At 34.3% G+C, this 144,179-nt stretch overlaps 11 protein-coding genes across 18 annotated transcripts; 8 read left to right on the forward strand and 3 right to left on the reverse strand.

Annotated features, from left to right (window-relative positions):
* Window positions 1-32: 32 nt before the first annotated feature.
* Window positions 33-1,246, reverse strand: LOC132313557 (protein GAST1). The gene is made up of 4 exons (XM_059812375.1): window positions 975-1,246; window positions 847-903; window positions 689-722; window positions 33-329 (listed from the first exon to the last, which is right to left on the reverse strand). Exons 1-4 carry the CDS (start codon window positions 1,044-1,046, stop codon window positions 148-150), a joined length of 345 nt encoding a protein of 114 aa, XP_059668358.1. The 5' UTR covers window positions 1,047-1,246; the 3' UTR covers window positions 33-147.
* An 8,504-nt stretch (window positions 1,247-9,750) lies between these two features.
* Window positions 9,751-12,404, forward strand: LOC132313560 (protein EARLY RESPONSIVE TO DEHYDRATION 15-like). Of its 2 annotated transcripts, none has more exons than XM_059812377.1 (3): window positions 9,751-9,839; window positions 11,107-11,496; window positions 11,997-12,404. In XM_059812377.1, the coding sequence occupies exons 2-3, from the start codon at window positions 11,139-11,141 to the stop codon at window positions 12,158-12,160; spliced, it is 522 nt and encodes a 173-aa protein (XP_059668360.1). In that variant the 5' UTR covers window positions 9,751-9,839; window positions 11,107-11,138; the 3' UTR covers window positions 12,161-12,404. The 2 variants fall into 2 exon arrangements, with proteins under 2 accessions (XP_059668360.1, XP_059668361.1); XM_059812378.1 differs by having other exon boundaries at window positions 9,754-9,839; window positions 11,110-11,496.
* A 1,173-nt stretch (window positions 12,405-13,577) lies between these two features.
* On the reverse strand, window positions 13,578-17,948 carry LOC132313558 (GTP-binding protein BRASSINAZOLE INSENSITIVE PALE GREEN 2, chloroplastic). Its single transcript, XM_059812376.1, has 4 exons — window positions 17,716-17,948; window positions 16,275-17,623; window positions 15,124-15,291; window positions 13,578-14,334 (listed from the first exon to the last, which is right to left on the reverse strand). The coding sequence occupies exons 1-4, from the start codon at window positions 17,831-17,833 to the stop codon at window positions 13,996-13,998; spliced, it is 1,974 nt and encodes a 657-aa protein (XP_059668359.1). The 5' UTR covers window positions 17,834-17,948; the 3' UTR covers window positions 13,578-13,995.
* An 18,569-nt stretch (window positions 17,949-36,517) lies between these two features.
* On the forward strand, window positions 36,518-44,130 carry LOC132313561 (uncharacterized). The gene is made up of 14 exons (XM_059812379.1): window positions 36,518-36,659; window positions 36,743-36,844; window positions 37,099-37,161; window positions 37,244-37,308; window positions 37,453-37,550; window positions 37,788-37,839; window positions 38,440-38,532; window positions 39,008-39,118; window positions 39,610-39,943; window positions 40,369-40,877; window positions 41,489-41,598; window positions 42,677-42,735; window positions 42,822-43,009; window positions 43,766-44,130. Exons 1-14 carry the CDS (start codon window positions 36,614-36,616, stop codon window positions 43,952-43,954), a joined length of 2,019 nt encoding a protein of 672 aa, XP_059668362.1. The 5' UTR covers window positions 36,518-36,613; the 3' UTR covers window positions 43,955-44,130.
* Window positions 44,131-45,482: 1,352 nt separating this feature from the next.
* On the forward strand, window positions 45,483-53,850 carry LOC132313562 (peptide chain release factor PrfB3, chloroplastic). Of its 2 annotated transcripts, none has more exons than XM_059812380.1 (6): window positions 45,483-45,707; window positions 47,158-47,375; window positions 49,334-49,534; window positions 50,826-51,035; window positions 52,165-52,351; window positions 53,091-53,850. In XM_059812380.1, exons 1-6 carry the CDS (start codon window positions 45,536-45,538, stop codon window positions 53,378-53,380), a joined length of 1,278 nt encoding a protein of 425 aa, XP_059668363.1. In that variant the 5' UTR covers window positions 45,483-45,535; the 3' UTR covers window positions 53,381-53,850. The 2 variants fall into 2 exon arrangements, with proteins under 2 accessions (XP_059668363.1, XP_059668365.1); XM_059812382.1 differs by having other exon boundaries at window positions 52,174-52,351.
* Window positions 53,851-55,884: 2,034 nt separating this feature from the next.
* Window positions 55,885-77,953, forward strand: LOC132313563 (folylpolyglutamate synthase). Of its 6 annotated transcripts, none has more exons than XM_059812384.1 (18): window positions 55,889-56,033; window positions 58,764-58,845; window positions 58,983-59,181; window positions 60,693-60,904; window positions 62,234-62,299; window positions 63,426-63,535; window positions 63,756-63,816; window positions 64,553-64,636; window positions 68,930-68,986; window positions 69,088-69,148; window positions 69,448-69,494; window positions 69,649-69,726; window positions 71,889-72,047; window positions 73,156-73,503; window positions 74,978-75,056; window positions 76,370-76,519; window positions 77,204-77,397; window positions 77,646-77,953. In XM_059812384.1, the coding sequence occupies exons 2-18, from the start codon at window positions 58,804-58,806 to the stop codon at window positions 77,703-77,705; spliced, it is 2,007 nt and encodes a 668-aa protein (XP_059668367.1). In that variant the 5' UTR covers window positions 55,889-56,033; window positions 58,764-58,803; the 3' UTR covers window positions 77,706-77,953. The 6 variants fall into 6 exon arrangements, with proteins under 6 accessions (XP_059668371.1, XP_059668370.1, XP_059668367.1 ...); XM_059812383.1 differs by having other exon boundaries at window positions 55,890-56,033; window positions 76,370-76,525; XM_059812385.1 differs by lacking the exon at window positions 58,764-58,845 and having other exon boundaries at window positions 55,890-56,033; window positions 76,370-76,525.
* A 1,828-nt stretch (window positions 77,954-79,781) lies between these two features.
* LOC132313564 (uncharacterized) lies at window positions 79,782-88,441 on the forward strand. The gene is made up of 12 exons (XM_059812389.1): window positions 79,782-80,216; window positions 82,654-82,741; window positions 82,982-83,073; window positions 83,202-83,320; window positions 83,570-83,685; window positions 83,760-83,887; window positions 83,983-84,069; window positions 85,521-85,581; window positions 85,677-85,717; window positions 85,790-85,910; window positions 87,875-87,982; window positions 88,077-88,441. The coding sequence occupies exons 1-11, from the start codon at window positions 79,858-79,860 to the stop codon at window positions 87,932-87,934; spliced, it is 1,272 nt and encodes a 423-aa protein (XP_059668372.1). The 5' UTR covers window positions 79,782-79,857; the 3' UTR covers window positions 87,935-87,982; window positions 88,077-88,441.
* Window positions 88,442-92,489: 4,048 nt separating this feature from the next.
* LOC132313568 (glucan endo-1,3-beta-glucosidase, basic isoform-like) lies at window positions 92,490-94,403 on the forward strand. The gene is made up of 2 exons (XM_059812392.1): window positions 92,490-92,678; window positions 93,414-94,403. The coding sequence occupies exons 1-2, from the start codon at window positions 92,603-92,605 to the stop codon at window positions 94,310-94,312; spliced, it is 975 nt and encodes a 324-aa protein (XP_059668375.1). The 5' UTR covers window positions 92,490-92,602; the 3' UTR covers window positions 94,313-94,403.
* A 2,307-nt stretch (window positions 94,404-96,710) lies between these two features.
* Window positions 96,711-103,118, forward strand: LOC132313567 (probable inactive purple acid phosphatase 16). The gene is made up of 5 exons (XM_059812391.1): window positions 96,711-97,079; window positions 99,644-99,868; window positions 101,080-101,356; window positions 101,915-102,083; window positions 102,750-103,118. Exons 1-5 carry the CDS (start codon window positions 96,791-96,793, stop codon window positions 102,960-102,962), a joined length of 1,173 nt encoding a protein of 390 aa, XP_059668374.1. The 5' UTR covers window positions 96,711-96,790; the 3' UTR covers window positions 102,963-103,118.
* Window positions 103,119-104,841: 1,723 nt separating this feature from the next.
* On the forward strand, window positions 104,842-110,398 carry LOC132313565 (probable inactive purple acid phosphatase 16). Its single transcript, XM_059812390.1, has 5 exons — window positions 104,842-105,356; window positions 106,294-106,518; window positions 107,687-107,963; window positions 108,363-108,531; window positions 110,005-110,398. Exons 1-5 carry the CDS (start codon window positions 105,062-105,064, stop codon window positions 110,215-110,217), a joined length of 1,179 nt encoding a protein of 392 aa, XP_059668373.1. The 5' UTR covers window positions 104,842-105,061; the 3' UTR covers window positions 110,218-110,398.
* A 3,035-nt stretch (window positions 110,399-113,433) lies between these two features.
* LOC132313569 (DNA repair protein recA homolog 2, mitochondrial) lies at window positions 113,434-133,705 on the reverse strand. Its single transcript, XM_059812393.1, has 8 exons — window positions 133,472-133,705; window positions 133,254-133,287; window positions 131,793-132,010; window positions 129,165-129,252; window positions 118,013-118,185; window positions 115,988-116,134; window positions 115,752-115,889; window positions 113,434-114,147 (listed from the first exon to the last, which is right to left on the reverse strand). Exons 1-8 carry the CDS (start codon window positions 133,565-133,567, stop codon window positions 113,860-113,862), a joined length of 1,182 nt encoding a protein of 393 aa, XP_059668376.1. The 5' UTR covers window positions 133,568-133,705; the 3' UTR covers window positions 113,434-113,859.
* Window positions 133,706-144,179: the final 10,474 nt, after the last annotated feature.

Below are 144,179 nucleotides of genomic sequence, written 5' to 3' on the forward strand. Positions count from 1 at the left end.
ACTGTAAGCCTAGTTGGGTTGTCGTAAATGCATTTTAATCAAATAACAAAGCTTTAGTAATACCAAAAAAGTACAAATACATAGCACAAGCTGAGAATAATGAATGTAGACGGCCAAGCTGGCAGACTTAAGCAGTGTATAAGAAATTCAAGGGCACTTGGGTCCTCCTCTCTTAGTCTTCCAGTTATTGTAGCATGGGCAGAATTGCTTGTTTCCGTAAGTTCCTGGAGGCACACACAGGCACTTTGCACAACACTTTTGGCAGAAGAACATGCATGGCTTCTTGTAAGCTGTCTTTGAGCATCTCACCGTGCAGCGCGGTGCGCACTCTGAAAATGGAAACTAAAACCTTCAGCACAATTTTTAAGATGCTGAAACCGTTTTGATTAATGCTATATTTGGAAGCATCGAATCAACATTTTAGATTTAGAATTAAAGAAAATTTTAAACCGAATTTTCTTCAATACCAATTACGCACAGTGCTACCAAATGGAACATAAATAAATTTTGGTCTGTTGAATGTGAGAAATTAGACTTTGCGGTTATGTCACATTATTGCAGGCCATTTCTGTATTTTTCATAACAAATTTGTTATATTGACATTTTTGTGATATATACATTATATATTGTGCCATGTGTAAAAATTTAAAAATTAAAACCAACATGCAAGCTGCCCTTAGCCTCTTACCTTGAGGTTGAAGACTGCCTGGAGTGATACCGTACTGAAAAATCCAAGAAAGAATTAGCATTTGGGGAAAGATTAGAAGGGATTGAAATTGAGATATATATATGTATAGGACATATATATATATATAAATAGGATGGTGCCCCTAATAATAATCTCACCGTTGGAATGTTGGTTGTTGGTTGTGGCTGTGGAGTTGGAGACTCTGTGACTGTGGCCTGGAAAAATCAACAATAGTGAATATGGACTGGTTGAAGTAAAAGCAAGAAAGGTATAAATTGTTACTTACATGGTTCTCTACTGGCAAAAGAAGTGCTATCGTGACAAGATAGAAAATCACAATGCTCAATTGTCTTGCCATTGCTAGGTCCTAAGAGAGAAGTAGAACAACCAAAAGACCTCTGCAACAACCAGAGATAGAGAAAGGTATGTGAAAATGAGTGCTTGTGAAGGAAGGTCATGGGTGTATATATATATAAGCAAATGGCTTGTCGTGAATAGAATATAGTGCGACTAATGGAACAGTGTGAGATACCAACATTGCCAAGCCCTTTGTTTTCCCAAAATGAAATGACACCCTATTTTGCAATGGACGCATCCTCACAGACATGGTGTAAATGACCAACCTAACCAACCTTCTTGACCAAACTTAAAAAGAAAATCATTTTTAAGCCAAGTTAATGGATAAGAACTCCATCCCTTAAATTTTTCTATCTGCCAACAAATAGCCCTAAATAACATTACTCGATTTAAAATTGAAACTCAATTTAGTTTTTTCGGAGTACATTTAGCACAATGTATAAGTCCTGAAATTAAGGATGCATTGGTCATTCAATGTTAAAACTAGGGGCTGGTATAAATTATTAGATGCCTCAATTGAATTACTTGCATCCATGTGAATGAAGACGAAAGATGACAAATGATAGAAGGCCCCTCACATGTGCACTCGCTCACATGTCCCTGTTAGGATTTGCATGGGGGACCTTAAAGGTAAAGCCCAACAACAGACTGAACTAACACAACAGAAGAGACATGATACAGAAAAACCATCGATTTGTCTCTTCATACACAGGTGGATGATAGAAAGAGTTCTATCTATCCATCTAACCACTTCTCGTGAACTATATATATATATATATATATATATATATATATATATATTAATTAACTTTTGCACTCTGATGGTTAGAATGTGTTTGTCGCCATCTTTCCTTTGTAATCTTGGAAATGAGAGTGAGACAGAGGTCGATTCTGCCATGGCCGTCCATATGGGCCATTGAGGTTGGTTTTTTATTTTTCAATAAGCTAGCTATGTTTGTTTCCTAAGGTATTCTCGTGAGAGAGAAGATCTATGTATAGTGGTTGTATACACATTGAAGGAAGGTGAAGACTATGAGAAAGAGATATATATATAACCTTGATTTAGTGTGATTTAGGTATATATGATCGCTAGTCATAAGTTATGACACATCAAACATTAAATAATATTATTATAAAGGCACATTTTTTTTTAATTTTAAAATAATATTTATAACTTCAATTTAATATTAAATAGCATGGTCAAATTTAACATTTCATAACTTATATGGTCACAGGTTTGAGGGCAACATGATAAGTTTTGTTAGCTCCGATAATTTTTTAATTTTAGTGAAAATTTTATTTACGCTTTTGAAAATAAAAGAGAGTTTTATAATTTTAACCCTTAATTTTATTTGTTGCATGTGATGATCACTTGTGGTTCATCTTATTTAATCTTATCATTTATAATTTTAGTTGTAACAAAAAATTTAATATAGAATTTAACAAAATGATGAAGTGGCTGAATTTGAATTGAGGCCTATAAAGTTTATAAAGGAGAGAGATTTGGATGGAAAGACTCCTTATTCGCTTGATTAGTGGTGCAATTCAGGTTAACAACGTGGATAACTTTTTTTTTTACAATTAGGTTTGAATTAATGTGCTAATAACCCGAATCTAAATTCTAATATATATATATATATATATATATATATATATATATATATATATATATATGATTTTAAAATTATGATCAACTTTTTTCTTTTCAACTTTTTTTATTTAAATTTTAATCTATTATGTGTTAACAGCTTAACAAAGTACATAATTAATTTATTAAAAGTTTGTAATGAGTTTTTAAAACTTTTTGTGTTTAGAAATAATTTAATCTAAAAAATACTAATAATCATATTAATTTTCAATGTGGAATATTGGTAATTCGAATTAATTGATTTTTTTGAATTAATTGTGAGTTTAATAATAGAAGGGTGGGTTACACTTGAGTTGAACATATTCCAATTAATAATAATAGAAGGATGGGTTACACTTGAATTGAATTAATTCAAAATAAGTTTTTTTTAAAAATATAAAAAATCCACACACATATATAATATAACCCAAAACACACTCACACACTTACACCCTTACTTTGCACCTGTCCTATGTAAAGAAAAATATATTAAATTTTTTTAAAATTAAAATATATATATTATTTTCATGCACGAGTGGTAAGTTACAGAAAGTAGCTTATGGTAAAGCTCAAATAATTGTTTTTATGATATACAAAAAAATATATATGGAGAGAATAGAATTGATCTCACAACCATTTATTATTATGGGGTTATGTGAGATATCAATATCTGATTCAAATTTAATTTGACGTAGGTAAAAATTGAACATATTAATTTTTCATATTTGGAGGGAGATTTACATGATCTGTTCTCCAGAATTGCAATCCTTCGTCTGTGAATAAGAAATCAGTGTGAGTTTACCTATCCCTCCTACGTACTATTATGGGCTTGTTGTGTTGGTAGGTTCGATGGGCATATGGCCGAATCCATTCCAATGGCTTAAAACATAGTCTTTAATCCACAAATTCAGTAAGCTGATCGGCCCAGAACTTTGGCCTGGATCAGACGCCCAAGTGCAGGCTACATTATTAGGCTGTGGAGATATCATTATTATTTAGGATAAAGTGTAAAAAAAAAAAAAAAAAAAAAAAAAAAAAAAAAAAAAAAAAAAAAATCCCTATACCATGGACCGAGATATAATAAATCTCCTTAAATTAAAAAAAAAAATACAATTAACCCCTCAACTATGATACTTCGTTGCAATTTACTCCCACCATCATAAAAATTTTGACCCTCATTAGCGCATGCATGCCACTTTTTTTTCTAAATGCCCATTTCACTCTTGTTATACAAAAATACCAAAAAGCCCTTTTCTTCTCCAAATCCATTACCCTAATTCGAGAGACGGAGATGAGAGAGAGATGAAATCCTTCCGGGGAATTAACCACCACCACAACTTGGGTCGTCGCCACTGCCATCTTCACCCGCAACCACTGCCTCATATCGTCACTACGGCGACCGCTCCACAAACACCAGTAACAACGCTATATTCCGGCGAATTAACCACCGCCACCATCCTCTCACCACGACCTCTGCCATAACCCCACAAGAATCACTACCAAAAACTCCCAAATTGAAGTTAATGCGCTTTCAGGCAATCGATTTAGGGATTGAAGGTAACTGGGTCAACTCGTTTTAAACCCATTTTTCTCTTTCCATCTCCAATTCAGATACTCTGTACTTGGAACCTTCCATGGTTGTATCTTGTAAATCAAATTGCATTTAGATATTAAGAAAGATATAATATTTAGTAAAAACAATAAATGAGAAAAGCAAAAATCCAATCTCTCTGGGTTAGCATCCCTCTCTGTCTCATTATATATATATATATAACAGAGCCTTTTTGTATTATATGTGTAATATATATATATATATTACACATATAATACAAAGAGGCTCTGTTCTTCCTCACCTTCCTCTGACCCTCTCCACCAAAAATCACATCAAAAAACTCACATTCCTTTTGTGATCCATTAACCATCACCAACATTTTTTGAGTCAAGTCTTAATCACAAATATGTTGTTCTCGTCTTACACCTATAACCCAACTAACAGCACATTCATCCAATCTTCCAAACTTGGTAATGAAAGCAAAATCACATGGTCGGAAAGGAAATAAATATGAATAGATCATCAGAAACCCAATCCTATTATTATAGATCAACATATGCGCCTATTGCCATACTTTGCCGGTTGTTTTGTGTGTCTATGTATATATCAGCATCTCTTCTTCTCTGTGTGCCTATATATATATAGAGAGAGAGAGTGGGAGAAGGGACTATATATATATATATATATTAGTGTGGCAGCATCCTTTGTGAGTGTCTATATATACACATATTAGTGTGGCAGCATCCTTTGCGAGTGTCTATATATACACACTTATATATATATATACTCCCTTCTCCCACTCTCTCTCTACCACCCCCATCAGATCCATCAAACATTAATCCGGTCAAAACCCGTTTCCCATTGTCTCTCTCTATATATATATATATTAGTGTGGCAGCATCCTTTGTGAGTGTCTATATATACACATATTAGTGTGGCAGCATCCTTTGCGAGTGTCTATATATACACACTTATATATATATATACTCCCTTCTCCCACTCTCTCTCTCTACCACCCCCATCAGATCCATCAAACATTAATCCGGTCAAAACCCGTTTCCCATTGTCTCTCTACAAACATTGCCTCTTCCATATACTCTATATGGAAGAGGCAATGTTTGTAGAGAGACAATGGGAAACGGGTTTTGACCGGATTAATGTTTGATGGATCTGATGGGGGTGGTAGAGAGAGAGAGTGGGAGAAGGGAGTTGGGTGAGGTGTCAAGTTATAATTGGTCTTTAAGATTACAGTTGTCATATCATACAAGTAAATGTACAAGTGCCAACACAACGCAATTTTAGTAAAGGGTACAATTGTCTTTTGATTTTTTCGATCAACCCAATAGCCGAATTATCCTCAATTGCAACAAATTAATAATTCGAAGGGTTTTCTTATAATTTCAGGGGTTATTTGCAAAACGTTCATAGTTGAAGGATTTTTATTTTGCACTTTAATCTTATTATTATTATTATTATTATTTTATTTTTTTATAAAATTTTTGACAAGAAGTATACTCTCACACTTTTTGCTTACGTTGGGCTCGAACCCTCCACCCCTCTTTAAGGACAGGGAGACTATATCATGGGCTCGATGCCCTTTGGTAGAGATATATCAGTTAAGCTAAGCCCTTGGTACTAATCTTATGTCATTATAAATTATTTGAAATTGCTTGAGTATAAATGTAAAAATTTCGAATTCACACTTTAAGTCTCTAATTTAGGTTACCAAAAATTAGTAAGTAAATTAATTTTGTTACCACAAAAAGAGATGATATACGATAATGTTGTATTTGAAAACACAACAAAGGTTCTTCCAAACATAGCATATGACCATGGATTAAACTAGCTAGAGAGAAAATAAGGAAAAAATATCAATTGTAGAATTCTGAAATATTTGTCTTCTCTCAAGATAACATATAGAGGAAAAAACACAACCTGGGAATCCAGAATAGCTCTTTGACGATGAAATGAATACGTCTGAATATATCTTGCTACTCCTATAATGCAAGTGACTGAATGGAATGCCATATTTAATATGGATATAGTGAAAAAAATACTTCTAAAATATATTTTGAGTAACACTTTCCCTCTTTCAATTTTAAAAAGTGGGCTTAAAACCTCCTTAATCTTTTAATATTGAACAAAAACACCCATCAAATTGCTTTTTGTATAAATCTGAGTTAAAGTAATATTATAGTATCCGTCTTTCTTTTTTACCTTTCTTTTTCTTTTCTTTTTTACTTTTTTTTTTTGGTGGGATGACTTGCTTCAATCTGGGTCAACCCATATCAAAGCGTGCTCGCCCGCATTCACCCATACCCTGATCCCAACAAGCTACGACCATGTATGTGCAACCACATTAGATCCCAGCCCTTGTTGGAATCTACTTTTGGGAACAGATAGAAAAGGCTCTCGGACAACGAGGTTCATCCATATCAGTTGATATATTTAAGGGTTCGGCTTCTTCTATCTCAATATACACATTAATATTAATTCTTTTTTAAGTATAACATGTTTAATAAATCAGGTTCATTCTCAACCACCATCTTAGAATAAGAAACAGGAACATCACAGTATATAGCATAGGTAAACCCCAAACTCCCAGGATAATCCTCAAAAACAGCTTTACTTATGTCTTCTAGGAAATCATACAAACCATACTGGTCTACATGATTAACAGTTCTACATTTTGACTTGTAGTGCACGTAAAAATTATAATAAATATCTCTCATCACTGTCAATCGTTCAAATAACAAGAAATATAAAAAATAAATAAATAAATAAATAATGGCATAAATAAGGTACTGGCCAATTAAAACAAAGAAATTACAAACAAATTGAACAAATTCATACATTTTCAAATTACAGACATTTTAACATAAATTAAAAAAATTCATGCATTTTCAAATAAAACCCCCAAATCGAACAATTTACAGACAAATTGAAAAAAAATCAAGATCCTAAATTTACAAACAATTTATAGACAATCGAACAATTCAACAAATTCAACAAACCCAACAAAGAAACTCAAAAACTAACCCTAAACCCCCAAATCAAAATCCTAAATTACAAATATAAATTTAACAAACCCTAAACCCCAAAACCAAAACAACCGAACAAAGAAACACTAAAAAAAAAACCCATTTTTACAAACCCGAAACCCCCTGTCAACTAAAACCAAAATCAATTTTTAGAAAGACAAAATTCATACCTCCAAATTGCAATTTTTTCTCAACAGCTTCAAATCAAACAAATGTTTCCCCTTCGAACCTTCAACTATCGGCAGATATGTTGTTTGATCAAGCGTATTCGGTGTACGTATCAACCAAAATATGTCTCTATTATCTCTTCTTTCTACCTATCTATATAGGGTTAGTCGACAAAATGAAATTGCAAAACCTAAGTTTGGGTTAACGAAGTAAAATGGATTCAAGTGTTTGGCCACTGTGATTATAAGATGTTTGGTTTACAAGATAAAACAAAATTGGGTTTAAGTTATACAAATTTTGGTTTGGTTAAGTGTATGGAGGAAAACGACAAAAGGGCAATTTAGTCATTTCATTCACTTATTATTTTTTGTCAGTCGACAATGTCTGACAGGGGGTATGACTGAATTTTTGCAAACTTAGAGGGGTCACATTGAAGATTGAACATACCTCAGGGAGTCTGACTGAATTTTTGCAAACGTAAAGGAGTCACATTGAAGATTGGACATACCTCAGGGGGTGTAACTGAAGTTAACACTATTATAAATATCCGTCCCACATTAAAGATCCATATACAAAAATTTGAGTTTTTAAAGGGATATGTATTTAATCCATTGTTCTCTTTTAAAATTACCAACTTGTCCCTTCTAATTTAAATATATATGGTTACAAAGTTTGAATTTTTTAAAAAAAATAAAGGACAATGAAGGAAATATATAATTTATTTGCTTTGACTTTTTAAAAAGGACAGGTAATTTAGGATATATAAAATAAAAAAAAAAATTGATAACTAGCATGAGACCGAGGGAATATTACTGAGTATATTTTATATTCTCTCAATCTCATAAAAAATTTTCATCTTTTTATTTTTGGTTGTCCCGGGTCAAAATCAAATGTACTGATTTTTTAATATTCTTATTTGACCCTTGTTGCCAGAAGTTATAAAAGAATAAAGCCTATGGTGGACCATATTTAAAAACTCATTCCCTACCACTAATTAAAGTTATACTGTTAAAAAATTTAGTTTGCAAAAATGAATACTTCTCGTGAGACATAGGGACTAGGAAGTACAAGGAAAGGATAAAATTATTATTTTACAAAATTTGATAAATAAATTTGTCGAAAAGAAAATGTTAAGAGTGTCTTTGATTATACACAAAATTTTAAAAAATATCAAAATAATAAATATTGAATGATCTACTTAATTGTCCAAAACAACATATCAAAAGTCACCACAATTTATCCTTTTTTATTAAAATATAATATTTTTAGTATTTAATCAATTTAATGAGTGAGGGGAAGAAAAGAAATTACTGCCTCTCACCCATTATAGATGTTCAGCTTTAAAATTTATACTTTTTAAGACATTAAATTTATTACATTTTTTTTTTCCTATTATATTTTATTACATTGACAATTGATAGATTTTTAAATTTACTTGGTCCATCTATTTTAAAAATTGTGACTTTAATTTGTTTTACTTTTTAGGGGTAAATTAGGAATATTTTAAAATAATATTATATTAATTTTAAAATAGAACAACTATTAAAAAAAAAATAGAAAGTTTGACTATTAATATGTTACTGGATGAGTGATAAGATAAGATCAAATCATGTAAAACACGCGAGAAACGTAACAATTAGATGAGATAAGATCAAATCATGCAAACCTGACAGAAAATTAGATGTGTTTTTATTTGATTTGTACAGTGAGTCAGCTTTCTTAGAGCTGTGTCCAAACCATTCTGTGTCAACTTTTAAGTCAATTATTTACTAAATGGTCCATGCAATTAATATCCACATGTTTAGTTTGGACGTGACATAATGATGATAATTATCCTCCTTCCAATGAAGGTTCACCATGTATGGAGTGTATATCAAGAGGGTCAATTTCATTGATAATTCTTTGTTGTTTGTTTATACATTATAGAGTAAAGAGGTGTTAGGAATGATTTGATTAGTTTTTTCCTTTCCTATCATCCATCTCATCTCATCCTAACCGACCCCAACAAAGCCATGTGAAAGTGCCCGCATCATCGGGCATTCAGTTCCTAACCTGGCCCCACAATTCAAACCAAATAAATCATTACGTTGCAGCAAAAGTAGCCGTCCGATGAACAAACACTTCTCTCTGCCGTTGATCACCTGTATTCATGTGGCCCCCACCATTTTCCTTCTTTTCTTTTTGGTGATAATGTGGACCCCCACAAACTTTACCGTGGGCCGTTTCAAAACAATCAATGAGCTGGTTCGGTTATTCCGAACCTGAAGTTCGGTAAACGAAGCTTCTAGGTTCGGACATCCGGGGCTTTAAATATCGGCTGAAACGCTCAGTCTTCGTATCTTGCGCTCATTTGTCTGACAAGGATTATCTATAGACGATTAGATATTTTTCATCCGTGGATTCAAGGTACTCTAAATTCATTCTCAGATCGATTATAATTTAGAACTGTAGTTTGTCTCTGTGTTGATTCACAGATCTGATGAATTTTAAGTAGTTATATTCATTTTTATGTTGTTGAAATGATTGATCAATGGTATGTATTTGTTTTAAGGGTTTTGAAATCCTGTGTAGCGATGAATTGTTGATATTTATTATTAATGAAACTGTTTAGTATTCTATGGGTACGATTTTGAATTATTCTTTCTCTGATATCTTCTAGTATATAAGTAGAATATTATGCAATATATCTGCATGATGTTGAATTTATGAGATCTGATGTTCGGTTTAACTTTTGATGTTTCGAACAACTGTTTGTTTGAATATACCTTGAGTTCAAGGTTTTTTCTCTTGTTTATTTTTATGTAGTCCATATTAAAATGGTTGGTTTGTTGTTTAGATGACATCATGTACTTAGTTTAATAGGATCATTGTGCTTGTGCAAGTACTTGTACAGTGTTTGTTTGTGAGATCTGAATTGCAATCCTCAGTTTTGGGTGGAAGTGTTGGTTCTCAATGTCTGATCTTAGGTTTGATCTGTGTGAATTTGGGATTTTAGAAAGTTTTTGTACCTGGTAGAGAGTTGTATGAGATCTTGAATTTGTTTTTCTTTTTGGTCCTCTAGGCATGAATTACAAAGTTTGACCAGTCATTTGAAATTTTATCGTACCTAATCAGCGTGGCATTAATCATACTTTGTTTATCAATTTTTTTATTCTGCTTGATGGATAATGTTAAAAAAAATTTTATTATTAAATACTTGCCAAAGACACTATTATTTGCACCTTTTTTTTTTCCTTCCCCAGAAGCCAATTCATTAGGGATTGACTAACAATTTGAGACATCAGATGAAATAAATATGTATTCAGTTTCTTAATTTGATAGTTTGGGCTTTATTCATGTGCTCAAGGCTATTTAGACTTGGACAAATTGCCCGCACCAGTTAAATCGATTAGTAAGGCCTTTGGGGGCACTCCCCTTGGCCTTAGGTCTCCGGTTCAAGGCTCATCAAAGGTGAGGCCTGATCTTAAACGATGCATGTGGATTGTGGGCGATTGTGTGCATCCAGAGTTTGCGAGAGTACAAAGTGGCTAGCAAGTTGGGTTGATTCCTCGTTACAACTTGATAAATCTCAGAGCTAAAAGCTTACTTGATAAATCTCAGAGCTAAAAGCTTTCTTTGATCCCGATTGTTGTCTTTCGTTGCTGACATATGTATTAATCTAATTTTGGATTAGAAGGACGTGGACTGACGTGATTTGAAGGTGCAATGGCATTAGTTTCTGGAGGAAGGTCTACATTGAACCCTAACGCTCCTCTCTTTATTCCTGCTGCTGTTCGCCAAGTGGAGGATTTTTCACCAGAATGGTGGGAATTAGTTACCACCTCAACATGGTTCCATGACTACTGGCTGAGCCAGAACCAGGGAGAGGATGGTTTTTATGGCAATGATGTGGATGGTTTTGATGGTAGTGATGTCGCTGAACTGCTGCCGGATACAATTGATCTTGGTGCTGATGAGGATTTCTCAAATATGGAAGCGCAGTTTGAAGAATTCATTCATCCTTCTGAGATGGGAGAAGCAAACGAGTTTGCTTTCTCTGTTGTGAAGGGAATACCTGAACATGGTACGGTGAAACTCGCTCTGTTTCTCTAAAATGCCACAATGCATTGATGCGGAATCAAATTGGAATATGATCGCAACTTTATTGTATTTACTAGCAATTAGGATGAACCTTTTCCTTTTTGTGCCGTCATTATGTAAATGATTTTCTCGTACTTGTTGAAGTCATGGGATTTCAGGATTTAAACAATGAATACCATTTCAAATTCTTTAGGTAGTGGTTGCTTAGCATTATATATTACTTGTTTTGTTTGTTGGAGCCAAAATTGAGAAATACTTGTCTAGGAGTTTAGCATTTTAAAGTAGGATAATTGTATCTGAATCTCAACACAAAGTTACTTGTTTTATCATGTTGATGATTGCTGGCATTTGAAAGTTTGTATTAGTAGTCATAATATTAACATTGTTGAAATTGGAATTGAGTTATTTCATTTCTATTTGAACAAAATATGATTAATATCATTCTCATACTGATTCCTCACTCAATTTGCATCTGGAAAACAGGTTTGGCTATGGATACTGAAGCACTGATGAAGAGTCTGAGCTTGGCAAATTCTGGGAAGAAGAAAGGGCTGAATTCCCCAACTGGACCACCAAAGTACTGTGACAAGCCAGCGAAGTGTGTTAGCTCAAAATGCAGTCCCATTCGCATCCAGCAGCCTCGTTGAATGTTAGCAGCGTGCCAGTGCTGCCTGGTTTAAGTTGCAGTTTATCCAACTCCTCAACAAAGTAGTGTTTGTTTCCTGTAACATATGTACAGTGCAAGGTTGCAACTGCTGTAACTAGCCTTGTTCATATTCTGACGTCTGTTTCAGTGAACTAGAGAACAATTAGAAAATTACAAAAAAAGAGGATGTAGAATTTGAATGAAAAAGAAGTCATTTTGGCATACTTTTTGCCCATCTTTAAAAAGCATTCATAGTACAGAAAGTAATTGCAGTTTTAGGTTCTATATCTGAAGGCAGAGAGTGGGTTGGCCTGTGATCTTTAGAACTTTGATAGTTCCTTTTCTCAACCCTTGCCAAAATAGTTCCATTTCTTAACAGGTTTGGTTTCATTCTTGAAGCTGTTAAAAGTTGCTTCTTCTAATAATTTGAAGCTATGAAAACCCTCTGTTGCACCTACTGTTGAGTAGCTTTTTTAATCAATGCAAGCAATGGTGATGAATACAAATAGACTGGAACTGCTGAATGGCCTATAAATTAAATGATGTTGATCCCTGTTCTGAACTGTAACCAATTCACTCAACCTGAGCCAGAGTGAAACCTCTAAAAAGTAGGTTACTCAGCTGTGGAGTTGGAATGGGGGATTGGTGTATCAATTGTGCGAGGCTTTTTTTTATGCACAAAGTTGTCCCTTGTAATTTAAATGATGTTGATCCCTGTTCTGTACCAATTCACTCAACCTGAGCGAGAGTGAAACCTCTAAAAAGTAGGTTACTTAGCTGTTGGGTGGGATTGGGGGATTGTTGTATCAATTGTGCCAGACTATTTTTTATGCACAAAGTTGTCCCTTGTAATTTTGGTGCGAGTAATATGAAGAAAAAAAAAACCAACATAATGTGTCAAACCCTAAATTGGCAACTAGAAAATATGCTAGTGACCATTGAAAGCAATTCGCTAGTGACCATTGAAAGCAATTCTTTAGTAATAACAAGTAGAAGACCCCAATACTTGAAGGAATTATAGAGAAAACTAAGAAAAAGATCAATCTCCTCCCCATAAACAAAAAGACGCTAACCTCCGATTTCAGAAACCAACCAATGTTTCACTTTCCCTGTATGAACAGAAAAATTATCGCACAAATATACAACCTGATCATAAGTTTCACATTTACCTGATAGTAAGTTTCACATTTCACAAATGTAGTTTGTTGCAGCATAAGAGACGGAAAGGATGCTACTGACAGCATATTTTCATCATTCTCCAAAAATGAAGGGGGCTGCTAAATAGACGCTTTATCGGACAAAACTGTTTCCCTCCATTTTTCCTTATATTTATGTAAGATACACTATGTTTTCTTTACCTTTCCCGGTAGACCAGTAGATTCAAAATCTCGGGTGCCCATTATTGTAGATTCACAAAGTAATACAAAAAAATTCAAGTACTATGTAAGAAGCACAGGAGAAATGATACTGGTTAAAACTCAATTTTACAATTCTCCCTCGTGAGAAGTTGTGAGTTCTTTTTCTTTTCAATTTTTTTTAGGCATTAAATTTTCTGGAAACTGAGATGTATACATTCAAATTATCTCATTAGAAAACGCACACATAAAGGTAAAAGACCTGCCACAAAAGTTGGCCTTAGAAACTGATCGCCTTTCCTTCGGATAAACCCCTTTAAGATGATTCTTCTTCTTCCCTTTTTTTTTGCCCCTGGAAATTTCTTCAAGATCAATTTTCTGTTCACTACTCTGCTACTTCCAGCTTCAAGCTCAATCATATTGGTGACAAAAGGAGGGACAAATGGATCATCATCTTCTTTTCTTTTTAAGCAGATACTTCCTAAAGGGGTATCATACTCTCCTCTTCAAGCTTTTCTCTTCTTTGTGCTTCAAGCTTACTTTGGCTGCCAATGGCATCTGATATAGCCTGTGGTAGCCAAAATCCAGGTCTCTCAAGAACTGGTGCCCGATCAAGAACCAAAGGTTCTCGCAAAGTTATCTCAATGCCATCATATGTCCATAATGCCAGGGTTGCCTCACCTTTGAGACCCACAGAAATCCAACCTAAGCCAGCTGCTGCAATGTCAATGCTGTTCACATCCCAGCTTGTTCCAGACACTTTGATTTTCTTCTCTTCCCATTTGCCCATTTCAGAAACTCGGTCTGCACTGATGGGAGGCTGAAAGAAGAATAAGTCAAAACATGTCATGCACATCGAACTATTTAATTAGCATTCAGAAATTAAGTGCAGACAATGTCACCTTTTGTAAATTTAAATGCAATAAATCATCACTAGCACAGGGACCTTACACCCGAAACAGGAAGTAGAAAAATAAAGATCAGAAGAGGAACAAAGGAATAAAAAAAATTAAAATAAAAAAGATAAAGAAATGACATAGAAAAAATATATATATCACCAAGAATGACTATAAGATACTTCTTAAACCCTAAATATGACCTTTTTTACTTTATTATGCATGAAAAATCAAATGGATTTTCCAAATGTTAAAACAAACATACTTCATTTAAAAAAACAAAAACTAAACACCAATTTTTACATGCTGTGAATTCTATTAGGAGGCTGTAAAACCTCCTTCTCTCATTATTTAAGAACAATGTTCTGTTACATGGACCAGGATAAGTGTATCATGCAGGTGTATGTCTAAGTGTTCGACTGCATTGAATCCCAAATCTTAGGATACAGGGATCAGAGTCCAAAAGTTGGAAATAGGTGAACATAGGTAATAGGTACGTAGACCAAGACTACACATTTAAACACACGTTTAAAATATCCAAATAGAATTTTTTAAAAGAGTGCCATAAGTTCAAAGGCAGATAGTATCCAATGAATGCAACATGGTACTTGATATGCTAAATAGAAACAGATCAACATATATATCATAATGTTATTTGTGTAAATCTGGATTTTTGATAGAGATGCTGCATCCTAATGGAACAGAATTTTTACCTGTAACCTAGCACCAGCATGCTTGCTCCAAATCTCATCAGCATTTTCAATCTTCCCCAGATGTAGAGAAACATTTAGTGATGCCCAAATTGTGACATAAATTGTTTCGACAGAAGCATGATTAAGGTCTAGTCTCATCAAACCACCAACATGAACAGCCTGCCCTTGCTGCAAAAATCAAACACACTGTGTTATGTTTGACAGCAGGTTTTGTTTCAATGGGAAGACAAACTTGAATACATATTAAAGATACCTATGTTGTGCCATTGGCAAACAAGAGCATTCACAATATTGATACAGTAAAGGAGTGAAAGAGAGAAGATAAAGGATGAAGGAATCCATCCCATGTGAAATACAATTAGAGAAGATAAAGGGCGAAGGAATCCATCACATGTGAAATATGAATACAAAATTTTCTCTATAGCCTAACATTTTGAAGCAATTGTTTAACATAAAAAGAAAATCCAAAATAGAAAGATAGCAGATAATAAAACACGAAACATTTGGGAGAACTATAAAACACATACTCCAACTGCGACTATCTACTGTACGCAATTTCCTTTCTTTTTCCTTGAAACAAGTTTTCCATGGTATTCCTCCCATTAGCATTAAGTTAAAATCCAGTATGTTTCATGCAAGTGCAAGATTCAAACTAACATGTTAAAAAATTTAGACACCATTGTATTTACTGGGAAAAGGAATAGAGACCATTGACCCCTGCTGACTGTTTGAACTTGACAAGTCAAAAATGTCAGATCTGGAAAACAAACATGCTAACCAGACTTATTTACCGGACTTCCAAATTTGGTAAAACTATGATTACAAAAGCTCAATAAATCATTGAAAACAAATACTTGTAACAAAAAACTGCAGTGAATACTCAATATTGTAGACCTCAGGTTCAAATTTCCTACAAAATCAGGTTAAAAAAATGTGATGGTTGAATTCAATTGGAACGTTGAATATTCACCTGCTATGCTTATACCATTCAATAGATTTCTAACAAATGGACATCAATGAAATTATCAGCACTAATTATAAGTTTTCATTAACAAACGTATCAGCAGTAATTATAGATTTTCAATAATCTTACATTAGCACTTAACTGCTTAAAAAACACCAATTACAAATGGTAGTAACAAAAGACTTGCCTTAATCCTGTAAGTTCGAGGTCGCAACTCCTTCCGTATCTCAATCATTTTCTGTTCATCCCTATTTAATCTCATGGAAATTAGATAAGGATGCAGGAGACCTGGAGTGTCATACATCTTTGCCTTTGCCGACAAGATTCCTCCAATTCTCAAAATCCCAAGGGTTGTCCCAGGGACTGCAGCCTCTGTTAGCTTTGTAATTTTTGCACCTTCTTTTTTAGAAAATGCATTGATTAATGTAGACTTGCCCGCATTCTGAGCCCCAATAACCCACACATTCCCTCGAGGTCCAGCCAACCCCTTAATGAATGACAACAAATTCCTCACACCCAAATCCTTACGGGAACTAACCAAATAAACCCCACTTAACTTAGGTGCCCCTCCAGCCTTAGCACGGTGTCTTACCCATCTATCTAACCTAGTGGGGGAGACTTGAGATGGAAGGAGATCAACTTTTGTAGCCACAAGAACAAGCTTGGGCAACTTCTTACTAAGCTTTGAGCCATCTTTGCTTCCTTCCAATGCCTTGAACAAAGACTTAACAGCCCGTTTTGGAAATGATCCATCAAAATCAACGCAATCAACAACCATCACCACAACAGTAGCATCAGCATTCCCAGTGGGCTTCATCAACCGGGTTGCAATCAATCTATCGAAATCAAAATCAGGTATTAAGTTCTCAGCTGTATGATTCTTCACCTGCCCGTAATTCCTCAATGAATGACACCGGGCACAAACAGTAACCTCTTCTTTCTCTTTGTGAGCCTCCCTAGCCATCCTCTTCCTCTCAGCTTTTGACACCCTCTTCCTCTTTCCCTTATCTACAGTCTCCTCGGTAATGTTACCATAACCAACACCGGCCGGAGTAAACCCATCCAACTCCTTCAAATCGTCATCTTCGTCTTCAAACTCCGATTCCCATTCTTCCGAGTCCCAGCCAATTTCATCTTCATTTTCGATATTACTTTCCTCCCCAATATTTTCCTTATATTTGCCCTCAATTCTACCTACAAAATCCTCCCCTTCTTCATCAAATTCTTCAAAATCATCAATCAATGAACTTTCAATACCATCCTCACTCTCCGACACTTCCACTGCCTTCCTTTCTTTATAGTACCCAGGAAGGTTTGGGTCCTTATCTTGCATAAAAACTCCACAGCCAGGGCAAATAGGCCCATAGCTCTCATCGTCATCTCTTCCTTCACTCAAGATTAATCTTCCCTCCCCTTTTCTTAGGGTTTTTCCGTGATCTTTTTGTATTGAATGTACAGCTGATTGACGACCCTCTACTGATAGAGAAATGTAAGTATTTTTTTTGCTGTGTTGGGTGCTGTTTTTCTTACTCGGACCTGTGAAAAAAAGTGTTGTTTTCTGTTCAATTGATTAAGGTTTTCGAAAGTGCAGTAAAACGAAGGAAAATTGAGAGGAAAAGTGAACTCACCTAAAAACAGAGGCATATTAGATGAAGCCTTTGCTCCAATGATGCCGTTGTTAAAAAGCTTCAGGGTCCGACCAGTCATTGTTGAAGGTGAAGTTGCTATAGATAAGAACAGTGCCATCTCTGTGTTCTTGCTGCTGCTCTGTTTGGCAGCGAAGAAAATTCTTTACACAAAATAGAAAATCAGTAATAAGACATAATTTCCCGAAAAAGGGAAAATTAGTAATACTCAACTTAAAAAAAACGTATAAACAACAACCCATTACGTTACGGGCAGTGATACATTTGAAGGGAAGGTTTGACCTTCTTATTTATTGTATAATTAAAAAATAAATTTAACAACTTACTTTTTAGGTGTAAGAATTATTTTTCTTATTTTAATGAATAATGAAATGAACAAGTCATTTTTTTTAGGGAAGGTAATGAAATGAATAGTTGCGCTGATAGTTAAAAATAAAAATAAGTTGCCCTGATAGTAATAAATAAAAAAAAATAAAAAATAAAAAACAAGAGAGGTTGCATTCACAATAGTACACTTTTTTTTCCCCTGGGAAAGATCCTCGCCTTTTGAGTAGAATTAATGTTCTATGATCAAAATGCATACGTTCCGTAGAACATACTAGAACATAATAAATTAGCCTGAAAAATATCCATGATAATGGTTGCCAGATGTTAATAGAAACAAATTGAAATGGTTTGCGAGATGTTAAAAGAAAGAAAAAAAAAACAAAAAAAAAAAACAATTCAAATGAAATGAATTCTAACAAGAATCATATATTTATCTAAAATTTCAAATTAAAAAAAAAAAAAACAGAAATTGACAACTCGCAACTTAAACCTTTAACTAATATAGAACCGATTAAATTAGAACCATATTGATGTGTTAAAGTGAGACCTACGGATTTATAAATAGCAACACTACACTCACCCCCAAACAATGGACCAATTAAATTACAGTAGTTAAATTGAAACACAGGTAGCACATGCTCTAGGCAAAAGTGCAAAAAAAAAACTTCTACACTATTATCAAAATTGCAAATACCTTTCTGAATTATCTTGGGTAGCAAATTGAACCCTCAACTATAAAAACAGTTGCAAAAAGGACCATCTCGGTCACTGGATCACATTTTCCAACCACCAGATGGTCAAAATTATCAAAATACTCCCACTTATTAATTTATTAAAAAAATTATAAAATATCATAAATGTACTATACTCATAATACCTTCAGGGGCTATATTGCAACTAACCAATAGTTCATGAGATTTTTTTTAATTTTGCCTAATAATAATAAACAATATCAATAATAATAATAATAATAATAATAATAACTAATATTATTAGTAATAGTAATACTAATAGTTCAGGATTTTTTTTCGACACTTTTGCCTTTATTTTATTAAATTCATAAGAAATCAAAGTTGAATTTAACCAAGTTAGTTCGAATACTTTCAAATTGGTCAGTAATAATTAGAAGGCCAAAAAAAAAAAAAAGCATTTGTAACATGTATTGTTAGTTAGTTTTCCTTCTACCTAGTTAGAAATGCAATTTAGATGGACTAACAAAAACTCAACTGAAAACAATATGATTTTTCACACACCGTGACACATTTTTACAATTATAGTTGAATTTTAGTTGAAAAACTTTTACTGAATTTAATTAGTGTTGAAGTTAGATTAATGCGTTCGTAACCTGACGATCCTGAATTCAATTTATTTTATTTTATATTTTTAAAATTTTTAACTATATATACAGTACATTTGAAATTATAATCACTCTTTTGTTTTCAACTTATTTTTATTTAGATTTTAATATATTGTATATTTTAACATTAAAGAGAGCTAATTTTCATCCATTAAGAAAATAATTTCCCGCCTGTGTCCACGCCTCAAAAGGGCATTATGCTAATAAATCAAATCATCATTTGTAGTAACAATATTCTTTTAGGCTTTCTTACCACTTTCTCCTTCCTCTATGCCTTTATTTATAGACTTCGGGGATTAATAGGATAATGACACGTGTCATCTCTTGATAAACACACAATTATAACTAGGCCGGGCCCGTTATATTGTGATAATTATCCATTAAAATAATTATCCCCAAATATATTTTTATTGAGAATAATCATCTTTTTATTTAACTAACCGGGCTAGGCTAATTAAATAATTTAAGTAGACTAAGTTTGGGCCAATTAAATACGTAGTAATTTAACTAAATATAATACCCATATTTGATGGGTCAATTTGTCAAGAATTTAGTGTGTACAAACATCTGGTACTATAAAATCCTAAGTCATAATCGAACCAAAACTGAGACTAAACTAAATAGTACCAATTTGATTTACTTATTCAATTAAAAGTGTTTTTTTGCACCCCTAATTAAAAGTATTTTACATTTGCTTAATATATATATATATATATATATATATATATATATATAAAAGCACAATAACAAACAATGATATGCTCACCTAAAGGAAACACCCGAATGGAAATTAGAATCCTTCGGGTGTTTCCTTTTGGGTTTTTAATATTATAAGCTTACATAATTGCCAGCCACGTAAAAAATAAAGGTACCATTTGAGCTAGCTAGCCAGTCACTTTTGTTTCTAAAAAATATACATATTTTTCTAATTTTACGGTACATAGGACATCATTGTTTCTGAAGACATCTTGAATGATAAAGAGTACTCCGTGATAACTAGCACTAATCCATTCATCTAACATCTCCAGTGTAACCCTTCATCTTTATGATATGGGCTCTCGTGTTTCGGAGATATTCAATGAGGCCAATATGTTGTTTTGGTAGTTGGTTCATGGAAGTCTCACAAATTAGGCCTTTGATCCAAGAAAGATGAGTATTTTTGGATAAAATAAAGTCATTTCGTAGGTAGACCACATATGGATTTCGGGCAAGAATGAAGAAAATTTTCTTTATACCGGTTGCACATCCAATTGTTCAGTAACAACGTGTGTAATACACGCTCGACATGTGTATTACATGAATAGTTCGAATGTGCACGTGCGATGTGTGTATTATATGAACGGTTCACCCGTTGTACAGTGCAATAGGCGCACTAAATATAAGACCCATATTTGATTGGTCAATTTGTCAAAGAAAAAAACCAATGAAATTTTAGTGTCTACAAATATCTGGTACCGTAAAATCCTAAGTCATAATTGAACTAAAACTAAGACCAAACTAAATAGTACCAATTTGATTTACTGATTTAATTAAAAGAGTTTTTGTGTACCCCTACTCAAAAGTATTTTACCTTTGCAATATATATATATATATATATATATATATATATATATATATATATATATTTAAGCACAATAATAAACAATGATATGATCACCTAAAGGAATGGAAATCAGAATCCTTCGGGTGTTTCCTTTTGGTTTTTTAATACTATAAACTAACATAATTGCCAGTTACATAAAAAATAAAGGTACCATTTGAGCCAGCTAGCCAGCCATTTTTACTTCTAAAAAACATACATATTCTTCTAATTTTATGGTAACAAGGGCATTATTGTTTCTGAAGACATCTTGAATGATAGAGAGTACTCCAGGATAATTAGCACTAATCCATTCATTTAACATCTCCAGTGTAACCCTTCTTCTTCTTATTTTATCTTTTATCTTTACGATATAGGTTCTTGTTTCGGAGATATTCAATAAGGCCAATATTTTGTTTTGGTAGTTGGTTAATGGAAGTCTCATAAATTAGGCCTTTAATCCAAGAAGGAGTATTTTTGGATAAAATAAAGCCCTCTTATAAGTAGACTTTTCTTTAACTTCATTCCACCAATTAGAAAATTTTTGCTTAATTTTTGCTTGCCAACTCACATTTAATCTTCTACTGAGTTTGAAATGATAATCGTGGTGGTACTTGAAAATAATCTCCAGCCTGTGTCCACGCCTTAAAAGAGCATTATGCTGAGAAATTAAATCATCATTTCTCCTGAAAATTAATTCAAAGAATTACTAATTATTTGAAAGAAAAAATAAAGAAAGGAAAAAAAATTGACAAAAAAAAAGAATGAAGAAATCTTACTCAAAGTTGGTATCTCGAGCAAAGTAATGAATCTACTTATCTCATCCGGCATAGGGTTGTTATGAAAAATATTTTGGATGATTTTGACAAACCTCTTGTAATCAACCAGGAAATGATCATCCTTTCCCATACTAGGATTATAAACTCTTAGGGCTTTAATGTGCATAATGGGCAAAGAAAGTGTTGCCTGATCGGACACAATGAAGATGTCTGTAGTGCTCCAGTCCTTTAGAGTCACAAACCCACGCTTATGTATCTTTAAGAGAGTTTTTGTAATATCTCTACACACACACATATATATGAACAAATACCATTCTATCAGGAGTAGACCACCCCAAATTCAAATCCAAATTCGTCCCACAAATGCATGTATCATGGTTCACAACCGAAATAATCCAAAAGACCCCGTCCTACCCCCCCCCCCCTCCCAAAAAAAAAAAATAATAATAATAATAATAAAATGATGAGCACCAAGTAAATGCAAGCAGTTTTAATGCCTTACATGGGCAATTCAAAATGGTAAGGTAGATATAAAATATACAAGAAATCTAAGGAGTTATTGATTATTCAATGCAGAGAGCCTTAACACAACTATTATGTTATATTTGGAGTACCAAATCATCCTGCCATAATTTGTCAAATTTGAATTAAAAAGAAAAAAATAAAAAATATTTGTTCTCTCCTTTTTATCACATACCTTGAAAAATGCGAATTTTCTCCGCGTGTTGGGTGAGATTATGGTTTTCGCATTGCTTCTGAACAAGAACGGTGTTAGTTGAAAACCAAGTATCTAATGTATTTTTTTGCATATTATATACCGATTCGTAAAGAGTGATATTGCTCAGCAAATGCACTGCTCCTTGAGAAAAATAGAATTTATCTTCAATAAAGTTGGTCGCCTTGGTATACAGATCCTTATAATCGGACATCGAATACACCCCGCTGGGAACATATAACTGTGACATATCAACAAGTGGTGGTAGATTTGAGTTATCAAGATATAACGGGGGACCTGGACTAGCTAATACCCTTGTGCTGGTGGAAACTTCGAAGGGTGGGGAAGTGGTTGTGCACGAGCAACCCACTGTTGACTTACTCTGTGTTGATGTTGTGGTTGTTGAGAAGGTAGAGCTCTTCTAAAATACATGGAAGAAATAGAGGACACAATATTGTTTTTGGACCAGAAGAGAGAGAGAAGATAGTAAAAATGCTTTGTGAGACGCCTCCATATTGGGCTCAGATTGTATTCATTATCATTTCTTATGATACCCCCTAATTTCGGAACACGGGTTGATCAAGTCCGCGCACAAAATCAGGGGATATCAAAACAATTAAAGTATTTAAACAAGCACAGAGTACAAAAAGAAATAAAAAGAATAAATAATACGCGGAAGAAAACTAATAAATAAAACTTCCATTAATAACTTGTCAATGGTTACAACTCGGGAATCCGTAACTCAAGGACCCCTTAACCAAAATCCACTATCCATAAATTCATTAATAATTACTAAAGTAATACTATCCTACTTTGAAATAAAATAGGAAGAATAGATAAGTCCTCCAGCTGCGGATACTCAATCTTGAGACTTGAACTTCTAATAACCTGAAAAATAAATCGCGGGTTAAACCCTACGAGCAAGTTCTTTCTACCAGACCTCTGAAAACCAATAAATAGATCATCTCTGATAAAAAACAAACCTAATACAGTCTTTATCTTTAATGTACATAATTATATACAATATAACTATCACAACTATTACCAAGTTCATTAATTCCAAAACCATTATCAATGATTAATTAATAATCATACCTGGTCCCATCCACAATTTCTTTTAAAGAAACTCCTCTAACTTTAACTCCATCCTAGACAGCAATTTAATAATTTAAACCATAAAGTATAATTAAAAGAACATTATATCCAATTCCAAAACCAATAATGATCATAAGTATTTAAATCACACGGTCAATATCTAGACTTTGACAAATCATCCATGTCACTACCAGTATTATTTTATTAATTTGTATAAAATAATACGCTAACCTGTAAGTATTAGATTATTCTACTTTAAGAATATCTAATCCTAATCCAACTTACGCAAACAGTAATTATAGATGATATATTTTAATCATCTAACACACAACAATATAATTAAACTTTGACAAATCAACCATGCCATTATAAATATATTTGTTTATATATTAGCAATTCATCCATGCCTCCTTAAGTATGTTTATTTATACATTGGCAAATCAACCATGCCTCCATAAGTATATTTATTTACACATTTGGCAAATCAACCATGCCATTATAAATATATTTATTTATACATTGGCAACTCAACCATGCCTCCTTTAAGTATATATATTTATACTTTTAAATTAACAATTCAACCATGCCTTCTGTGTATGTATTTCATTCATACAAATACTTAGGCAAAATATTTACGCCTATGGCAACTTATCCATGCCTACAATTTAATCATGTACCGATTTTCAAACTTAACGATGATCTAAATCACACATAAACATCCCACGCATATCATACGCATAATATTAATTTAATAACCAACCTAATATGATTTAATCAACCGTAACATTATACCAAATAAGAATAATAATCTTACATGATACATATACATACATATATATATTGTATAATATACATATGTAACACCATCCACAACAATATTTGATTATTTAAATCACATACATACATATATATATATATATATATATACTTCCTTCCGTAATAAATTATTAATTAATTATATTACTCCAATATATGCTACTAAATATAGTAGTAACACTCCCCAACTCTCAAAGCCCTAGTAATCTCTCTTATAGTGTTCGCTTTCAACCCTAATGAGTTTAAAGTCAATTCTTGGGCATCACTGGACCCCATTGGAACGTTCCAGGACCCCACGCGCCTCTCCACGCGCCCCCACGCGCCACCACACGCGCCTAAACACACTACACGCGCATCCACGCGCCACCACAAGCTGGCAGGTATCTTCACGCGCTTCCACGCGCGGTACACGCGCCTGTTCTCCATTCTGGATGACGTGGCTGCTTCTGGTTGGCTAGAACTCTGGGCTTTAGTGAGCTGCGTCACACTGGATTATTTGTATGTTGACTGGACCAAGTCAACGGTCCAGATTCACACACACATAGAGCTCCATGCGCCGCGATGCACCGGATCTCTTCTTTGTTGATGAGATCGATCCAAGGGCCTAGATTAATGGTGCATTGAATCTCCATGTATCTCTAACACACTGGATTATTTCAATTATATCAAACTAATTGTATGGCCTAGATCTGCGGTTGTTCTAACTTTCTACGTACGTGAAGACACCGGATAACACCCCAGTTGTAGCAGTTACGTAACAATGCATAAAAAATATATATATAAAAAAATTAAAATAAATTCCAGAATATTCCGGAAAAATACAAAACACATTCTAAAAAAATTCTAAAAATCTAGAAAAATTCCAGAATATTCCAGATAAATTCCAAAAAATAAAGAAACCCTAATAAACCCTCTTGGATCATAAATTCACCTATAGATTGATTTTAAAACATATATACAACACCTATATTTATTAATTAAAATCTAATAATCCAAAAATCCAATATAATATTTTATACTTTTAATTAATCCAATCCAACAATGATTTTTAAATAAATAAATTTAATCTTAACATTCAAACTCAAGGTGATAAACTTATGAGTTCTAAGAGGAGAGTTAGAAAAGAACTTGCCTGAAGGTTTCGAAACGAAACCGACGCTTTAAGTCTTCCAATCCAAACGTCCTCCTTCTCAGATCCGGTCTCCTCCTTGTCAGCCCTTCTTCTCTCTCTCTCTGCCTCCCTTATTTTCTAACGTGTAAACTTTTTAACCATAAACCTTATGTGTATATTTATACACATTAATTCCTTTAATCCTATTCTTACTAGGATTACCAAATAAAATAATAATTATTATCTTTAAATAGTATAATATATATAAACATATATTATATTATATTATATATATATATATATATATATCTTCCATAATTAACAATGGTTAATTAAATCATATATTATATATATATATCCATAAATATATATCTATATATATATCCTTCCATAACATTTATTAATTAAGTATATTTATATATAATTAAATACATATATTTATAAGGATACAAAAATGATCATTCTAGTAATCAAATAACTATCGGCCTTTATTATTTAACCCAATAAGATTTTCTTCAAGCCCAAGACCACATCTTTTGGTCCAACTTCCCTTAAACCCAATTCAATTAAAATAAAATAATTAACTTAATTAAATTAAATCTAATAATTACAAATAATTAACAAACAATTCACACAAGCATAAATACACACAATTCAAACAAATAATTCAATCACATCATTTCACAAAACAAAACACCATATAAATTCAACAACTGAAATCACACAATATAATCTAATTAAACTAAAACAATTAATCTAAGCACTCAATTAAAACAAATAAAAATAAAATAAACACAATTAATTCAAATTAAATCAAATAAATCATTTAAAAAAATAAAAGTAATTAATTTTCATTAATAATTCCTTTAAAATATCGGGGTATTACATTTCTTGTAGTTATTCGATAGATAATGAAGAGACTAGAGAAGCATGATTGGTTTGACCAGACACCTATTTTATCATGAATGTATGTCTAGGGTCTTCCATGCAAGTACCTTATGCTGCATAATTTATAGAATTCTCAAATGACAATGCCGCAGAAGTTATAGGATTCCCAGAAGGTCGTGGTTATTCACCAAATGTTTGAACTTCCAACTTGTTCATCAGTGTAGCGATCTGCAAGTCATTTTCTTCAACAGTCTTTGTGAGATTGTCAATCGCGCGCGCCATCGTTGCTAGTTAATCATTCACCGTGGCAGTTCCAATCATCATAACAGTGACCACACTTGAGTATGAAAGGCATTAAGAGTCAACGTTCCTTAAAGTGATTGATTGTTCTGAAGTCTAACGTGGTTACTCTGGGGGTGAACCGACGCTAGAGTGAGTATCAAATATGGAACGAGGTAAATCTGGTGATGGGACTTTCTCTGGAACAACGTCAGGGTTCTTGAACTTCTGGACAGTAGGGGTGTTGATATGTTCAGTTTTCACGTTCGCTGGTTTTGCAAAATTGGTTTTCACTAAGTCTTATTGATGTTTGGATAACGCGATTACCTTGGACTTGCTACGTGTCACAGGCCCGCCAAGGTACTTCCATCACTTGTTGTGTTTTTGGCCTTCGTGTTACTTTTCATGTTGGGTTTGGCGTTGACATTTGCAATAATGATGTTTTTTGGGCTTTCTTGTTTGTCTGTTCCTATAAGAGGAGACTTGGTGGTAGGAGAAAGAGATGAGAAGCAGGAGGTCTCATTGGGCTTGCCAAGAATTTATACACACAAATTTCATGTGTGCAAATAAAGAAACGAAAAGGGGAACAAATATAATTTTATTATTTTTTAATAAATAAAAGAGAGTACAATCCTCTGTAATATTATTTACAAGAGAATAAAATTTTCTGATTCGATTTCCTTTGTTGGTATTCAAGGGCTACACGAGCTTTATCTTGAATCACCATGGAATTTTGATGAAGAATAACACGATTTGATGTGTTTGTTGTTGATCACCGTGAAATGTTGATGAAGAGTGGCACAATTTGATGTACTTATTGTTCTTCATCTTCGAGTTTGGGTGTTGGGGATGAATGTTGGCGGAGCTTCTGTATTTTTCTCTGAAATTCTGGATTTCTAGAATCCTTAATTTCTGGACCCTTCCCTTTCCTCTATGCCTTTATCTATAGACTTCTTGGATGAATAGGATGATGACACATGTCATCTTTTAATAAACACACAATTATAACTAGGTCGGGCCCGTTATATTATTATAATTATCCATTAAAATAACTATCCCCAAATATATTTTTATTGAGAATAATTATCTTTTTATTTAACTAACTTGGCTGGGCTAATTAAATAATTTAAGTTGACTAAGTTCGGGCTAATTAAATACGCAGTAATTTAACTAAATACGAGACTCAAATTTGATAGGTCAATTTGTAAAATAAATAAATAAATAAAAACACATGAAATTTTAGTGTCTACAAACATCTAGTACTATAAAATCCTAAGTCAGAATCGAACCAAAGCTAAGACCAAACTAAATAATACCAATTTGATTTACTGATTCAAGTAAAAATGTTTTTGTGTATCTCTACTCAAAAGTATTTTACATTTGCTTTATATATATATATATATATATATATATATATATATATATATCTAAGCATAATAATAAACAAGGATATGTTCAGCTAAAGGAAACACCCGAATGGAAAGCAGAATCCTTCACATGTTTCCTTTTAGTTCTCTAATAGTATAAGCTGACATAATTGTCAGCCACGTCAAAAATAAAGGTACCATTTCAGGGAACTAGCTAGCAATTTTTGCTTAAAAAAAACATACATATTCTTCTAATTTTATGGTAGTGTGGGCATCATTGTTTCTAAAGACATCTTAAATGATAGAGAGTACTCCAGGATAACTAGCATTAATCCATTCATCTAACATCTCCAATGTAACCTTTCTTCTTCTTTTATCTGTTATTTTCACGATATGGGCTCTCGTATTTCGGAGATATTCAATGAGGCCAAGATGTTGTTTTGGTAGCTGGTTCATGGAAGTCTAACGAATTAGGCCTTTGATCCAAGAAGGATGAGTGTTTTTGGATAAAATAAAGCCCTCCGTAGGTAGACCCTTCTTTAACTTCATTCCACCAAATGAGAAATTCTTGCTTGATTTTGCTGGCCAACTGACATTTAATCTTCTGTTGAGTTTGAATTGATGATCGTGGTGGCACTTGGAAATAATCTCCAGCCTGTGTTCACGCCATAAAAAGGCATTATGCTGATAAATTAAATCATCCTTTCTCCTGAAAATTAATTCAAAGAATTCCTAATTATTTGAAAGAAAAAATAAAAAAAGAAGAAAATTTGACAAAAAGAAGAACAAAGAGATCTTACTCAAAGTTGGTATCTCAAACAAAATAATGAATCTACTTATATTATCCGGCATGGGGCTATTATAAAAAAATCATTTGGATGATTTTGACAAACCTATTCTAATCAACCAGGAAATGATCATCCTTTCCCATGCTAAGATTATAAACTCCCGGGGCTTCAATGTGCATAGTGGGCAAATGGAGTGTTGCCCGATCGGACACAGTAAAGATGTTTGTAGTGCTCGAGTCCCTTAGAGTCATAAACCTACGCTTATGCATCTTTAAAAAAGGTTTTGTAATATCCCTGCGCGCGCGCGCGCACACACATGAACAAATACCATTATGTCAGTAGTAGACTATGCCAAATTCAACTCCAAATTTGTCCCACAAATGCTTGTATCATAAATTACAACCGAAATAATTCAAAAACCCCTATTCTTTCCAAAGAAATGATGAACACCAAGTAAATGCAAACAGTTTGAATGACATAAATGAACAATACAAAATGACAAGGTAGACAGGGAATATGCAAGAAATCTGTGATACCCCTCGATTCTAGAGCCACGGGTGATCAAGTCCGAGCACAGAATACAAGGGATATCAAACAATTAATATTTAAACAAGCATTGGAATACAAGATGAATTAAGAATGAATAAAGAAGCTGAAAAGAAAACTAAATAAATAATCCTCATTTAAAAATCCTCAAATAAATGATAATTAATTAAAAAAAATCCCATACTAAAATCCTCCAATCTCTGATAATAGTAATTAATTAAACTACAACTCGGGAATCCATATTGTGGACCCCTAATAATATCCTAACTGAAATAACTGAATCGAAATAAAAATAGTAAGTAACTAATGAAGAAGAGTCCTACGTAGAATCGGAAGAGTGAATGGCTGTCTCTGCTCGGCACGAACAATCTCTAAGACTGGAACTGACGAACACCTGAAAAATAATGGTGGGTCAGGCCCACAAACAAGTTCTAATCTACTACATCCCAAACAGAGACCCGATACACATACACATCCTAATTAATTCAACAATAACTAAATAGTCCATATATAGATATATACACACTAAAGGAACCTCACTAGACTATAGAGTTGTCTCAACCTGAATAGTAGGCAACATGCAAAACGCACATACAGTGGGCATAAGTACCTATACTTACCAGGGTACACAACTATATTATATCTAGCTACACATCCCTGGCAATATACGCACCCTAACCACTGATCTTGAGACTCAAGCTCATATCATGGCGTATAATTATATATTTAAAATCCGTCCTATCCAACTAAAAAAATAATAACCAATACAATTATTATTTTAATAATATGTCATCCAACTATTCCGTTGACCTGACACGAATAAGTAGGACTTAACACTATGGTTAATCCATTCGCTTATTAAAAATAGGTAGGACTTAACTCTTAAGTTAATCCGTCCCTAATATGCCCCCAGCCCATAATGGTGCATTAATCCATATCATAATCAAATAAAAGTTTCCAATCCAAGAATAATGTAAATAATATTTACATCTAATAATCCAAATAAACAGGATATGCATCATATACACATCTTTTGCATTTCTTTGAGCAAAAATATCAATTCTAAGTAACATGCACTTAATTTACATCACAAGATATTAATATGCATCTCAACTACAGTGTACATCTCCATATTTTGATTAAATTAATTTAAATCCAACAATTGATTAAAATAATTTAATCCAACAATATTTAATTAATTTATCCTTTTAAAATTAATTAAATTTCATACTTAGCAGGTAAATTTAAATCATGCATTTCAATGCTTAATGAATCCAATTAAATTATCTAAATATTTAATTCAGACCCATCAATCAAACACACAAATATCTATTTAATATTCTAACATTAATCAAAATAACATTAAAAACAAAAATTAAATGCATAACCCATTATTAGTATTAGTATTAATTACAAATAGCAAAACTTATGCATTAATATAACCTTTTGACTTTTTCCATCCTTCCTCGTTCGGCGTGCCTTTATTAAGAAAGAAACAAATTTGATTTCATACTTTGTGCACAAAACTGCTTCTCACGTCCACTTTTGAGTTTATACAAATAAATCAATTTATGTTTTAATTCAGTACTCTTAAGGCCTCGTTTTGTGTGCATGCTTTATGCAAAAATAAATTCTGATTTCGTATTTATATACAATACTGTCTCATTAATTCAAGTAAAAATAAAACAAAATAAATTAAACTCATGACCACCACACATGACCTGTTCGACATAAAAGAAGAAAAATAAAATAAATAAAACCCCTTTATTAAAACATGAACTAAAATTTCTAAATTAATTCATGTAATTTATCCAATTAATTTATTTAACGAACCTATAATTAATCTAGCATGCATAGAGTATGAATCAAAGGAGAAGAGAAGAATTAGAACTTGCCTTTACGGATTTGATAAAAAAAAACCCTAGCCTCCTTCTTCCTTTTTCAACCCTAGCCTCCTTCTTCCTTTTTCTCTTCCTTCTTCTTCCTTTTTTCTCTTCCTTCTTCTTCCTTTTTTTCTCTCTCTAGAATTTATTACGTGATTTATGTTCTAACCCCTTTTACAACCCTATAGTTATATATTTATAGGCAACTAAAATAACCCTAAAATCCTTTTCCCAATCCAAGTCAAACTAATAATAAAAATAAAATGAAATGTAAATACTAAAAAGGTAATTAAAATATATCTTTACCTATAATCTATGTGTAATCCCTATATAAATATACACATCAGATTATTCCTAAATGACTTTCCTTATATATAAAAATAAAACAATTAAATTCCCAAACAAATACACATCATCATATATAATTTAATTTACATAAATAAGTCAAGTACACATACTTTTAGCACACCATTTAATTTAAACAACTAATTCAATTAACACATAAACAAATACTTAAATTAATTAAACAAGTAAACAATTAGCCAAGAAATCAAAGAAATAATTAAAACGCAATTAAAATAATTTAAATAATACCGAGACTATCCTTTCAAAATTAGGGGTATTACAAAATCTGAGGAGGTCTTGACTATTAAATGTAGAGAGCCTTAACACGACTATTATAACTAGGGGTGGCAAATGGGTGGGTTGGGCTGGGTTGAAAATGGACAGGTCAAATATGGGTCAAGATCCAAATTCAATCCGTTCAGAACGAGTTGAAAATGGGCAGGTAAAAAATGTATAGGGTCAACCCATTATGACCCGTGGACCCATTAATTATTATTTTTTATTTTTAATTATTTTTTAAAAAGTGTATTTAAAAAATGTATAGGGTCAACCCGTTAAGACCCATATTGATGTTTAAAAAAAAAAATATTTGACCCGTGAAACCCGACCGACCCACCCAAAATTTTGATGTTTACAAATATGGAAAAGGAAAATGTAATTTGCATATTTGAAAAAAAAAAAAAAAAATGATCTGTGAAACCCGACCGACCTGCCCAAAATATTGATGTTTTAAAAATAAAATTTTCTTAAAAATTTTGATGTTTACAAACATGGCAAAGGAAATGGATATAGCCCATTTTGGGTATAATTCGGGCTTGCCCAATCCAACCCGATTTCAGGTTGGGTTGGGACTGGGCTAGGTTGGACCAGCCCAACTTGCAGCCCTTCGTGAGAGAGAGAATTTTAGAGAGAGAGAAATGAGTTGAGTGCAATATAGAATATATGTGTGTTGTGTATCTATTATGTAATGGGTGAAATATTGGTTAAATATGGGTAACCATATTCAACTCATCATGACCCTCAAATTAAGTGGTTAAAAATTACTCAACCCATTTTTTACCCATCTTAAATATGGTTTACCCACAACCATTAAAAAATGGCGCGGATATGGGCGGCTTGATAGGTTATGACCCACTTTGCCACCCTTAATTATAACACACATTATTACAAGATCTTGAGGATTTACGGAAAACATGTGTTACTCTTACCACGACCTTAACAGCTAGTCAATAACCTCAAATAGCATGATAGAGATTACTGTTATTGTATTTCAATAAATGCTTACTTGCCAAAATCACATAAAAGAAAAGAAAAAAAACTTTGTTCATTGATATTAAAAATACAAAAGATTGATGTTTGTACATATGTTATGTTTGGAGTACCGAATCATCCCGCTTGAATTTGTCAAATTCGCATCGAAAAAAAAAAATTTGTTTTCTCCTTTTATCACATACCTTAGAATAATGCGAACTTTCTCCACGTGTTGGGAGAGTTTATGGTTTTCGCAGTGCTTCTAAACAAGAACCGTGTTAGTTGACAACCAAACATCTAATGTATCATTGTGCGTACTATACACCGACTCGTAAGGAGTGATACTGCTCAGCAGATGCAATGTTCCTTGAGAAAAATATAATTTTTTTTCAAGAAAGTTGGCTGCTTTGGTATACAAATCCTTGTAATCAAACGGCGGATGCACCTCATTGGGAACATATAACTGTGACATATCAACAAGTGGTGGTAGATTTAAGTTATCAAGATTTAACAGGGGACCTGGACTAGTTGATACCATTATGCTGGTGGAAACCTCGGAGGGTAGAGAAGTGGTTGTGGTTTGTGTTGATGTGGTGGTTGTTGAGAAGGTAGAGATCTCCTAAAAGCTATGGGAGAGATAGATGACAGAAGGTTGTTTTTGGACCAGAGAGAGGGGGAAGAGAGTGAGAGTGCTCTGTTAGACGCCTCCGTATTGGGCTCAAATTACATTCTTGAAATTTTTTTTTGAGGAAAGTTGCACTTAAAGAGAAATCAACACGTGAAATACCTATTAGACAAAAGTGCAAAAACCCCCCATTGAACTATCACAAATCGGCATTTTACCCTTTTGGATTACAAAAATAAACAAGTAAGCACATAAGTATCACAAATCGTGTAAATTAACCCTTAAAACTCAATTCCGACCACTTTCCGGCCCACAAGGTCAACACGTGGCTGTCATTTTCTTTTAATTCTGAAATTGCCCTGAAATATTACAGTTGTAGCCCTTTGCCATATATGTATATATGTAAATATATATAAATATATATATCTCTGTGTATGTGTGTGCGGCTGCTGTTGTTACTCGGGGCAACCTCGCCACTGATGCGCCTGTGCCCGCTTCAGCCCCGCCATTAAAGCATTGGAAATTGGGGGTTCCAAGGCGGAGGTAGTGGTTTGGGTGGTGGAGAGTTAGTCGCGGACCAAGATGAAGCAGAGCTCCAGAGCACGGCACTGAAAAGGGTGCAAAGAATTGGGATAAGATCGAATACAATCTTGTTGGAGGAAGCCAGGAGTCGCCGCCACGTGAAGCAGCGTCGTTTGGCCGTGATTACGACGGCCGGCTTCAGCGATCGAGTGGTTCAGTATACTCGCCGCCTCCGGCATTAGGGTTTGTTGGATCGTACTTAATCCTGCTCTCATCTTACTGTAGAGAAACAAACAATCTGAAAAGCCTTTTTTTCAGCTCACAATTGAAACTCTTTTGAATCTCTGATAAACCCCAGAATTAGAATTGAATCAAATTTAACTTTCTTCGGATCTTTGAGCTCCGATGATCGGAAAATCCAAAGCAACCAAGAAATGGTACAACTATCTTCAAATTAGGTTTTCAGATACCCGCTATAAAAAATGAACTTTAAAATTCTCTCTTGACATTAATCAATTCTTAGCATCCTCAAAAGTGTGGGATCTACTCTCTCTCTAAGAGATCGATAAAAGCTAAGACACAGTCACTTTCTCGTTCCACCACCAATAGTATGTATCCCAGAACCAGACGAAGAAATGGTAACAAATGTAACGGAAAATATAAAAACAAAACCAACTTTTTCATATATATATATTGCAAATTACATACAATAAAGCCAAGTGTGACAAACTAGTTTAAAATCAAGATTACGGCAAATGCTCCTTTTATTCTAGAGAGAGAAACAAAGAGAGAAAGAGATGTGGGTACTTTCAATTGCAAGGATTTCTGAAAAATGCTTTCTGGGCAGAGTGATCTACTCTATTTTTTGTGTCATCTTTTTTATTATAATTTTTGTTTAATATTATCGCCTCAATACAATAGGTATGATGGAGAGAGAAGTGGATTCATGAGTAGATTACTTACCTCATTTCTCTTTCTAACTTTCTCTCTTTTATTATTTATTTTTGTATTTTTTTTCTTAATTACAATAGGTAGTTTTGTAAATCTACATTGAGGTCGGCCGGAAAGTGGCCGGAATTGAGTTTCAGGGGTTAATTTGCACGATTTGTGATAGTTATGTACTGATTTGTTCATTTTTGTAATCTAAGGGAGTAAAATGCCGATTTGTGATAGTTTAGGAGAATTTTTTACACTTTTACCTATCTATTATTTTCCTAATATTGTAAATAGTGTAAAAGTTGAAAATTCTCTACATGTGAAATGACACTTTTATTCACCTAATATATAATTCATTTTATTTCCTTTTTATTTTCTCCCTTCTTCCCTCTCTTTAATCAACTTATGAATTTTTCTTGGTTTTAAGTAGAACATATTTAAATAGCATGCGTGTTTGATTGGTAGTATATAAATATGTATTAAATAACGTCATGTAAATTTAATTTGAATAGGTTTGAGCATAACTTTATCTTAATTTTTTTATTTAAAATTTCACTTGACAGTTGGTTCGATTTTATTGCATCGATGGTGCAATATCACACCAATCAGCTTCTTCTTCTTTCCTTATTTTTATTTTTTTTACTCTATAGCGTTATAAGGGGTTATAAGTTCATTTTGAATGAGTTGGAGGGCATTTTGGTTAGTACATATAATTTTGAGTTATAACTTACAAGGCCATTTTGAATGAACGGCATTTTGGTTAGTACATATAAGTCTTTTAGAGCATAATAGTTATATTGCAAAGAGGTAGAAGAAATTTTTTATATTTTATATTTTTTTATATATTTTATATTAGTACTCTCCCACAAAATGAAATTGTCCATTTCAGGGGCTAGAATTCTTTACCTTTGGGCTAGAATTTTTTTTTATATATTTTATATTAATATAAAAGAGAAAAGAATAGAATATAAAATTTTAAAGCAATATTGAATATTATAAATTATAGTAACTAATATAGCAATATAGAATTTCAATTTATTTATCACAATTACAATTTTAAATTCAATATTATTAGATAGTAAAATTTGAATTTTTTATACCATTTATAGGTATACTTAGCTTTTTCAGTGTTTAATTTCAAAACTTTTGAACTCTTTTCTTTTATTTTCGTTTTTTAAAAGCTAATCTGCACCCAGTTCATAGTCTTATTGATCGAGTCTCATGGGCATTTGTGAGTATGCATATATATATATATATATATATATATTCTTGTTATTATTTGTCATCCCAATCAATACTATTTTATTTATTTATTTTTCAAATCAAGGTGGTTTTTCAAAAAACATATAGCCCCTACAAACATGGTGTTATTTATTTCCCTCGATTTTTCTTTCAAACTCATTTTTTAAGGCAAAAGCATGATTTAAAGAAATAAATTTAATAAATTTAGTTTGTTTTGGAGAGTAAATAAAATAACTACTACTATCTCCCTCCATTCGAATTTCATGGATTTTTGAAACAAATAAAAAACAATTGAATATCTTGACTAAACAACCACTACACTTTTGATCAAAATTAAATGTACACCTTTTTCCCGCCCACAGACAAATATATATATATGTTATGCTCTTGCCATCTTCTTACATTTCAAAGCTAAAATCGAACTAATCTATGGCGCCCAAAAAAGGCTATTCGCTACCTTCACCCATTCCAATCGGTAAAACCCTAATTTCTCAAAACCCTAGAAATCAATAACTCAGAAGTTCCATTTCTAACCATAACTTTCTCTTTGTTTGTCAGGGAATTGCGAGGTCGTTGTCGAAGCGAAGAAATTCACCTCCGAAACGAATGGAAACACTCTTCAAATCTCTCTATCCAAAAATGTCAAAATCAAAATCTCAGGTACTCGTTCAAATAATCACTTAACTTGCGAAAATGTCACGACATTTATACACATGTATTGTAAATAAGAGCGGAACAAATGAATATTTAACTTTAAAAAGAAATTAAATAACTACAGAATACTCTCTAATTAAGAAAAAAAATACATAATACTCTCTCGAAATTTAATAAATTGCAAGTTTACATTTGCTTTGAATTTATTTATTTTTCAGTTTTGGTTTATTGTTTGGTGTTTAATTTATTGTTTGTGGCAGTGGTAGAGAACATGATTGGAAAGAACTGTAATGATATTCAGCATTCTGGATCTGAGGAAAATGGTATGACTTTCATATAATTTGACTGTATGCTTTAATTTTTTATTTTGGGTATCTTTTTTATGTCTTGATCAATTTTGATTAGGGGATTTTTACTTTGTGCTCGTTAACCCCAAAGATGGAGATAGTGGTGCCAAGTTTTTGCTTCAGGTAAATATCTCTCCTTTACATTTGAACGATATTTCCCTGTTCCACTTTGGTTTTATTGCTCTTGATTCATTTCAATTTGCTAGTAAGAGTCTCTCATTTTAATAGTTAATAGTATCTCGTATTCTTGTGTTTTTGGTGTTGCAGGATGTATTGAACATATACACGAAAGAGCTGCCCACAATGAATTATGCTGCAAATACTGGAAAGGAATCTATGTTTCTTGAAAGATGTGTATCAAATGGGTAAACGTCCCCATATCTCACTTCTTTTGTTGTATATCACACTCTGTGTCTCTCCTAAGTTATTGCTCCTCCTGCTTTACTTGTTTCTTCTGGCATTGCTCCACACTACAGCTTTTGCAAGCCTGTCCTCCAAAATCTGTAGTACATGAAACACACAAATCAATCTTCCTTATCTAATTATTCTGAAGTTCAAGTAGCTTTTGATGATTTAGAAACTTTTAATGTTTCCCTCTTCAGGAAGTATTGCACGTTGCTTTTGAAATCCAAGTCTGATGAAGGTTCTGGAGAGGTAGGCTTGACTTGGCCAAAATACATAAATTCACTTTACTACATAGGCTGGATATGCACACGATAATTTACTTTACTGCATATATTTTTTAAACTATGGTGTTCAATTGAGAAAATGGTTGTTAGTTGCAATAATACATGCCCTTTTATAAACCACTAATTTGAAAGGAACATGATGCCAATGCCTTGTGATCTAATAGGGGAGTTCATGCCTCAAAGGTTAAATGGCCTGAAGTATATGTCATGTTAAATTCAAACCTTATTTTAGATCATGTTCTCTTACACAACCAGCTCCACTTTTCTTGCCGGTACTTGCATAATTAAAAGTTGAAACTCAAAAGTCAAAATAATAATTCTCTTTCTTTTCATTAAAACAATCAATGCACATCAACAATTCTCTTTCTTAATTGTCATTCCATATCTGCACACACACACACACACATAGTTACATAGCTCTATATTTGCTTTATTATTCTATGTATCATTCATCCATCCTTGTCTATTTATTTGTTGGTATATGTTTTAGAGAGGGTAAGTATTGGTTGGTTTATGATTCTTGCTCTTTTTTCTTTTCTTTTTTAATTTTTAATTTTAATTACAGGTCATTTCTGCAATTACTTATCAAATAATTCCTGCTGATATGCAATATGCTGAGGTTCCTCTTGCGGCTGTTAGTTCAATCTACCAACGCAAGGTTTTGTTCTCGATCCAGTTCTTGCATAATATCATTTGATGTGGTGCAGTTAGGATGATGACTTGTACTTAAATAAATAGTAATACTTAGTATCTGGTTTTAAGTAGAAGCATGTAATTTAATTCCATTCAAGCTCCAACAATAATGTTTTCAGTTTGTTTCATATATGGTAAGATGAGCAGATAGTGCCAATAGGTGGTTACAGTGGGCCTCTTAAAGCCGAAAGTGAATTGCATTTTTCCTTTTTATTCTTTTGGGGACATATTTAATCTTGGATCTACTTGAATTTATTGATTTAGCATATCGATTTCTGCTTTTGTTTCTAGAGAAAGTAATTTTCAGCTCACAGTAAGTTGGATTTTGCTAGATATTATATCTAACTTTCTTTTTGACATAATTTTTGACTATTAGTCTTATTTGGCTCAATAGGATTTTTTTCCCTTCAAGTCAATTGACATAATTTTGTAACTTGTAGGGGATTGGTCACCTCTTGTACATGTCACTGAGAAAGAGACTGCAAAGTATAGGTATTCGCACTATATTCTGTTGGGCTGATAAGGAGTCTGAAGGATTTTGGCTTAAACAGGTACATCTTAAGTTGTGGTTGTCATGAGATTGTAGCAGAACCTAGTCACAGCTCATTGTTGGTTCAACTGATTCTATGTCTATCTTCTTTACCTTCATTATCATGTATTCGTAACTTATGGCATGAGCATAAATGTCATTGAATACCTCTTTTACCCTGATCAAAGTTTCTTAGAGAAGGCAGCTTTCTGAAATAAATTCTGGACTTGGAGGAATAATCTCTTTGAGTGGGTAGAAATAAGTAACATCTTGTGACTTGCATGCGTTTACCTTTCAATTCTCTCTAGTTATAATGTCTTTTCATGAAAAATCTCAATAAAGAAAATTTGGTTGATATGGTGATGTGGTATAGATTGGCAGAATTATATTTATGTGCTTGGTGTGGTAGCTTGGACCTTTTCCTAATATAGAAATCATGAGTTTTTTTCTCCATATGGAAGTGCTTTTATCATTTTTGGAATAAGCTTCTCTGAGATTGGACTACAAATACAGGGTTTTGTATCGATAGGTGAGGTTGATGCCAAGGGCAGAGCTCGTAGGCTGCCTATTAAGTCTGACATTCGCAGGGCATTATGCTTTCCTGGTGGTTCAACCCTCATGGTTTCTCATCTTAACAAGGACAGTTCAGCTATCCCTTCAGAGCCTCTAAAGCTGTCTTTTCCATTAAAGCCTATTGAGAAGTCTTTGCAATCTGCATTTGTTCAAAAACAAGGTGTAGGAGGTATAGAAGAAAGCCGTGATTCTTCCAAGGCTGTAAATCAGATGACTGCCAGCAATGAATGTTCTCAACCTGCTGTATTAGTGAATGATGGATATCTAATGGATGGTAGGTATAATTTAGTTATTTATACTGCTAATATATTCCCCTTCTGCTTATATATTCTTGCTCTTTCATGATAAATAGATTCATACACTAAGCAGTTGTTTGAAAAGCATATGGAAGTGCAATCATTATTTTTGTTTTCCTCGTTATTAGAATACTCGGTTCTACCCTTCAGATGGAAACATTATGTAAAATGAAGTTATCACCTAAACAAGTAATTTTATAGTTAAATTTTGAGATGATTACGGTGGAGTACCCCATTAGGCATTAACTATCTATCAATGTTCAAAATGGACCCACTTCAGATAGTAACTGGACAAATGGTTTTATATGTAGACCAACTTTTTTTCTATTTTCATTTTTAAATCTTTTTCGCAAGCAACTTAGGTTGTTACGCGCAGTTTCACAACGTTGATTGTTTTTATCAGGTTCTTCTCGCTGTCATGTTTCAGTTCAAGGTTGCCCAGAACTAAATCCTTTTGAGGGAATCGATTGCAGCAACATGGCTAAAGGTTTAGGATTAAACAATATTGGACCTGATGCTGAGGTGAATCAATGTTCCTGTTCTGCGCTAAGTGGAAAGAAGAGGGTGTGGGAAGCCTCATATACCTCTCTGAAGTCAAAAAAAGTAAAGGGAGGTCATCTAATTGACTGCCAATTAGATTCTAGGGATCTTGTTTCTGGAAGTGATGGAAGAAATAAATGTTGTTTTGATGAAGGCTCCTTAGCCATTTCCAAGAACAAATCTTTGGCGGAAGTTACTACAAGAGATCCATTGATCTATAGTTATCCAGAAAAGAATGTTGAAGAATGTGGAGCAATCAATATGACATTGGAAGATCATCATGGCAGTGAAGAACTTCTGTCAAAAGGAGAATGCTTTAGAATCATGCTGATGAATATTGCCAATGATGAAAAGAAATTTAATCTCACCAAGGTATGTCTACTAATATACTTCATTTAGTTATATCACAAACTGATGTCCCAAGGAAGGAAGGGGGAGGGAGGAAAGGGAGAAGGATAGAGCAGGCTTCCATTGTTTTGTAGAAGAGAGAGGAAGAGGGGAAGGATGGGAGGAGGGATGCCCCCACTATTTTGCTTCCATCCAAAAGTGAGAGGAAGGTGAGAGAGGAAAATGGATATTTAATAGATAAAACTGATAAAGACGTTCTTACCCTCATTTAAATATATTAATTTATATACTTAAGGGCATATTGGTAAAATAACAATAGCATCCCTCTCTTTTCTTTCCACCCAACCAATCAAAAGGAGAGATGGACATAGTCCTTTCCATAGGGATGCCTCATCTATCCCCCCCCATCCCTTCCATCTATATTTCCATTCCTCCTATCAAATGGAGCATTGGTAACTGGTAAGTGGCATAGTATTTTAAGTAGGCGATACTGGCTTTTGTTAATAACTTTTATGCGTTAGATTTGACTATTGTTTTTCATGAAATTTGGTGTTTGTTACAGTTCATTCCTCTATGATACATTTACTCCTTATCCTTAGATTTCCTTTTATAGTGCGTTAATACTGTTAATACAGATAATTGAAGACCTTGGTGGGGCTGTTACCTCTGATGGAAGTGTAAGCACACATGTTGTTACGGGAAAAGTGAGAAAAACTTTGAATTTCTGCACTGCTCTCTGCTCAGGGTCAGTTTTATTGTACTGTTAATTCTCCAGCTTCTTCTACTGCTTGATTGTTTCCTACATTTTCTGTTTGTAATGGGTTTTGCAGCTGAATGCCTATCCTGTGCATGTTAAGCCTCTGACCAGAATTTATATGTTCTGAATATTTCTTTAAAATAAAAAAATAATCAGTTGCACCATCTCTTTTTTCTGATAAGGTTGTCAGTATATCCTTCTGCTTGCTGTGCATTGTAATGCTATTTTGGCTGCTAATAGTCTCAAGAAGATATTAGCTTTTCTTGAGATATTAGCCTTTAGAAATGCACAGTGGTGTTTAAGCTGGGGCACTGGATTAATTGGCTCTCATTGTGCTCATGAAACAAGTTCAGGAGTCAGTTTTTAGATTTTTGAGTGTACAGATCATAATATTGTAGATACTTGAGAGGGGAGAGGATGTTGTTCATGGAGTTAAAGTGAGGCAGATGAACTGGAGAGGTGCATTTGTGGCTATTTTAGAGATTCAAGGTATGCATCTCGATCTCCAACTGGCACCGAGACACTGCTTTTTGGATGGTGGCTCGTACCCTCCCTGCTTGTTGTAGCCCCACTAGCCTCGCTCCCACATCCCGGAGCTGGATTTGTTCCAGTTTCTAGACCTCCTCCTTCAGACAGAGGGAGAAATACTTTAAGCGCATTCGTCGGATGATGGGTGGTAATGAGAGGTATTTTAAAACAAATCATATTAATGGAAATTTTCTATACAGTGGCTTAAAGCCTTAAACGCCAGCCACATCATTGTGTGAAATGCTGCACGGTTTACATAAACAGCCTATAAAATGAGGCAACCATGATAAGAGATGCTAAGATGGATGAATAGTAATGTCTAAGAAGATTGAATAAGAGGTGGAACATCATTGGAAATCAGATTTTTATTTTTTGATTTCCTGTGAATTTTCTTTGTGTTGGTCTTCCCAATTTATGGACATAGTCATCTTCCTTTCGTAGATATATTCCTGTGTGCATTTTTCTTGCTGTTCTGCACACTCCGATATGGCTCTATTTCAGTGCCTGTCTTTACATGGATATATTACCTGTTACACAGAGCTTGGATAATCTCACCCAGTTGGTTAAAAGAAAGCTTCAGGAAAGGCAGATTTGTTGGTGCGTACTATGTTGCTTTTGTTATCAACTTATGCTTTCTTGTTGTGTGTAAATATGTTTTATTGGTTCCCATCTTAATTTTGCAGATGAAACCCCTTTTGTTTTGAAAGATGAAGATTATGAGTTGAAGTATAGAACTGAGATAAATGGTGCTATTCTTAGAGCAAAAACAAGTCCTCACGCTTTGCTTAAAGGTCATGACATATGCCTTTCAGCTCATGTCCATCCCCCCATTGGTACCCTATCAGCTATTGCAAGGTCTGCTGGAGGAAATGTAAGTTTTTTTCACATACAATGGGTTCTGACTATTGGTTAAGCGTGCTACAGAATTTAAAATGGTCATCTATATTATCTAGTATAGCCACACTAGTTCCTGGTATGCAATATTTAAATACTTTATTAGCCTATGTAACGTTTTAGCATTATTTTGTCACCCTTAGTTACAAGTCCAGGAGATTGAGGATGATAAATTTGGAGTGTGACCACAAAAACAGAGAAGGGGAAAAAGGCAGTCCGTGGATAACATCAACATGCACATATATTCCTTTACTATTTGTTTTAGTGATAAATTTTTGGGTGGGTTTTCTGGAATGGCGAAATAGTTACTCAATTTTTGTTACAATTTCTCCTGAAACAAGGACATCCTCATGCTTTAACTCCATAATTCCATTTATTCCAACATGAAAGAGCACGCATGCACATTTTGTTGACATGTATATGTGAAGGTAGATGAGTTCGGTTTTGCTCATAGGCTACAATCATCACCAATCATAGTGATTTTGAATTCCTTAATTGATAGCTCAAACTTTTTCTGTTTATAATACGTTACCACATAATTGTATTACGAAATCTATTTGATACAAGCTTAGGGGAAGTTGTTGCACCATTCTATTCACTCCGGGAGAGCCACTGGCATCACCAAATTGTTTGCAGTTTGCGGCCAATATTGCAGTGTTTTTCCCCCCAAGGCTGTTACGTTTTCGATTTTCCCCATACTTGTGTGCTTTAGTATTAATGTTTCTCCCAACAGGTTATCCGTGGGCTGGACAAAGTAAATGAAGCATCAAAAACTATATTTGTGGCATGCGAAGAGGACATGGACGAAGCACTATCAGCTGTAAAGAAAGGGATTTGGACTTTCAGTAGCGACTGGTTCATGAACTGTATCATGAGACAAGAACTTGATTGGGAGGCTCCCCAGTTTGCAGAATCCCTCTAACTGCACTTCATAATTCATGATTGTGTGATATGGATCAAGTCTTGTAGGTAGTTTTGTACTATGGAAGTATATATATTTGGGAAAAAGAATATGGGAAAATGTATCTATCATTTTAAATTATTTTGCAATCCTGACAGTTTGACGGATAATATCAAAATGTCAAATTTTTGTTTGAAGTTCTTGCCTCCTGGGATGACACTTTAGGCCCAATTGTTTCAACAGAATCTCTCTCACACACACACACACAAATGCTAAGGGATGTTTATTCAATTCCTCTTTATTTTAGAGAAAATTTGTTATATATATATCGTTTATCTATCTCGTCTATCATTGATTCTATCTACGAATCAAGTCAAAAGACCATTAGATTTGAACTCATAATAGATCAACATACTAGTACCATGATCATGATTCAAAATCAAATCACCTCAAAAACTAATATATTTGAAAAACATGAATATATATATATATATATATATATATTTGAAAATGGATACGGAATGCTAAAAGAGATTAATATAATTGGCGTTAGAAATAGTTGTCGGCGTTGAGCAATAGTCACAGACGGAGGGAGAACAGGATGAATCATGAGTTTTTGCAGAGAAAATACATATACATAATATTTTGACAAAGAAACAAACGGATTAAAATTTTCTCTGTATAGTAAAAATATTTAAAAAATAAACTCCAAATTAATGTTTCCAAGAACCCATTTGGCATTAGAATAAAAGAACTCTGATCACTAGAGTTTTGTCAAAAAATTGCTGTTGGTGAAAACATGTAAATGTTTTCAGACATATTATAATAAGTTTTTTTAATAATTATTTTTTTTATAAAATTTTTTTGATAACAATATTTTTAAAAATAATTGTATTACTAATTTTATAATAATATCCTTTAATATAATGTTAACATTATAAAAGAAGGGCTGAGATTTTCTTTATTAAAAAAAAAAAATTAATATACAATTTTTACTCAATAATTTAAAAAGCTCTAAATTTTTTCAAAAGCCTTGCGTTAAAATTGATAATTATTAAAAGCACTTTTAATAATTACCAAATATATCTGGATATAATTTTTTTAAAATAAAGTAATCTCAATCTAGTTCAACACCCTATAATATAACTCAACAATTATTATTACTTCATTATTATTTTTCCTTAAATTAGTGGCATCATAAATGATGATTATTATTATTTCATAATTTTATTATTATTATTATTATTTTTAGGTTAGTGGTGATTTGCCATAAGATGTACCTAAATTTAATGGTCTCCACTCTCCAGTCTTGACGAAATTTTGGATATAAGTGTGTCTGTTGTGTGTTTGGGTCAGCTTTTGAAAATATTTTATATTTTCAGTGAAACAAAAATAAAATAATTTTTGTTATGTTTTACGAGTAGATTATTAAAAAAAGGAGAAATAGATTATATATATACACACGCGCGCACACACACGGTACACACACACACACAAAATATATATATATATATATATATATATATATATATAATACAATGATATGCGGTATATTTATAAGCTACGGAAGTGCACTGGTAAGCGAAGAGTGTCCCTGTTTTCATGGCTAAAACGGCGGCCAAACCCGTTTGTGCACGGATATCTGGTTCAAATGCTCCATTCAGCTCGAAATGGAAAGCTTCGAAATGGTTCAAATTACGGAACTACCCTATATCTTCAACAATTCGAGCTTCTCAATCCATGGATGACAAGAACAAGGTCTACAAAGAACTGGGTTTGTCTCTATTTCTCTCTCTATATACACACAGTATATGTACTCTGCTCATAAGGATATATAAAACTCCCCTTCCATTTCTGTTGGCCAATTTCTTTTTTTAAAATTTTGGAGTGAGTTGGAACGAATATATAAATTGATATTGATAGTTCAATTTTGATAGAAGCAATACCAAATGTCATTGAATTGATATGGATTTATACTACGTACCATGTGAACTGTTTCAGAAATTCTCTTAAATAATATCTCTTTTCATATACATGTTTGTTGCTAAGGCACTAATTCGGTCCCTTTTGCTGTGAATGTTTTGTTTTAAGGGTGACTTGTGGTGCGAGGGTGATATTGGATGACCTCTTATTGTGGGCGAGGCCGCGAGGCTATGTTGGAGGACTTACTCATATGCACATAAAAATTAATTAATGAACTAATGTTTGCTTGAGCCAATGATTGTATATTAAGTTTTTCAGTAATGACTTTGTTTGCTTGAGCCAATGAGTGTATATTTAATTTTTCAGTAATGACTTTGTCTTAGTGTCGGTCTATATATAGTGTTGGTCTGTGTGAAGTTATATGGTAAATTTCTTTGTTGATACAACTTGATGCATATGGGCTTAATGGATACCGTTGGTCTATATATAGTGTTGGTCTGTCTTAGTGTTGGTCTATATATAGTGTTGGTCTGTGTGAAGTTATATGGTAAATTTCTTTGTTGATACAACTTGATGCATATGGGCTTAGTGGATACCGTTGGTTGCTTTCCTACACCCATTCAAGTTGGAGCCACTAGTAAGAACAAAGATTAAAGGAAAGTCAAAAAAAAAAAAGAAAAAAGAAAAAAGAAAAAGAAAAAGAAAAAAAAGATGTGGATCTATTGAACTAGGAAAATCCATGGTAATCTGCAATATATTAACATGTATGGCCATTTATAAGGCCAGATAAGAAAGCATGATCTGTAATGTACCTGAAGGATTATGCGGTCACATGTTTGTTATGGTTGTGTTCCTACATATCGGTGCATGTTCAATTATATGTATGCGAAAAATGTTTGTTAATTTGTTTTTGTGACGGTTCAGATCCATGAGAATGGTCCCTTGTTTTTATTTTTATTATTAGTTCTTTGATATGAGAAAATAAAATAGTTTTTAGGCAACTACAAAAGACTGTTCTTCCATAAAGGGCCTTTCTCCAAAAAAAAAAAAAAAAAAAACACGGAAGGTGGTTTTCTCCAATATTAGTAGTTGTTATTGTCACTGGAAAAAATGTCAGCTGAAAGTTTTAATTATGCTGCAAATGATCTGGATATTAGTTTGTGGCTATTCTTTGGTGCATCAAATCATATCTTACCCAAGGAGATCCATTTATCCTATATCTCTTCAATGGTGGTTCACATTTCAATGAAATCTTATAATTTCTTTCACAATATTGGTATTGATAGTTGGGTTTTGTTTAGGTATGTTTTCGTTAAGAAAGAAGATTGAAGATGCAGTTCTCCGTGCGGAGATGTTGGCACCAACAGCATTAGAACTTGAACAAGCAAGCCACATTAAGCAGGAAGAAATGATACGGGAACATAACCTTTGGGATGACCTTACTAAATCAAATGAAATGCTTGTCAAGTTAGCTGATACAGCAAAGGTGGTTGATGCTCTCAAGGACCTAACATATAAGGTGATGTGTTATGCATATTGGTCTCGTGGTATTTTTATTAAAAAGATAATGTGTTGCACTAGTTGGAGTTACATGTATGAAATGTGGGAAATTCATTGGGCTGGGCAAAAGGATCTGAGAAGCACTGTTTGTGATTGATTCTTGCCTGCCTTGATAATATTCACAATTGTTGCCCACCAATGTTTTGTAACTATATCTATAAACAAAAATTTCTTAGAAAGATAAAAATCCCAAAACAATAAAAAATATAGAAATATTATTACAAATATATGGAACCTGTATGTATCTGCAACTTCACCAAGTAACTAAGAATATGGGTAAAGGTAGAGCCTTCACATGAGAAATCAACATAAGAGTATCAAGAAACTCAATTACTAAATTTGATAAACCCCATTAGTATAGATATATTTTAATAAAGTATAGGGGTATCATGAAAATTTCGTAATAAAAATGAGGCGGGGCTGGGCAGGGCATGGCAGGGTTACCTTTTATTTTCCCTGTCCGGTTTTTGCTCCCTCACCCCCTCCAGTCCAAGTCCTATTGGGTATCTCCAAAACCATCACAAATGTAGAGAGGCAGGTGGGGACCTGACGGGACACGTCATTTTTCCACCCCTAATTGTTAGGATCATTAAAAAGATCAAAATCCTATGATCCTAAACAATTTCCGATGGTGATCTCACTCAAATCCTACTCTTTTGGGATATATTATATGATTCGATTTGCAAATTTAGATCATAAAATCACATTATTTTTTCAGTTGTTTGAGATATGTCACCCGTTTGAGATATTAAAAGTCCTTCACTGATAAAGGCCTTGGTGAAAGGAATTTTGTTGGAAGGAATTCATAAGAAAAAGACTTTTTTTTGCATAGTTGATACTCACACACACATGCCTCCATGGAGGCTTGAACCCTTGACCTCCCTTTGGAAAGTAAGAACCTGATACCGCTAGGCCACTGGCCCGTTGGTAAGAAAAAGACGTTTGGCGAGCACATTTCTTAAATTTACTTTAACTTTTGTATTATTTTTTTCTTGACAATAATATCATTTATCCTTAATAAATATTGCAAGCCTCCAACAAAAAAGTGTGAATGCGATTGTGGTGGAAGGCGATGGCATGCTGGTCCTGGCAGAAAGCAATTGCGATGGTGGTGGTGGAAGGCGGTGGTTGAGGAGGGTGGTGGTGGCAGTGGTGGAAGGTTGCGATTGATGGTGGCGGCGGCGGGAGTGGTGGAAGCCTGGAAGGCGGCAGTGGTGGAAGGTTGCGATTGATGGTGGCGGCGGTGGTAGTGGTGGAAGCCTAGAAGGTGGCGATGGTAGTGGTAGGAGGTCACGGTGGCGGTGGCGGTGGTTGGTGGCGGTGGTTGGTGGCGTGGTAGTGGAGGGTGATGGTGGCGGTGTTGGAAGGTCGCGGTGGCGGCTGTGGTGGAAGGTGGTGATGGTGGCGATGGTGGAAGGTAGCGGTGGCAATGGTGGTGGTGGTGGAAGGTCACGGTGGCGATGGTGGAAGGTGGTGGTGAAAGGTGGCGGGGGTGGAACGAAGGACCAAGAAAGAATATAGGACAATCTTGTCACTTTATGAAAAGTACATGGTCAAATTAGTAAAATAATAAATTTACCCTTTAAAAAAAATTGACTTCTTAAAAGGAGGTTTCAAAAGCAACGTTTTCTTACTTCTCTAAAATGGGCTTCCTCACCATTGGCTTTTTGAAAAAATCCTTTACATATCACAATTTTTTTTCAAATGGACTTTTTAAACTTGGAAGTACTTTTTGAGGTTTCAGGAAGCTCTCCAAATGGGGCCATGTCCTAATCAAAATTTTCACTTAAATTTGTTTTGGAATGGCAAATGACTGTATATCTCATGAATTGGTTGGTTATGTGTTCTTTTCAGACCATAAAAGTAATGGCTGAACATTACAATATTTTACTTGATCATGTATGCTAATTTGTGCAGGCTGAAGAAGTTAAGCTGATCACGCAGCTGGCGGAGATGGATGCTATAAATTATGGTCTTTTTAAGCAAGCGTATACTGCGTCTGTAGATGTAAACAAATTCTTGGATAAATACGAGATGTCTAAACTTCTTAGTGGGCCATATGACATGGAGGGAGCAAGCCTGACAATTAGAGCCGGAACTAATGGCATCTTCCATGAGGTTTGAAAACTAGTTTCTGTTTTTAAGAGCACCTGTTGTGCATGTCAAATATGTTATGAAAATAAATATTGGGAGTTGGAGTATTATAGATGCTATCCTTCTATAAGTTCTTTAAAACCCCGTAGATTAGTTCCACTCTTAGACTAACTAATCAACAAACTCTTACTTTCAAACATGTGCATAGTGTGAGTTAGTGCTGTTCTTGAACTTCCACGACTTCCTATGAATTAAATTTGGTTCTGACGAGCAAAGTTCAATCTGAAGTGGAAGCATAACTTTTTGTGCCTGACATATCATACCTCGTTGTTTGACCTTTGGTCTCAACTTGGTGATTTATGTCGAAATGAAATGTGATATGGCTTCAAGATTTTGATTGTCCATGGCTCCTTTTTAGGATCTAACAAAGAGGATGACATCAGGCAGAGAACCAGAACTTCACGTAGTTATATAGGCAAAAATCTTGTTTTTTTTTTTTTTTTTTTCTTTTTTGGATCTGATCCTTCTTAGTTGGGTGGTTCATTTTGTTACAGCTATCTCTTTGTACATCAAAATTTCCGTTTTGTTTGCTTTTCAAATCTGTCAATGCTTCCATCTTCGGTTGGGTATATTTGTTTGTATCTAAATAGACATTGTTAAAAACCTTGTGATATGTTTTGGCCTTTTAGTGTCCTACTTCAAGTGGAAATCAGAAGGCGTAATTAATCCTTCTTTTTAAAGAACTCTTTTTAAGTGACTTGATCTGAAATTCCTCTGGCTAAATTGTGACCTTTGTCAGCGTGAACAAAATTCTTTTGGCTTATTAAGATTTTGTTTTATTTTAATTATCCTTCTTTAATAGTTGCCTTAAACTTCATAGGGAGTTGATCTGATTTTGTATTGGAACAGGTCAGATCACCTCATCAACTTTTCAGGGTTGTTGATTCTTTTTATAAAATATTTCAAAACATAAAACTATGAAATTTAAAATTGTTATTAATTTGTGATGAAGTTTTGTTCATGTTACTGTTATCATCATTACTTATTATTCACTATAAGTCCTTGCTTTAGGGAAACTCAGTAAAACCTTGATCTCATCCACTTTCTAATTTGCTGTACAAACCTAATCACAAGAAAACTATCATTTTAGTCGTGATTCTTGGGGAAGATGTTAGAGTATTATTATAGCTGGATACTAAATAGTGCTGTACATTGACATGGCTTTATTGGGTTGACTTGTGGATTGCTCTGTATATGACTTGTTATAATCACTTGATCTCATTATAAATTGATTTTACAAATTTTCCAAACCCAGATGTGGGCAGAACAACTCCTAAGAATGTATCTGAAATGGGCTGGAAAGCAAAATTGTGGAGGATGGGTGGTTGAGAAATATCCTTCAGAGAATGGTGGTTTCAAGTCTGCAACTATTGAGTTCGAATCCAATTATGCTTATGGCTATCTTTTAGGGGAGAGAGGTGTTCATCAAATGATAAGTTCTCACGACGGACCTATCCTCCACGAGGTATGAATTTCATGTGGCCTTGAAATCAGAAGTTGATTCATATTGCATTGCATGGATCGATGTTGATCCATCAATTTTTGTCACTAAAAAAGAAACTCATTTTCCTTGATCATTTAGCTGCTAATACCTTTTTCCATTTATAATTTAATAATGAACTTGTGATCTGTCCATGTGCAATCCTAAAATCATCCTTCAAATGCAATTAGGCAAAGTTTATATTGTGTAGCTAGCATGATTATTACCACACATTTCCTGGGTAAAGTTTACTTGTCCCAGCATTCTCAAGCTACATAGATGCAGAAAATAAATGCATGGAGGTAGAACCCGAGTCAGATTTGCTAGGGTAAGATTTGATCAGTTCTGTGCAGCAGCTTATGGCATAGTAATTTGGCAGCATCTCATAGTAGTTGGATACACGTGTTGGTGGAAATCATAGGCTCCAAAGATTCTATTTAACAAACCCGACATAAGGACAGATACGTGTGTTGGTGTCTGATGTACAAATCGTCTACAAAACTTATAAGGCCAAGATATGGTTTCCCTTGTTATAAAGTCACAACTCTATTTAACTGTAAGCTGCTTTTCTCAAGCTATATTGGGCTCGGTTGTGTAAATACCTAAACCTTAGGCAAAATACAGTTCAATCTGTAATTTGGCCTCATCACATTTGAAAAGGATCCTCTTAAACTGCCTTATAACAAGTCTAAAGCGGATGACTAAGTTAATATTATAAAACATTTTCCACTGGCATGATAATTATTAAAAACGTCCTTGGCAGGCAAAATCAATCATGGGCCAACTTCAACAAACTTAATATTCGGTTCTTGTAAAATTGTCAATTCACTGGAATGGTCAAAAATCAATCATGGGCCAATTTCAACAAACTTAATATTCAGTTCATGTGTAAAATTGTCAATTCACTGAAATTGTCAAAGATCTGGACTTCTCACTAGCATTTGTGAAATTACTGATTAATTGTTAATTGACTGTCAAAATTAAAAAATATGCCTCCAAGCTTCCAACTCTAACAATCTCTTGTAATTGTATCACTATCCTTCAAAATAGTGGCTTTTGCATGTAGTCATCTTGAAATTAAGTCCCTCCTTGTAATTCTATTTGCTAATGTTAGTATTTGCAGGCTCACTTGGCTGCTGTGGATGTCATTCCTCTATTCCTTGAAACAGCTCCCGACCTACTAATCCCTGACGAGGATTTAATGATTTCGTCCACTTCATCTTATGGAGAGGAGCAGAGTCAAACAAAATCTGCAGTTTGCATCCAGCACATTCCAACTGGCTTAAGAGTTCAATCCTCAGGTAATTAAACAACTATTCAGAACATTTTTGCAATTTTGAACCATATTATTTTAGCTTAGTTCTTTTATTATTCTACGTAATGTGTTTATATTTTCAAGGTCAAAGTATTTTAAGGCAAGAATAGTTTTAAAGACATGCACACACAAACACATCCGACAATGGTGCCATATCTCCATTTTGGAGTTGAATGGGCCGGTGCATAGAACAGTACATAAGGATGTGCAAGGAAGCAACTTGACATAAGAACAACTTTCTAGCAACCTTCTATACAAGTTCATTTAATTTTAACAATTCTAAGCTGTTTGGCGGTTTTGGCCATTATTCGGTATTGCTCCTTGTTTATATATATATGTCTGCTTAAATCTATCTGCTTTCAGATTTGAGTTTTACCATTGCACCAAGCAATGATTCCTAAAAAGATGCAGATTTCCAACCTTGAAACTTTAGTTGCAATAAAAAATATCACTTGTAGGTTGGGTGAGAAGCAGTTTTGAGGATACAGCGAAAACTAAATTGTTTCAAGCTTGCCTTCTGAGCTGAACCTATCCACTTTTGACTTGTTTCAAGCTTGTGTAATCACATCTCTTTTCTAAATTAGATAAGATCCAACTTTTGGATTCACCATACTCGTGTTCATTTCTTTTATTTTTCAGAAATTCTTCGTTCTTTATCCCCCGAATTTCCACAATAATTTATATCAGCTATAAGAGAAGATGCAAATTAAGTATTGCCCTTGTAGGTGAAAGGAGTCATTTTGCAAATAAGATGAAGGCGCTTAATCGATTGAAGGCCAAGCTTCTCATAGTTCTGAGGGACCAAGGAATTTCCAGTGTAAGGAACATCGATAGAGATGGCATTGTGGATATGTGGCACCAAGAGGCTCGAAGGTACGTGTTTCACCCATACAAGCTAGTACAAGATGTAAAAACTGGCATCCAATTGCCGGACTTGAACTCTGTTTTAGATGGAAACATTGAACCTCTAATTGCAGCTAATATTAATAGCAGACAGACATGTGAAATGGTCTGAAACCAGATTGCCTATGTTTATTTGTCCTCTTGCAGATAATATGTTATGTATTATATGATTTTGAAAATCAAAACATAAATCTGCACCTTGTGCCACCAGTTTATTGTAACTTCCATGATGAATCAATTTCATGATTATGAGCCACTGACTCCTGATATAGGATATCCACGACGAAAGGTGCCTAATGGTTTTCCTCTGATGTATGGCTCGCTTCTCCTTACCATAGATGAATTCAGACACCATTTGATAAAAGTTGTGTCTGGTTTATCTGTAGCACTCATGAGAAAGCTGTAACATATCAAAATTTTGTTTTATTGCTCTTATCAGCAACCAACTTTTTAGCTGCCTCAAACATTAACCATTCTAACCTTGAATTGTAAGTACGATGTTCATGAACTGCCGAAGAAAGAATTCTTTTTATTTTTTCGAGTTTCATGTTATTTAGATATGGAAAGATGATGGTTTGAATCTGTTTTAGTTGATTGCAGACTTGCAGTGCCACTTAAAAAATAGCTAATGGCACATTTTCGATTTGAAACATTTAAATCTTGTTAATAGGAAATATCATAACAAACTTCAAGCGCATTGCCACAAACCAATGTGTGAATTTTGCAGTCTATTTATTTGCCTTCAAACAGAGATACCACTTTTGGTATAACAAGTTAACAAGATTGTCAAGTTCATAGTGTCTAGACTTGTTATGACAAAAACAAGTCTGGATTTATTTTTAGGTTTATATATGAGCAACAAAAAAGTGAGCTAATGCAAACAATACTAAAGGAGTTTAATTCCATGATGAGTTATGAAAAATTTAGATCATAACTGATCTCTTAAAGTAAGGGACATCACAATGTTTGCTTGTGTTCATTGATTCTCACTTTCAAAGCAACATTTCAAGGAATGCAGAGGAAGCAAAGTAAATTTAGGATGTAATTTGTCACTTATTCAATTGTATGAGAGGTCAAATTTTGCATGTATATAGAAGATTTGAGTGTCAAAGATGTAGATATGTACTTACCCAACAAAAAAAGATGTAGATATTTATTGGAAGGTAAGAATTTGTTGTGGCCCTCTTATACCAAGAGGGTGGTAAGATATGAAAGCTTCTTGATGTATCTCTTTATCGAAGGTCTCTCTCTCTCTTACACACACACACAAAAACACACACGTATATATTGTGGCTTTCTTATAAGCCAAAGGGCCAAAGGGTGTGGTGGGTTAAAAGCTGTACATGTATGATGTATTTCTTGCAGTTGTAGACGGACTATTGCTGTTGGTGAGAGAGGGCCCAGTGGTTGGTAGAGGAGGTGGACGGTATGACTACCACCGAGATGATTTCATGGACCTTGCTTATCAAATGTCAAATAATGTGGGTAAAATGGTGTAGCTACATTTTTGCACAAAAATAGAGAGAAATCAAATAATTGTTTCTTTCCTTTACCTTTCACTTTAATGTGAAAAAACACACACCCACACACACTTGTGTGTGTGTGTATATATATATATATATAGAGAGAGAGAGAGAGAGAGAGAGAGAGCAATAACTCCTTTGGAAGTGAAGGACTGGCGAGAAGCTGAAGGCATCCAACAGTGGAAGTTGCACCCTCCGCTTTTTTGGAGAGAATCATTTTTATCGTTGTTATTTTATTTGGCATGAACTCACAGATAATCATAGTGGCAGCGTTTGTATAGTACTCTTTTGCTATTTTATTGTTACAACCGGAATGGGCAACTATTTTTGTTGTCCATGCTCTCTTCTTTATTCAACTCAACTAATTTTAACAAAATAATTTTATGAGATCATTTTATCAAAATAAAATAATTAATATCATTGATGACTTGATGATTTGAAGTGGGATTAAAACGGGTCATAGTGACTTTAATTATTTTAACTTTGAATATTTTGGTATTACATGATTTTTTTTTTTTTTACCATCAAACTTTATCCAACTTAAATCACACAATCATTCTAATTAAGTGTCGTTCTTACGTTTCGAGCGCGTTCCCAATCTCACGTTCCACGTGCACTATTGCTCAAATTTTCATAAACTGCTTAAATTTTCACTGTTTATGACTTCCGTTCTCACTTTATGCGACTTAGTACCCAACTTGATTTACTTAAAATAATAAAAAAAATAAAAGAGTTCTCATCCAACACCTCTACATATTACAATTTACTTCGAGATTTGAGGGATATTACCCAATTTTAAAGAATATTACTCCCTAGTTGTGTAATTTGGGTAGGTTGACAGTAAACTCAAAATTGAGTGCGAGTCTGTCTAATTCGAATCAAAATTGTTTTGATTTTTTAATAATAATAATGATATGTAGATAATTTTTGGCTGGGTCATGTATACCTTCAACATCAAGTAATTTTCATTCGCTGAAAAGAGAAAAAATGTTGTGGGCCCAAGAAACCCTAAAAATGGTATCTACGTGGAGGATGAATCACAACAGCCACAAGCAAAGGACATCATGTACTCCTATTTCAGACACATATACGCCGCACACAAACATAGAAAATGTATAAAGAGAGAGAGCGTTAACCACCCACTGGAAAAAGATAGAGAAGGCCGCTTTATTAAGCAGAGGAGAAGGGGAGTAAGGATAATGGTGTCTCTGCCAAGTTCTACGCTCCTCCGCCAATTCTAGTGTAAGTTACAAAATCTACTAGTCCAAGATTTTCTCTCATTTTCTCTCTCTCTATTCATATAACCCAGTATCTGTCTTTACATATACGCGTCTCTGTGTGTGTGTGTATATATATATATGCATGTGCGTGTAACGGAATGATGTGCTTACTGAGATATTCTCTCCTCAGAAAACTCAGTATCTCTTTATCTATATATACACGCGTGTGTGCATATATATATTTTGTATTTATGCTTTATGATCTATTAATGGTTTCTTTTTATTTACTATACCATGAGTGTCTTAATCCGCTTAATTCATATAATGTCTTTGCATTGAAGTATCAATTTATTATTATTATTATTATTTTTTGGAATGAAGTATCAAATTTTCTGAAGTGAAAATTATGTGTTTTTTTTCTTCTGCCCTTTTGTTCGCAACCTGTTTGATGAAAGAATCAGAGAACAGAAAAGAAAATGGTCAAAAATGTCATTTTAGTTTATTTTCTCTTATTTTATACAAGAGCCAAACAAGAGGGCAAGTTCACGTTGATACAGATTTTATGAAAGAATGGAGTTGAAGTTTCATGGTTTTTGGGAAAAGAAGAAGAAAAAAACAGAGTGCAATCTTAGAAACGTTATTTGTTCTTTGATATTTTAGGGACTGTTTTGGTGAGTTGGCAATATAATCATATGAAGTTACTAGAACATAATTGCGTTCCTTAGGGTGCTTAAATCTGTGTTGAGTGAATGTAGGTGATGAATAAAACCATCCTTAAAATAATATATAGACTGTTTAAGTGTATTGCATAAACACTGACAGTGGATTCAACTTTGTAAGAGAAGAAGTCAGAGCTAGTTTTAGGCCCCCAAGGCTTGAAAGCTCTTGATAAGGTGGGATATCTTATGGCCTAACATTTGTTTCCTACATTGTTGCTGAATGTTGTAAGACACATACAACTTGCTCCATGTTATAACAATTTGAGTCAAAGAAAAATAATTGAAAGTTGGGAGAGTTAAATGCGTCAAAACAGAAAAGGAAAAATTATGTGATTGTAAATGTGATGCAGCTCCACACGAACCAAAAGACTTCTATAAAGTGGGTGGAGAACTGTATGTGACTAGGTCTTATAACAACCAGACAATTAAGCATGTATGAATATTAGTAAACAAAGAATATTTAAATCACAGCCAAGTATATTGTCCATAAATTATTTAGCAAGAAAATCCTACACATTAGGCTTAAATCAAGCCACAAACTTTGATAGATTACTAAACTAGATACAAATTAGCTTGTGTAAGCAATCAAACAACACACGAGCCTAGGAAAGTGTGACAAGCTGCCCCAACATGCCTTGCAAGCTCCCAAATAATCTTACTAGATGGAAAAGATTTCGGAGAATGAGAGGGACAAGAATAAGATAGAGAAGAAAGCAGTGATGAAGAATGAGAACAATGAAAAAATTAGAAGAATTAGAGAGTAAAGGAAAGAGAAAGGAGAGGTGTAGGAAAGTTAGAGATGAAGATGATATGCTAATTGATGCAATCTATTTAATGGGCACTCTATTTGATGCTTAGTTGGGGATATAGAATTCTGTTTGATGTGTAGCCCACAAAAAATGACATGTTGATTGATATGTTTTGAGGATTAGCGGTGTTAGAAGTCTTTTGGATGATACTATTGTATTTCCATATTAAGAACTTTCTAGTGGTTTTAATGGTTGGAACTGTGGAATTTGAGTATTATTCTGTTACTATCTTGAACAGTGTTGGTTTAATTTTTTTTTTTTTTCCTGAGTTTTTAGGGTTTGGAACTTGGAAGAGCTTTGTGCTTTCTCTCTTTCCTTTCCTCTTCTCCTTTTCCCTTCTTTCATCTCTCTATTGTATGTCTCTTCTTTTATATTTGAGAAGAACCGAAGTCCCCTTTGCACCTCCCTCTTTTTCTGTTGTGAATGAGAGGCTTGGAAGATGCAATGCATCCCTCTTTTCTGTCTCCTTTCTTCTCGTTTTATGGATCATATGATTCATATGCTTGCCATGTGTTTGAAATTTTTTCCAAGAGACCTGGATTATGTCAGTTTAGAATAAGGGCCAAAGATCCATCAAAGTACAAGATACAAGATACTGCAATATTGGTTCAATCTTGAAGAATCAAAAACATAATATTGAGTTTTTTTTGTTTCAATTTATTTTTTAAAATTTTTTCCTGAAGAAAAAATTGATGCACTCTAATCGATGCATGGCCCATGAGAAAATGATGTATTAATTAATATATTTTGATGATTAGTTCTATTTGGAACTTTTTGGATACTATTGTTGTATTGTCATTTTTTAGAATAGAATCTGATTCTTGTTAGGTTATTGTGTTGGGTAGTATTTGTTTCAAAAGGTTTTTAGGGTTTATGATGCCTATACACGTGCTCAATTAGTGTAGAACATGATTAGCTTTAGTTCAATAAAATTCAAAGGAAATTGTTTTTGGAAGAGCTTTGAGCTCTCTATTCCTTCCCTTCTTCCTCTCAGCTCTCTCATCTCTTCTATCTTTATCTATCCTCTTAGATTTGAGAGGTGTGGAAGTTGCCACTTCGCCTCCCTCTATTGTTTTCTCTCTTATGTCCACCTTCTACTTTTGTAAATGAGAAGCTTGGACGATCTGATGTGCCCTTCATCTTACTGTCTTCTCCCTTTCTCCCTCTGTTCTCCTTTCATTCCTTCACTTCATGTGTATATCACTTTTCATATCCCCGTTACAGGTTCGAAGGAATTCTTTAGAGAGCCAGGCTACCATATTTGATGGAAGTTGAAGAATACAGACACATTCAGACTTTGTATTTGGTTTAACCTCACCTAATATTCCTTGTAATTTTGGGCCATTGTTGTATTTTTAAAATATTTCTAGCATCCTTATGGTGTCCACCATTTACCTATAAACATCGTTTGCTCAATGTGTTGATTGGAAGCCTATCTTGCAGGATTGGTCTCACTTAATACTCGTTCACACAAATAGTGATTTGAGGAAGGGAATACTAAGCATTTCACAATTCCATCAGAGGGACCGCCAACTATCCTCTAGAATAACATGGAAAGTTTCATGTTTGTCCGCTGGCCTAGATGTCCTCTATTCCATTGGTTTCATTAAGCTCCATTCCAGAGCAAACAGCAGGCGGAAAGGTATATCTGATTAATAAATTCACTTTTTGATGCTTTTTCCTTCTTGCTTTAGTGATTTCTCTTTATTGTTTATTTAAAATCAATTATGAACATGAGTATTTCGGTATTTCCGAAGATGTTACGAGTAGATAAGATTACTTGAAGTTATGGGGGTTATACCAATGTAATCAGTCAAATTTCAAAGAGCCAGTTGTGAGTGGGAACTGGAGTCCTTTGTTATGGTAAGTACAATTTGGCCTTAACCTTTTATCAATTGTATTAAATCCAAGACATCCCACACCAAATATCATACTGAATCTTGCCTTAATACTGTTGCCACTTGCCAACAACAAACTTGATGTATTTTAAGAACTCACTCTACCTCTATCTAATGTCCTTAGTCCTTAAGAGCCCAACCCCACACCATAGCTTTTATATCCTATCCCCAAAGTTCTTTGCCACCACCCTCCACAAGCTTTCAGGACTCCATATCACGTGGCATATCATGTCTCCGCAGTCATTTTTACCCAATAACATTTGGTTTAATTGCCGGAACATTTTTATTCTGACCCTTCCAGAGTACAATGGGGGAGTACACAGTCTTCCAGCTCACAAGATGGTATTTGAACCTCTCCCCCATTCCACTCCAAAAGAATCCTTCTGAATCTTTCCATCCTTTCAGCCACTACATGCAGAATGATGAAAATAGACACAGTATATAGGCAAGCCTAAATAAAGTTTTCTTGGTCTAAGTCGTCTATGCCATTTGATAGGTTTTTATCTTTCCACCCTGCCAATCTCCTTTCAAATCTGTCAATCATTGGATACCAGGACCAGGTTGCTTTAAGGATGCACCAATTGGAAATCCTAAATAGGAGGATGGCAGAGAACTTACCCTACATTCCAAATTCTCAGCCAATCCAAGAACATACACTGCCTCCCGACTAGATTAATCTCACACTTCGCCAAGATAGATCATTATTCATGACATTGCCTCAAAGCACATGGAAACATGTTGAAGATATTTTAGCTAGACCTCTTATACCTACAAAAAGTAATAATATCCTCCGCAAAGAGGAGATTAGAGACTACTAAAGGACTCCCCTCCATATTATTGAAATCAAACCTCTAAGAAATTAGAGAAGGAGACGGAGAACATAGAAGATATATCCTGATAGACATTATTTTGAAATGGAGATCTCCTTTCCTGGCTTTGCAGCCTTTTCCTTTTTCATTATATATTCTGCTTTGTTATATTGTTTTCCTTTGCCATTTTTCATTATGCTTGTTTCTAGATATGCATTATACTGGGTTAGTCTATCAGGTTCATCATTATTTCACTGATTATAAGGTTCAGGTCCGTCATCTGGATGAAGCTCCACGTATTCTGTCCGTCTATAATTGTTAAAACTTTATGTCTTTATCAGTGCACAAAGTGTAGGATTTATGATATTTTATAAGCTATTATTCATTTTAATACTGAGTGCAGATCAATGTTGTCTCCGAACTTCTTTGTTGGCTTAATGTTTCAGGGTTTTGTTATACAAAGATGCCATCTCAAGTCATGGAAAAAATGGGACGCAGTTTGGTTATCAAAGAGAACTCACAAGATTTGCCTCTTTCATCTGCGTATGAAACTGCCATGGAAGCACTTTCCTCTCTCATTACTCTCCAAAAACGCGGAGATAGGTCAGCTATAGGTGGTAAATACAAGAAATTGGATAGGATGTTGATGTATATTAAGGTAATGTTGCTAAAATCTGTCAATTTCTTAGAAAAAAAATTCATGATTGAGAAATCAATACATTCAGATTTTATTTTTTTATTTTTTCTTGTATTCACATTTTTGTTAAAGTATAATTAGTAACACATGCATGAATTTCCACCTTGGTTTTGCAATAGACCTACCTTAATGTTCAAAGCCATAAAAGTAATCCGGGTAGTATGACACTAGTTCTATCTCTCTCTGAAATAATGTCATTTTGAAAATGGGAGCATTTGCATACAGGGATCTATAAATGTCTACGTGGGGGGGATTTAGTAAAATAAGGACAATTTAACCTAGTACTATGAAATCAAAATTGAATATTTATTTAGGCATTACTCAATTTTGGAAGACTCAGAACAAGCCTAACATTTTTATTTGACAAAGTGATTGCTCTGTGGTACGAGACTAGTATGACACTAGTTCTATCTCTCTCTGAAATAATGTCATTTTGAAAATGGGAGCATTTGCATACAGGGATCTATAAATGTCTACGTGGGGGGGATTTAGTAAAATAAGGACAATTTAACCTAGTACTATGAAATCAAAATTGAATATATATTTAGGCATTACTCAATTTTGGAAGACTCAGAACAAACCTAACATTTTTATTTGACAAAGTGATTGCTCTGTGGTACGAACTTGCACCAATTGAAGGGTAGCCTAGGAATTGAATGTGCTCCTTTTTTTACTGTTCCTAACCGAAATTATTGATGCTTGTATGTTGTTAAGAATTCTCCTAAACTCCATCCTGAGTTTACAGTCCATCTTAGAAATCCCAACTTTCTAAGAAGACAAACATGTAATGAGTTAACATTCTAGTGAGAACTACAAATTTCTAAAACTAATTCTGTTTTCATGTTAGGTTATACACTCGTATCCAATTGTAATGGGTTAATCTGGAAAAGTTTCTGCAATCTCTATTTCAAAGTGGACATATATTGTGGGACATCTAGAAAAGAAAAAAATGATCTGTTTTTTGGGACAGTGGGTGTACCATGTACATATTTTTCAAGACACCCAATTCTATAACAATTTTTGATCTGATATACTCTTTTTGTATGGTAATAGTATACTAGTGTCAATTTTCATTTTCAAATGGGTAAGTACTGAGCTGTCATGCTTCATTCATTGTACATATTAAAGATTCATGGAGTGGTAATCATTTAATTTCTGTGGAAGTGCTTGTTCCTGCTAATAGAAGCGGATGGTATGCCTTCACATTGAATTGTTGTCAATAGAATTTCTCAAGTACATGAAAGCAGAATTTCCTGGAAGTGAGAAACAGAATGCATATTTTCCTTACAGATTTTAGGCTTGGAGGAGCATATAGCTAGCCTTAAAATCATCCATGTTGCCGGAACTAAAGGAAAGGTACTTTCTCTCTTTAAGTGTATTATTTCATATTCTTAATGAGTCAAATAGGTTTAGATTGTTCTCAGAACCGTCATAAGAAGTCTGCTTGTTCTTGTTTTACAATTTGTATGTAACTTTTGTGATTAATATGTACAATCAATATCCTTTGTAATGAGAAAACCGATGAGTGTGCTGGTGTCTAACACTGACACAAGGTTTCTGACTTGGAAACCTCTAAAAACTGAAACACAACTTTGTGGACAGTGGACACAGAGATAGACGCAGGTGTAGTTGTCAAAAAGAAAAAGATATGGTAGATTGGAACTTCTCATTCTCCGTAATTATAGTTGATCCTCCAATGAATGATAATCACGGGAGAAAAATATATAAACTATCTATTACCCATTATGGTCCTTATTGATTGAAGGTTCTGGAGGGCAGGTTGGTACATACTAATATTTGGCATTATCTGCACAAAATGACATCTCTTAAACTCAAACCTGCTTTCAAGGCCTTTAAGCCCCAATTTATCACTGCACCAAGCAATAGCACTTCGGACATAAAATATGTCAATGGAATCATTAGATATTAATTTCTACCTTCAGCTTTCATGAATAAAAAACTCAAATATACGTTGTGATGACAAATTATGGATATCTTTCCAAGTAGATGCCTAAACTGCAACGACCCTTAAAAAGGAGTGGGGGAGGGGAGGAAGTTAACGTTAATATTGAAAATTTAGATTAATTAATTACGTAAGATTTCTTATATAAATTGAACTAGGACTCCTTTTATAACTTAGTACATGTAAGAATTTTCTATTGTATTAAGTTCTTGCACATGATACGGTAGAGAAAAAAGGAGAGAAAGGAGAGAGCTGAAGAAATTGGATGATCAACCAGATTAATGGTGCACCCTGGCGAAAATTTAAGAACACAATGGGCAAGTTGATCTTGATTTATATTTTTATACAAATTTGTAATTAGTACCTTTGGATGATATGGATTTGTTGTTATGGACTTTTCTAATCTAGATGCCCCAAACTTTGTTAATTTCAGCATGAAAGTTTTGTAGATTTAATAGATTAAAACTAGTGAATATATTTCCCAAGCTCTTTGTTTTTCTTATTGAAATCATATTTCAGGGTTCAACATGTACATTCTGTGAGGCAATTTTGCGGGAGAGTGGTTTTAAAACTGGACTCTTCACTTCTCCTCACTTAATTGATGTGAGAGAGAGATTCCGGCTAAACGGGTCAGTATCCAAATGCATCACCTTCTATCAACTGCATGGCTATTGTTTCCTTCTCTCAACTCACACACAAACACACATGCAACCCATGAGAGTTTGAAAAATAAATATAGGGGATGCATAAGGTAAGTTTTGACAAAGACAACCCAGAGGTTTTATGGTTGATTTGAATGTTGTCATCCTTTTTGTTATTCTAATATGTATCTTTGAACTGGTTGTGTAGGTTGGACATATGCGAAGATAAATTTTTACTGTATTTTTGGGATTGTTGGAACCAATTGAAGGTACTCTTTCATGCATGTCTTTGATTTTTAGACGGGACAAACTTCATTTTTAAGGATATGCTTTTCCAAACTTTTAATGCTGCCCTTGTTACTTGCTTATGTGTAAATCATGTTTTTTTAAGAACTGAATTTTTAGATATGTCATCTCCATAGCATTCTTGGGTAGAGATTAGTAGATAGGCTCCTTTTGGAAGTCAGTAGTTTATCTATAGAGTATCTGTGTATAGCAAATTTCTTGTTTTCATTTCCTATAGGTTGCTATTATCACTGGTAATTTGGTGTTGCTCTTGCTTCTTCCTTTTTCCTTTACTAGGTCTGGCAACATGCAGCCATCATGAATATAGTTTTTTCTTTTGTTAATTCAAACAATATATATGACATCCATGATATATTGTCAAAAGAAACAACATTTGTGGATGAGCTTGCCTCTTCAGATGAAATGGTCAATAAATTTTGAGAATTCCTAGCATTGGTCATTTGTTGTTATTAGTATTCAGATTATTTGCATCTCATTTCTTCATGTTGGTATTTATTTTTGTTTTAAAAAAATTAACAGACAATAAAATTTGATGGGAACAAAGTCATATCCTTTCAGGTAGAAAGGTAGTCTTTACCCCGACTTCTGCAAATCAGATCTGTTCTGATGCATGAAGCACCTTTCTTCAGTGTGATGGCTGCTTGATAGTAATAATCTTACTATGGAAATTCCTTGATAATGGAAGTTTCAAATTTACAGGAAAAGGTTTCAGAGGACTTACCAATGCCTCCACTGTTCCAGTTCCTTACTATATTGGCGTTCAAAATATTTATATATGAAAAGGTCAGTTCTCATTTTTACTATTGCCGTCAAAGCTTATTAATTTTTCTGAAACTCTGCTTAATTGGTTAGATAGATGTCAATGGTGCTTTGGTCATTTAACCCTCATTAAACTATTTTATTTAAGATCTAGGTAGACTGAATTTCATTTCGTTTGGAAGAAGTTATCAACTTTGCTGTTGTATTTTTCAGAGCTCTGTTTGTTAACTAAAATTAATTGCCTAAAGCTTAGCATAACAACCTCCCCTATGAAGAATTTTAACATTTATCTTAAATTGAGAACTGTTACTCATCATTAGTAGATTGCAGTCAAAGCTATTTGATTTCTAGTTCAATTGCAATCTAAATTCAAGCAAATAGTAAATTTAAAGAACAATTGTTTTTATCTTTTATTTATTTTTTTGAAATGATTTCCTAAAGTTTCTTGGAAGTGAACTTGTTATAAATGTTAACTTCTCTTAAATGAAATAAACTCCTTTTACGTTTTAAAATTTGGGGTGTGGGATATCCTTAAGAGTTGAAATTGTTCCATAGATTTGCATTTTCTTCATTAGAAGTCGAAGCGCATTTGGGCGATGGTTTCTCGATCAACTATCTTACATAAAGAAGCATGTCAACCACTATCTACTCTAAAATCTTAATCCTTTTAACATGTCCCTTCACGTGTATAAATCCTAACGCGTGGACTTCTTTTGTTCCCACACTTGTTTCGATTTTAATTATCAGGGTAAGTTGTTACCTTAAAAGCAAGGAGGGTGAAGCCGAAGGTAGGGCTAGTCACTGCAGTGAAGTCGTAACAAGGTAGCCATAGTGGAAGGTGCGGCTGGATCATCTCCTTTTCAGTGAGAGCTAATGCTTGTTGGGAATAGTGAGGTTTGAACTCTAGACCTTTTGGCTATAGTACCATGTTAACCACCATCTCTTTAAGAGCTCAAGCTATTAATGTGTAACTTTAATATTTATATCCTTTAAAATGCCTCCTCATGTGTGTATATCCTCTAACAAGGCCACTACCATATCATCTACAATATTGTCTTAAGAGTTAGTTTTCAAATATTCCATAGTGTACCTTAGCCCTTTCTCACAACAATATAGATTCAAGTAAGCCCTTGTATTTACCGAAAAAAAGTAAGCCCATGCAGCATGTATAGGCCCATGGAGTGTGCAAGCCCACCTCCTATGTTATGAAACTCCCATATCTTAGAACCTGTTTTTAACATGGTTTTAAAACTCATTGGGATTCGGCTGCTATCTCAACCGATTGGCACAACTTGGCCGCAATGGACGCAACAGTACTTTTTGGCCACCCAGCTATTATTTTTTCAAATTTTCTCATTTATTTCTTTGAATGAGTTTTTGAACCTCTAAACAACCTCCAAAGTCCAAACACATCAAACCACTTAAATCTACAACTTCAAATGGGAAAAGAACACGGATTTAACCATAAATCTCCTATAAAAGCTTTTTAATGTTGCAAATGATTGGTAGGATTGTAATTGGGTTTTTCTTTTTCTTTTTTTCCCAGCTAATTCTAACATGTTATGTTAGATCTGACATACATGTTCGTGACTCTTGTTACAAATTTCCCATTTGTCCTTTTTTGGTGTGAAATTTGCTCAACGTAATACAAATTTCCCATCTATCATTTTTCTAATTTTTTTTTTTTTGAAGAGAATAAGTGATTTACATTTATAAAGTATGTAAATCATTTATATAATTTTTGTTTTATGTAGTTTGTAAAAATGATCTACTGTTTGATTTTCAGATTTTTTTGTTTTTTGTTTTTTTTTTTTTTTTCCATTATATATATATATATATATTTTCAACCTATTTATTTAAATGTTTTGTTTTAAACTACATATATGTGTGTTATACATAAATACTTCATTTTATACATATATTAGTCTACATTAATCTGTTTTCGTAGAAAATTACATAACAAAGTGAGTTTAAAAAATTGAAAAATCCTTAAAATTTACAAAAATTGAGAAATGTAAAAGAATAAGAAATAAGTAAATACTTGATAATACACATATCTTAGTGATGCAGGACGGGTAGGGCTACTCTTATGTCAATATTCAAAAATATCAAAAGCTTTCTACTCAATGTCACAAGACACATATATACAAGCATCAAATGGAACCCTAATCAAACTCTACTACCAAAATTAAAACCCTAAAGTCATTAGGAAAATAAAATATAAAATAAATCCCAATTCGGTGGTTTCTAATAAGATCTCAACAGAGGTGTCTAAATTCTGGCGAGCCTCCTACATTACTAACCCAGAGCTGTAGCAGGTATGCCAATCTTGGGGTTTTAGGATTTAACAATGCAGTGATGCTTTATAAGTTCCTCAGTGACATGTTCTTGCTACACTCAAATCCAAGTGTTTTCCTTTGGGTGCCTGTCCAGCAGAACAAAAACAAAATCCTTAAATTTGGTTCATGAAGTCAGTGGTTGCTGGACGTAACAGTTTTTTCTTCTGTTAGAAGCTTCATGAATCAAGTCCAAGAGGAACCATAAGATTCCAGAAATCAAGAAATTTCTCTTGTCTCGGTTATTACCTAATTTTCAATTTTCTGATTAGTGAATTGATTGTGCAGAATAAGGCACTAATCAGAAAGCTCTAGTCTGGATCGAATACTTGCAGTAGTCATAAAATAGTTGTTTCTGATTTGTACTGTTGTGGTCAATATATATTCGAAAGTGATATAGAATCTTCTTTCTTTTTTTTCATGGTAAGAAAAAAGTGGGAAGTACGATATTTACTTAAAACCCAAACATGCCGAAACAGATATCTGTCCTGTACAGTTGGACAAGGTTTTGAGATGGATCATGTTATCATTGCATCTTTGACAGTGGATGAGTCGAAATTTGCTTCATTGTCTGCTCATGTTCATTGTTGAGCATTTTTAGTCTTCGTAAGTACTCCTATGACATTCATGTTCTCAAAATCTTGTCCATTGTTTCAGTCTTAAAGCAACACACTTACACATATGTATTAGCAATTCCCTTATATAATTATTTATCATCTAGAAAATTAATAGATTTTTACTTTTAGATATTGAGTCATGTGATGACAATTTACTACCCAAAAGGATTGTAAGATTGAACAAAATATCTAGAGTCCTTTGTTTACAACCATATAAGATATTGAAGATTAAGAACAATGAAGAACAACACATCAATATTATCATTAATCTCAATCAGAAAAGTAGGAAAAGGTGAAGTTAGACACTAGCAGATGTAGGAATAATTTATTAGATAGATTGAAAATCGGATCTAGATTTGATCTATAAAAAGGCTCAAAAGAAAGTTAAACATGTTATTCAAATGTTTGATCAATCGAACTTTTGGAGGATCAATCGAACTTTTGAACAGAAAAAGTTGTAAAACAATGAGCTTTGATTGAACAACACCGGTAAGCTTCAATGGATCGCTCAACTGAAAATTTCTTCACTTGATCGATTGGGACAGTTTATTTGGAAACTTGCAAAAATCATAATTTTTAATTGTTTTAACTTTCATATTTCATGTAGGACTTCTACATTAGCTATGAATATGGGGTTAAAGTCAATTTAGGGTTTCTTTTTAACCTCTATATATATTATTGAGAGAATTTATACTTTTAGAGAGAAGCTTTGAGAATCAATTTAAGGTTTTCACAGAGTTCTATATTTTATGTGATTGAATAGTTCAAAGTAAGAAGCACAGAAGAGATTACTCTCTAACCAAACAACTGGGTGATTTTGGGGAAAACAAGGATTTGAACAAACCATGGAGATCAAGCTTGTGGATGATCAAGTTTGTTGACTGGCATGACAGAATCCGAGGAGGATCACCTAGCGTGGTCAGATGTAACTAGGGGATTTTTGGGGTTAGAATCTGGCAACTTAGTTGTGTATCTAGGTTTAAAAGTTCCATAGTTTTTTCCTTTCTAGGGTTTTCACATGAAATATTGTGGATCTCCTCTTTACATTATTTTTACTGTTTTCTGTGTTTATGATATTGATTGAGACAAGTGGTGGCTAATTAAACTGAAAAGTGGACAAAAATTAAGTGAAATTTTATAATTAGTTCGCAGTATCCATAAGACCTATTCAAACCCCCTCTAGTCTAATTTGAAGCAGCCAAGGGTGCCGGTCCATCCCCTCATGTACTTGCACTTGCTACGGTATTGGCTCCTTGTTTTCAACTTCTATAAAGAAATATTTTGTTTAATTCTATATTATTGTTTCTTTATTTGTTTACCGTATTATGATACATCTGCGACTAAATGTAGTTTTTATTTGATAGGTAGATGTTGCTATTATTGAGGTTGGTCTTGGAGGGGAAAACGACTCAACAAATGTGGTATGCATCTTCCCATAGAACCTACATTGGCTTGGAATAAATTGTAGAAATTGACCGTAGAATGATGTCCATGGCATGAGATTTAATCAAAATTTTGTCAGATTGAGGAACCTGTTGCCTGTGGGATTACGTCTTTGGGTATGGATCACATGGAAGTGTTGGGTGCGTTCTCTTCTGAACATCTCACATCCTTTTCAATAACCTCTCTGTTTTTTGTTGATAAAACAGTTTTTCTCAATCTTCATTTGTACATATTTCTCTGGGCATGCTTTATAAGTTGGTAAACTTGCATTTGACTGTTCCCATCTTCTTCTTCTTCTTTATTATTTTTTATTTTTGTGTGTGTTACTTTTCCAATTTTCTATCCCTTTCTTTCTGCAATTGGAATTGTATAGTTGAGGAAAACATAGCAAGAGGTGTTCACATGTTTGAACTGGAGTGTATATTTGCATAATATGCAGGGAATACCCTTGAACAGATTGCTTCTCACAAGGCTGGAATATTCAAGGTATAATGATCTTATGTATACTTATACTAACATGAATCTGGTTTTCCTTAATAATGGATGATTTATTGTAAAAATGTATTTTGATTATCTGGGTTGGCAGTTTTCATTTCAAGTTTTTTTCTGAATTGGGTTGATGTCTTCCCTGCTCCTAAAGCCTCACATTCCTGCGTTTACGGTGCCCCAACTTGCTGAAGCAATGGTTGTTCTTCAGGAGAAGGCTGGTGAACTGATGGTAATGTTTCCTTGGTTTCTCTTTTTCTAGGATAGATCATGTTGGAAACCTGTTATCATGATCATGTCTTCCATTTGGTTTATTTTTCACTTCTTTAAAAATATTTCCAAATGGGACATGATGCTGTGTTTTTAATTTTTTTAAATTGAGAAACACCGTATGCAAGAGATCCGTAGTCAATGCCTTGTCCTGAAAAGGACAGTGGATAGAAGTTATCTTTTTGCTAGACAGACTCAATAGTGGACTAAAATCTAATCCAATGTGATAGTATGCTACCAAGAAAGGCTCCTGCTCTGTCCTTGACCATACCTACATCTTTTTCTCACTTTGGTTCTATTCCAATGTAGATATCTCTTTGACCCTGTCACTGCCTTTCTCCAACCTCTTATCACAACAAGAACGAGCAAGACGGGAGCAACAACTTCATACCTCCACCTATGTTACATGTGACTCTTCAAAAGTAGTTGAAATACCCGTGTCGGACACACTATACTCAGACATCGGTATGGGATATGTGTCTGACCCTTTGGTTGGACAACACCTAAAAGGCATATCCAATTATTCAATTTTATGATCTATCGATTCAAAATGAGTGAAATGCCTTTATTAAACACTATGTATCATAAAGAAAAAATATTATTCTATAAAATTAAATATTTTTTTTTTAGGTAATATGATTATTTAGTGGTGTCCCTTTGTCCTTTTGTTTGGAGATTTGATATATTTGTCTCTTGGATACATACCCGCACCCAACACATGCACCCGAGTCCAGGTGACATAGACCTCCACTAAAGGGAAAATGAAAAAGAGAAGATTGAAAAGGAAGAGTTTAAGATTTAATCAATAACTATAAAGAAAACTATTTGGCAAGAATTGAAGAATTTCTTCTTCTCCTTGCAAGAGATTTTAGAAGTTATTAGTTCTTGTGAAATTTTGTCCATCGAAACCATTGTTGGTGCAGAAAATGTGCATCTTTAGGTTTGATTTGTACAAAAAGGGCCTGCCAATGGAGAGTTTAAGAAGAGTGGGTTAGGTACCATTCTACATTTGATCTTTGCCGCTATTTGTAAAATTTAGCAGTCTTTAGATTCGAACAAGTGTTCCTCATGCTTGACAGCTTGAAACTGTCAATTCATTTTCTCTACCACTTCAAATCGGTTGCCAAGCAAAAGTTAGTGTCTTTATTTTTTACACAAATACTTTTGTAGGCCTCCAGAAAATAAGAATACATTAAAACTTATCTTATCGTTCTCCTTAACTTTCTTAACCTCAAATGCAATGATTATTTTCAGCGTGGTCACATAAATTGCCAAAGCTCTGACTCTAGCTGATAAATTCAACAAAACCTCACAACACCTCGGAACAACCCTTGAGCCTTTTCTCTCAACAAAGTCTTTTTCCAATTATTGATACAAAGTCTTTTTCCAATTATTGGTATCAACTACGAAAACTTGAATCTCCATTCCATCCTATCTAGGTCATAACCTAAAAAACTGAACTCTGAAATTTTAGCCAGCTTAACTTTTGTCAGGACCATATGATTATGAATCCAAAGAATATAAGAGTAAACACTAGGGCGTTCCTTTGAACAATGCGTTGCATTTGCTTCTGGATGTTTCAAAAATGGGCAAGTGGTGTCGTATTGGTGCTCAATTGTGATGAAAAGTGTTCATCTGCTCACCCTACACTTGGTGCAGGTATCCATCCTTCTTTCCAAACTTGCCTCTACTCGATTTAATTGTTCATCTGCTCCCAAAAGTGTCATCTCAATAAGGACCGGGTTAGTTTGGGTGTTTCTCCTGATAGTTTGGTTAACTTGTGATCCCTAACTGATTTGAATTGATTTAATCACGATTCTCTATATAGATGCATAAATTCACAAGATTGTGCATATACATATCTGTGTTGTATTATTTTTAGATTAAGATGCAGTTAGACTGCAGCTGGTAGATCCAAAGATGTGAAAATGATCCAAATTAATATACGCATTACACAATAAAAAAAATATTTTAAGTCTGAAGATAGTCACTAGCTTAGTGTATTCGTTCCTAAAGGGAGACCTTGTTGCTTACTTGCTATATCTCTGCATCCTGCATGGAACAGCTCGTTCTTCGAGTCCTACATAGAAGAATTGTCAATTGATCTCTTTGTAATTTTTTCAGGTTCCTGTGGAAGTGGCAGCACCACTTGACTGTAAAAAGTTGGGTGGAGTAAAGCTAAGCTTGTCTGGTGACCACCAGTTAAGCAATGCTGGTCTTGCTGTTTCCCTTTGTAAAAGTTGGCTTCGAAGTACAGGAAACTGGGAAAAGCTATTCCAAAATGTTAGTTGAACTCCATACACCCTTAATTATTCTTTATTCTTTTCATGAAAACTATAGTTATTACATCATCATATTTGAAATCATGGTAACCTTCGTTTTTTTCCTTTGAGAATGATGGAAAATTGGAAAGCGGCTAAAAAATGACTATAGTACTTGGAATAGTAACAGTATCATGTTTATATTTACACAGTTACACACACTCTAGCATGCTTGCCTGTACATGCCTATCATGCCTGTGCATGTGTTAGAGATAGCGAGAATGAATAGGGAGATTTAAAGACTATGGCACTGCACAGGAGGAAGAAGGGACTGGTAGGCAATTGTAAAAAGAATTTCATAGCTACATTAGAGGGGAGATAATTGTAATGCTAGCAAATGGGTGAAAGAATGGATTCTTGAACAGAGTCTTTCACAAGAGGACTGATTCCTTAGACTGTGGAGAGTAATCCTTTTAATGTTGTCAATTAGATCTCTTATAGGCTTACAGGTTCTTGGAGATTAGTTTATGTGATCAGAGAGATTGTGGGCCTATTTAGAGATGGAGATTCTTTTTTCTTAGATTCTTAGGAGGATGTTTAAATCAAAGGCCAATTCTTAGCCAAGAGGGTGCCATTTCTAGAGACTCTTTCCAAGAAGATGTTTTGCCAAGATAACTTTGTATTTTGAATTTTCTTTTTAGAGATCTCTTCCTTGCTTTACATAACCTCTCTATTGAATTATTTTCCTGATTTCTATCAAGAAAATTAAAAAGCGCGCGCACACAAAAAAAAAAAAGAGTTTTTTGCTCTACAATGGATCTTAAATTGAGTATATATGAAAATTGATTGGTATGTCAAAAGAGGAACGACATCTTAAGGAATACCATTTGGGATTTGCATGAATCCATGAACTGAGGATTTCCTTCATTCATATCCGTAATTATTCTATGGATTTCTTGTTTTATAAGTATTGGCAATTTCAGAGAGAACCTCATTTACTTTCCCTTTTTTTATTTTTTGTCCTAACAAAAGATCGCTATTTTAAATTGGAATGGGGATAGTTTAAGGTTAAGGTATGTTCTATTTGTCTTGCTATTGGTGCATTTAACTGCTCAGATTTTTTAATATAGAATCAGGATAGCCAAGAAGACGACGATTTGCCAGAGGCTTTTGTAAGAGGTCTTTCAACTGCACACCTTTCTGGAAGGGCTCAGATTGTTCATGATTCTTCTCTAAAGACTCACAGTTCATTAGAAGTCAGGAAAAATTCTTCTGGAGATTTGATCTTCTACTTGGACGGAGCTCACAGTCCTGAGAGCATGGAGGCTTGTGCCAAATGGTTCTCTGATGCTGTGAAAGGACATAAGAATCCATCACCTTCACTTTCTTCTTCTAAGGTTGGAAATGTGGAGGAATATTGGGGGAATGGTTACACCAAACATACCAAGGAAAAGGAATCATACAAAATATTCCGGAAGGTAAAATCCTCAAAAAACAGTGAAATGCAGTGTTTTTTAATTCTTTTTTGGGTAAATTACACTCACACCCCTTGAGGTTTGCCCTTGTTACAAACGGTGGTTAAGATTGGGCCTAATTACACCATCCTCCCCTGAGGTTCCACACTCGATTACAACCACCCCCCTGACGTTAACTTTCCGTTAGAACTGTCAGAAAATTTTGGCAGATTTGCCCTTTCCAATTCTGAAAAGACGTACATAGCCTTCTAATATTCGCAAAACTACAGTTGTACTCAAGTTTCATTGGCGGATTTGCCCTTCCCCTTCTCCAAAACAATATACCATGTGTTATACATTTATATTACATTTTCTAAATTTACATTTCTTTATGTTATATATATATATACAGTTATCAAAAAATAGGAGTGTATATATATATATATATATATATATATATATATATATATAATTATAATATTCAGATCAAGATTTACATTAATTTTTTTATATTAATTATATTTTTCTAATTTTCTAATTTATAAATAATTTTTCAAATTTTCTAATTCATAAATAATTTTTCAAATTTTACAAAATTAATTTTAAATATTCATCTGATTAACTTTACATATATTTCTCAATTTCTCAAACCTTCCTGGGTGTACAATTGCATCAACATAATATGTTGATTACAGTTCTCTAGCTGGTAGCTAGTCTATAGTCTATACATATGACCCAAGTAACACTAAATCTTCAGAAACTCACTAGACTCCCACCAATGGATGACTCTTCAGTCCAAGCACAAGTCAAATACCGAGTCTATCTTCATCTATGTCACTCCATTCCCTTAGTTCATCTCTTTGTGGCTTCAGTAATCTCCCAGAAACATATTCGCAGCATCCAGACTCAGGAAAATATGCCGGCTTGAGGAAGATCTGAGGCAACGAATCAAAGCTGAATTGCCTTTCACCTCCAAACTCCCCAGAACAATCACAACGAAAATATGTATCAAGTGCATGACTCCTTCATTTTTATACAGATTATGTTGTATGCAAGTCAAGAAATAAAAAGTTGAAGCCCTAATATGAGATAAAGGGGAGAGAGGCGATTTATATTTAAAGGATAAAAGAGTCATTTACAGTACAAGAAAATTTTATTTTATTTTAATCTTATAAACTGAAGGGCATAAATAACATGTAAGGTGAATTTTAACATCTGTTAGCTATCTAACTCCAATTAGTGTGGTCAGTGTAATAAAGATCAATCTTGACTACCCTTTGTAATAAGGGCAAACCATAGGGGGTGTGAGTGTAATTTACCCTTATTTTTTGCTAGAATGCAATATTTCAGTTGATATCTGTTTCATGGTTTCCATCGTAAGAATATATTAATCCTGTTATCATGTCTCCTTATGGTTATAGATGTTTTATCTCGCTCCTATACCATTTGTATTGTTTAGATGACATGACGCCTCATATATAGAGTACATACTTTGCAGATTCTTTTATTTAATTGCATGGAGATAAGAGACCCTCAAATTCTTCTCCCACGGCTTGTGAATACATGTGCTTCTTCAGGTACTGCTGCTTATAACACAAATGACTTGCCAGGCTGTGATTTTACTCTCTTAAAAAGATCATCTGTCTCTTACATATTCTTCCTTAAAAAGGTCATCTCTCTTAACATCTTCACCTCGGAAAAGATGTAACATATCTATATGTTGTTGGCTAGTGGCTACACAACTCTTGTTCCCACCATTTCATTCTGTCCAGAATCATATATTTTGCTAAAGCCATTGGTGAACTTCTTGTTTCTCACAACCTTAAGTCCATACATCCTTTTTGGTGTTTACCATGTTCTTCCAGTGCCTAGAACCTGGACCAAGCTAGTTCATCCCATGTTGAAGTCATCCTTGTCATTATGGCCAAAACATCTTAATTAATATTCTTTCATCTTCTTTGCAACTTAACTGGGTGATTCTTACTATGGTTGGTCAGAAAAAGAAAAGAAAATTGTTCTGGTAAATGCCTTACAGAAGTATAGGCTTAGTGGGGTTTTTTTGGGGAACCCCAAGAATTAAACAGCTTTGTGTAATGTGGTGTGGTCTTGTCCTGGTTTGTAAGTGTTCCTGTATGGAGTTCGATATCTGTTCGAGTGTTCAGTAAATATTATTGCAGACACTCCATTTAAGTTTTTGTTAGCTTTTACAGTAACCTGAAAACATCTGAGCAATGGACTAGAGATGACATAAGGCCTTAAACAGTTGGTAGCAGAATAACAAATTCAGCAAATGAGAAAGAAGTTTAAGAAAAAGAGGGAAAAAGTGCATAGACGAGATTTACACTCATCCTTTGACTAAGAAAAATCATATGGTCTACTCTAAGCTCGTTTTACATCAAGAATTTCTATTTATATATCACATTACCACCCAACATTCTAAAAAAATTCCCACTTATTGTTTTAACCAGATAGGACTCAAGTTCTAAAAAAATGTAGTTCCTAGGCTAATAATGGGGTGGAAAGCAAACCAAGGAAAGAGATCATACTTAAATAACTCTTAGAATGACTCAGATAGCCCAACAAGGAATATGAAATAGCAAAAAGAATCCAAGTACATAACGTAGACACCAAACATTCTAATCCATAAAACCACTAATATATCACAATACCGATGACATTTGATTCTTATAAACTTGTCACATCTTTTTTGTTGCTTCTGCATCAATAGTGGTCCATGTCTTGAAATTTACAGTCAGCCTCCTCGGTTTTTTTTTTTTTTTTTTCCCCTGAAGTTTTCTTTTTGTATTTATTTTTAACTTTTTGCCTTTTTTATTTTTATATCATTTAACGGAGCACTGATAAGTAAAACACTTGATTTTAACTTGCTCAGGCACTCATTTCTCCAAAGCGATTTTCGTCCCAAGTATGTCGACATATAACAAGGTTACTTCTGGTGCCTCAGTCATTCCTTTGGATAATTTTGTTAGGGACTTGTCATGGCAATTCAACCTCCAGAGGATATGGGAGAAGATAATTCATGGTAAAGGTAATTCTCTCCAATTCATTGCTTACTGAAAAGCTTTAATATTTTATTGGTCATTTTTTGCCAACTGTCGCTCCCTGTTTTTTCTATATACTAGACATTACTAACTTAGTAACTTTCTGGTGTTCATACATTGATAGCCCATAGTTTGGTAAATATTTTTACCTTTCTAATCGTTGCATTACTGAGACAATACTGCAATTGGTTCTGTCCTGTATATCATCACCCAAAGCCAAAGTTTATAATTGATCAAGATTTTTGTTGAAAACTTTAAAGCCCAATGAGATGAACTCTGTTTTTAATACCTATCATTTGACGGCTCATTGAATATTTTTTTGAATTTTTCTGTCATATGTGCTTAATTCACATAGGTCCTTTGTTCACCTGTTCGAGTGAATTTTATATTTCCCAACCTCACATCGAGAAATAACAGATGATAGGTTATTGGTATAGAGGCTCCCTTTGAGCATATCTCAATTTGATAAAATATTTGTTACCTGTCCGCATTATGAGAAAGCGATCTTGGAAAAGAGTTGACCAGTGAACTGAATTTGTTTTTGAATAATCCTTTAATCTTCGGGTCAGGTTGAGCTTACATTTGGGAATATAACTCTTTTGTTCAAGGTTTTTACCTCTGATCTGACCAGTAAAATCTGATCTTTTGTTCATATGCCCAAGCAGATGATGTGCTTGACAATAGTTGCAAGATGGATGGTGCCGAGTACTTGCCACCCCGTGAATTCCTTTACGAGGATGTTTCGCATTGCCGCCCTGCATGCAATTATTTTGCTTGCAGTGCAGTAATTCCTTCATTGCCATTGACAATAAATTGGTTAAGGGATTGTGTTAGAGAAAACCCCTCTCTGAGAATACAGGTGAGGATATTCCTTGTTTCAAGTTTATATAGTTCTTCATTTACAAACACATAAAAATACTTGCAGTTTATCAGATACCAAGAAATGTGTGAACAAATGATCATTGTGGGTCTCCTATTAGATTGATCATAGATGTACATACAGTCTCTTATCAATCATAATCGTCATTCATTTTCCAGATTTGAGTCTATTTGCTGAACAAATCGGACCCTTGCTAACCAGACGTGTATGTTATTGTGGACTTACAGGTTCTTGTAACTGGATCATTGCATCTGGTTGGAGATGTACTAAAGTTGATAAGGAGATAATATAAACTAAAATCTGAAGCTGTCTCAAACACGGATTTGTCACTAGATATTCTTTTTCTCAATTCCTTATTGAATATCTGTCCAGCTTGCTGAACTAATAATGTATTTCCTTCCAAAATGGGAGGGGATTATGAATTATTGTGTGTTTTCTGTAAAATAATTGATGTTATCATCATCACCATCCTTGCCTTAATCTCATGTAAAATACTAAACGATGATAAACGTATTCAGCTTTCAGAATTTATTTACTGGGATGTTCATAATTCATTTACTGAGAGTATCTTAAGGATGCATTAAGAAATATTCATATTGGTCGGCAGTGTTTTATTTTATGTGCTTGTAAACTTAGGGTGTATGCGGATTTTAAATCATTAAATAGGCTTCTGCTTTTGGAATCTCAGTTAAGCCTGCCCCAAGAAATGTTAACTGAATGTGGAACTGATTTCTGTCTGATTCTCAAATCCAGGGGTGAAATGTAGAATTAGTAAGTTGGGAAACACCAAACAGGACAAGGATAGGAAATAAAACAAAAAAATTATCTAATGATTACCTGAGAAAAAAATAATAATAATGACCAAGGACCAAATGACCCAGCGGTATCACCCCTTCCCTCCTAAAAGGGAGGTTAGGGGTTCAAACCTTGGTCTGCAGGGTGTGTGTTATAATTGCTTTTAATTTTTAAAAAAATAATAATAATGAAGGTTTGGAGGTATTTTATACCATTTTGTAAATAATGAGATTTTATGGGATTTAGATAGGGCTGCAATTTGGGCGGGCTTATACCTCAGACATGTTTGGGTTGGGCTTGGGCTTGGGCTTGGGCTTGGGTTTGGGCTCAATCCGAACCGAAAACCCAAAAAAAATAAAAACTCTCCTCTCTCTTCTTTCTACCGTCCCCTCCGCCGCCCACAGCCGCCGCCATCCCTCCGCCAATGCCGCCGCCGCCACCGTCATTTTCAAAAATTAAAACAAAACCCATACATGCAAGTTAGCAGTTGGAGAGAGAGAGAGAGAGGGGGGCACTCACTTGGGATTTGAAATGGGCTTTTATTTTGTTTGACATGGATGGAATCCAAAATGAGTATGACAAAAAGGAATCAAATAAAATGTATGATTAAAAATCTCTTAAAAATGCACAGATTTTTTTAAAATTATTGAATTAAACTAGTATTCTAAATTTTTCTTTCCTTAAAACAAAATGAATTTTCCATTTTTTTCAGTCCTCTCATTTTCTTTACCTTTTAGAAATTTAGTTCTCAATTTAATTTGATTCTAATTCTAAGCACAGTGACATAAAGCCTATCATAAATTTTAAATAAAAATATAACAAGTGTCAAGAGATACGAACTCTCTTTTTTATAGTAGAATAATTTATTAGAAAATTTTAATTTTATGTGTAAGGTATTGCAATATTCATTTCTTTTTCAAATTTTAAAATCTCAATACACAAAACTCATATATCTTATCACAAGAGTGCTATCATGAATATTACTTATAAACAATCTTAAATTTGTTACTGTATTTCGAAAAAGTTTCTAAATGTCTAGAATTATTCTTTTATTCATACAACAATTTATTTATTTATTTTAATATGGTATATCCTCTTGGTTATGTTTATGAGATTCAAAATGAATCTAATCTTCATCTGGATTAAGAATACAATTATGCAGTCGAAACCAAATTTAAGTCAACTTTTCTTAGAACTAAACTTGGGATGAAAAATTCAACTCAGATTTACTCAGATTAAGGTGTGAAGAACAGTTTGAATTGGAACTAAACTCTAACATGATTTTATATATTTATTATCTAAATGATAGAAAATATCCCGTCTTTCTCTTATTAGTAGTTCTGTGAAATTTTAAATTCAAAAATATTTTTATTTTTATTTTAATGATATAAAACACAAGACATTGCAAAAAAAAATTTGAACCAAGTCTGTCCCACTAATTGTCATCAGCTAGATGCCATACCAATATAGAGTTGCCACGTCAATTCGGGACCCACGTCATGACAAGCTTTCTATGACGTGTAGACATATGATTGGCTTCCCACATCTCTAGGTTATTCAAGCACAAACCAGAAAGAGAGAAGAGGGAGAGAGAGATAGATAGAGAGACGGAGTAAGTGAGTTTTAGAGAGAGAAGACTCCGCCATGACAGCTCGCAAGAGAGCTTTATCAGACGCCTCCACAAAACCCTCGTTAACAGAAACTCAAACAAAGCCCCAACAAACCACTGCAAACTCAACGGACCCTCCGATCGCTCCATCCAAAGCAGGACAGATCTTGAAATTCTCTCTCATCTTCTTCGTCCCATACTTCTACCTCATTTTATCTCACTACAAAATCGAGGCAGACCTCAAGAGATCGATACTGATTAACGCCATCTTGAGCTGCGCGGGCTTCTTCCTAACCCTAACTATGATCCCTGTGGCTTCTAAATACGTTTCGAGGCGTAATTTATTTGGTTATGACATAAACAAGAAGGGTACACCTCAAGGTTCAATCAAAGTGTGAGTCTTTTTTAGCTTTCATTTTTAAAGATATTGTTACCGATGTTAATGAACTGGGCAGGTGTTAGATTGTTGATTTGTATATCAATTGTTCACTCAATATGTGAATTTGTTTAAATGAATGTTATTGTTAGAAGTTATGAATTGGGCATGCTTTATATCCTTTTTTGCAATTTTATATGCTTTGATTCTTCATATATTCAGTATTGTGAACTGGGACGCCCTAAACGAAAAATATTTTATCGACGTTTACAAATTATTCATGTCTGAAACCGTCAAATTAGCTTTGCAGAGTTCAATAACCAGTTAGATTGAAGTATGAGCTTTTTAGTGTTGTTGATTTTTATCCATGTTCATAGAGGCATAAATTTGGCACATGTTATATCTTCAATTCATTGTTGAAATTCATAAGTCTGGTGAGCCTTTGATAGACAGTCCGTGTTCAATTTGTTCATTCAAAGTGCGAACTTTCTATTTTTGATATTTTGCATTGTCCCTTAGTCAACATGGAGGCCAATTTTGTTAGCTAATAGACCCCTTAGTGCATAATTTCATAAATTTCAACATGGAGGCCAATTTTGTTGACTCGTATGAACATAAGAGGTTTTGGCCCAGCTTGTGTTTTCTTCTGAATAAGATGGAAATCAAATTGGATGTGTTTAATCCATTCGTGAAGTGCAGGACTCAAGATAGTAAAGTGTAGCCGGTTGGAAAGAGTGACACTCAAAATCTTTTAAAAGATGGATTTACCAGGTGATTTTGGAAGCCATAGAAAGCATGGGCCTATATATTGCCTCTTGCAAAGGAGCGAGAAACTATTATCTCTTTCTTAGATTTCCAGAAAATTGGAATGTGTCCAAGAAATGTGCAATAAACAATGGAAGAACATCAAGTGATAGGATCATAGGATACATACCCAAAAAAAAAAAAATCAAGTGATAGGATTAGTCGCCAAAATCTAAGATGCAGAATGCTTGGAGCTGAAGTGGACTGGTAGATGAGAGCAAGCTGCTTTGTCCTGGAGCATATTGAGAGTGTAACACTGCAGAAGAAGTTTACGGACTGCAGTCATAAACTTTCTTGATTTTTGGACAGAATAAACAATATTTGGACATGTATCTGTAAGATACATCAGCATGCCCACTAGTTGATGATATTAGGAAAGATCTTCACACGCATGACATTGCATGAGGTTCATATACATCATGATGAGTGTACTATCCAATAGAAGCATAACACATACAACAAAAATGTGCAAATAATCATATTTAGGTGAATTTGATTAATTAAGCATCACTTAAAACACATTGCAGCCTTGATGCAACGGTAAGGTTGCTCCATTGTGACCTGGTGGTAACGGGTTTGAAGCAAGGAAACAACCTCTTCGCATGGGGAGATAAGGTTGCATACATCTGACCCTCCGTAGACCTTGCAATGGCGGGAGCCTCGTGCACACTGGGCAAAACACAGTCTCCCCAAAATGATGGGTTTAACCAGCTTGAGATGGAATATGATATGAGCAACTTTCAAAAGTTGTCTATGCTTTCGCTTTACTACACTTTTGTTTTGATGCTCCAATGCAACTATGTTGAAAAAAATTGGATGCTTGTTTAAAATAATTGTCATCTCCTAAAAAAATTTGAGACACAATATAAAGTTTTTTGTGTTGTTTTGGGTAGATATAAACACTATTAAGTTGCTCCTGAGTGTGAGTAGAGTGTTTACATGTTGAAGATTCTGATGAAATTTACAAATTTTGGATTATGGTGAAAGTATTATTTTAGAGACATTAAGTAATATTTAATTGATAATGAAATCTTTGCTTACAAATTCGTCTGAGAAAATCAGTAAAAATGTGATTCAATTTTTTTTTTTTTTTTTTTTAAGTTTTATTCTCAGTGAAAGAAAAAATCAGAGGCAATTTTTTAATATTAATTAGTATGTAGTCCCATTAATATTAAATTACTTTGCCAAATCTAAATATTAAACTGTGTCTAATGCATTATCACTAAAAAGGCATCAGTATTTCCTACAGTCTGCTTATATTGTTTTGGCGCTGACATATACGACAGAATTTAAGAGTGATTTCTCGAGAAACAGACTAAATCAGTGTGGTCCGTATGGACTAGAAAAATGAACTGATAAATTTTAACACAATTTTTGAGTAGTTTATACCTTTTTAGTTGTGTTTGTGGGTTAATTTTGCTATATGTGCCAACTGATGTTACATAGTGCGTTGAAATTTTGAACACTTGCGAGTGCTTGCTATTAGCTTACTTTTCCATAATAAAATTTTGTTATAAAAAAATTCTCAATTCCAAAGGCAATAAAGATCCTATTTGGTGGTTACATCATTGACCTATATAGATGGTATCTTTTTATTCATTTAACTTCTTTTATCATACTTTGCTTACTGATTCTAATTTATATTTTGCAGGCCTGAATCATTGGGTATTGTTGTTGGCATTGTTTTCTTGGTTTTGGCAATCTTATTTCAGTATTTTAATTTCACATCAGATTCAAATGTAAGTATATTATCTTATAAAAGTTTCTAGCTTACGGCCTCTTTGGAGGAAGATTCTTTTTCTTATTGTAGCTTCTCAATTTATCTTCATGTTTTCCTCCTTTCGTTGCTCTTTATCTTCTTTTTTCTTTGCTTTTAACTGCACGAGACACTGTTGCTTTTCAATATTCGGTGGGGAATTCCAAAACTGTTTTACTCTAACCAGTGGTAGATTGAAATGCTGATTGTTTAATTTTTGCAGTGGCTTGTTGAGTACAATGCTGCATTAGCATCCATCTGCTTCATGATTTTGCTTGGATTTGTAGATGATGTACTTGATGTCCCATGGAGAGTGTGAGTATTTTCATACCATTTTGTATTCCCTTTCAAAAGCCTATTTATCTCAAAAGCTTTGTTTTGCTGCTGCTTAACTATAGTTAATGCGATAATTCTTATTGTTTTAACTTAATTTTGACCATCAGGAAATTGTTATTGCCTTCAATTGCTGCTCTTCCCTTGTTGATGGCATATGCTGGGCATACAACTATTATTGTACCCAAACCTCTCATTCCATATGTTGGGCTAGAGGTTTTGGATTTAGGTAATGTTTTTAATGTGGACAATATTCTTGACACCGCTGTAATGTAATGATGTTTAAGATACAAAGAGCATCAGAATTATTAGCATTGATATTCTTATTGATGAATGGTGATAGCTTTATTAACCTTTAAAAAATGAATCTACTCACTCTTTTAGGTAGCTGGACTAACTTCTGCCAATATGATATATAGTTGCTCCAGTTAAATATTGGTTGATCTCTTAATTCTTCTATCATTTGTTATGTGGGCAGGTTGGATATATAAATTATATATGGGGCTTTTGGCTGTATTTTGCACCAACTCCATCAATATCCATGCTGGTCTAAATGGCCTTGAAGTTGGGCAGACAGTTGTTATTGCATCTGCTGTAAGCATCAAATCTTGTACAAATATTGGAGATCTGACTTTTTATGAAATCTAATACATAATAGTGATTTACAGATTCTGATACATAATGTCATGCAAATTGGAGTGTCTACAGACCCTGAGTATAAACAGGCCCATGCATTCTCTATTTACCTTGTTCAACCATTACTTGCCACTTCCTTGGCTTTACTTTCTCACAACTGGTAATAATACCGTCATTTTTATATTTTGCAGTTTAGCAAATGCTCTTATTGCATTAACGTGTAATCCTAGACACTTTCTGTTCTGCATATTCCAGGTATCCTTCTTCAGTTTTTGTTGGTGACACCTACACATACTTTGCTGGAATGACTATGGCTGTAGTTGGCATTCTGGGCCACTTTAGGTACGTATCGTAAGGGTGTGTTAGGCAATTTGGAATCAGGGTCCCATAATCATCACCACATACTAGGGAATCAAATATTCCCATTGCAGTGTTTGGATATGATCAGGAGTATTAGAGTAGACATTTCATTCCATTTTAGTGTTTGTTCAGTCATATTAAATGAGGGAGTGAAAAATCAATTTGTGAGTCAAACTTGTAAAACTAACCTAAAATTAAAATTTGGTGCAACATAAAAAAAGATTTAATATAATTGATATTATTTTTAAAAAAATGTTTACCCACCATTATTTTTATGCAGTGTTAATGTTTTGTCAAAAAATATTGTGTTGACTGAACGAATACTCCCCTCAAGTTTGTTATATGCTCCCATGGAAATGGGAATGAGAGTAATACTACGACCCTTTCATCAATAGCATGCACCAAATATAGGAATCAAGGCAATGGGAATGAAATGCCCATTCCTGCCCATGATACATATCAACCAAACTGAACTTAACTGCCCTTCCTTTTAACTTTATGGAAAACCTTGTTATTGCATATCCTTCAGTTGCAACTTGGTAACTAAACATAAATGTGTTGCTTGCAGAGCAACCAACATGATTATTATCAACTTGATGTTTCACAATATAAGAACCTACAATAATTTAATGAAGTAAAAGATATTTACAGATGATGTAAAAACAAACTGAAACGAGTTCTTTTTTATAAATGATCAACCATCCCCGCCCTAACAAAAAGCAACTCAACTTAACAAAGCCTTTGGCTATATGAATCCTATTTTTTCATTCCGCCTTAAGGTCAAAGTCTGAAGCAAACCATTTGTTATCATATCCTTCTTATTAGCTCTACCCACGTTAGCTTTGCCTTTCTCCTTCTCCTTCTCCTATCATACCCTCAATGTGGACCATGTCACTCTTTCTAACTGACACATTTAGTGATCATTTTTGCACATGTCCTAACCATCTTAATCGGTTTTAAATTATTCTATTCTACCATACGTCTTCACTCCCTCTGGTCTTTCAACTAACAAAATTGATGTGTAAAAACATCATCCTGTTGTGCATCACAGGGTACAGAAATTAGATGTTCCCTCGCAAGCATCCTTTAACAAGTTCTTAAAAAAGTCCCAAAAGTACATTAAAGCTTCTCATATATCTTTGATTAAATTAACCCATAAATAAATAAAATACACTAGTTCTTAGCCCCGCCACCAAATTCACCCCCCTCCTCCCCTCCTTTTTCTATTGGTAGGTAAGCACACACTCACACACCCCATGTTGCCTTTGATGAATTACAAACTTTACAAAGCCTGAAGTCCCAATTACATGGATTTAGCTTCTAAGAACATCACGTGTCTTTCTTTCTAGATTGATGCATATAACAATTTGAATTTCTTGTCTATTACTTAATAATTATAGTAATGCATTTATTCTTACTAAATCTTGTCACAGTGAAACACTCTTGATATTCTTTACTCCTCAAGTTTTGAACTTCCTCTTATCACTCCCTCAGGTTTGGTCGAGTATTTCTCTATCTATATATCTAAACTCCAATTTTCTAGAAGTGCAAGAATTTTGAAGATTCTAATTTGTTTTACTTTCTGTCAGCTTTCTGGCTACATACCTTGTCCACGGCACCGGCTGCCAAGGTAGGTTTCCAAGGGTTCTCACTGGTGGCTTGTGGAATCTGTGTGAATTATGTGAAAATCTTTGAATTTCAGGTTTGACCCTCAGACAGGACTTCTAACCGGGACAAATGATGGGACACTTGTGAACTTATTCTTAAGACGATTTGGCAGGATGTCAGAAAAGTCACTTTGCATCCTATTACTTGTTTTCCAGGTAACTGAATCATGTTGTTTTCCTTTTGATCTTCAAGCTGCACCTTGGTTACATGAATTAATATTTGAATCTAAGTACTCAAGGCCGCATAAGTATCTTTTTAGTTATTGCATCGAACACGGTTTGCAAGGATGGTTCCAACCCAATTGTCAATGAATATTGCCTAGCAAATGATTTTTACTTTGTGCTTACTCTTTGGACGTGGCAAGGTCCATCTAATCTTCTTTTTTTTTTTTTTTCCCTCTCTTTCTATTCTCCTATAATAAAAGGATTTAGGTTGACCTATCTAGGGAATGATCCGATCTATCTAAAACTTGATTGTGAACACATACCATTAGGCTCTCAGACCTGACCGATCTGATACCAACTTGATTTATGATTCTTTTTTTAAAAATTAACTGACTAGTTGGTCCTCCCTGCCTATGGCAGGTGGAGGGCTTGATGTCAGCATCATATACTTACATACATACATACATAACATATATATATATATATATATATATATATAATGATGAAATGTCTATGTCTAGGTCTTGCCATTTTCATTGATATTGGTGGTAATTCATTATTGGTGCGTCAACACCTTCATTAGGGCTTCTAGTGATGAAATAGCTGCTTCAATGAAGATAGGAAGTACAAGTATTCGATCAAGATGAAAATCAGCATTCCTAATGCCAATTGACTGATCACCTAAATTCCACTGTTTTAAGTCATTAACACTCCCGATCCACCATAATTTTAGATGATCTTCAATAGAAACCAAAAAATGCATTGAAATGGTGTAAAACGCCAACTTGTCAAAATTGAAATTAAGTAAAACTAGGTGGTCATTGGTGATGTAAGTAGATGTTATTGGTCGCCACTAGCTGCATTGTAGGTGGTGAAACACCATGAAAGTGACAGTTACCCCAAGTCTTTACCGGCCGTCCAAGAAATCATGGTTGTTCTCCCCCCACTATAATCTTATATTTGTTGTTCCATTAATCATATAGTTTGTCAAATTACATGGTAGGACATGACTATCATAAATTTCTTCTCAATGTTCTTTCAAAAGTTACCACTAAAAAATGTTGGCGCGAGTCGAATAACAGTGACTGATAACATATTTTTGTTATTATTTTTTTAATCAAATATAGGAGTGACATCTTGGTAATCTGTTAAAAATATGAAGGCAAGAATGGGTAAAAAAGTAAGAAGGCTTCTCTCCATTTCAATTTTGGAAGTATATGAGAACAATATTATAAGAAAATACAATATGTACAAAAGGAAAGGGCAAGAGCACAAGGAAAATAGCAAAATGACTTTCCAGGACCACTCCCCCCCCCCCCCCCCCCCCCCCCCCCCCCCCTTGCGCAATAAAAAGCAAAGTGGCATGTTGTTAATTCAGGAACTTTGAGGGGCAATATGGGGAAGAACGAATCACTTCCTCTCTTCACCTAGCATAACCCTACATATTGCCAGCTCAGCATAAGACCTTAGACATTAAGGAATATATTGTTTTTTAAATGTAATTAATGAAAAGAGTAGACATTCATGAAATTTATCTGAGGAACTGCTTGATGGAATTTATATCATATAGGGTATCTCTACCGGAGCAACTTGTGTTGTAGTTTTTAATTATTTATAAAATGTAAGGTTTTTCAAGGATTTTCACTTTGGAAACTCAACTTTGGATCAGCGGCTGTTTTCCTCTTCGAAGCACTCAAAGCATGACGAGTACTAGTTTACCTAAATGTAATTAATGAAATAGTAGATTTTAAAAACGAATAAGTACCCTTCCAAAGGAGAAATAAGGGCCAACTCAAGCCATGCTTTGTTGGTTGCGCATGTGACATGTTGCCATCCTATGCATTTTTATGAGTTCGGATTCATCCTGCAAGTTGTCTTGCATAAGCTGGTTCATGATATGTGCTCAGGTATCTGCTTGTGATCATTTAATATATGAATCCATTTATTTGCCACAGGCCATTGGCTGCTGCTTCTGTTTTCTACTAAGGTGGTTACTTGCTGGTTGGTATAAATGAGGCCGTAACTTCAAAAAAACAATCTTCTACTTTGTTCATGAATATGCGGTACTACCTCACCAGATAAGGATTGTATTATTTGATTTAGTTATTTGCAATAGAGAAACTTAACCCTACACATACTGGACTCGTATTTTTGTAGGAAACACGGATATCTGCAGTTATGGGCAGTTTTGACAGGATAATCAAGAAGATCAAATAACTTAATTTGAGCTGAACCAATATCCACCCATTTAGTGGTGAGGATAATTTTTTGTCGGAGAAATTTCGAAGTTCTAGCTAAAGAGTTCCGAGGGCTGTGTTCTTCTTTTCCCTGTCATTGTGCTCAATTATGTTTGGGATGTCACACATACATTTTGTATGATTTCAACTCTGCACTCTTTTGTTATATTGAAAATGGTGGCTCTGTACAGTAATTTTAATTTGTAGTGGCGAAGCCTGAAAATAAAGGATTGTATACGCAACAGTGCAATTTTTGCGAAGATCTACTATGATGACTTCCTACTAGTTCATCTCAAGTCGTTTATTTTGGTAGATTTGAAAATGAGTGAATTGGCTGAATTTCACCGAAAAAATAGCAATGTGAAAAGGGCATTTTTTTGATACTATAAATTTAAATTCTTCTAAATTTGGCTGTATGTTTCAAATTTATTGCTGAATTCAGACTACTTCCAATTTCTGGAACCTTAGGCATGAACTCAGCAAACTTGAAATCCAAGGTAAAAGCTTGAAAATGCACCTTGTTTGAAGATGCACTCATGCCTTGATTTACAAGGTCCGCTTCCATCCTATATGTACCAGACAATGGATGCCGAATTGTAATTTACATAAACGTACAACTGCAATAAAAAAAAGTTGACCACAGCACCAAACAATGGTCCTAAAGAGTCATAAACAACGACAGCAGCGATAAAAGCACCAACGTCCCTCCAAAAAGACAGCCAAGAAACTGAAGCATTGAAGAGGGTGGTGGCAGCAAGCAAAAGCTGACATGCATATGCAATGGATCGGTGAACAACGCTTTAGAGTTGAGAACAACAAAACTGTAATCAATCCGTCATTAACAGTATAATTTCTCCTCCCTCAAATGGGAGGTGAAGGGTTCGGTGCCAAGATTCAATAAATTTTGGTGTTGGAGTGATTTTCAACACTATTATACTTATTTTTAACACTTTTACATTTACTTTTTTTTAAGTAGATATAATGTGTTGAAAAATAGATGTAACATGTTGAAAATCAAATGTAATGTGTTGAAAAGTGTACAACACTACCATAGGAGGAGGGAGATTACAAGTTTACAGTAGAGAATCGAACTCGAAGAATTTGAATCTGTGGTGAACAATTTGTGAAATGTGAATGTGCGTAACCTAAAGAACTGTTCCCGACAATAAGCACAACCTTCTTGCAAATGCCCTCGAAGCCCATTTTTATGTCAACAAAGCTTGATTTATGGATAATCCCATATATTAACAAACAAGTTATATGGACACTAATCCATTCAAGATTTTGATTAGAATTTTCTTGCCTACCTTGGGATGGATTAAAATCCTGGTTTGTATGACGTCCATACCCCTGTTGGAAAAAGGCAGATGTAACCAGACACACCATTTCAAGCGATGAATCAGCCCTAACACAATTTATTGAATTGAGGTAGCCAAAGTCAGTCAACAGCATGTAAGATATAAAAACTATACTTATTTATTCCAAACACTATTGGCTTCTTTACAACATGGTGGTCTTTCTCGTTTATTAGACTAGTGTGTACTATGTTCCGTTAACATTATCGACGTACGACCCCATTGTACAAAATACTATTAATATTATTGATGTGATTCTTATCTAACTTGTAGACATCTGATGCAATTATTCAAGCATATAAAAATAAATGTACAGTATATGTATATGTTTTGAATATTGAATCAGATTCATTGCACCTTTATTCCAATCTCAGAAAAACTCCTTCAAGACTGGTCAATGGTATAAAAATAAATGTACAATATATGATATATATGTTTTCTACTTACAAAATTTGGGACACTCTAAATTTTCATTCTCACAAGGCTCTACCAAAAAAATCTAGAGGAAGTCCTACTTAAACACTTGTTACACACGAATACAATTGGTCAGAGTCGAAATGGTTCCTACAAGAAATTTTCTAATCAAATATAACGATTCTTTTATATTTTATATTTTATATTTTATATTTTTATTTTTGTAAATATAACTAAGAAATTGAAACCCAAGAAATTAAATAGAAAATTGAGAGAGAATTCCATCAGTAAGAGTTGGTATAATTTCCACATCCTATACAGGGATGGTAGACATATGATATGACAATGATGTTGAAGACTTTTGTGATGATAATCAACACCCGATTATGCGCATCCCCTTCACTTTTCAGAGCCACGGCGTGAATTGTGGTTGTCACCTAGCCAAGTGAACCAACTTGGTGTCCAATTGACTAGTAAATCAGTTAATGCCATGACAATGAATTAGGTTGGCTTTTTATGGCTCGACACATTAAAATCAAAGAAGCAGTATAGCACATGGTGACTTGAATGCTCTTGAAGTCTCCAGTGTCCTGTGCAAATTGCCTTTTAAAATGGTGACTTGTACACGGCTGCGAAGCGTGCGTACACTAGATTTTTTTTTTTTTTTGATAAGTTGTACACTAGATTTAGTTTAGTACAGAAAAATAAAGGAGAAAATCTCATCCCAATTTTAAATAATAAAGTCATATGATTAAAGATAGATTTTATGAACATTTTAACAGAAAATCAGAAACAAATGTTTATAAGACATACCCAATTTTGTGAGGGTGAAAGCAATAAAACAACTTGACTTATGTGTACGCATAAATAAAACTTTTTTTTTCGGAAATTTGTACACGTGAATTCACAAAAATAAACACATACTAATATACAACCGTGTGTATTATATGTGTGTATTCAGGTTTTGAATTTTTTTTTTTAAGTATAGGAAAAAAAAAAATTAGTATAGGGAAAAAAGAAAAATTGTATATGACGTTCTATACTTGGCCACCCCAAAATTCTTCTCTCTCTAATGGCCTTTAACCAATTTAGGCTCAAATTCATTTGCAATATAATAAGATTGTGTGTGGTGTATATATATAATATACTCGAGCTTCGTATATTTGTTGTATATATTCATTGTCGGACAGTGATAGGTTAGTTGTTTCAAACTGATGCCTAAATAAGAATTTTAACTTTATTTTTTTATAATAAGGCAAAACGGATGTAAATATGTAAGTTCCCTTTCTTTCTACTTTTATCTTTTGTTTTGCTTTTCAGTTTGAAGTTTCTGTCAATATTAAAAACTTTTTTTTTTTCTTTCTTTCAAATACCCTTCTGTACATTATTTCTAAATCAGTGGATTAGGAATATATATATATAATTTAAAGTATATAATATTATCAATCAATTAAACAAAAATCTCATTTTGTCAATGTATACTTTACCCCAAATTTTATTAATTGATTCAGAGATTCGGTTCCGACTTGTAAAATTAAAAAAATCTCTCACTTAAACTCAAAAGTGAGTAATGAATAGGTCAAATTTTGAAATACCATATAAATTACTCAATCGGTTCCAAAATAATTGTTTGCTTTGGAAACTGTGCTATTTTGGACGGAGAGAGTATATAATTATATTTTTTTATACATATAATATATGTATTTTTTAAAATTTTCAACATTTAATTTTTTAATGTTGTAATTCATACTTATTATGTAGCTCCAAGTAAGAGACTGGTAATTGGATCAATCGGAGTCTTGCTCATATTTGACGAAGGTTGGTGTAAAGGACCTCTGAATTAGAGGCATCATTTTTGAATTATTCTCTTTATACAATTGTACTATTATTTGATAATTGAAAATAATGAAAGATTGATAGTTTAATATGTATTACCCATTATGTGTTTCAGTTTTTGCTAGATTATTAATTTGTATTATTATTACATTAAATTCGTATTTATTTATAAATTAAAGTTTAATTGTTTACTTGAAACTTCTGTAAATTTGGACTTAAATCTTATTTGTGTCAGGGAAGTTTGATTAAAAAAAATAAAAACCTTCTTTAAATTGCTTTCTTTTTTTCTTTTCTTTTTTAATAAATTGGCAAAAATTTGGCTAAATATATATTTATATGAATATAATGAATAGTTTTTTTTTTTTTTTTTTTTTTTGGGGGAGGGGTTGAATTAATCTTATGGCTGCTTCAAAGTTTGGCCCCCAACCACATGATCCTGACTCCAGCTGTGTATATAATATGTATGAAAGGTTGATGAGATTGGATATAATGTATTAGTAAACATTTCTACGAAGACATGGAAATTAAAACCAAGACTTTTCAAAGGAAATCAGTGAGTCCAGCAATAAGCTCATAGTCATAGGCGTGGTGGAATGATATAGCTAGGTGGGTGCTTCTTGTCGATTGCTTAATTTCCATGGATGATGGATTCATGGATTGACCCGGCAGTAGACTTGTGGGAGTCCCCATCATTTACTTCTCTACTGCAACTCCTATCCTTAATTTCCACATACACACACAATCTCTCTCTCTCTCTCTCTCTCTCTCTATCTATATATATATATATATCTATACGCATCGAGTGTAAACTATATCTCCAAACTATCACAGCTTCTTCTCCATGGCTACTAAGAACCATTCTGTTATTGGCTTAGTCCTTGTGGTTGCTCTGCTAGTGGTTAGCTTGAAATCTGCAGGTCTCTCTCACTCTCTCCCTTTCACCATTTTTGTGGTATCATTGCTCTGAGTTTAGTACTCTTGACACCATTTCAGTGGCTTTGCTTTAATGCCAAATTTGTAGGAGCATATATATATATATATATATATATATATTTAACGAACACTAGATGGCCTTTCGGGTCTGTTTAGTTTAGTTTTCATAGAATAGTTTTCTATACAGACAGAATTGAGAATCAGAAAATAGTACAAAAATATATTTGGTAGTTAATAGTTTTCTGAAAACTAAGTTAAAAAAATATCAGTATTAAGTAGTCTTCTATAGTCTTATAAATACGATTTATTTTTTATTTTTTATTTTAGTTTTGTACAATAAAATTTCCACCCGACTTAAGAATTTGAGTATCAGTTGGGCTTAGGTAGGAAAGTTTATGTAAAAGTTTGGGTGGCATGGGTCGGACTTGAATTGCATGTTTTATACCCTTCCATCACACCAACTTGACCATTCTAGATTTAGATACAGATTTTAATATTCTCGTGCTAATATAGATTTCAAAGATACCTGCAACAAAACACTTGCAACTCTGTGTTTAAAGCATGTTCTAATTGTTTAATTGCACCACTCTATTTAACATCATGTTCTTTTTTGTTGGAAAATTTCTCAAAATCGAAAAATCAGCAATATATATATGTGTGAAAAAAATTCAAATTCACGAAGTGTTAAGTTGATGTTTAATGAGCTGAATCCAATGCAGATGCCCAAATAGGAGTTTGTTATGGAATGCAAGGTGATGGACTACCACCCAAACCAGAAGTTGTGGCACTTTACAAGCAGAACAACATCCGAAGAATGCGACTCTATGATCCGGACCAAGCTGCTCTTCAAGCACTGGGAGGCTCCAACATTGAGGTCATTTTAGGTGTCCCAAACACTGAGCTTAAAAATCTTGCTGCAAGCCAAGCCAATGCCGATTCATGGGTCCAAAGGAATGTAAAAAGCTATCCTACCGTCAAATTCAAGTACATCGCGGTAGGAAATGAAGTCGATCCACCAAATCGTCAGTTTGTGCTCCCAGCTATGAAAAATGTGCGCAATGCAATAGGAACCCAAATCCCAGTTTCCACTGCCATTGACACTACTCTCATTCAAGACTCGTACCCTCCATCCAAAACAATTTTTAAGCCTGATGTTCGATCATTTATTGATCCCATCATTGGGTTCCTAGCGAACAATAATGCCCCGTTACTTGTTAACTTGTACCCATATTTTGCTCACATAGGCAACCCCAGGGACGTTCCCCTCGATTATGCTCTTTTTAAAGCACCTTCTGGAGGGTACCCTAATCTTTTTGATGCCCTCTTGGATGCTGTTTATTTTGCACTTGAGAAGGCCGGCGGCGCTTCCCTGAGAATTGTGGTCTCGGAGAGTGGTTGGCCTTCAGCCGGTGGCGATGCGACCACGATTGATAATGCAAGGACTTATAACAACAATTTGATTCAGCATGTCAAGGGAGGCACTCCTAAAAAGCCTGGTCCTATAGAGACTTACGTGTTTGCTATGTTTGATGAGAGTCGAAAGAGCCCAGAATTTGAGAAGCATTGGGGACTTTTTCTTCCAAATAAGCAACCCAAGTACCCAGTTAATTTCGCTTAGGTTATAAATTAGAGGAACAGTGGCATTGTGCTTATGTATTACTATCTTGAATAAGGGGGCTTCTTTAAACAGTTTATGTACCTTACCCCCCCCCCCCAAAAAAATGCAATAGAACCATAAATAAAAGCACTAATAAGGACTTGCCAGTTTAGTTTATCGTATATATTATTCTCTTTGCAATGTTAGGTGCACATGCAGAAAAGTTTGATCTGGGAACATGGTTTTAGGGAATTCCCACCTTCTCATTGGGGGAAATTTTTGTCCCTACTAATTACAATTCAACACGTGAATGAATGTGTAAAATTGTAAATTTTATTTAAATTTTTATTTAAGTATTAAGTTATGATTGACGAATATAATGCGGTATAAGTTCATAATTGCATAATGCAAAATTTTGCCATTGGCACTAGTAGTCTAGTAGATGCCTATAATATTCCTCTGATACTTTTTTTTCTCAAGTATTAATTCTACTTCCTTTTTTTTTTTTTTAATACTCAGTAGAATTAATACTCTTATTTTGTCCGAAGTAATAATTCTGCTTCAAAAATGTCAATGTGAATATCAAACTTAATTAATTAGATAAAAATAATGACCAGCAATTCAAATACCTTTTATTAGGGCTACTCACTTGAGTGTGAAATTTGTAGCACCTAACCAATGGATGTAATTTAGATGGTTTGATTTCTTCTTTCGAAATGAGGGATTGAGTGTTCGGTTTTACTAAGGATAATATTGTAAATATATTTATTTATTCAAGATTAATTTAAAAAAAAAAAAAACCTAGCACCTAGCAAATATTACTTCGTCGACCATAAATCTAATACCTATTAATTTATCATTTTTAATATTATTAATTAATTAAAGAGTATGATTTTAAGCAAACTTAAAAATAATTGTAGTAAAATGACCATAATCATTGTATTGCATTACTAGTGTAATTTTTTTTTTAGTAATTTTAGTGGGGACAATAGTAAGATTTTATAAGTATATAATTCTAAAAAAAATCAAATTAGTAGGGAATAATACTAAAAAAATATATATTTATATGGAGATCGGTGCGTGTTCATCACCTATGGGATCTAGTGGCTAGCAAAGACAGTAAAAGTGATTAAGGACACACCATTTTTTTAATTATAATTTTTGAAATAAAAGAAAAGCAATTTAAAAATACTTGTCAACGAGAATAACCTACTTTGACAAAAATAATAATAATAATAATACTAAATAATAATAAATAAATAATTGGCAAAAAGTGTTAAATGTTAAATGAATAATGATAGAAAACCTTAATAATTATTCCGAGCTTTCACGGCTAAATCATGTCAAATTCATTTAACGTCTTTTAAAGGTGGCTATTCAACATTTTTTCTCACTTCACGTGACTTGGAAACTGAGTAATTTGGTGGGTTTAATCTTCAGCCTCACAAATTGCATAAATCAGATTCAAACAAGAGACTGATGCTAAATTAGATCATGTGCCCAGTCCTAAAAAGTGATGCTCTACTTACGCCCTTTGGGAATTTGATGAAGAGTTCTTAAATTTTTATTTTTTCAAAAAAGGTTTGATAATATTTGAGAAAATTTTGAAATTGTATCAAACTCAAAAATTTCGTTCACAACAAATCTACAGACGCCAAATTAGAACTCATGAACGAAATCGATAAATCAAAACAAATAAAAAATTAAATAAATCGATACAAAGCCCGAGGTTACAACATTGAAGACGTTCTCGTTGGTTGTATCTAAAAGTTCCGATTTGCTGGTAAGAATACAAATTCATTCTCAACTAAATATTGATACAATCATACCTATATCTATATGTGTGTGTGTGTGTATATATATATTACTTATATTAAATATTCTCTTTGCTGATTTGATATTTATGTTTTTTGATCAATTACAGTGCTTGAGGAAACCACCATGATAAGTTTTAGGATTTTTTTCAAATTTCCTTTATATTTTTTGCACTTCATTATTTATTTTTCATTCGAAATCAGTAATCGAACACCAATGAGGTAAAAGACGAACAATAATTGGTGGAGGATCCATTCAAGTCAGGTTAAGCAAGAGAAAATGTAAAATCCTTACATTTTAAATATGTCTTAATGAACTTAACGTAACTTAACCACGTGAGATTCGATAACAATTTGGGGATAATCATTCAGTTTCCAATCACTTCTCACGTTAAATTAGTAGAATATTCCAAAACTCACACTAATCCATTAGTTATAGGACGACTCAAGTGTAATATAACCTTATCAACTTGGTAGAATTTGGGAAATAAAATAGAATTATAGAAATATCCTAAAAGGGCGGGACACTAATGAAAGTCCACTATTGTCAGGGACAGTTCTGTCATTTTGTCTCACTTCACCTTCCCTTTTAGTAGCCCAAATCAACAAGAAGTCTCTGTATACACACAACCGTGTCGTTACGTTAAACCATTAATCCTGGTAACGGTTCTCACTTGTCACGATAATGGCAAGGTCTGTTAATCATCTGGTAATCTCGTTATTCACTACTCTGTCTCTGGTCTTTCACCTCGTTTCCACTGTCCGATCAGACCATCAAGAGAACCACCATCAAGTCCGAACCGTTCTACGAAAATCGCCGGAGAACTTCCTTCGATTACAGCCAGGTGCACCGTTCAAAATTGCTTTATTCGCCGACTTGCACTTTGGAGAGGATGCGTGGACAAAGTGGGGTCCACAGCAAGACGTGAATTCTTTGAAGGTCATGACAACTGTTCTCGATAAAGAAAACCCAGGTGAGCTTATCAATTCCATTGAACTCAAGTTTTGATGTCAAATCGCTTGCTAAGCATTGTTTGGTACGTTTTCATTTCTTGAAGCACATTTCTCACACGGTATTGCTTTTTGATCTTTATTCTCAGAAACAAAACAGAAAACTAACCAAACAATACATGTCATACTTGGGGGTAGTGGAATAAGCATTTGCAACATCTAGGTCCTATAAATTTTAAAGGCTATGGGTCCTAATTGTGTATATTACTAAAGTGTTTTTATGTTCTTGTTAATTTTATTTATTATTATTATTATTATTATTCTTAACTAAAGTTAGAGGGATAAGGGGATAAAAATAAACAAAATTCATGTAACCAACCTAATATTTTTACCGTATGCAACTAGACCAATGTTATGCAATGACTGAAATTTTAGGAAGTGGAAGGTAAATCGATATTTTTAGTGGTGCAAAACGAAACTAGACCAATGTTTTACTATATGCAATAACTGAAATTTTAGGAAGTGGAAGGTAAATCAATATTTTTAGTGGTGCACTAGCTGATATTTTGGGCCGTGAAAGCCAGATTGATACTTTCGGAGGTCAATGCCAGAACGCACCGGAAAAATAAATAAATAAATAAAAATGTTCGTGTGTTGACCATTGTTTTAGGTGGATTATCCCAAAAATATCTAGTCTAATTACTGAAGTTTTAGGAAAAGAATTTTTCAGGCAATGTGGAAGTGATTTTTTTCCCGGTAATTAAAGAACATGTGTTATAGAAGACAGATGACAAACTCTTGATTGTAATATGTTACTTCAGATTTTTTTTATAACTTTTATTTGCATCAAATATTTTGTTTTTGCAACAATTTAGTTTTCATCAATAATCTTGTAAAAAAAAAAAAAAAACAAACTTCTCCTTTTAATCAGTCCCTTTCAATGTCCTGAACTTTATTTTCCAATAGCTTCAATTTTGATTCTTTAGTGGTAAATCATTTACTTTAGAACCAAAGGTTGTAGTCTAGTACTTCCCCACCTTCTAAAGTAGGAGATCGAGGGTTCCCATAGAGGCAAAGTGGGTATGTGAGTGTGTTTCTTGCCAAATTATAAAATAAATAAATAAATAATGAAAAAATCATTTACTTTAGAATGTTAGAAGGTGCAGCCCACATTGGCCAAACAGCCAGGCCACATGACTGCATCATAATAAATTAAGAATTAATTGAATTATCTTTGTATGACCTTGGAGATCTGTGTGCGGGCGTGAGTTCAAAAGATTCAATTCTTAGTCCAAACCAAAGATCGGTCTCTAGTGGGTTCAGGTGACTTGTCTCAACCAAGAGGACTTCACTGTAAATAGTGTCAGTATGGAAATTCAGCAGACAGATGTAAGAGCAATACCTGGAATGAAATGCTCTACGCACCATCCAAAATATACTCCATTAATTAGTTATGAGAACAAGACAATACAATTATGGAAGTTTGGTAGATGCAAGTAATAACGATTATTATTGATTTGCAAAGAAGCAGCTGACTAGCTACTAGGCTAATACTAGTATACTATGTAAGTACATTTAAATGGAAATGGAAACTTTTATAGCTATATAGGACTAAACCTACTATGGAAATTGAAACAATAAAAGAACTTGGGTGGTAGTGCAGTAACTCCTTTGTAAGTGGTGCTCTTATCTATACTGTTTATTGGGGTTTGGTGCCCCAAGTGAATGCCCATGTCCACATAAACATGTCTTGGTTGCATAGGAACTCGCATTGTTGAATGTTGAAGTAGTGTTAACTTCAATTTGCTTCTTTGTATATTTATTAAGTTGTCATGGTTTTTCAATAGAACTTGTTTGAAGTTTTTAAATCACCTATAAAACTTTCTATTCGATATTTCCCTGCATATTCTTTTAGCCATTCTTTCATCTTCTGGTATTTCATGTTTTCTCTGGTTAATTTGTTCTTTTCATTTCCAATTTTCATAGCAGATCCTATCATTGCTTCCCAAACTAGTAACTTGCTTAACCACCTTGGCAAAGACAAATTAATGTTATATGACTCCAAAAGGGGGCTGGGAGATCCACTCAATCAAGTTTCCTAGGCCGGCCTAGAAAGTTGTCATTACCATATGCATTATTTTACAGAATATTTTTTATTGTCAAAGATGCATAATATATTAAATACTTATAGATTCTGCCAACATGTTTACCTACTAGGTAGGGTGAAGAGTTTTGTATGACTTCAAGCCACAATCTCCCAAAAGGATTATCACAAAGACTATTTCATTCTTCAAACTTCCACTACACTTGGGGCATATTCTCCTGAGCTAAATCTCACCTATATCAGTCAATTTGAAACTGGATTTCAATCTAATTTCACATGCCCAGTTCATTTTTTGGGCAGTAAACAGGCTTGCAACCTCTTCTAGCCTGTATAGCTTGACAAATTGGCATGAACACTCAAATGACTTTTACTTGGGAAATATAAATGTAACTATGAATGGAATTTACATTTCTATATAATGGATAAAAAATAAGTCCTGTAGCTGCTGCTTAAATTCTGTAACTAAATGCAATTGCATGGCAGATTTTGTTATTTATCTTGGGGATGTCATCACGGCCAATAACATACCAATTGCAAATGCTAGCTTGTACTGGGATCAGGCAATCTCACCAACAAGAGCCAGGGGCATACCATGGGTTAGTGTATTTGGAAACCATGATGATGCACCATTCGAGTGGCCAATGGAGTGGTTTTCGGCTACTGGAATTCCTCAACTTTATTGCCCTGCCACAAATTCCTCATACTCAGGTGAGTCTAAAGATTGAAACTTCAATGACAAAGCTGGCAACAGGTGTTTATGCCTAATAGTAACGGTTCTCGCATTCCATTTCTTAAACTTGGTGTTTTGCATGATAATAACTTTTATTTCCCCTTGGCTCTGGAACAATTTATATTTCATTGTTTGAAATGACTGGATCTTTGATGCTAGTCTATATTGTCTGGGACAGAAGTTGATACCAATGACTTAATTTAATATTGAATTTACAACAATTTCTGAATTTATGGATCTAATACATTTTCAAATGTCAACATAGACATCCATTCTCTAGTAGTTGAAAAGAGAGGTCAGTTTTGTACATAAAAAAAAAAAAAAAAAAATCCAGTATCAAATGATGTTATGTCGCCCTCTTTTCTAGAGTATTGTCAAACTTGTTCGTAGTATTTTCTTACCTTTACTTGTTTGAAACTGGGCTGCAAAAACTTCTCAGTAAATTCATTTCTGACTTTCCTTAATCTCAATCTCCGTGGTTCTAAACCCCGGTCATTTGTACTTATATGATGGAGAGATGATGATGTTTCTTAAACAAGCTTTAACTTTTATAATTTTGCATGTTTAAGTGTGTTTATTCTCATACATGTAGTGAAAGGTGAAAGTTAGTAGGAAAATATTACTGACAGCGATTTTAAATTTAACATATAATTCATTACTCGTGTTTAATCGCACTTATAATTCAAAATTTAATTAATATTTATTATGGGAGTTTGGAGTTTAAGCAAGCAAATCATTATATTTTGTAGTAGTTTTGTGACGAAATAAAATTAATGGCTCTGATAGTCATGTCCATTATGTAACGTCCATTACATCCTGCACATGCTAGTGGGAATGATATCATTATAATGGCCATTACTGAAATTTAAAATCTTGCCTACCATATGGGAGAAAATAAGAGTGACACAAAGACAACACTTACAAGTGCATGGACTGACCACCCCTGGGCTACCAAGCCTGCCTCACTGACACGTTCTAGGCAACAGCTCTCATACCACGACCTTAGTCCATTGTCAAACATTTTGCGTGTTGGTCTTAAATGTTTGAAAAGAAGAAATCATGTCAACACATTGCAAGCCTTGCAACATTAAGATTCCCCTACAAACACAAAATTTCTCATTATTTACAAACATTAAGACCAAAAAGTAGGCTTTAGAATTATTAACTTTAGCTAAATTTTCAATGTCAGGTGAGCAGGATTGTAGATTCAGAGGCACACCACGTTTAAGGCTAATGAAAAATGAGATTGAGCATAACATATTATCATACTCAAAAAATGGCCCCAAGGAGCTTTGGCCAAGTATTTCCAACTATGTTGTCCAACTTTCCTCATCAGACAATCCGGAATCTCCTGTGGCATTCATGTACTTTCTAGATTCTGGAGGAGGTTCATACCCCGAAGTGATTTCAAGCGCCCAAGCGGAATGGTTCCAACAAAAATCCCAAGAAATCAACCCCGATTCAAGGTAGAAAATATTAGTACTCAATCCCTCTTAATATGTCTTGTTGTTTCTCTGATGATTGCATCTTACTAATATAAAAAGAATGAAGTATTACAATTTTAAGTCTAATTGATTTTCATTATGCTATTGGCTTCCAAGAAGAGGGAGGAAAAAATAAATAGAATCTTAGATTTTCTTTTGTTTGGTTCAAGGGAATAAAAAGACTTGGACTGAGGCAACAAGTCTAGACTCTCTAGTATCAAATACTTGTAAGTTGTAACAAGCTTGTTGAATAGAATTTCCAGATTCCAAATTTGTTTTACGTAATTTGAACAATTGAAAGTTAAAGATTCTGAATTTTATTTTCCCTGTTCAAGGGAAATAAAAAGACTTGGACTGAGGCAACAGGTCTAGACTGTCTAGTATCAAATACTTGTAAGTTGTAACAAGCTTGTTGAATAGAATTTCCAGATTCAAAATTTGTTTTACGTAATTTGAACAATTGAAAGTTAAAGATTCTGACTTTTATTTTCCCTGTCCTATAAGAAACCAAATGGAATAATTTTTCTTTTTTTTTTGTAGGGTGCCTGAGATAATCTTCTGGCATATTCCAAGTAAAGCCTATAAGCGAGTGGCCCCAACGTTTCTGATGTTTTCGAGTTGCATAGGTTCAATTAACAAGGAGAAAGTTGCTGCTCAAGAAGCAGAAATGGGCATCATGAGACTTCTTGAAGAAAGGCCTTCTGTGAAGGTAAGGACCACGTTGAAATCACACATAAATACATGCACAAGATCTGTATTCATATGTCCATCAAATGAGCAGGTTGCAGTTATATTGAATATATGCATACACACACACACACGCACACGCACACATATATAGGAAACAAGTGACTTGAGTCCCTGATTTATGGTTGAGAAACTATCTGGATACCACCTGGTCTACTAGGTCTGTGGAATCTGTGCAGGTTTTTCCTTTCTAATTAGCTATTCTTGGAACAAATTTTTTCACATTCTACAATCATTTCCAAACTGTTCAATTGTATCATGTTTCTTATCATTATTCTGGGTCATGATTATCAATTCCATGCCAATGTACCCATTCTGGCTTCCCTAGTAGGTTAACTTTGGACACTTTCTAGCACATGCCGGAAAATTATGAACTTGAGACCCAAGAATGACTAAAATGCACTGATGTCAAATGACCAGAAAGTGTTTGGAAAAGAAAATTGTTTAAGAGAGAGTTTCCTGATTCAATAATAATGATGGTGTGGCACTTAATTTTCCAAGTATGGCCTACATGGCTAATCCGATGTTACGTGATTAGGGTTATTGACATATGATTGAGATCTCATGGTTTTGCTTTGATTGCTGAAAATGGGGTCCTACTTAGTTGTATTCATTTTTGCGGTGGCAGGCAGTGTTTGTAGGTCACAACCATGGATTGGACTGGTGCTGCCCCTACAAGAACCTGTGGCTTTGCTTTGCAAGGCATACTGGTTATGGAGGGTATGGAAATTGGCCTAGAGGAGCTAGAATTTTGGAGATTTCTCAGCAACCCTTCTGTCTCAAGTCATGGATAAGGATGGAAGATGGCCAATCACACAGCGAGATTCTCCTGAGCTGTTGATGTTCTTATTTCGTCTTTCTATGTATATATTCAAGGCCAAGAAATGGAATTAATCAAATTTGAAAAATAAAGTGTTTGTATGGATCTTGTAATCAATATCAGGTGGCAACAATTACGTCACGAAAAAGTCTTGTATATAAATGCTTGGATTCATTACACTCACACCCCTGAGGTTTGCTCTTTTGACGGTCAGATTAAACTTGGGCTATTTTTTAACATTGACACCCCTTGTCAGCTTTTACCTTTAAAAGTAGTATGAAATGTCTAGATTGCCCACTTGTTATTTAATTAATTTTTAATATATAATATCTAACAAACTAAATTACTTAAATACCCATTATCATTATAAAAATTTCTCAAAAAGCTTTCCAAACAGAGGCTCTTTTCTCACTACTCAGTTACAAACCCATCAAAAAAAATGGCAGTGCATCCACCAGTCACCACTCAGTAACCAGCAGGTCCAAACCCCACCTATCTCAAGTCCAAATTCCAAATCAAAACCCACAGTCACCACCCAGCCACCCCCACCTATCTCAAGTCCAAATTAACCTATATATATATATATATATTTTGAAAAGGCAAATCAAATCTACATTGCTTTCTACTATGTATTTGGTATATATAACTGTATATATAACTGTAAATATGTTTCTTTCTTTATAGAGAGAGAGAAACCAAAACCCATTTTGCAATTTTTTTTAAAAGGAAAATCAAACTCATTTTTGCTTTCTATTTATATATATAACTATATAGATACCGACACCCAAACCCATTTGTAGTTTTTTTTTTCCTTCTCCTGAAAAAAAGGCAAATCAAATCCATTTTGCCTTCTATGTGGTATATATAACCACTACATATATAAACCCAAAAGCATTTTGCAGCAACGATGGCGGCGGTGATGCAATTCCGACGTTGACGAAGGTCCTGTTCGGCGACTAGCAACGGCAATGGCACGACGGTGACAAGATTCCGACATCAACGAGGGGCAATAATATGCATTTGACATGACCCATCGACTCTGATTGATTGAGCAACGACCAATTGTTTTTTGGTCGATTTCGAACCATAGGGTTCGTGGAATTTTGTGATGGAATTTGGAATGGTTTGTGGCTATGTGGAAGAAGGGGGGTGGGTAGAGGTTTCCGGTGGTTTTATTTGTGAAATATATATGTGTGTGTGTGGTATATATATTTTGTGGCAATGGACTGATGGTGGTGGCAGCGGCGGCGGCGGCTGATGCAGTGGAGATAGAGAAGAAGAGAATAAGGGTGGCTGTGGGTAGAGAGGGGGAAATGATGTGAGGGCTAATTTAGTCCAATAAAATAATTTGTAAAGGAAAAAGGGTAGAAAGGTCAATTCGTTATGTGTCAGATGTGTCTTGGATGTATTTGTCAACTTTATCTAATTTTGAGGGGTGTTATTGTTAAAAAAAGAACTAACTTTAAGCTGATTGTTAATAGAGCAAACCTCAGGAGTGTGAGTGTAATTAACCTAAATGCTTTCATGTATATTGAGTTAAATTTTTCAGAGTTATTTGTGTATTTTTGTAAAGGGCATTTTGGTCCTCAACAAGTTCAGAATTTGATATTGTTTACAGAAACTTCATATTTTCTGTCCATGATAATTGGCAGGAAATTTGCCAGATTTGTTAATTGTTGGTTCACTTAAATCTCCTTGCAATTGCCGAGAGAAACTGTGTCCTTTATCCTAAAGGAAGGGCCCCGTAGGCATATTCAATCAATCTTCTTAATAAGGATTGCCAGTTTAGTGTACCATTTATAATTTTCTTTGCCGGTGATTGGGACGCAGTGAAGTTTGGTGTTTGAGATCCACCTAATGCGAAATTTTGCAGTTGGCACCTAGTATATGCCCATAATATTACTAGGCTTTTCTCGAAATGACACAACTACCCTCGAGTTGATTGGATTTGCTTCGAATAATATCTCAAACGGGAGGGGTACTAATGAAAGTCTAATATCAGGGTCATTTCTGTCATTTTATTCTCAACCACACGTCTATAGAATTTACACAAACGTATTATAATCAGTTGAACACTAAACCACTCTTATTCGTAACGGTTCTCTCTCTGCTCACCGATAATGGCAAGGTCTGTAAACCTTCTGATATTCTCGTTGTTCATTACCTTCTCTCTTGTCTTACAGTCCGTCCACACTGTCCGATCAGACCATCAAGCGAACCACCATCAATCTCGAAGGATCGCCGATCTACGTAAAACGACGGAGAACTACCTTCGGTTACCTCCAGGTGCACCCTTCAAGATTGCTTTGTTCGCCGACTTGCACTTTGGAGAGGCCGCGTCGACAGACTGGGGTCCACAGCAAGACATGAATTCTTCGAGGGTCATGACAGCTGTTCTCGATAAAGAAAACCCAGGTGAGCCTATCAAATCCATTGAATTACTCAAGTTTTGATGTCAAAACCCTTTCTAAGCATTGTTTGGCTTTCATTTCTTAAAGCGCATTTCTTTATATCTAGAAAGAAAAGAGAAAACAAAACCAAACAGTACCTAACTTAGCTGATCACAGACAGGGATACTTTATATATTTGAATTTATAGGTCAAATTAGAGAGCTAAACATTACAATGTAGTATAGATGTCACACATTTGTAACATCTGGGTCCTATGAAGTTCTAGGGAAGTGGGTCCTAATTTTGTATATCAATAAAGTGTTTTTGTGCTTATTGAGATTGTCCTGTTCTTATTCCAAAACTAACCCAAACAGTACCTAACTTAGCTGATCACAGACAGGACCTAACTTAGCTGATCACAGACAGGGATACTTTATATATTTGAATTTATAGGTCAAATTAGAGAGCTAAACATTACAATATAGTATAGATGTCACACATTTGTAACATCTGGGTCCTATGAAGTTCTAGGGAAGTGGGTCCTAATTTTGTATATCAATAAAGTGTTTTTGTGCTTATTGAGATTGTCCTGTTCTTATTCCAAAACTAACCCATCTGTCTTCTTCTTGCACTATTAACAAACTTTTAATACAAATGTAAATGATTGATTGGCATATGGTTTAACCGAGAACAATGTATTTATATTCCTGTAACCAACCTATGAAAAAAAAAAAGTGCCTGAGCCAAATTTTAGTTTAGTGGCCGGGGTCAACATTGAACTATTGTAGCCTGTATCGTTTGACAAATTGCCGTGAACACTCAAATGACTGTTTTACTTGGGAAATATTAAGCATAATGTGGGCTGTAGCTATAAATGGAATTTTGAATTTTTATATAGTGGATCAAAAAGCAGTGTCTTGACTGCTGCTTAAATTCTGTAACAAAGTGCAATTGCGTGGCAGATTTTGTAATTTATCTTGGGGATGTCATCACGGCCAATAACATACCGATTGCAAATGCTAGCTTGTACTGGGATCAGGCAATATCACCAACAAGAGCCAGGGACATACCATGGGCTAGTGTATTTGGAAACCATGATGATGCACCATTCGAGTGGCCAATGGAGTGGTTTTCGGCTACTGGAATTCCTCAACTTCATTGCCCTGCCACAAATTCCTTGTACTCAGGTGAGTCTAAAGATTGAAACTTCAATGATAAAGCTGGCAACAGCTGTTTATGCCTAATAGTAACAGTACTCTCATTCCTTCATTTCTTCAACTTGTTGGTGTTTTGCATGATAAGAACTTTTATTTCCCTTTCGCTCTGGAACTATTTATATTTCATTGTTTGAAATGACTGGATCTTTGATGCTAGTCTTTATTATCTGGGACAGAAGTTGATACCAATGATTTAATTTGATATTGAATTTACATCTATTTCTGAATTTATGGATCTAATACCTTTTCAAATGTCAGCATTGGCATCGACTATCTAGTACTTGAAAAGAGAGCTCAGTTTTGTACATCACCAAAAATCCAGTATCAAATGATGTTATGATGCCCTCTTTTCTAGAGTATTGTCAAGCTTGTTCATATTATTTTCTCGCCTTCACTTTTTTGAAACTGGACTGCAAAAACTTGTTGGTAAATCATTTCTTACTTATATGATGGAGAGATGATGATGTTTCTTATATTATTAAACTTTGATAATTTCCCATTTTTAAGTGTTTTTATTCTCATAAACGTAGTGAAAGGTAAAAGTTAGTAAGAAAATATTACTGACAGTGATTTAAAATTTAACATATAATTCATTACTCATGTTTAATCCCACTTATATATATGTCAAAATTTCATTAATACTTATTAAGGAATTTTGAAGTTTAACCAAGCAAATCATTATATTTTGTAGTAGTTTTGCGAGAAAATAAAATTAATGGCTCCGGTAATCGTGTCCATCTTGTAACGTTCATCATCCTGCACACTTGCTTTTGAGATTGATATCGTTGGAACAGCCGTTACTGCAATTTAAAATCTTGCCTACTATATGGGAGTAAATAGGAGAGATAACAAAGACAACACTAACAAGTGCATGGACTGACCACCCCTGGGCTTGTACAAGCCTGTCTTACTGACACATTCTAGGAAACAACCATCGATCATACCACAACCTTAGTCCATTGTCAAACATTTAGCATATTGGTCTTGATGTTTGAAAAGAAGAAATCATGTCAACACATTGCAAGCCTTGCAATATTAGGATCTGCACTACAAACACAAATTTTCTCATTATTTACAAACATTAAGACCAAAAGGTAGGCTTTAAAATTATTAATTTTAGCCAAATTTTTAATGTCAGGTGAGCAGGATTGTAGCTTCAGAGGCACGCCACGTTTAAGGCTAATGAAAAATGAGATTGAACATAACATATTATCATACTCAAAAAATGGTCCCAAGGAGCTTTGGCCAAGTATTTCCAATTACGTTGTTCGACTTTCCTCGTCAGACAATCCGGAATCTCCTGTGGCATTCATGTACTTTCTAGATTCTGGTGGTGGTTCCTACCCTGAAGTGATTTCAAGCGCCCAGGCGGAATGGTTCCACCAAAAATCCCAAGATATCAACCCTGATTCGAGGTAGTAAATATTATTAGTACTCAATCCCTCTTAGTTTGTCTTCTTGTTTCTCTGATGATTGCATCTTACTAATATAAAAAAGATGAAGTATAACAATTTTAAGTCTAATTGATTTTCATTTATGCTATTGGTTGCCAAGAAGAGGGAGGAAAAAATAAATAGAATCTTAGATTTTCTTTTGTTTGGTTCAAGGGAAATTAAAAGACTTGGACTGAGGCAACAAGTCTAGACTATCTGGTATCAAATACTTGTAAGTTGTAACAAGCTTGTTGAGTAGAATTTCCGGATTCAAATTCTCTTTTACGTAATTTAAACAATTGAAATTTAAAGATTCTGAATTTTATTTTCTCTGTCCTTTCAGAAACCAAATGGAGCTTTTTATTTTTTTCCTTTTTGTAGGGTGCCTGAGATAATCTTCTGGCATATTCCAAGTAAAGCCTATAAGCGAGTGGCCCCAAAGCATCTGATGTTTTCGAGTTGCACGGGTTCAATTAACAAGGAGACAGTTGCTGCTCAAGAAAAAGAATTGGGCATCATGAGACTTCTTGAAGAAAGGCCTTCTGTCAAGGTAGAGACCATGTTTAAATCACACATAAATATATACACATGATCTTTATTCTTATGTCCATCAAATGAGCAGGCTGCAGTTATATTGAATTTATACATATATATATACAAGGGAGGAACTAGTAATGGGCTATAGCCCAAGTCCAATTGAAAAAAAAAATTTAGTGCCATTGTTCCTATAAGCCTATGTATTATTATTCCTCTTCCTATCAGCCCAGCCCAATCCATAGTATTTCTATAAATTAAAAGAGTTATAAAATTTACGAAGGTCGAGCCTTAAATATGAGCAAGCCCACGAACCATGGACATGTCCGATCACAAAATAAACCATAATAGAATATAATAGGTCCAGCCCAGTAAATCAAACACATTGTTAGTCTATGGAAGAAGACCTAAACTCTTCATGTGTAAGGTACTAAGTCATAGGTGGATGGATATTATGGATTATTATTGTTAATCCAGTGAAATATTGAATTTTATTTTGCAAAAAAAAAAAAAAAAAAGGAGAGGGGGGGGTGGCTTTGTTGATGACTTGATAATTTCTTGTTAAATTGGGTAATTTATTATATAATGGATTAATAACTAGTCAGGGGCGGAGCACATAGGTCTTACTTTTTAATGCGAATTTATTGATAAGGAACATATATATATATCCAACATTCTTATAGTTATTTGTTTTAATACTTGTATGAAACAAACTTCAATAGATTCTTAGCTGTGAAAATACGTTAGTTTGGGAGTGTAAATGTGTTAGAAGGTTATAGATTAATGGGTTTAATTGAATAACTGATGCATGATAATTATGTATTTAAAGTATGGATGACACACTAAGCAATCATGGGTTTAGTTATTTTTAGCCCTCCTTACTTTGGAATCCTGGCTCCGCCCCTGTATATATATACATATATATATATATATATGTATAAATTCAATATAACTGCAGATATATATATATATATAGGCAACGAGTGACTTTAGTCCCTGACTTTATGGTTGAGAAACTATCTGGATAATGCCTGGTCAACTAGGTCAGTGAAATCTGCACAGGTTTTTCCTTGCTAAGTAGCCATTCTTTAAACAAATTTTCCACATTCTACAATCATTTCCAAACTGTTCAATTATATGTTTCTTATCATTATTATGGGTCGTGTTTATCAATTCCATGCCAATGTACCCAACCTGGCTTCCCTAGTAGGTTAACTTTGGACACTTTGTAGCACATGCCAGAAAATTATGAACTTCAGACCTAAGAATGACTAAAATGTACTGTGGTCAAACGACCTGAAAGTGTTTGGAAAAGAAAATTATTAAGAGTGTTTTCTGATTCAATAATGATATGACGGTGTGGCACTTAATTTTTCAACCGGCATACATGGCTAATCCGATGTGCATGATTAGGGTTATTGACATATAAATTTGCTTTGATTGCTGAAAATGGGGTCCTATTTAGTTGTATTCTTTTGCATGGTTTCAGGCAGTTTTTGTAGGTCACAACCATGGATTGGACTGGTGCTGCCCCTACAAGAAGCTGTGGCTTTGCTTTGCGAGGCATACCGGTTATGGTGGGTATGGAAATTGGGCTAGAGGAGCTAGAATTTTGGAGATTTCTCAGCAACCCTTCTGTCTCAAGTCATGGATAAGGATGGAAGATGGTCAGTCACACAGCAAGATTCTCCTAAGCTGTTGATGTTCTTCTTTCATTTTTCTATGTATATTCAAGGCCAAGAAATGTAGTCAAATTTGAAAATTGAAGTGTGTGTATGGATCTTGTAATCAATATCAGGTGGCAAGTTATGTATATACTTTGTAATCATTTGCTTTCATGTGTATATATATATATTCAGCATCAAATAATTTCGATATTTGAATTCCGAAGTTAATTTTTCAGCAGCTGGATAAATTGCAATGACAAATATGTTTATATATATATATATATATATATATATATATTTCTTTTTTAAAAAATAATGTGTATATATATTTTAGCAAATGGTACGTGTTTATTTTTGTAAAGGGCAAGTTGATGAAATATGACAAATCAGGCAATGAAGTAACGATTTTACTACGTGGCCTTGAGCGAAGACTGTTCCTTCGTGCTAGTAGCCAAAACCACCGGTTGCAGGATCATAATACTTTGGCTGCAAGGATTATAAGACTTTGATATATATATATATATATATATATATATATATATATATATTTGCTGAGCTACCTTGTTTTCCAGACAATATTAGAAGAAATTCGAGGGGGGAGTTTTGGGTGGCTTTGTATGCCAAAAGAGGCATTTTGGGATTAATATTATAGAATTTTGTTAATGCTTTCTTGCATAAAGAGGTCTACGGACCATAAACTGAAATGTGACTCAAACTTTGATAAACTTTAATTTTTTATTACTGATTAAAACTTTAATTTTTAATCATAAATTTTATCATCCCTAAACTCCTAATTTCTTAAACAGTATAATTTGTATGTATATAATTAGGTTTAAAAAGTAGACGGTTTTATAGAAATATAATAGTACTAGATTACAAAAGTTTTCGGGTTATTTAGGTAGAGTTTAGTTGTAGGATCTTATTGGGCATTCTTGTTCATCCCTTCATCTTCAAGAAAGGATTTGTCATGGAAGACATTTCATTTCCTTAGCCTTGGAGACGCACCGATTTTATCTTGAAAACTTTTGAGATTTCATGACGTGCTATGTAATACTCCGTAATACTTTTTATATAAAATGGTCATATACATGATGTATTTAATGCATTTTTGTTTATAGTTGATCCATGTAATGAGGTCCTGTCAACCATACATTTTATTTTGAGGCATGTTTCTATTTTGAGGCATATGAAACATTCGTATGATTTAATATATTTCTTAAGTTATATTTGATGGATGGAATCCACTTATGTAGCTATCTGAAGATAACCCGAAGTATGGGTTCTAGTTACTTTATTTTGACAGGGGAAATGTAAGCATTTGGGCCATATTTTGAATCAATTATGTTTGAGTGTTTTTTTAATTTTATTATATTGTTTTATTTGAGGTGGAAAAATCTTTAGTTAAGGTGGAATTACGAAGAGATTCTTATTTGAGGTGAAGTTATGAAAAGCTTGAGGTGGAGTTATGAAGATATTTTGTTCGAAGTGGAACTATGGTAAAGCACGTGAAGGCATAGTCTGATCACGTGTTGACTGCGTATATGAATAATTTGGGAGGTTAAAGATTCACAGACTTGATTTTGGTTACTGCCATCATAATACTTTATTTGAGGTTTCAGTTAGGATAGAGTTATGAAGAGATCCTTATTTGAGGTGAAGTTATGAAAAGCTTGAGGTGGAGCTATGAAAAAATCTTGTTCGAAGTGGAACTATAGTAGAGCACATGACGACATAGTCTGATCACGTGTTGATTACGTACGTGAATGATTTGAGAGGTTAAAATTCACAGACTTGATTTTGGCTACTGCCATCATAGTGCTTTATTTGAAGTGGACAAATCTTTAGTTAAGGTGAAGTTATGAAGAGATCCTTATTTGAGGTGGAATTATAAATAACTTGAGGTGGAGTTATGGATAAATCCTTATTCGAATGGAGCTATGATGGAGAATGTGAAGACAATCTGATCACGTGTTGATTATGTATGTAAATGATTTATATATATATATATATATATATAGAGAGAGAGAGAGAGAGAGAGAGAGAGAGAGGTCTATCTGTATGCTTATTATGTTCTGTACTCAAATTTTGAATGTCTTTGTATCTTTTTTTATATATATATTCTCTTGCCACAAATTACTAGCCGATATATGTTTGAAGAAAACCTTGCAAAGAAGGGACTTTTTCTACTTTAATTGGAAATTCTCTACAAACTGCTTTGATGTCATGTTTGAAGGGTAATAAAACTTTATATGTGAATAAAAAAAAATAAAAAAAAAATAACTGATTTTTAAGTTAATGACATCATAAATTTGCATTTCCAATCTTGACTCATCTAGAAAGATGAAGGTTGACTTATAACAATTGGCTTGTATGGGTCAATGGACTAGGTGAGAGTCATGTTAGTGAATTTGATAAAAACAATTTGAAAACGAGTTAATGTCACTCAAAAGTCGAAGTGGACTTGAATTCTTTGTGATGTTATCAATAAAAAAAGTTATTTAAAAAAATATTTACGGAGTATTATTTATAACATCGAAATTGCATTTAGAGTTGCTCACATCGAAATTGTATTTATTTAATTAGTATTATATAATATTAATAGAAAAAATAAATAAATTATATAATATTACTTAATAGTACCAGAATTAATTATATGCATTACTATTTTCTTTAATAAATGTTTTATATTGTTGGTTCAAGTGAGTAAAAACTTGATCATGGTGCTTTAGTAAGCATTAGATCTAAAGTTCTAATCCTCATTTAAGTGCAAATAATTTCTTAAAGTGAATTGTGTGAGTATCAACTAAAATATATATATATATTATTTGTTATAGACACTACACACTATGATATTATATAATATTAATCATTTTTTATTGGGCTAAGTGCAACCTAACCTCTGGCATCATCCTTCTAACATTTGGCATTATTTATCGAAAATACAAACCTATCCTCAGGCATTATTCACGATATTGGACTTGAAACACAAACTTGTGATCCCTATTTAAACTTCGTTAAAAAGGGTGCACAATGCATTCCTTTTCAATATATGAGATGCTATTTCCAGCTAACGAGCCAGGATAGACAGCATAGCTTACCATAACTGCAGTAACACACGCATAACCTCATCCAAAAGCATGTAGAGACATAAACCATCCCTAATTTGGTTTTTTTATTAAGAGTACACAATACAAGGAGCCAAACCGGAGAAATAAAGCATGCCTCATCTTTTCACAAATTAAAAATTAAAATTTTAAATTTTGAATTAAAAATATATATATATTTAAAAAAATCCAGTTCTTAATGGGTACAGAGCCTCTGTCAAGGAGGCTTCATCACAACGAGTTACGTCATAATACAAAGGGTAGGTTGCAACAAATTTTACAAAGATGAGGCATTTAGTAATCCTACACTCCAATTTTCTGGGTTAAAGTACAGCAGCAGCAGCAGCCTCCATTTTCATGGTGGAACTCAAAATTTTGTCGCAGACAAAGATGAACCTTCCCAAATATGAATGATAGAATACCTTTTGAGGCTTCACAAGATGGAAAAGGAGCAAACTTCAAATGTCGATGTATAGCTGCACCAAATTCTCATCACATTAATCAACTGCTATGTCATGCTTCCACCCGAATCAATGCCAGAGTAAAGCTAATCTTGTCAATGATCCTCTAGGATTATGTTTCTATATTAAACAATCGACTTCTTAAAGTTTTGACTATCTTATCCAAAAGCCCATCAGTTTCGGCCAAATAACGTTCAGCTTCCTTCACATTTCCCAAAACTTCCCCTTCAATGAAGTAGTTGCTTCCTTCTTTCAAAATGACTCCATGTTCACAAGCCAACTCCAAGACCTCAGATTCACAGCAAATGCCTCTCCCAAACTGTATCCCTAGTTCAGCTTTTTTCATCGCTGGTGCCAGTTTGTTTTTCACCACTTCTACGCAAATCCCAAGACCAGTAACCTAGAAAACCGACAATAGGAAAAAGAAGACCCCAATGACTCAAAAGATGAAAGAAGATGATAAAGTATCCTGAAAATGAAAAGTGTACCCAAACAAGGCAAAATGAATTTGGGGCCAACCAAGGTCGAAACTCAAAACTATAACAAGTAAAGAGAACATGAAGGAATTTAAAAAAATAATATATAAAAAAAAAAAAGAAACTAACCAGGTGAACAATTGGCTATGTTCATGTTCTCTTTTATCTTCTTCCATACAAGTACATTCTCTAATTAGTCACAGAGTGTTAAAAAGGACTAGCCAAATGCAAGGTCAGATGTACGCAACCTTACCTCCGCATATAAAAAGGCTATTACCTTGTTTCAAACACATGACCTCTAAGTCACAACTGAGCAACCTTATCATTGCGCCATGGCCTGCCCTCTCTTCTTAGTCACAAATAAAGAGAGATTTTTTTTTTTTATTCATTAAGGAAGGTGCATAGAAGGAGCTACTCAAGAGTTTGGGCTAAAAATCGAACTAGTATCCATGAGAAACAGCCTCCTAAAATATAATATAATTTAAACACCCCCCGCGCGCGCACAGGGTGATGGTGCAATATCAACATAGTTGTGCCATAACTTCCAAACAAAAATCTCCAAAATTCATTTAATAATGATCAATCATCATACTCTCATAAGTAATTTCTCTCGACATTCCCAGTTTCAAGCAAGAACAGAGATGGAACTATTTATTAGAAATATTCAGAAATTTAATGTGTAGTTTCAATAGCAGGAATTCTGTTCTTTCCCCCCTCTTCAGTGGTTCCCAAACAACTGTCAGCTTCCAGTCCCTTCCCCTCAAAACCCAACACCAAAAAGGAAAAAAACACGAGGACCAAAGGAAAGAAATATCCCACAATATAGTGCAGATCTAAGTTCTATCGATCCCTAAAGGAAGAATCTTGCATTTGCAAACCCACACTACTGCATCAAAAATGGAGCCTAGAAAAGCTCTGTTCTACAGAAGTGAGATGACACCATGTTTAACAGCAAACTAGAATTTACCAAACCATTCATGGCTAAAAGCCTGATGCTGTGGTTTTGTTTTCAGAATAATGAGTGGAAAATCTGCCATAAAAAAATTCTTCTTGCAGTTGTGTTACTTTGCAGTCTTCTGTAAATTATCCTTCCATCAATGTTCCAACACCTTAAAGAAGACTTTAATTATGCGATATTCCAGTGATGTTAGATAATCTATCTGGTAAAGGACCACATATCAATCAATATGAAGTAAAAATAAATTGTAAAAATGAAAGGACAGGATGTTCTGCAATGAACAACCTAAACCCCAATGACATGACAAAAATTAATACAACTGCACCCAAAAATAAATTACCTATTTCTTTTTCTGGAACAAGGGATATGGGGTCAAAAGTGAAATCAAAGTTGTTCCAGAAAAATAACTTTTGATTTAAAAAAATTTGGTACTGAATTTGCAGATACTGAAAACCCAAGAGACTTTTCATTAAGGGGAAAATATGATACTGATTTCTCCTTAAATAGGTGCATAACCAAGAAACTTGGGAGCTTTAATACTCCTAGTACCAAACACTGTAAATACCTTACCTTATCCTCAGTCTTGAGCAATCCTATTCTAATAGTTCTCATCCGAATTGCAGCATAAAATCGCAAGGCGTTTCCCCCACAAGTTGCAAAATCTGTAGGTCTGAAGCCTTCTTGCCCTGATCTTAGATTGAATCTCATCTGGATACAAGAGATGCAAAAATGCAAGTGTCAGTTCTCCTTCATTCCAATGTATCACAATTAAAAGATTTATGGTGCTCCAGGTATCAGACTTCTACCTGATTAACAAAAATGACTAGAGTCTTGGAGTGGCACAATGAATAGTTAATTTTCCGTAACGCTTTGGTCATTATTTGTGATTGAAGATCTCTGTAAGTGCCACCTACCAGGCCATCAATTTCACACCGGGGAACAAGAGCAGCAACCTTCAAACATAATACATTAACAATGTGAATGATTCATGAAATAGGGAGAAAGAAGTAAAGTAACTGCATGTCATCATCCACCTTCCTGTGTGATATTAGCGTCAATAATATGTAGCAAGAAGGTACGATTGAAAAGGATTATAACTGCCAATCAGTAAAACTAAAAACACACAGGAAGAGAAGGATTACTGATGAACAACTACAAAGTGAAAATTAATCTTGTCTGACGAAGAAATTTTGAAGTTTTAACAAAGTCAATAGAGGTGCCAAAGGAGGCTCAACCCATGAACAAAAAAATTCACTCTACAACTCGAAAAAAGTCTCCAGAATAACTCTTTTTTTTAATCAAAGTTTTCAGTCAGTTATGAAGCTGTGTTACGCCAAAATAATGCTGACTCTATCTTTCTGAAATATACTTCTCTTTTTGGTAAGAAAAATATATCACACTAAAATAATAAGAGAAATTTCAGCATTCCAAACTGAAACAGATTAACTTCATATTGGTCAGCCCAGCAGATACTGAGTGGACTTAAATCACAATTACCAATAACTACCAGAGCAGCCGACCAAAACCATTGACTTAACCAATCAAACAGTTCAGGCTAGTTAACAAAAACAGACATCTTTTTTTCCCAGTAAATAATCATACAACATATTGAAAACAAACGGGACACCCCCCCCCCCCCCCCCCCCCCCCCCACCAACAAAATGTCTCTGTGCAGTCAATAAATAGTGAGGACAACTGGATGGGACGATCAGGTCGGTTGAGGGCAGCTGCAAAACACTAGGCGGATTGCCATTCTTGTACTGTTTGGGTAAAGGGCAGGAGCACTCTTTCCCTCTCGCTAGTACCTACTATAAGGGGCATGGCGTAGCAGTCTACCCCTAAACGTTGAGCCAGGTCAATTTCCTGGAAGCAGGCCAACCTGTGACCCAATCAATGGAACAGGTCGTGGGCCAGTCCAATTATGATAGCTATCCTAAAAGTACAAGCCTTATCTGACTGAGACTGGCGGTAGGGCACCGTAATATCAACACTTCTATCAAATTTACATCATAGATTAATGATTTCTGCAAGAACAAATTTTCCTTTCTGAAGCAAGTTGCATGTATTAAATAAAATAATACTGGTTAGATAAATGTAATTCTTATTCTGTTCTTTCTCCCTATACGACCAAAGATAGGCCAGGTAAAATGTTCTGACACGGACTGTTCACCATTCTGTTCTTTTTGCCAAGTCAATAATTTAGCATACAGATATGTATCCTGTCAAACAGCCTACTATATATTAACAAATGTGTCAAAGTTCTTTCATTTTCAGTTTATTGCAATGAACACGATGTATCCACATCACACACCAAAGTCCATACCAGTATCCTCTCCTACAAAGGTTTTGATGAGATTTACTAATATCGCAAGGCTTGCATGGTTCAACAAAAGATCTTTCAATATCCACAAAATGCCACACCAACAAAGCCAATGGTACACAGCATTCCAGTAGAGGCAGTGATGATATCTGATTCTTACTCAAAGGGTGGCAAAGGAGACGCCTTTTTTGCCACATAAATGAGATTCAACCATGAAGGCAAGGAGCAAAGAGAGGAAAAAAAAAAAGCAACCACTCCCTCATCAATAGCAATAGGACACGTAAAATTATTATTGCTGGCGAAATTACTTAAAGTGCCCAACATCAAAATATACCCAATATGGAGATCAATAAGTCCACAAAAAGTCACATTATATCAAACAGTCACGACTAATAATCAAAAAGGTCAGAGATAATAGTGGCAGAGTTTCCAACAGTTTTACAATTCGCATGTGGATATGGCTTAAAATTATAAGCTATTGATTCGTAGGAATCAAGTAAAAAATGCTTACGCTGTCAACCACAATTACATCTATAGATCCACTTTTGGTCAGTGTATCAACCATGCTCAACAAATTTTCAGCGGAATCCGGCTGTGAAATAAGGAGATTTTCTGTGTCTACACCGATTGATTCAGCAAGCAAAGGATCCAATGCATTCTCCACGTCAAGATATGCACAATAACCTGCCAGATGGGTGATTCACTGATTACAAACGAGTCATGAAAATAAACTTTATTGATCCATTTGGTACGAGAGAAAGAAAATTGGGAGGGAGGTCAAGCTAGAAGGTATGGAAAAGGTAAAGGAAATGAAAAGAACTGTTTCCCTCGTATCTGCTTGGTCAAGTAGGATTGACGAGGGAAGAGTGATCAACACGTTTATTTTACCATTACAACCTTGTGTATATGACAAGTGTTTCACAAATGAATAAATTCTTACCTTCTTTCTTCCTCTTGTCAACTCATTCTTAAGCAGATTGTTTATGGTGGGCCTCCTGGATTCACTCCTGCTCTTACATTCCCTTCCTCTTTTACACTCATGCTTAAGCGGGATGTTATAATCATGGCATTCATCTTAAGACTGTCAATTTATTTGGTTGTGCATGTTCCTCTTATAATCAATTACTTTTAGTCCAACCATCAATGCATGTTCCTCTTATACTCAATTACTTATAGTCCATCCATATATTCATGACCATTAATTGCTTGTGATATATCATACCTTACACATGAATTATATAATGGACCCTGAAAATTACATATTAAACTGGTTAAAAAATTTTAAATGACAAACAAAATTTTGATAACTCCACCAAGCAAGTTGGTTAACTAATTATGTACTCCCTCCGTCCCAAATTAAGTGTCGCCATTGGTAACTGTGACTAATAAACTTAAAAATCAGTCAATTGGGAATATGTAATCTGTTTGCTGGGCTGTCTTAACTCATTCTATTTCTTAATATTTTCAGGTGAGAAGAAATTGGTGGAACGCCATCTCAATTTCTAGATTATGCCTTGACGGAATTTTAGTGCATGCCATGAAATGCTCACGTTAATGTTTTGTTCCATGTAGATTTCAGGGTGTGAAAAAAATCCGCACAAAACAATGTTAATGGTTAGGTCCATCCTTGTTAGACAGCCCCCTTAGATTTAGGCTTGATATTAGCTTGTATATATGCATTTCTTTTGTTACATGCGTTTAGGCTTAATTATAGGTTTAACTTACATTTAGCCTTAAATTTAGGCTTGCCCTTTATGTAACACATATAAATACCCCTATTGAGATTAATACAATTGAGTTGAATTTTTTCAATTCTTTTAACTTTCACATGGTATTAGAGGGGTCTCACGCCCTAAAATCTCTTCCGTTTCTTATTCTTTTTTATTTCTTACATTTTTTTTAGTAGAGCCTCTGCCTCCTCTGTCGTGGTGCCCCTTGTTCAACCACTGTCCGGCTTCACTGTTGTCACGCCATATCTTCCTTTTCTAGCAACTTGTAGCTTTGTTGATGGCTCCTATCTTGTAGGGCTGTAAATGAGCCAAGCCGAGCCGAGTAGTGGCTTGTTTGGGCTCAGCTCAGACATGTAACAGGTGTGTTCGAGCTCCGCTCGCACTGTTCGAGCTTGGTTCGGCAAAGTTCAAGAAAAGCTCGAGCTTAGTTCGAAGCTCGTTTGCAAGATACATAGTATATAATATACAATCATACACTGTATATACATACAATAATCTTCAAACAAATTTATATGTAAAAAATTATAGATCTATAAAAAATGTACACATATCTATGGAAGAAATCACCAAAAGTAATAGTCACTACTATCTGCATCTCCATAGATGATGCATCTGTAATAGGTTGTATCACCATATCCTTCCATCTCTTGATTACAAAGAAGACAACACAGATATATATATATATATATATATATAGAGAGAGAGAGAGAGAGGGTAGGGTGTTTAGCGTTGGATGCGGGAGAGTGGCGGTTTTGCTCACACGACGATCTGGAAACAAAACAGAAGACCTTCCATCTAGAAGACAACACACAGAGATATACATAATATATATATATATAGAGAGGGGGGGGGGGGGGGGGGGGGGGGGGGGGGGGGTTTAATGTTCGGACTCTGGAGTTGAGTCACATAAAGCGGGAGCGAGAGCGAGAGCGAATTCGAGAGAGGGAGCATGAGAGCGGTAAAATTATGTCATAAATAGTGAGAATTTGAGCGAGAATGCGTGCGGAGCGTGAGAGCGGGACCGCGCTCAGAGCATGAGAGCAACACCTATTGAGAAGGATTGTGTGACTTAACTCTGGAGGGGTGGGCGATTTCAAATCTGGAAACAAAATATAAGAATAAGATTGTGGCTAAGGTTAGTAAATATACACTGCAAGACTTTATGATTTTATGGGTCAAGCTAATAGCATTAAGGTGTTGTTTGGGCTAGAGTTAATTTGTAAAAAAATGGGCCTTGCATATAAGTTGTGTACATATACTTGGGCTAAAATTAAGTAAAGTGGGCCGTATTTTTAATTTGATTGCATGATTTCTTAGGTACAAGAAGTATATATAGTCATGTTCACGAGCTCATTAATGAGCTTTGTTCACAAACATGTCCATAAACTAACGAGAGGAGCTCGCGGTTGTTTGAGATTGGCTTGTTTACTAAACGGGCTTGGAAATCTTGTTTGAGCTTGGTTCATTTATCAGATTAACAAACGCAAGTCAAGCTCTTATCGAGCCGAGCCCAAGCTGTTCGTCGAACGCTCGGTTCATTTACACCCCTACGATCCTGCACCCTCAGAATTTCTCACAACGATTGTTGGCCAATCTGGAGTACCCAACCCAGAATACTTGACTTGGCTTCGCGCTAATCAAACACTCTTTAGTCATCTCAATGCCACCCTCTCTGAGCCCATTCTGGGAATGGTTGTCACAACCTTCACAGTTCACACTTCACAAGATGTTTAGACCTGCCTTAAGTGACACTTCTCTCAGCAATCAATTGCTAACTCTGTTACATGGACTTTTCAAAAGTAGTGAAGTGCCCGTATTGGACACATATCCCTTGGACATGGGTATGGGATATACGTCCGACACTTTTGGTTGGACATGTACTTAAAAAGCATAGCCAACCATTCAATTACATTATATTATTACTTTAAAATGAGTTAAATGCCTATATTGAATATTATATGAGATAAAAACATTACTTTACTCTAGAAAATAAAATAAAATAATTAATAAAATGATTATGTGTCCTTCTCTTTAGAGATTTGACACGTCCAACTCATAGATACACACCCGTGTCCGACACCCGTACCCGAGTCCATGTAACATAGGTTGCTAATGCCTTTACATTTCGATTCCGTCTCCTGTCTCTCACCAAGGAAAACATGTGTTACCTGGATTCGGGTACAGGTGTCGGACACGAGTGTGTGTCTAGAGGTCGGATACGTCAATTCATCAAATTAAGTGACATGGGGACTCGGCTAAAAAGTGTCCAATATCTAGACTCAGGTACTTGGACACTTTTATAAATGAAAATTGTATAAATTTTTAATGTATGAGTCATCAATTTTCTAATATATATATATATATATATATATATATATATATATATTCGGGAGGTGAATAAAAAATAAATATTAACCAGCTTTCATGCCATAGTTGTACCTCTTTTTTTTTTTTCTTTTTTTGATAAGTAATAATAAAATAAAAAGGCGTTCAAAAGGGGAACGCATCCCTTATACAGAAGTGGAACCGGGGCTAATAGCTGTACCTCTCATTTATGTTAGTTGTACCTTTTGAATACCATTTGAAAGAAATATGCCTGCCGTCTTTTAAATTTGTTTAAGAAAAGTAACCATTAGTTACAACCGTAACTAATGAGTATTGTATTTTTGTAAGTAAAAATATACTTTTTATTAGTTAGAGCAATAATTAATGGCTTACTGCTATAACCCATTACACACAGCTATATCCCATTAACTAAAAGGTTATGTCTACCATGGACAAGTGGTGTCCTATTTGCCGTAAAAAGGAAAAAGCATTACGAGACAGCTTCATGTTAACCGTTAAATTAAAAAATCCATCACGGGAAAGATTTGAAGCACGCTCGCCGAGACGCATCTTCAACCTTTGAAGAACTAACACCATCGTCAATGGCAGCCAACCCCTTTCATTTTTTGAACCAGCTTTCTAGCTCCACCATCAATGGCAACCGTGTCTGGTAGACAAATGAGGAGTCCGACTCGTATCCGGTATCCGTGTCGGCGTCGTGTCTTGTCGACACAGACGCTTCGCCGGTTCTTGTGAGTCGGGGTAACATAGAGGAAAACCATTCCATCTCTGACCATCTCTTTGTGATGTTGGGACCCGAATTTGGTTTTGGTTTGTGTTGCGCCCTGACGACCCGTTGATTGAGGTTTGGGGGCACCCGAGGAAAAAATTTTGACCTGATTTTTTTGCTTACGGGTCATGGACACTATTTAGTACTCTTATAACCCGATATATAAAGGTGCTCAGGATTTGGAATGGGATTATTGAGACACTAAAAATGGCATAAAAAGAAAGTGAGAGTGAGAACAAGAGCTAGAGTTTGGGAGCTGAAGCTTGTAATCTCCTATTTTTTGCATAGTGAAAACTTTTGTCGGATCTCCACCGTAGACATAGGCTTTGCAGAACCACGCTAAATCTTTGTGTTCTTTGTGTGTGGTATTTTTCCTTTTCTGTCGTGTTTCTTGATTTGGTCCTGGGTTTGCTGAATTTGTCATAACACTCTTACATGGCCAGTCCCTAGCTGATTCCTTGGCTTCTATTGGTCAGCCTGTATCCAATGTGATTTAGTCACTTATGTTCTTCGAGGTTTAGGTCCAAGTTATGAGATGATTATAATAGCTACTCAGCATTATCGTTGCCTTCATTTCAACACCTTCAGGCTCGGCTACTGTCTTTGAGGCTTAGACTTTTGCTCCTATCCCGCCTCCTCATATTGCACTTCTGGCTCAACAATATTCCTGCTCCCAGACATGGCAATAATTCTAGTAATACAACAACAATCGTGGCTTGGGTTCTACTAGCATTTCCCTTACATACCGGAACAGAATGGACTTGTTGAACACAAACACATCACATCTCTGAGATGGCACGTACCCGGTAGGATTCCGCTCCACCTTTGGGTTGAAGCAGTATCTGCTGCGATTTATCTCATTAACCAATCTCCCACTCCTGTCTTACAGTGGAATTCTCCTTTTTCCCGTCCTTTTGGTCGTCCATTGTATTACACTGATCTTTGTGTCTTTGGGTGTGCATATTACCCCCATTTGGGTGCTTATAATACTAACAAACTTTTGCCAACAACAACTGAATGTGTTTTCCTAGGTTACAGTTCTAGCACAAGGGCTATCGGTGTTTGGATCCCGTCACTGGTAAAGTATATGTCTCGCGCCATGTGCACTTTGATGAGACTACTTTTCCTTATGCTTCCAGGTGCACTGGCTCCAGCTCTCCAGCAGCTTTGGATATTGCTATTGTGCCTGTTCTTCCCCCTGCAAGTGCATGTCAATGTTCTAGCAGTTTGTCTCCCTAACAGGCCTCTCCTACTTTGCCTACTACTTATACTCCGGTGTCGCGTCTCCACCAACTCCCCCATCTTGGTGCACTGAGTTTCTACCTCAGCATTATCAGCGTCGACCTTCGCCTGTGATTACTTCTGACTCTCAGATTGTTCCCTACTCTCCACCTGCTTCATTAAACACCTCACCTGATGGGTATTCATCCGAACCAGGTTCTTCTCCACCTGCTCAGCTCCATCCAATGGCTACTCGTTTGCATGATAGGACACAACGACTATTGGTTCGCAATGATGGCATCGTGCACTATCCCTTACCAAGTGCCCTGACAGCTCATTTTCTTCTTCCAGTGAGGCGCCTACCTATTTTTCTCAAGCTGTTCGATTTCCCGAATGGCGTGCTATTATGACTGCAGAATTTAATGCTCTTCTTAAAAATCAGACTTGGATCCTAATTCCTCCTTTACCGCATCAGAACACCATGGGTTGCAAGTGGGTTTTTAAGGTTACAAGGCGGGCTTTGTGACATTCAACAATGCCTCGCAAATGGCATTGTTGAATGTCACAAAGCCTGCCTTGTGGCCAAGGGCTTCCATCAACAGTATGGTCTCGATTCTGATGAAACCTCCAACCCCATGTTTAAGCCTACCACTATTCATACTATTCTTTTTTTTTTTTTATAAGACTCTATTCATACTATCTTCAGCTTGGAAGTGTCTTTTGGATGATCTTTACGACAATTAAATGACCAGAATGCCTTCTTGCATGGTTTTCCCCTGGAGACAATTTTTGTGACTCAGCCCACTTGCCATGTTTGTTAGCTTCAGAAAGGCCATCTATGGGCTGAAACAGGCACCTCATGCATGGTACCAGTGATTTAGCTCCTTCCTCGTCTAGTATGGATTTACACAAAGTCGAGCCAACCATTCCATGTTTGTTTTTCAATGCTCTTCTCAGATGATGATAATATTGTTGTATGTGGACAACATTGTACTCATCGAACACACACTATCATTGATCTTATCCTTTATCTCCACTCTTGGTACAGAGTTCGAGATAAAGGATCTCGGTCCTCTTCATTGCTTTCTTGGCCTTGAGGTGTCCCCCTTGTACTCTGGTCTACAGCTTTCTCAAACTCGATACATTGTTGATCTCTCACATTGCAGTTCTATGGCTGAGTGCAAACAATGCAGTACCCCCTTGAGTGCCAAGAAAGATTGTCCACTTTCAGACTCTACTAAGTATCGCCACCTGGTTGGATCTCTTCAGTACTTAACTCTGACCTGTCCAAAAATTGCCTTTGCAGTTCATCATATTGCTTAGTTCATAAGTGTCCCTTGAACCACTCATCTTGCTGTTGTTAAACGCATTCTGTGCCATCTCAGAAGCAGTTTGGATCTTGGATTGGTCTTTCAGCCTTCCTCTCGTGCTTTAGTCCTTCATGCCTTCTCTGATGCTAATTGGGTTGGTTGTCCTGATACTCGGCGTTCCACTTCTAGCTACTGTGTTTTCTTGGGCCCGGATCTCATTTCTTGGAGTGCTAAGAAACAGTCTACAGTTTCTTGTTCGAGTTTTGAGTCCGAGTACCGCTCACTTGCTCAAGTCTGTGCAAAGACCGTTTAGATACAACACCCTCTACATGAGCTTCATGTGCTCCCTCCACACCTGTCACGCTCTACTGTGACAACCTCAGCACTACTTACATGCCATCCAATCTTGTCTTCCTAGCTCACACCAAGCATATTGAGCTTGATTATCACTTCATTCGGGAACTTGTTCTCTTTGGTAGCCATTGTGTTCAATGTGTTCCATCTGCTGACCAAACTACAGATATCTTCACTAAGGGACTTTGCAAGCATCACTTTGAACTTTAACGTTCCAAACTCGTCCTCCCTAGACTTTCGAGTTTGCGGGGGATTGTTAGACAACCCCTTTAGATTTAGGCTTGATTTTTAGTTTGTATATTTGCACATCTTTTGTTACATATGTTTAGGCATAATTACGAGCTATGTTAGACAGCTCCCTTAGAAATAAGGTTAATATTAGCTTGTATATTTGCATATCTTCTATTACATATGTTTAGGCTTAATTATAGGCATAGCTTACATTTAGCCTTAGAATCAGGCTTGCCTTCTACGCAACACACATATAAAATCACTATTGGTATTGCTACAATTGAGTTGAATTTTCCCAATTCTTTTACCTTTCACAGTCCCAACAACACCCAACTTTGGCAGGGCATACACTATATATATATATATGGGCAAATTACACTGACACCCCCTCAGGTTAGGTCAAATCTCACACGGATAGATTTTTTGTTTCTAACTTTCACTCACACCCCAAATTACTTTTTGGTGTCTGACACATGTGAATTGACTTTTTTACCCCCATTTATTTAATGCATTTTAATACAAAATATCAGAGAATTAAAATCACAAAAATGCCCTCATTTATTAAAACCTTTCATTCCTTGCATTGATGATAAGAGGGACCCACCATAGAGAGACACGTCCGCATAATTTAGAATTAATTAATCACCATCTCATCTCACAATCACATGAAGCAGAGCAGAATTATACCCACTCCGTGATTACTGTCCGTTGCCAAGGAGAGTTTAAGAAAGCGTAGACTATAGAGTAACTGCTTTCTTTCACAAACTTGGTTATAGATAAAATTCCAACCCCACAGAGACTCCTCTCCTTCTCTGCCACACTCAAACCCTAATCTCTCTATCTGTGTATATTTATATATATGCACTAAACAATATTTAGATCTGAAAATTTAACAAACGAAGTCCATTATATATATATATATATATATATATATATATTTGTATAGAGAAAGAATTAAAGATGTGCAATGGGAGTAAGATTTGCATTGCAAATGCTTGATACTGGTGGTGGTAGTGATCATTTTTTTGATTGGATTTGGGGTATTCAAAGATGGGTTCACAAGTTGAAGGACACAATTCATGACTGCGATACCTCTTCATGCGGAAGGGCCTTCATGGGTATGGGTATGGGTGCCCCACCTCCGTTCTAGGGTTTCTATCATCTTTTCGTCTTTCAAATCTTGTTCTATGATCTGGTGGGTGCAAAATGGGTTTGTGTTCTTTAAGTTTCTTCATTCTTTAATGAACTAATACTGTTATTTTGCATTAGGATTCAATGTAGTGAGTGATTCTATTTGGAATTTTTTATTAATTTTTTCTCTGATGATATCTCTCCATATATCAGAATCAGTAGGTTTAGCATTCACTAACCAAAACTGGTCTATAAATTAAATAATGGTGCTACCTTCAGTTTATTTCATGATCCATAGTTTGATGGTCCATCACTTAAGCAGAGGTATGGTCTGAGGAGACTACTTGCAGGGTTACAATATGGGGATACAGTTAATGTGCTAAGGCAGAATGGTGGGTAATTGGTAACAGTAATCCAGCCGTAGATGATGAAGTAGTTTGGAGGAAAGATGGAAAATTTAACTTCAAAGTGACTTGGAACTTATGCAGACAACATAATACTGAGGTGCCATGGTTCTCACTGGTTTGGAATGGCAATAGACCAGGGGTGCCTACTTTCTCAGCCCTGGCATTGCAGCAAGCTAATAAATCCTTCATCAACCTTCAAAGACAAGGGCCAACACTCACATCCATTTGTCACAACTGCTACAATGGAGAGGACTTAAATGAGCACCTCTTCTGTTCTTGTGCTTTTGCGAGGCAGGTGTGGTCATGGTTTCTGGACATTTGCAGCTGGGATATAATGGACCTTCATACCTTTGAAGATGTCACTGACTGCTTTTTACACAACTGCCAACAGTCCACTATGCGAAGGAAAATCTCAAGATGCTTTTTTACTTCTATTGTTTGAAGTTTATGGAATCACAGGAACTGAGTTCTGCGTGAGGGTATTGCAATGCACACATCTGAGGTAGCTAGGGGAGCTTGTTTGGAATGCGCTGTCTCTTTATGCATTTCTTTAGCAGGCTTGCAATTTTTGTTTTGATGAGTCCCCCTGCTCTTATCCTCTATGATCCTCTCGAGATCATGATATCCGTTGTATTATATAGTTTATATTTTGTCTTTATAAAATTTCCAACCATTCAGAAAAAAAATATATATATCAATATTATTTTTTTTTTGGGTAAGAAAGTGTATTAGAAAGCGTACAAAAGGGGAACGCATCCCAAGAGCTATACAATGGCGAAGCCAAAAAGTTCATGGGTTTTGATTTTGGGTTTCAATCTATTAGTATTTTCACTGAAATTAGAAGAAACTCAAACTGGGTGCAGAGATATCGTATTGGATGTGGACAGGAAAGATGCAATCGATAAAAATGAGGATCAATTGCTTGGATGTCCGATGTTGATTTCGCCATTAACACTGATGCAGGTCCAAGACGCCATTAGTGAGAAGGTGAAGAAAAGGGGAAGAAATAAATTTATTTTTTTCTTTGCTAATTAGTATCTAAATAAGCTTCTGTTATTTATTGTTTTAATTACTGCAGTTCGGTAATTTCATACATTGAGTAATAATGCCATTGTTTTAATTACTGGCTTTAACATTGAGTAAAAACAGTGGTCCTATTGGGGTAGTTGTGTCATTTAATAAGTGAAACACCCTTTTTGTAAGTCAACATAAAGTCAAATGGTAGTAATGCCATTTTACATTTAAAAAGTACTCTGACACCACTGAAAAGTGACATTTGGGGTGTGAGTGAAATATGGATCAACTCTTCGTAATGTGAGTGGAAGTTAAAAACAAAAAGTCTATCCGTGTGAGATTTGTCCTAACCTGAGGGGGTGTCTGTGTAATTCGCCGTATATATACCACTCAAAAGTGACGTTCGGGGTGAGTGAAATATGGATCAACTCTTCAAAATGTGAGTTAAAATTAAAAACAAAAAGTCTATCTGTGTGAGATTTTTCCTAACCTGAGCAGGTGTCTGTGTAATTCGCCCTACATATATATACGTGTGTGTGTGAGTGAATGTACGAGACCAACTAAGGCATAGAAATAAAAGATACCTACACTAGCAAACTGACTGTATTTACCTATAAGTAGCATGTGACAACTCACCATACTCTTCAACTTCTCTAGATGATAAAAGTAATCACACTGAAAAATGACTATTTATACATGATTATTTACAGAATCGGGTATAAATATCCAAAAGCAAGCAGTAGCACATAAAAAGGATCCATGGGTCTAAACAGACTCCAAATGCAAAATAAAGTCCACAATTATAGGTTATAACCCCTGAGAGTAGAACCAAGCCCTTCTAACCTCCACAAATGAATCTTACTTAATCATACAAATGGCATTGTACAATCTTTAAGTTCACAGAAATGTGTGTGACCAAGATTTGGTGCAAGACCTTAAGCAACTAAACTGAGTTATCCGATAGTGTCAAACAATAGTTAATTCCAAAAGCATTCAAGATTTTATCGTCAATGTGGAGCGGCTGATCTAGGTTTTCAAGGTCATGGATTATAAAGAGATATTTCTGCATTTCAAGGAACCAATGATGGTCTAATTATGACATGTAATTAATTCTGATTCCAAAGCAAGAAAGGAAAAAAGTAGCATTCACCTCCAAGCTTTTGAGCTTCTTTAATGATATGAAGAGCAAGTGTTGTCTTGCCTGATGCTTCCCACCCATAAATCTCAATCATCCTTCCCTGCAAAACACAATTTAAATCTCTTATAGATAGTGTAATGGCAAACGATTGTACATATTTGCATCTAAAATTTATATGTGAGTGTACAAATATTTAGAAAGAAATTACACACAAACAAAAAATAAAAGAGAGCATCGTATCAACGTGACATTCACAAAAAAAACAACTATTATATATATATATATATATATATATATATATATATATATATATTTTTTTTTTTTTTTTTTTTTTTTTTTTTTTTGATTCCTCAAAGCTCATGTTAAATATTATGTGCAGCACTCAACTTTTATTTTCAAAAAGTCAAGTCATGACTCATGATGAGCATGTAATTATGAAATTTTTCGATTTCAATTCACAATCTGACATGACATAGAACGATTCAAATGATCATGAAAGTTTCCTTAAGAATAGAATTGTCTCCAACACTTGGTATTTTAAAGCAAACATGGAACCTTTATTGACAGTACGGCATTCCAATGGAGTGGACAAGGAAAATTATTGCTCGATGAGCTTTATCACACATGGAAATTATCTATTCTACTCTAGTCATCTACAACATTAGTAGTGCATTCATACTCATGGCCGAATGGACAGGGCACAACCACGAGGGATAGGCAAGTCTTATGACCCTTGACTTTGTTGTCTTTCAGGTGGTGGATGCAACTGGGAAGAGGAAAGAAAAAAAAAAAAAAAAAAAAGGGGATTGCAGCCTACTTAAAGCTCTAAGGTTGGCTTTTGAATGGCATGAATTTTTGCTAAGGGTAATCTTCTGTGTTTTTATTAAAAAAAAAAAAAATGGTAATTTTTATAAGTTAGAAAGCGGCCAAGCAAAAAGCACACGCAATGTACAACCAGCTAAAGAAAGCAAAAGAATTACGGATTGAGAAACATAACTTCTAGAGAGAAGATCAAAGCAATCGAGACTCACAGGGCCCAGCGTCGATAGATCAACATTTGGTTCAATTGAGAGGTGTGTAAAGGCAATTTCAAAATGTTATTTAAACTCTTTTAAACCTGAACTTTCCAGCTTCCCAGGTCTATAAACAAGACCATAGACTTTCAAACGCAAGCCTACAACAACCATAGAAAGCATACATTGAGGGTCATATTTTTGTGAGGCATAGAATGCATCTTGGTAATCCAATTGCTAGACCGTTTATTTCATTCATCATCCACGCATATAGATGGTAATGTTCATGAGTGTTGAAACATGCAATTAGCTTCAAGTCTTTCAACACCGCCCAAGTTCCACCAACAAAAAATCAATGTACTTGTGGAGAAGTGGATAGCGTGAAGGGCGGATTTGTTGACGAAGTGGGCAAACGGCATGGAGACATAAGTGGAGAGTTTGGCGTCGGTTTTTTCAAGAGGTAACTAGGACCTTTTTAGGGCCTGGGAAACCGGTAACCTAATTGTAAGCTTCTTTCTCATAGTGGATCGATCTTCCTGACTAAGTCTTGTGGTTTTTCCTCATTGGGAAATTTCACATAAAAATTGGTATTCATGTGTGTGTGTATTTATGCTGTATATTTCTGCACTTTAATTATTTTTACAAGTTTATTGATTGATAGTTGTGATAATTGAAATTTGAAATTCAGTTAAAATCTGTTAATTGATTAGACCTATACACTCTCCCTCAGATCTAGATTGGGCCTTGCGCTAACTCTCACATCAAAGCCCAGGGTTACGATCGTATACTTCTCAACAAGTATACGAAGTAGGGATCATGATCCTTTAATTAATAGCTAATAAACATAAAACGATGGCAAAGGGCCATTGGCACAAAGCCCAGAATAGAATTAAGAGTGCGGACGTCAAATGTAAACAACAAAGTCACTAACCCAACTGACCTCTCCACTACATACAAACGATAATTATTCATGTGGTAAGAGGAAACATCACCATATTTAAAATATATGATTTGAAAAAATTTACTAATAAAGATTGCCATTGTTTACAAAATGCCACCATTCACCATATTCAAGTTTGCATGCAGCAAGCAGGAATCACAGGAGCATGCTTCATAGGCAGTCTCTGACACTATTATTGTTTATGGTTTTGAATTATGAAAGTATAAATCTTGTAGCTATTGCCATTTTAAAAAGGATTTTGCTTGGCTGTCTCCAAAAATATTAGATCAACTCAAATTATTTGATTGAAGATCTGATTAAAAACATATTTCAATTCAAATGGGCAATTTAGTGATCCTTAAGATTATCAGATTGGATTGAAGCATAAACTACGAATCAATATAATTAGGATAACCCTTGATCAGATTCGAATCTGATCTATTTACAGGCCTTATATAGGCACAAAAACAGTCAGCAATAGATATGTGTCTATGATGATGGCGTGTAACCTAGAAGAAGAGGGGGCAACTTTGCTCCAAGGGGCAGGACACTATGTGACTTGGATCCTGCTAGTGTGGTGTACATTATGCATTTATGATTGATTCCATGTACAAGTAGTATATGCATGTTTGCACCAAATGCGTGGCACTGAACCACTGAGCCAATGATACTAGTTTGAAAATTCACCTTTGGTAATCCTCCAATCCCAAGGGCTAGATCAAGCCTCAAAGAGCCTGTAGATATTACAGGTGCACGTCTTGAGCCAAAGAATCGTTGCAAAGACAACATAGACTCTTCACAAAAATCACCACGAAGCTGCACAAGGGCCGAACGCAGTGCAGCATCTTTTTCTGTTGCTTTGACATCATCATGGGGTTCATACTGTTCAAATTCTGGAACCTCAACTGAAAACAAGAAAGCAATTAAATTTACCAATTAGACCAAATTACTCACAAAAGACCAATCAGGAACCCAGTCCAACTAGGAAACTTCCAATAGTGCGTTACTAAGTTAACAGGATTGCATTCAGGATGATCCTAAATTTGTTGAGTTGAAACAAACATATTTAATGGTAAGCCAGTTTTGTGAAGAGCATATCATTAGTTATACCAACTAAATAAAACTATTTAGATTGTTCTCCTCATATCTCCAAATCCTACAGAAACCCCAGGCTTCAATGCACCCAACTGACATAATGAACTCTAGATAACAACCAATTGTGAAGGTTAATTAAAAGTTTAAAATTAAATTTCTTATTCCAAAACAGGAATGGAAAAATACAAATCAAGAAGCATGAGATATCCTTCGCAGAGAAAAGAAAGAGAAAAAAAAATAACACAAGTGAAAGAAAATGAACTAGTCACTAAATGGAGCATGCTTATCTAATATCAAAGAAATATTTAGCTTTGAACACTGCACTAGCTGAAACGTGACAACAGAAATCATTTTTGTCCAAAAATCCACAATTGATCAAACCTTCTAAAATCTCATACTGCACTACCACCAACCCAGCTACCAAGGCTATGCTAAAGGCAACGCGAACCTTGCAATGTGATAGTATTAATAATTTTGGGATCCGAAGCTTAGAATACTTGACTAATTCACAAAAAAAAAAAATAAAAAAATAAGTAAGACCCTTAAGATACTTGACTGAATTATTGAAACCTATACATAACAAGAGGTGACACATGTATATTATATGAATTCAAAGGGGAGGGAAGTAGCAAACTACACTGATGACTGACACAATTTTGTTACAAGGTTCTCAACTGCAAAATAAAATCAAAAGGATGCCGCGAAAGCATGCGAACACACTCACACTGACCATACACCAGTTTGAAGTTCCCCCTCTCAAGAGAGAAATGAAACCAAAAAAAAAAAACCTAATCAAAATCCAAATATTTATATTTATACACTAAAAATCTCATGGAAAAAGTAGTTTCAATTGGGTATGATAAAACAATTAATCTAGTAAAAATTTCAAAGAATAAAAGTATAATGAGGGAAAAGAGAAAGAGAGTGAAAGTCCATCAGAATTCTTGTAACAAAAATAAAGCAAAACCACAAAAATAATAGAGCTATGATGTCCGTATTTAAGCAGTTCATTCCTTTGTGTGTGAGGGAAAGATAGACACAAGTTTTTATTACCTGTGGAGGAAATATACCGGGTGTGCATTCCATTCTGAGGAAAAACAAAAAACAAAACAAGCAGGTCTCTTAACAATACACTAAGCAGATATTTCTCGTAATATGCAAGAAATGAAAAATATAAGTACTCATAAATCAAAAATAAATAAATAAAAGACAACACACCATAAACGAATGCATAAAAAAGAGAGAGAAGTTAGAAAGAGAATGAGGAGAACCTGTAGTCTGCAATATGAGAGGAGAGAGAGGAGGCCAGATCTTCCGGTGGGATTGAATCGAAGCGACTGACCAATTAGAAGTCTAAATGAGGCCATGTTATCGGGATTTGAATTTGAATGAACCAGTGTTAGGGTTTTATAGTTTTTATAAGGGTTCTTGATGTGGTAGAGAGCGCCATTTTTCCCCTCTGCCCTTCAAACACACGGATAGGCCAGTGTCCAACGGGGAAAAATTTACTGAAATTTCAATATTTCATTTTGCAATATTTAGTGAAGTAATTTTACTATTGTATTGATTATAATTAATTAAATTTAAAATAGATTTACAGATTAATTAAAAATAATTATATAAATTTTAGAAGACAGAAACAACCACCATTTATTTTAAACTCCAAATTAACGATTTTATGATTATTGAAATAAAATCAACAAAAATTATGATTATATATCTTTTTGAGGTATTCCTTGTGCCCGAATTTTTTTTTTTTTTTTTTTTTTTCGTGAGAATAAATTCACACACCGCCTATTTTTTGCTGGATTTAAATTATCAATTTTTTTAATAAAAAATATTATATTTTGTAAAAAAGAAAAAAAAATCACATGTTTTATTGGTTGAAACTAGAGTCCTAGTCCTAGATAATGCTGGTACATCTCTCTGGTTTCCTAAAAAAAAAAAAAAAGTAATGGAGACACCGACAGCATTTGGTGTTGCTTTCGATGTGAGCCTAGGAAACGCGAATATGGGTGTAGTTACGATGTGGATACAAAGATACGACAAATTTCAAAAAAAATAAGATACGAGTACAACGACGGAATATAATAATTTTTATATATAAAAAATATATAAAATTCTTTTTTATCAATTTCTTCTAATATTATGAATCTAAGTACAATTATTAATATAATATATATTAGCTTCACAATACATAAAACAAGCGTACTTAGTCATCGATTAATAAATTTTGAAATTTGTTCAACATTTATACTATGATATTATTGTTGAAAAAGTTACATTTAAATGTTCAAAACTTGTTAAAAATGTGTTATGAAGTATCTGAGAAGCAATGGATATGCAGTCGAAATATATGAAAAATATGGGATACGTGTTACAAAATAAATATAATTTAAAATTATAGATACGATTAAGATGTATTAGACACATATCTGCGAGTGTTCGAGGATTATCGGTATCTGACACATATTTGATACCAGTGCGTCGCTCTCGTAAGAGTGTCCGTGCTTCCTATATGTGAATGAATCGACATGGATTCTCTTCTATGAGGTTGAAGATAGTTAGTGAGAATGGAATCAACGCTATGTGTAAGAATCACATCTCACATGAAAATCATCTAAAGGAATGAATCTGAATCATTTTCTATCAAAGTAAATATTGGGTGAGTCAGGTTTGCCAACTCAATCAACTTCTTTCATTAAGTGAAAGTTATTTCACTGATGGACTATTTTTTATTTTTTTTCATGGAGCGTGTTGATTGTCCAGTTCACCCAATATTTTATCCTTTTACCAACGATTTTGTGAATGCAATGCATTATATCATGAAATATGTTTATAAAAATATAGCTATTGCGTTTTATAAGTTGTTGTTGGTAAATATATATGCTTCATGGAACATTTAAGATATAACAAACCTTATACTAATATGTCATGAGATAATTAACAATATGCTAAGAAATCATTAATTAAACATGCAACTCTATATTTAATTAAATATGCAAAATAAAGTAATAAATAATAATAATAAATAAAGAACCTGGACCGAGGCTAGTATTGGATATTATGTCCTTAAGATAGATTAGCCCTGCTATGGTGCTTACGGACTCAGTGGCGTCTATCTCCCATAATACAACGGTCTACATCCACCAGTAGCAGCACTAGAAACTCGTGGATACGGCGAACCTTCTCCATGTAATACTTTCTTTGACTCAAAAATGCATCCATACTATATAAATGCTGAATTGAGTGCAATCCGAACCAAATAGTTCGAACCAATCTTAATATGGCTCAATGAAATTAGATTAGGGTCTGAGTGGTTTGAACCACTTAACCTATGGTTTGAACCCATTTAGGTTGGGTTCAAGTCTAGAGAGGGAGATAGAAGAAAATGAAAATGCATTATTTACAAATGATCCAAAGGGGGGTATTTATAGGCAACAAGGTGCCTTTTCGGATTGGGTGCAACCCTTTTCAAAAACTAAAAAGTAGTTTTTAATTAATGTGCCTTTTCGGATTGGGTGTGTCTCGTCATCATTGGACACAACCATTTATACGTGTTTCTTCACACTGGACACATCCACTCCAATTGGTTGCAATGGTTCACATGGTGTCTGTTCACCAATAAACATATCCACTCTAATTGATTGCAATGGTTCACATGGTGTCTGTTCACCAATAGACACATCCACTCTAATTGATTGCAATGATTCACATGGTGTCTGTTCACCAATAGATACATCCACTTCAATAGGTTGCAATGGTTCACATGAATAGTTATGTCTGTTGGTTTAGAGTTGCAACCCTTTAGAAATAGATGCAACTCTTTGAAAAACAGATGCAACCCTTTAGAAATAGATGCAACCTTTTGGAAAAAAAAAAAAAAACTAACTTTTAATTTAAATTCAAAAACTAATCACCCATTTAAATAAGTCCAACCCAAAATTAAAGGCCTAATCCAAGATTCCATTTAGTAAAAAGAATAATTGGACTTTCCTATTAGGCTCAAGCCCAAGCCCAAGCCCAAGCCCAAATTTAGCTTATTTAAATTTCAATTAGTTTCAACATTTTTTCCATATGAGACAAACACTTCCTACATTTTGCATACCCATTTAGACTTATCAAAACACCACACTTTGGAGCTAATTTCTCATTCACCCGGAAACGGATTTGAGAAAGTAAATATACGACGTTCATCTCCTTGCGAAGAGAAACTCATTCATCTAGAGATCTGTAAAAAATTATTAGCGGAAACTATTTCAAACCTCATCCAAAGTTTATGTTTTTAATGCCCCCGTTTCCAACAATCCCCCACATGAATGGAAATTTGCGTAAAATGCAAAAGATGATCATGCAGACACTAGAGAGAGTATAGTCGGAAAGTTACTGCATCAGGATAGGTAGCTTTTGGCTTTGAACCTTCCCTGGTGTATTGCTATCGGATTTACTGGCTAACCAGTGAACGCGATGTCTTGAACTGTTTAGCCGTTTGTGTAAACCAAGACAATAACAAACACACAGTACCTTTCCTCACAAAGTTAGTTCTCATTGTTGTGTTCATTTTGGCCCTAAACAACTCCTTGTATTCAATGAGTGCTCCAGAAAACTTAGCCTTTATAGTTCTCATAGAAGCGGCCCACTTTACACTCATATAGGTGACTTCTTATTAAGAGTATCCTACCATACTCCACTTGAATTTTTAAGGTATAAGAGTCATTAAAAGCGTAGCTTATCCTAATCCTCGCTATAGGTAGCACTGTCTCATCATAGAAATGGGCAAAAGATTTATATCTTCCCAGTGCTTCTGGTGAGTCACTCAGAATTTCTGTTGTCCCTTTGAACCTAGATCTTGGGATCTCCAGTCAACTAGGTTGGGTTTCTATTAAGGTGACTCATTAGCTTTTGAATTTTAATCACATTCCCCTCGATGATCTGTACAATTGCTCTCTAGTATAACCCTCAATCTTATATGTGGCAACAAGGTTATGTTTAGAAATATTACACTCTGCAGAGATTTCTCCAGGTGAGAGCAATTGTATACTTTGTGCCCTAAAATTATTTTCTTTAGTGGCACAGGTGTAGACTTACTTTGAAATGTCCTGTAGGTGAAGTCTATTGACTTTCCTATTCGATTTATTTAAAGTTTCTAACTTTGAGTTATATTAAGAACATACAACTACACCTTTAATATAAAAGACATATCCACTCTTGGATTTGAAGTCTTTAATATCCCATATCCAGATTGCATCACTGTTACACCTCCAATTTAGTTAGATACCTCGATCTATGTAATATTGGATTTAGGGTTTATCTCAACTACCCAATTTATTGTTTTTCAGTGTTCCGATCCTGGATTGAAAATGTGTAATTACACACAGTTATTAAGTTGCCTTACAATCTCAACCAATGATATACTTTGACTAGTATTTATATTTAAGATTTACATCTACAAAAGTTAGCTAGGCTTTTGTTATCATAACTAGTATTATCTCAATCTCACTCTATTGAGAATATACTATGTTATCAGATGTTAAATTTTTCATATCAAATATACTAATTAGTATATCATTAATTTTTTTAAGGCATACAATGACTTATACATCACATTTATGTTATTGTCTTGGTAACAGCTTTAATTCACTCAAGAACTTATAAGCTTGCACACTTTACTCTTCAACTAGAACAAATAACTCAGCTCTTCCGCTGGAAAAAGAACTTTTCTAGTTGTTCCATAATATTTTCTCATAAGAAACAACATGCACTATTCTTATAATACTATAAATGATTTTTGGTTCTATCCAAAATCTCTTAGGATTAAGAACCCTACATTTATAAGTATTTCTTATCTGGTGAGGTAACTCATTGCAAATTTCATCTATGGACAATATCCCCCCACAACTTTGGGATATATTTCTTATGGTTTTCCAACTCTTGAAATACCATATATTAAATATTTCACCTCATCTAACTTTCCAAGGTTTTATATTCGCTTCTCAATAAGCATGTCTAACAGTCTCTAGTGCATATATATTCACTTTATCTCTAACTTGTTCTTATAATATGTCACTGACGTTACTGTGAATTAATGTTAGAGATATTAATTACAATGGCCTTTAATTAATATTTGCTTCTACATCTCTTATATTTACGAATTGAGTTATTCATGTGTTAGCTTCATGTTAAGTCAGTCATATTAACATGTCATAACCTTTCATGTGTCACACATCACATAACTCAATCATTTAAGCAAATAATTATCTTATTATTTAAGCTTTGGATACAATCACGACAGAGTGAGCACTCACTTCTCAAGTATTATTATATATTTTTCTCATATCTCACTACTAAGTTATGATGAGTACCCACTTCTCAGCTATTACCGCTAGCTTGAAGTTAAGTTTGTTTAGTTATCAATTCTAGTAGCTTATAGCTTTAGTACACACTTATTTAAGTGGTATATCTTGGTAATAGAGTAATTTGTTTTGAAGAATATTCTCATATGATATATAGCTCAAATAACTAATAGCTAAAATGGCTACTCATCATCCTCATGTTTTTTACTATCAAGTTAAGAGCTAGAACCAACTGATAGTTTTTCATCTTCCTCTTAGGTTCTGTGCACCTTATTAATCATCTTAGCTTATAACTAAGCTAACTAGTTTGCAACTCAATAACATTTTAGCTTTTAACTAAATTATACATTAGAGCTAACTAGCTTGATTTAGCTTCTATCGGTGTACTTGCTTAGTGTATCCATAACATTTTCCATTAAACTCTTTCGAGTTATTAGAAAATCTTCTCTTATTCAACCCATTTACAGCTATACGTGTCTTAAACACTAGTATAGATCGTTTTCCTTTGACTATTAGAAAAATTGACATAGTTGAACTAGTCAATTTTTACTTGTTGTATTACATACACAAACTAGTCACGAATTCATACAAAATTCAATAATATCACATATTAAATAAATTAAGTTGTAAATTTGAATTACAATGCACATTAAGTAATTCAACTACATAGTTCAATATTATAGTATCAAATAAAAGTAAACATTTATAAAAATAATATTGAACTTGCATAACAATATAGTTTCATATTATATCACATTATTAATTAAATCACATAAATAATATAAGAAATAATAATAATCAAGAGAATAATTTGCTTCCTTAAAGCTTTGTATCTTATTCTCCAATAAACATGCTAGAAAATCAGAAATAAAAGATTTAGACGTTCTAGTCTTCTTACTACCTCTAAACTCATCTTTATTTTCATTGTATGATTTATGCACAAAAAAATGATATGCAATACTGTTATGAGCATAACCTATCAAAGGTTTTATGTAACGACCCACTCCACCATATAGTATGATATTGTCCACTTTGGACCCGAGTTTGCACGGTTTTGGTCTTGCGATTTTATCCCAGAAGGCCTCATACCAATTGGAGATAACACTACCACATAAAAGCACTTCACATTTTCCTTCCCCTAAGTGATGTAGGACTGTGCACCTATAGCTCGCCTGGTGTGGTGGCCTATCGGTACCTCTTGCACCCGTCCACGACACACCCACTTACAAGGTCGTCACATTTTAGGTCCACTTTAACTTTCTTAGGAGTAGGAACTGCAACCTTAGCTAGACACCCTCACATATTTAAAAATTTATAGGAAGGTTTTCGACCTTTCTATAATTCACATGGTGTCACATTAGTTTTCTTTTGAGGTATTTTATTGAGAATATAATTTGCGAAAAACAAAACTTACCCCTCACAAATTCTGAATTAAATCAGAACTTATCAACATAGTATTCATCATTTCTTCGTGAATGATATCATGTTCTAAACAATTATAAGAGTATGGTGCTTTGTATTCACCACCTCTATCATTTCTTAACACCTTGATTTTTTTGCCAAGTTGATTTTCAACCTCATTTTTTGTAATGTTTAAACATTTCTAAGGTTTCATCTTTGCTTCGTAGCAAATATACATAACAGTATCTTATGCAACCATTAATAAAAGTATCGAAGTACCTTTTTTCACTTCTCGTTGGCACATGTTTAAGGTAATGTCATATACTTCATAATATCATATTACAAAATTAAAATAATTTAACCAATATTGAATTATATAAATAATTCAATAGTCTACTTATATAACATGCTTCAATTTCATATAATATTGAACACATCAATATTTAGCATATTATCATATAATAATGTATAAAATATTATTTTATTATATCTCAACTATTAATATAATATCTACTTGTTTATATCTTAAATAGAAGCATATAATAAAATCTACGCAAGGAATGTATTTGTCTTAAGATTGTTGGTAAATATATATGCTTCATGTAACATTTAAGATATAACAAACCTTATACTAATAAGTCATGAGATAATTAACAATATGCTAAGAAATCATTAATTAAACATGCAAAGAACCTGGACCGAGGCTAGTATTGGATACTATGTCCTTAAGACAGATTCACCCCACTATGGTACTTACGGACTCAATGCCGTCTATCTCCTAGAATACAACGATCTACATCCACCAATAGCAGCACTACAAACTCGTGGATACGGCGAACCTTCTCCGTGTATGTAATACCCCCTAATTTCGGAACACGGGTTGATCAAGTCCGCGCACAAAATCAAGGGATATCAAACCAATTAAAGTATTTAAACAAGCACGGATTACAAAATGAAATAAAGAATAAAATAAAACGCTGAAGAAATCCAATTAATAATAAATCCATTAATAACTTCCAAATGGTTACAACTCGGGAATCCCGTAACTCAAGGACCCCTTAACCAAAAGTTACTATTTAGAATTTCAACCAATTAAGTACTAATATCAACTGAAACAAAACTAATATCCTACTTTTAAGTAAATAGAAGGAATGGATAAGTCCTCCAGCTGCGGATCCTCAACCTTGAGACTTGACCTTCTACAACCTGAAAAATAAATCGCGGGTTAAACCCTACGAGCAAGTTCTCTCTACCAAGCCTCTGAAAACCAATAAACAGATCATCTTTACCAAAACCATCCCTAATTAAGCTTTAACTTTAATATATGATGCTACAAATATATAAAAATACTTATATATATAGTACAAGAATCCTATCTGTTAATAGGGCATTAAATTGTCAAAACCACCCACCAATAATTAATTATCCGTCATACCTAGACCAAGCCCCCCTTTTTATAATTTTCTCATAAAGTAAACCCCACTCAACTTAACTCCATCCTAAACAGTAATTTAGTCATTTAAACAATAACTTACAATTTAAGGAAAAAAAATTCCATAAATCCAAAACCCAATAATACTTTTGATCATTTAAATTACATATCTAGAATTTAAGCTTTGACAAATCATCCATGTCTCCACCATTATTATTTTATTATCATATATAAAATAATACACCAACCTGTATGTACTAGATTATTCTAGTCATAATCCAACCTATACAAACAATAACCTTAGATGAAAGTTTAGTCATCTAAGCACATAACAGTTTAATTATGCACTGACAAATCAACCATGCCATTTATAAATATATCTATTTATATATACTGGCAATTCAACCATGCTTTTTTTTAAGTATATTGACTTACACCATTACTTAGCAACTCAACCATGCTTCCCATATATGAAAATTTATTCATATTTAGTAAGGTAGTATATTGAAGCCTTTGGCAACTCATCCATGCGTACAATTCAACCATGTACCAACCTTAAACGTAACAAGAAGTTAATTCATACGTAGATATCTTATGCATCTTACACGCATAACATTAATTTAGTAATCAATCAATCCAGATACTCTTAAATAATATATATATATATATATGTGTGTGTGTGTGTGTATATATAATCATATATTAATTAATCCATACATTACATATATATATCAAATATATATGTACACCCTCAAACATATATATAACAAATATATCCAACCAAATTATTAATTAATTATAATCACGCCAAAAAGATGCAATTAAATAGCGTAGTAGCATCCGACAACCCTCAAACATCTAAAATACATCATCTAATGATTAATTTCAAAATTAACCAGCTTGAAATCAATCCTGGAACATTACCGGACCCCACTGGAACCTTCCGGAACATCACACGCATCCCCACGCGCCCTCACGCGCCGCCCCAAGCACCTTCACTTGCTACACGCGCCCCCACGCGCAAGAACCCACTGGCAGGCGCGTCCACGCGCCTGCACGCACCCTCACGCGCCCTCTACACTCTCGGCGCGTGTTGGCAGCCCCTCATTGGCTGTCCTCCGTGTTTTGGTGAGCCGCGATGCACTGGATCAGCTCCCTTGGTTAAAGCCCCATCCATGGTGCTGATTCGCGGTACACCTTAATATAATGGACCGCGCCGCATTGGATTCTACCCCTTAGTACGCCGATTTACTGCTACCCTTCCAGTGTGTTTGATTGTTATTTTTATTTTCTTTTTTTCCTTTTCTTTTCCAAAATAATTCTAAACAATAATTAAAAATAAAATAAACAAATTCAAGAAATTCTAGAAAAAAACCTAAAAGCTTAATTTATCAATGTTGGGCATAAATGAACATATACAGTTAAATTAAAATCCATTTAATTTAATTAATCGTGCTACACAAGGTTAACGCAAAATATAAAAATTTTAGAAAAATAAAATTTAATTAACCTAACCTCACCTACAAGATCTAAATTATCAGAACAATGCATACATATATTCACATGTTTAATTCTATAATTTTGTAAAGAATAAATATGCTCCTCCAATCTGAATAATAATTTAATTTAATAAAATAAAATTATAATTTCGATAATCAAGGTGATAAGTTTATGAATTCTAAGAGGAGAAGTAGAGAAGAACTCGCCTTTTCTTTTCCAAATCCGGTCTCCTCTTACGTTCTTTGATCCGGCCTTCTCTTCGTTAGCCCTTCTTCTTCTCTCTCTAATTCTCTTATTTTTCTAACGTGGAAAAACTCCTAACCCTAGAGTCTTGTGTGTCTATTTATATACATACAAAAACTAAATCCTTTTCCCATTAGGATTATCATATAAAATAAATAATATTTATCCTTTAAATAATATATATACATACATATATTTTACTATAAACATATATATATTACCTTCCATATATAACCATTAGTTAAATAAATTATATATACCTATATATATCAATATATAATTATATTGACATATATACCCCTCCACATGATTTAATAATGAATTAATATACACATGTAATTATATAGGTATAATTATGCAAAGATAATTATTAAATATCCTCACAACCACGGACCTTTACCAATTAACCCAACAAGGCTTCCTTCAAGCCCAATACCACATCCGTTGGTCCAACTTCCTTTAATCCCAATACAAATAACTTAAATACCTAAAATAATGAAATTAAATAAAGTTACACTAACATAAAATCACGCAAATCAAATAAACAATTCACTAACTAGCATTCCACAAATCAAACACCGTATAAATTTAACAAATAAAATTACAAAATATAATTTAATTAAAACAATACAATTTACCTACGCACGTAATGAAATAAAACAAATCACAACTATCAAGCACCTAAATAAATAAAACAAATCATTTAAAAATAATAATAATAATCATATAATATAAATTAATTTAATTAATAAATCCTTTTTAATCCTTTTTAAAATATCGGGGTATTACATTCTTCCCCCCTAACAAAAGGAATTTCGTCCTCGGAATTCACGAATCCATGAAATGAAATTTCGATTATTTGTCCCAAATTTTCATTTTCCCTTATTCCACTATTTGCCATGTAAGATATCTAATATGTAAATATCTATAATAACATGCTCACAATTGTGTAAATTACTTAAACACCTAGTGGTGTAATATACTAACAGTCAATGATTTTTATATATATGTATAAATATATATCACCATCATAAGCCAAAACCATCCAGA

This window comes from Cornus florida, unplaced genomic scaffold (assembly GCF_030987335.1).
Source record: "Cornus florida cultivar Cherokee Brave unplaced genomic scaffold, ASM3098733v1 CherokeeBrave_3.0.0_Hap2_Chr06, whole genome shotgun sequence".
In the NCBI taxonomy this organism is placed as follows: Eukaryota; Viridiplantae; Streptophyta; class Magnoliopsida; order Cornales; family Cornaceae; genus Cornus; species Cornus florida.

Excerpts from the sequence above, each read along its gene's own strand:
- LOC132313557 (XM_059812375.1), bottom strand. The coding sequence starts at position 1,046 with ATGGCAAGACAATTGAGCATTGTGATTTTCTATCTTGTCACGATAGCA. Across the intron at positions 904-974 it reads TTTTGCCAGTAGAGAACCAT|GCCACAGTCACAGAGTCTCC; the intron begins GTAAGTAACAAT and ends TGATTTTTCCAG. Across the intron at positions 330-688 it reads AGGCAGTCTTCAACCTCAAG|AGTGCGCACCGCGCTGCACG; the intron begins GTAAGAGGCTAA and ends TTCCATTTTCAG.
- LOC132313563 (XM_059812383.1), top strand. The coding sequence starts at position 58,804 with ATGGAAGTTGAAGAATACAGACACATTCAGACTTTGTATTTG. Across the intron at positions 63,536-63,755 it reads GAGAGATTCCGGCTAAACGG|GTTGGACATATGCGAAGATA; the intron begins GTCAGTATCCAA and ends CTGGTTGTGTAG. Across the intron at positions 69,149-69,447 it reads GGATCACATGGAAGTGTTGG|GGAATACCCTTGAACAGATT; the intron begins GTGCGTTCTCTT and ends CATAATATGCAG.
- LOC132313567 (XM_059812391.1), top strand. The coding sequence starts at position 96,791 with ATGGCAAGGTCTGTTAATCATCTGGTAATCTCGTTATTCACTACTCTG. Across the intron at positions 97,080-99,643 it reads TCTCGATAAAGAAAACCCAG|ATTTTGTTATTTATCTTGGG; the intron begins GTGAGCTTATCA and ends ATTGCATGGCAG. Across the intron at positions 101,357-101,914 it reads GAAATCAACCCCGATTCAAG|GGTGCCTGAGATAATCTTCT; the intron begins GTAGAAAATATT and ends TTTTTTTTGTAG.
- LOC132313568 (XM_059812392.1), top strand. The coding sequence starts at position 92,603 with ATGGCTACTAAGAACCATTCTGTTATTGGCTTAGTCCTTGTGGTTGCT. Across the intron at positions 92,679-93,413 it reads GGTTAGCTTGAAATCTGCAG|ATGCCCAAATAGGAGTTTGT; the intron begins GTCTCTCTCACT and ends AATCCAATGCAG.
- LOC132313564 (XM_059812389.1), top strand. The coding sequence starts at position 79,858 with ATGACAGCTCGCAAGAGAGCTTTATCAGACGCCTCCACAAAACCCTCG. Across the intron at positions 83,321-83,569 it reads GCTAGAGGTTTTGGATTTAG|GTTGGATATATAAATTATAT; the intron begins GTAATGTTTTTA and ends TTATGTGGGCAG. Across the intron at positions 85,582-85,676 it reads TCCTCTTATCACTCCCTCAG|CTTTCTGGCTACATACCTTG; the intron begins GTTTGGTCGAGT and ends ACTTTCTGTCAG.
- LOC132313558 (XM_059812376.1), bottom strand. The coding sequence starts at position 17,833 with ATGGCACTGTTCTTATCTATAGCAACTTCACCTTCAACAATGACTGGT. Across the intron at positions 17,624-17,715 it reads TAATATGCCTCTGTTTTTAG|GTCCGAGTAAGAAAAACAGC; the intron begins GTGAGTTCACTT and ends TTTTTTTCACAG. Across the intron at positions 15,292-16,274 it reads CTCGAACTTACAGGATTAAG|CAAGGGCAGGCTGTTCATGT; the intron begins GCAAGTCTTTTG and ends TGATTTTTGCAG.
- LOC132313569 (XM_059812393.1), bottom strand. The coding sequence starts at position 133,567 with ATGGCCTCATTTAGACTTCTAATTGGTCAGTCGCTTCGATTCAATCCC. Across the intron at positions 129,253-131,792 it reads GGATTGGAGGATTACCAAAG|GGAAGGATGATTGAGATTTA; the intron begins GTGAATTTTCAA and ends TGTGTTTTGCAG. Across the intron at positions 114,148-115,751 it reads TGCTCAAGACTGAGGATAAG|GTTACTGGTCTTGGGATTTG; the intron begins GTAAGGTATTTA and ends TCGGTTTTCTAG.
- LOC132313565 (XM_059812390.1), top strand. The coding sequence starts at position 105,062 with ATGGCAAGGTCTGTAAACCTTCTGATATTCTCGTTGTTCATTACCTTC. Across the intron at positions 106,519-107,686 it reads CACAAATTCCTTGTACTCAG|GTGAGCAGGATTGTAGCTTC; the intron begins GTGAGTCTAAAG and ends TTTTAATGTCAG. Across the intron at positions 108,532-110,004 it reads AAGAAAGGCCTTCTGTCAAG|GCAGTTTTTGTAGGTCACAA; the intron begins GTAGAGACCATG and ends GCATGGTTTCAG.
- LOC132313560 (XM_059812377.1), top strand. The coding sequence starts at position 11,139 with ATGGCATTAGTTTCTGGAGGAAGGTCTACATTGAACCCTAACGCTCCT. Across the intron at positions 11,497-11,996 it reads GAAGGGAATACCTGAACATG|GTTTGGCTATGGATACTGAA; the intron begins GTACGGTGAAAC and ends TCTGGAAAACAG.
- LOC132313562 (XM_059812380.1), top strand. The coding sequence starts at position 45,536 with ATGGCTAAAACGGCGGCCAAACCCGTTTGTGCACGGATATCTGGTTCA. Across the intron at positions 45,708-47,157 it reads CAAGGTCTACAAAGAACTGG|GTATGTTTTCGTTAAGAAAG; the intron begins GTTTGTCTCTAT and ends GGTTTTGTTTAG. Across the intron at positions 51,036-52,164 it reads ACGGACCTATCCTCCACGAG|TATTTGCAGGCTCACTTGGC; the intron begins GTATGAATTTCA and ends TGCTAATGTTAG.
- LOC132313561 (XM_059812379.1), top strand. The coding sequence starts at position 36,614 with ATGGCGCCCAAAAAAGGCTATTCGCTACCTTCACCCATTCCAATCG. Across the intron at positions 37,162-37,243 it reads TTCTGGATCTGAGGAAAATG|GGGATTTTTACTTTGTGCTC; the intron begins GTATGACTTTCA and ends AATTTTGATTAG. Across the intron at positions 41,599-42,676 it reads TGCACTGCTCTCTGCTCAGG|AGCTTGGATAATCTCACCCA; the intron begins GTCAGTTTTATT and ends CCTGTTACACAG.